Source organism: Boleophthalmus pectinirostris, unplaced genomic scaffold, assembly GCF_026225935.1.
Source record: "Boleophthalmus pectinirostris isolate CB_2022bp ecotype Guang Dong unplaced genomic scaffold, ASM2622593v1 HiC_scaffold_22, whole genome shotgun sequence".
NCBI lineage: Eukaryota > Metazoa > Chordata > Actinopteri > Gobiiformes > Gobiidae > Boleophthalmus > Boleophthalmus pectinirostris.
Genome location: NW_026571190.1, coordinates 19,548,654 through 19,664,936, shown reverse-complemented (window position 1 = coordinate 19,664,936; position 116,283 = coordinate 19,548,654). Strand labels below are relative to the sequence as shown.

General features: G+C 37.9%; 3 protein-coding genes and 1 pseudogene across 4 annotated transcripts; 2 read left to right on the top strand and 2 right to left on the bottom strand.

Moving 5' to 3' along the window:
- Positions 1-787: 787 nt before the first annotated feature.
- On the top strand, positions 788-41,444 carry rgs12b (regulator of G protein signaling 12b). 2 transcript variants are annotated; one of them, XM_020941868.2, is made up of 20 exons: positions 788-837; positions 1,504-2,686; positions 3,285-3,524; positions 3,617-4,531; positions 8,575-8,694; positions 27,901-27,922; positions 32,912-33,081; positions 33,162-33,254; positions 33,336-33,479; positions 33,988-34,170; positions 34,349-34,499; positions 34,568-34,662; positions 34,786-34,983; positions 35,109-35,182; positions 35,272-35,398; positions 35,480-35,576; positions 35,662-35,729; positions 36,325-36,496; positions 36,759-37,316; positions 40,725-41,444. In XM_020941868.2, exons 2-20 carry the CDS (start codon positions 1,688-1,690, stop codon positions 41,186-41,188), a joined length of 4,890 nt encoding a protein of 1,629 aa, XP_020797527.1. In that variant the 5' UTR covers positions 788-837; positions 1,504-1,687; the 3' UTR covers positions 41,189-41,444. The 2 variants fall into 2 exon arrangements, with proteins under 2 accessions (XP_020797527.1, XP_055014097.1); XM_055158122.1 differs by lacking the exons at positions 788-837; positions 36,325-36,496; positions 40,725-41,444 and having other exon boundaries at positions 1,507-2,686; positions 36,759-36,966.
- A 696-nt stretch (positions 41,445-42,140) lies between these two features.
- Positions 42,141-65,410, top strand: dok7b (docking protein 7b). Its single transcript, XM_055158298.1, has 13 exons — positions 42,141-42,196; positions 42,293-42,338; positions 43,454-43,536; positions 44,796-44,946; positions 46,239-46,439; positions 53,136-53,255; positions 56,141-56,245; positions 57,284-58,098; positions 61,553-61,624; positions 61,757-61,802; positions 61,874-61,987; positions 63,030-63,200; positions 63,704-65,410. Exons 1-13 carry the CDS (start codon positions 42,143-42,145, stop codon positions 63,856-63,858), a joined length of 2,133 nt encoding a protein of 710 aa, XP_055014273.1. The 5' UTR covers positions 42,141-42,142; the 3' UTR covers positions 63,859-65,410.
- Positions 46,620-46,737, bottom strand: LOC129410469 (5S ribosomal RNA; annotated as a pseudogene).
- A 1,928-nt stretch (positions 65,411-67,338) lies between the features above and the next one.
- On the bottom strand, positions 67,339-74,998 carry lrpap1 (low density lipoprotein receptor-related protein associated protein 1). The gene is made up of 8 exons (XM_020941925.2): positions 74,734-74,998; positions 74,209-74,353; positions 72,768-72,898; positions 71,897-72,017; positions 70,387-70,542; positions 69,432-69,514; positions 68,718-68,894; positions 67,339-67,606 (listed from the first exon to the last, which is right to left on the bottom strand). The coding sequence occupies exons 1-8, from the start codon at positions 74,893-74,895 to the stop codon at positions 67,538-67,540; spliced, it is 1,044 nt and encodes a 347-aa protein (XP_020797584.1). The 5' UTR covers positions 74,896-74,998; the 3' UTR covers positions 67,339-67,537.
- Between the last annotated feature and the right edge of the window lie 41,285 nt (positions 74,999-116,283).

The window sequence follows — 116,283 nt, the reverse complement described above, 5'->3', positions numbered from 1 at the left end:
TGTTATTTTATTACTTGAACATTATAGAGCTACGAGTTTTGTATTTAGTGTTGTTTTTATACATTGTTATTTATACAGTCATCCAGAATGTAGTTTTAAATCCAAAATGTACCTCGCTGGCTGTAGTAACCAGTGTCTAATAGACTTGCTAATTGATTTACCTCTAAACAGAGACGCTTCCTCTCCAGTGCAGCTCTGATTCTGAACACCTCCCTCCCTCTCCTCCAGTCGTCCTCTTAAGGCTACTTCGCCAGATGGTGCAGCAAGCAGCCTTTTCTTTTGTTTACCCATCGCCTCTGAGTTTACCTTACTAACCTTGGCTACAAAACTATGGACACGGCACGACCGACATCATCACCGGATGCAGAAAAGTAAGTTTTCGTCTGTTGCTAGCTGCCTTGCTTCACCAAACATCTTTGACAAAACATGAAAAGACCCCATCTTCTCCAAGTTACAGCTTTGTACAACTCTTATTCCTGCCAGCTGTCCCCATTCCTTGATATCTTTTGCCTATGTCACGTTGGTGTTATCTAACCAATGCCTGGTCTAATGTGTTTATTGTCGCTGGTACTGTCATTGTTAAAATTGTGAAATCTAAGTTTTCCACCTGTTGAATTTGTGACAGGCGATACTTTTTTATTTGTGGAACCTCAAGCTAACTTTTTTTCAATTTATCCACATAACTGTTCAGGGATTTGATAGGCAGCGCAGTTAACCAATGGCAGCCTCAAAAAGTCTGTATACAGTTCCGTTACTGTGGCAACAGACCGACATTCCAGATTTCGGGATGCTAGAGGCGGGACTAAGATATTAGCACTGTTGGTTGCGCGTAGTGAAGTAAGTTATACCAAAAAGTTTTAAAAGTGAAGACAAGTTAAGACGCATGTATTCGTTTGAAGCACACGGACGTTTAGCGTTACTTTGATGTCGATCTTTAACATTTAGCATGAGTTCATATTTAGCTGTTTTGAGCTATTTTGCTAACCGATTATCCTTGCTAACCTATTTCCTGTTGCATTGGCTGGCTGAACTGCATGTAATTTACAGTGCTTTCATTTACAATCATGCACCAAACGAACGACAGCGTTAGCAGACAAAGGACTATTATTCTGTAAAACAGATGTCAGATTTGTTCGGCAGGCTCGTGTTACCGCAGACTGACAGAACTCAGGTGTGCGCACCTTTAGACTCCGCCTACTAATCTACCTCGTGTTCTTCATGTCCCGCTTCAGTCACACACCTCTCCGTCATCTTTTATTGTATTTATAAAACGCCTAAAACTTGTTAATAGATCATTGAAGAAGATCACATTGTTATTAATGTAAATCACAGGCATGTTATTGTGTGATTATGGACCACACAGGCATTTGGTGTATTAATTCCTACATGGTTTTGTTTCTGTCCTTTTCATTTTATTTAGAAAATGTTATTTGGAAATCAATAAACTTAATAACTTACCGGTTTATGACATAAATGCTCTAATCATTTTCATTGTGTTGATAGGCACACTGTTGGCTTGTAAGGATGGACACCAGGATGTTACTCGTATCTCATCAACGCAAGAATTACGGCTGAGATTTTCACTTCAGCTGTACTATTTTCTTCAGCTCTCAGTTGTCAAAGATCTGGATATGATGTGAGGACATGTCTTGACAGAAGTATATATAGTATCATAACATTTGGCACAATGTTTAGACAAATGGACACATCATCTAAGAGGCGTGGGTTCAACCTGCCTCCTGCGTGTCAGCAGGGGCGTATCCGGGCTGTAGAGGTAGCCAGAGGAAGAACTGGATATGGATTTACTCTGTCAGGACAAAGTCCCTGTGTCCTTAGCTGTATTCTTAAGGGCAGCCCAGCAGACTATGTGGGACTGCGATCGGGGGACTACATTCTTTCTGTAAATGACATCAATGTTTCTAAAGCTTCCCATGAAGACGTAGTCAAACTCATTGGCCGTTGTTCTGGTGTTTTGAAGTTGGTTATTGCTGAGGGGGAAAGACCAAAACGACACCATCACCAACGTAATGCAGGTAGCCGGCATCACAGCAGCAATAATGTGGCAGCAGCTTTTGTGGACTCCTGCTCCAGTGATGATGAGTTGGACTATTTCTATGATAACAGCATAAACAACAATAACAATAGTAGCAGGGCTGGGGCCAGAGCTGGTTGGTACAAGCCCAAAATGGATGCAAAAACTATGGGCATAAACAGAGCAGAGAAGGTAGTAGCTGAACTGCAATCTGGGGGTATTTTCAACATGATTTTTGAAAATTCCAGCCACTCATCCAGCAGTTCAGACAAAGAGAGGGTCACATCCGTATCCAAACCACGTCCACTCTCTGATCTGGAGTATCCCCCTTATTGCCCACGTTCCCATAGCAACCCAAACTTACTGTCTGAGGAGGAGATGGCCCAGGTTGTCAATGATGAGGCCTTTTTTCTGGACACAGACTTCAGACATCTTCACCTCCATCAGCAAGAGGGGGATGTGGGAAATGGAGGGGACTTGGGCATAGAGTCAAATGAGGGCATCCTAAATGTAGGGATGATTGTTGGATATCTTGGATCCATTGAGCTAGCTTCCACAGGAGCTAGTTTAGAGAATGACAGTTTACAGGCCATCAGAGGGAGCATGAGGCGACTTCGAGCTGAGCAAAAGATCCACTCTTTGGTAATGATGAAGGTATGTCTAACTCACTATTCACATGTTTTCATTTTTATAGCACACATCATTGTCTCCATAGTAGAAATACTGACCAAAAATATCAGCAGAGGTAATCAACCACGGGTTTCTTTGGGTTCTCTGGTTCCTAAACAGCATTGGCCATAAAAAAACCCATATAGGGTGATTTCTATTTTACAACTTCAACAAATACATACTTTATTTACTTTATGAAAGATTTTATTGTCAGACTTCTCTGTGCAATACCATGTAATTCCTTTTTACTAGGGTTAGATGTTACCAAACTTTTCACAAGTACCCCCTACAGAAATATTTGGCTTTACAATTACCACCAGATTCCAAAAGACTATCAAGTCTAAGCTAGAGCTTAATCAGATTTAAATTAGGGATGTGTACCACAGTTTGAGGAACACTGTTAGCGAGTTTGGGTTACATGTATTTTTTTTCAGTGATAAAACACATTAACTACTCTCAATGATAATAGTATTTGTATACTGCAAAATGTTCTTATTGTGCAATAATCATAGTATAGCACTTTTGAATGAATTGATTTTTTAAAAATGTTTTTGTACAATGTATCTATCCTCTGCTTTCCCAGGTCATGCATGACAGTGTCCGTCTGTGCAGTGACAGGAAGCAGATCTTGGCCATGTATCCCGCAGAAAAACTGGCCTTCAGTGCGTGTTGTCCAGATGACCGTAGATTCTTTGGGCTGGTCACAATGCAGGCCTCAGACGACCAGGATGACCGATACTTTAACACTAACAGAGATGATGAGAGTGGTTTAAGAACATCTTGCCATGTTTTTATTGTGGATCCAGAGCTCTGCCAGCACCAGGTATGAAGTTTACATGATGGTTTCTATCATTAGTATATTCTAAATTTCTTAATGTTTTATTTACTTACTTTTTACTTACTCCTTCCCTACAGGTTCACCTGAGTATTGCATGCAGGTTTGGCTTTGAGTGCACCCCAGACCCTGACACAGGGGGCTGCCTTGAATTTCCTCCCAGCTCTCAGCCTCTTCTGCAGTTTGTTTCTGTGCTGTATCGAGACATGGGTGACAATATTGAAGGTGTGAGGGCGCGGGCCTTTCAGGATCCTGACAATGACGCCCAACAAAACCACAGCACAAGCAGCAACAGTGACAGTGGCATTGGCAATTTTCTACCTGAGGAAAAGAGCAACAGGGTGCTCTTAGTCGACCTTGGCGGACCTCCTGCTAACAACTATGTCCCAGGACCCCGTCACTGGGACAGCCCCCCGTCATCTCAGCAGGCCTGGAGCCCGACCCTCGGAACAACGGCACACCCCCCTCCACCCCCTCCTGTGGCTCTGAGGAATGGTCACTATCGCCATGACTCCCACCTGGCCGACCTCCCTCACCCGCTGCCCCTGTCGCACCATGAAATGCCCCGAAGAGGGGTCCACCCACATCACTTTTCCCCAGGGATACGTGGAGGAGCAGTGGGAGGAGCTATGGGAGGGGCGGAGCCTCAACGATGGCTACCAGTCCATGTGCTGAGAGACTGGAGGCAACAGCACCACCTCGGCCTGAGCAGTGACCAGGAGTCCTACGCAGAGTCCACGGACGGATGGTCTTCAGCCAATTGCAGCACCCTGCCCCCACCCATGAGTAAAATCCCAGCTGACCGCTACAGAGCCCCACTGGCCCCTGGGGACCACCTGCCACCTCCGCCTCCCCCTCCACAGACTCACAGCCACCGGCTGGCTGCTCAGAAAGATGAGTGGGCTAAGAAACTGTTTGGTGACAGAGACAGACCTACGGCTGACAGAGGGGACAGAGATAAGAAGCGAGGAAATACCAAGGAAGGAGAGAAAAAGGTAAGTTTTGACTGAAGTACTACACAGGTACTGAAATACATCCTTTGAAAACTATTTTATTTTTGTGTTGTCCTTGTTACTTTTCTGTCTTTGTAATGTCTTGTATTTGGTGCACCAGTTTTGTATGATAGTGAAATGAAAGATGGTGTGTGAGTTTGTGGACTGAGGGTTTTTGGTGGAGTTGTGTTAAAAGTGACTCTAAGATGAGAAGACTGGATTGTAGAGAGCATCCCCCATCACACAACACTGCTGTGGAAATTTACTCTGGCCACTCTGTGTCCGAGACCATACTTTATTGAAGCTATAAATCTATCTGTGTTTGTCCTGATGCACCTATCTCTCTCTCACCTCCAACCATTTACCTCATTCACCTGGAGTAAAGAGAAAAATGCTAATATGAAATAATTGCAGATCCAGTCTGGCTCAGACTTAGAATAACTTATTTATCCCACTGCTCCAGTATCAGATCATGCATTATGCACAGGCCCAGCATCTGCCACCACCTGAAAACCACCTGTTCCCCCCTTCTCTGGCAGGGACAGTGGTGGATTACAGTTCTAAAACTTTGTAAAAGCATGATGGACTACTTATGAACAGTATTTTCATAATATTTAGGAAAAAAATACAATATATCAAGTATACAGTCTAGAAATAAAAATATGCTATCAGCTATGGTTGTAGTTGTGGTTAATTTAACACTTTTTGTGCAGTATTTACACCTCAACCAAGACATGTACAGGCATACTAATAATATTGTCTGAATATCATCATCAGTATACTCCCAAAAATATGACATATAAAATTTTGTAAATATTTACCAACCCTAACACTGAATACTAGAGAAGCACAAAGCACGTGTATTTGAAATCCAGTGCTCTCATAACAAAATATGCTGAGATCTGATTCCTACAAACAACTTGTATCAAGGTCACTAGAGTAGACTCACATAATTCTATGTAACTATATATTTTTGTTTCTTTTTTTTTTTTGGCTTACATGGAGCAGTATTATGTCAGTCTCAGCTCATTGAAATGAGAGCGCACAGAAGTTATACTTTTTTGTTTTGTTTTTGGCACCTAACAGCATATTTAAACTTTTTTTGCTATTGTCAGTTCTATTGGCTGTATGTTAATTTTTACCATATGGTGGCACTGTTTCACTACTGAAATTAACTCGAAGATTTCAAGTCATTTTTAGTCTCTGTTAATTAAAGTCTTTTGGAGATTCCCTTTATCTTCCTGACTGTTAAGGTTTGACTAGTTAAGATCAGACAATTCTATGGTGGTATTATATAGATTTTTGGCCAGTCCATTTCTATCTGTGATCCAAATACTTATTAAAGTCATCTTCTGCTCCCACTACACAATTACTTATAAGTTTAGTCAGATAAGATCTTGTCTGATCACAGCCGAGTTTGGTCTGGTTAGTACTAGGAGGATGGGACACCACAGGGAGACTTCATCTACCTTACCTGCCTTATATATGCATGCTTTGCATGTGTGTGGTTGGTGGTTGTAGGGGCTGATGGCAAAGATTGGCAGCTTTGCTTTTGTCAGTCAGTCCCAAGTCAGTTGTGGCTACAGAAGATACAGAAGCTCCCTTGAGCGTATATTTAACACTAATGCAAAATTAAATTCACATTTTTGATCTCATACTCGGAATGTTCCTATTTGTTTGCTTGTAACCACCATCTAAAAAAAAAAAGATGTTCTCACCTTGACTCATTAAAATGTCACAGAGCGGTCATGTAGGACTCTGTTTAATTATCACTTGCTTTTGCAAAGCCTTGTCAGAGCGAGTGTCAGGCTCAGACACATCAGCAGCACATGCAGAGTCAGTATCCAGGCAACACCACTGGTCATCTCCTGAAGAAACCAGACCTGCCTCTAATCAGCCCCACATCACATTCAACACGTGTTGGAGCCTGGCTGCTCTCATAATTACCCACAAGTCAACTGGACTCCACTCACAGTTACTGTTTTAGTGAGGCCAGCGCATGCCATTGTTGAGAAGGATAAAGAATGCCATAGTTTGATTGATGTCTGATGCTAGCTGTGCACCAGTATCACTTTTATCTTTTACACCAAGGCAAACTCTCTATCTGATATTATTACTTCTCTTAATAAAAAAAAAAAAGAAATGCTCTAAGATTGTACAGCCTCTGTGATATAACCACACTGCCAACACTTGATTTGACTATTTTTAAAACAAATGTATAATGTATCATCCCAGAAATGAATACTTGTGGGACATACATGAAATTAAGTGATGCAACCATAGGCATTCAAGGACGTTCTTTCCTCCTTGGTCTCTAAAGTTTTGTAAATTGTTGAATCAGCTAATATCCTAAATATTGATTACATACCCTGTACTGGGCAGTATTGTGATTGTATCTTAGCATTGTATTTAGTATTACTGAAAATTGCAACATTGGCTATTTGTTTTATGTGATTTTTCACACATATCCAAAGGTTTCTGAAATAAACTTGATTTGTGAGTGACTATATAATTAGGGGCACATTTCATGTCTGCTGGTTGTATTAATCAATTGTACAATTATGTCGTTGAAGCAATGATTTTTGTAAACATTGGATCACCATTCCCTCTTTGGACAAAATTATCGGACCTGATGACATTATTGATTTTTGCTGAATCAATAATTTTCTATGGTGTAGATAAGAAGTTTCACTTTATTTATAAGCTTCTGAAACTATATCTTAGTAGAACATCGCATATGTAACAACCTAAATGTAAAAAAACGACTGACTTGACTGTTTTAAAACATTCATGCTCATTATTTTTATTTGAAATATTTTATCATGTGCCTATCTAGTTGCTGACAACTGGCTAACACCTTGAATAATCCCTACAGAAATCCCTATAAAATGGCAGTGGTTCACTCTAAAGTCACAAACTGCTCAGGATTTACCAGGTTCTTTGAAAGAATCATCCTGTTTTATTTTGTAACTACCCTCAAAACTTTTTAGACATCAGCTGGATAAAGCACATATTTGTGTGGAATGACCCTGATTTTCAAAATAGCAAGACAATAGGAAAAGAAAGAGTTTAATTACAAAAAAGTTATTTAAAGACTTTTAAAACATGAGCCGTATCCCTAATTATAAAATCATCCTTAAACCTTAATCATTACCAACTGTTTACTACATATTTATAACCAGATGCAGCTCTATCTGTTTACAGCACTTTTCTCTGTGGTTACGTCATACTCAGGTGGCACTAGGCAATAAATCCTGATGAGGCAGTGACTAATGAGCGCTCATTTCAGACCCAGGTTTATGGTGTCATGTAACAGTTGCCAGATGCTTTAATTTCCACAACCACTAACAATTATGTCAAGTTAACACACAGGGTTATAAGTCAGTCATTATCATTTTGAAAATAAATAAGTAGTATAGTTCTTAGTGTTGTAACGGTCTTTTTTGGAGAAAGTGCAAATCTTCGCTGTAGGACAAATCTCAGGACTGTACATGCCTGTGTGTAACATGTGGAATTTATCATTGCAATGGTGAAGAGTCTTGAAGAGGCATGCGTGTAAGACAGGCTTCAGGCCAGAATTGAGACTAAAGACATATTCTTGTCAGCAAATAAAACATAAGAAGGGTGTAAAAGTCAGCGATGCTTGGACCAAAACATGTTTTTCAGGCATTCCTTGTGTTTTGTTGTTGTTTAATATAATATATTATAATAAATGGTGCTTCAAATTAATGTTATTACACACACAATATTATACACATTGTATTGGTAAAGTTACTGAACTTTTAAAATTATTCATCACTTATCTTTTATTAGCGTCTTTTAGAAGATCAAGTGCAAATTACATGTTTGCTTGAGAAATCGGATTCTTGTGGTTAAGAAAGAAAAACGTATTTTTAGACACATTCCTATTTTGCATCACAGCTTAATGACCAATTTACTCCAGTCTATCTTAGAAACATATTAAAAATAAATAACCAACAACTGAAATAAGTTATTTAATTTTTGTTTTCTGTCCATATCACATTTGTTGTTGTTGTCTGCTTCAGGGGAGTCGATTTCGTGGCCTGACCATGGGTTTTCCTCCTCTGCCCCAGCGTTCCTCTGCCCGCCGCTCCTTTGGCCGCTCCAAACGCCTCAGCCTGGCCCGCTCGCTGGATGACCTGGAGGTATGACTCAACAGTAAGGGTTAGAGTAGATATACTGTACAGTGAGACCCCTATTCACCATCCACACAGACTTACTGCAGTGCTTGTGTTATTGTCACATTCAAGCCTCCCATGCACCATCTCCCTCTAAAAATAGTGGCTCATGAGTATCATACATGACACGTCAAGGCCTCCGCTAGCATCACCGTGGCAACGTACAGAAAATCATAGCTTGTGCAGTACAACCAGTTCTTTGCTTCTTTGTATTTAAAGTTTTACTGAATGTACTTTCCTTTCTTAGCTCCTTATAATTGCATAATTGTTTATGAAATACAATAATTTATTATTTGCACTTAGCTTTTTCATGAATTGATCTTACTACATTTAGGACTGGACAATGACAAATTATTTAAATAATCACTATGGTTTTCCTTCTATTGATCGACCACGTTTTTTGTTTTATTTTGTCTTATCAAAAATAAAATTGCCTTTCAATGTTAATTTTAACAAACTTTAATCATTGCAATTTAAGGCAAAAAAAAAAAAAATGCTTTTACTTTATTGGCAGAATACCCCTCAATTAAAAAGATCTTAGCTGATCATTGAAAACAATTAGAAAAACAATTAGAAATACTTTAATCTCCATCTCGAGTAAACTAAAATAGACTTCACAGCCCTAACTACAATGCATCTTTGCAGCAACTACTTAACAATACCAGCTTTCCAATACTGGTTTGTTGAAGTAAACCTAGTGACTAGAAGTATTTAGACAAACCTACTGTTGATGTAAACCTATTGTGTTTTAGTATACAAGAAACAAACCCTTGACTCAAAAGTTTAGCCATTTGCACACTTTGGTTTCTTTTACCAGTATTTCTGCTGACTGTGCTCATAGTCCATCACTATAAGAATGGTCGTTTTGCCTCAGGTACAAACTCTGTATCTAGTCACTTGAGAGACATGAGTTTTGCTAAACAGTGTATCTATTTAGTTAAGCTCAACAACACTTATAGTTTGCCTGCTGTGGTCACTGTAGTACTCTTTGGAGGAACTGTACAAAAGATTGCTATCATGGTTAAACACTATGAAATCCTTAAGGCAATTTTGCAAGACTGCAATTATTTCAACAAACTTGCAGGGTTTGTATACTCATAGAGCATAATTAACATTACACTCTTGGCATAAGTGGGAACAGAACATGCAGTTTTTTGGTTATAATTTGAAACTTAAATTTACATCTATTTTTTGCATCTATTTTATCCATTTGTGCTTCTTAAAGCTAAATTCACACCCTTTACACACACACACACACACACACACACACACACACTTTTTTTTTTGGTGATTCAAAACAGTTGCTCCTTCTCTTTTTCGTGAGATAGTGATCTGAGGAAAGGCAAACATTTCCGCAGTTTTGTGGGTACTGCGACTCACTGGCATCACTTAAGCAGATCTTAAGATGTGGCTACAAGAATGAACTGACAGGAAAATTGTGACAGTCAAAAAAGAAAATAAAACATGGGGATTGTTTTTGATATGCTTGTGGCCCTGAAACATAATATCTGTTCTCTGATAATCTTTTAACATTTCACTTTAAAATGTTCCTGCATTAGTAGTTTTTGTGGCAATTTTCAGACAAATATGCTCATCACAGTTAGATTTCTTTTAGTTCCCAGTACATAATTTAAAATTATCTTTAGCATTAACATTTGAGAGAACATAAATCTATTATAATACAAGGGGTGTAACAAGATCCAAGTCTCATGATACAATATTGTCACAGTATGAACCTCATGGTGGAGAAGCTCACGATTAGGGTTGTAAGAACACCCAAATCTCTCGGTACGATATTTTCACGGTATACATCTTACGGTATGATATTAATTGCAATATTTTGTGGAGGCTAAACAGTTAAAACTGTTAATATGCTACATTTTCCTCTTGAAATGCCTTGACAAAGTCCTTAGAACTGTTATTTCTTCATGTAGTCTGCACTGTAATGGAGCAAAGTATCATGGCCTATGTAGTTCCCTCTGTCTTTTTTTTTTTTTAGCTATTGCTGCACCATAACACTTAATTTAAGTAAAAAGACTTGTGATTCGATATTTTGTGATGGTCCACGATATTATTGTGAGAATTTTGACAATACGATATCACGATACACGATACGTTACACCCCTAATAAATACAGAAATGAGTAGATGTTTGTAGAGGTTTAAACTACAAGATGGACTTCTGTAAATGAGGTCAGTTCTCCACTCTGTTATTGAGATAGATAAGTTTAATTCCATACTGTGGAACTTTTCAGGCAGGCAAAGTAATAACATTTCAGGCAAAGTAATGCAATTTCAGACAAGTAATAAAATCTCCATTGAGAAAAGTTACATAGTGTACCTTTTATGTATTTGTATTTTATTTTATTTATTTAAGGATATGTGATGATCCATCTCTTTTTCAAAGGAGTCCCAATAGTATTAGTAATAGTATACTAACTAGTGTTATATTACATTGACAGTTGATTGATTATAACTATTCAGTCTATGATTTTTTTTTTTTTAGTTTGCCATTATTGCTGCAGCTTCTTCTGAACACTGATAAGACATTGATCATGCAACAAAAGGCATGCCCAAACCTGCCCATCATGTCAACTGTTAATTTGTCATGAAACAATTACCAGTCCTCCCTCTCTCTCTCTCTCTCTCTCTCTCTCTCTCTCTCTCTCTCTCTCTCTCTCTCTCTCTCTCTCTCTCTCTCTCTCTCTCTCTCTCTCTCTCTCTCTCTCTCTCACTCTCTTTTGTCTTTTCTTCAGCCCACCTTTTTCTTCTGGTCATTAGGCCTTTTCCCCCTTTTGCTTCTCGTGCATTTATGTTCACAAACAGAGGGGGCTTTGTATCAGGAGAGGGGCAAGCAGGAGGGATGTGTGTGTGCCCGGATATTTATCAGAATATGGGGACTAAAATCTGTACACACTGCCTGCCTGTTTTATAGGGACAAAATTAGGTTTCCATGATGTAAATTCTTTATTTATTATGGTTCTTTATTATCACATGGTTTTAGTTTCAGATATGGGTTAAAAGAGGTTAAGATTAGAGTTTAGGTTAAAGATCCAATATTATGCAGTCATGCGTAAGTCATGTTATAATATTGTTACCTCCTCCATAACATACCTGGAGTTCTGTTTTGTTTCATTCAGTACATGTTTGAGTAATCCTTTTTAATTAGTCTGTTTGATGGCAATGATGAGATTGGCATTTCCAGGTTTAAGCATCACATGACATCACAAGGTGGAACAGAGTGTTTTCTGTTTGTGTGCATATATGTGCGTGTGTGTGTGTGTGTGTGTGTGCGTGTGTGTGAGAGAGTTCATGTGGTGACAGTGGTGGGGGGTAAAGGGGTTTGAAACGTAACTTCTAATGAGTGCCGATGATCCATAAGCTGACAGTCTCCTCGTTAGGGAAGCTTGAGCACAAAGAGCAGAGAGGAAAAATTCACACAATCTGCACAAACACCAGTTACACTAGATTAATAAATTACATTCTTGAATCATTTACACAGAAAAAATATAAGTGTAACATGTTCTTATTGTATCATAACTGCAGCAGCACAGACCTTTTAATTGTGAATGTTTTGTGTGCAAGGTCAGTCCCTTTAGTTCATCTCAAGGTAAAGCTCTGAAACAATAGCATGCACTCAGGTGGAAAAATCACATAAAGACAAAAGCAAGAAAGTTATGTTCAAATATGGTTGCAGAGGATCAGAAAAACATGCAAATGACAAGTGGAGGCGCTGCAATATTGTGGATGCTGTTTTGAAGGAAAAATATCAGAATATTGGATATATCATTTTACAGTAAATCACCTTCTCAAAATGTTGCAAAAAGAACTGATAAAAGATGTTAATCAGTATTATGTTGTAATCTTTCAAAGAAGGGTGTAAAATACAAACTTAAATATTTTTGCAATTTTGTGAATAATTTTACAGTCCTTTCACATTTTTTTAATAAAAACCTCAGCTAATACATTTAAAGACACTAGGCTCATTTCACAAGGCTCTTTTCTGTTGGTTTGCCAAAATATCTTCTGATTATTAAATACATTTTAGATTGTTGTTAGATTATTGTCAGGGGAAAAAGAATCACCCACAACTATTGGCAAGTGAAAATGCTACTAGAAACTAGAGTTTTTTATTTATTTTTATTTATTTTTTAGTTTGTTAGGAAAACAATGACTTTACCAGAGCTAAAACTAATATTTTGCAGCTTACAATTAGTTTTTAATGTGACTAAATCTCATATGGGGAGTCTCACTGATATTGCAATACCAGTCCTTTTGATGTACTGTATGCAGTGCATCTTTAAAGCTTCAGGTTTGCCTTGGCCTTTTTCATTCTGCTCCGCTGTATGATTGGATAAAAACATGCTGACATAAGTGCACTCCTCGAGGACTTGGTTATAGAAGCTGGAATCAGTCTTAAGTGTCTGAGTGGTTCGGAGGGAGAGAGAATTTCAGCTAAAACAAGCCCTGGTAATCAGACAGAGGTTAAACGCATACACAAGAGCCAGAGAATTGACACAACACGCTGATTACAGCACTGATTGCTGCTGTTTCTTTACGAATCAAAAGCATAAAAACTGAAAGATATTGTTAAATTCCATGTATTTTTGTGCAGTGGGTTGTATACTGATAAAAGCTATGTTTTGGTTTTTACCCCCAATTCATACTAAGGGCTCAGATACACTCAAACAAACCTATTTTGTTTGTTTGAGATTAGTGTTACAATGCAAAGATTTCTAACTTGATTTGGATACTTGTTGCCATGATGAAAAAAGACAATACACTTGCTGCCCTTAAGATACAATGATGTACCAGTCCTATAGTGAACTCCTGTATCAACACAGCTAAATGTTAGTTTCTTGTTCATTTCAACATTTGGCAACACTACTTCAGATGTTGTTGACTGGTTAAACACATTAAAGCCTCACCACGTAATTTCTAGCCGAAGGACTAGAATAAAAACATTTATTTTCAAAATGGATATTTTGACTGCAGTAAAAAAAATTCAAAAACAGGTGGAGAATGTTTCAAAGTGTGGTTTGAACTTTCTATTTTCACAGTCATGCAGGTGAAGTGCTGTGGCTACCACTAAAAAGATATGTGGTGTTGTTTTAAGTAACAACTTTTCACTGTCTTTCATTAGCTGTCAGGAACATTTTGCCTCACTTTCATGTCTAAAACTCAAGTGTGCTGATAATAGCATTTTTAGATGGGCCTCCATTAAGATCTAACCCATGACCTTCTCGATGGCAACAGAACGGTATAGCTTCCTATTGCACTTAAAGCATGTCATTGTTATGCATTAGATGGCTTAAATTCCACATCATATTATTAGATTTTCTTCACCACAGATGTGACAGTCTGTTGTCCTTAGACATGTCTGCTTTTGAAGGTCATCTTCTATCTTAAAAATGTTTGTGGACATTCACTATTATCATCAATGATGATGTTATTAGTGGAGTTGATTGAGGTTCATATCTCTTTCTAAGAGAAATAGCCCCAAGGAATTTGCAGAATTAGTTCAAGTAGATCACGGTATGCCATGGCATGTTAAGGAATTTCACCTTTGTTCATGTTGAAGGCAGTTATCGATTTGAATTGTAAGCTGAAAGATTGTAATGATTTTTTTTGACTTGTGTTATCATGTCACAGTGCTCCCATTTTACCCCAGTTGTCGTCGTCCCCCCCCCCCCCCTCGCTCTCTCTCCTTTCCTCTAGCTGTCAGTTTGCTAATATACGTGGGGCATACTAAGCAGATGACACCACAAGTCCAGAGCTTCAGCACCTAGCAGACCTCACAAACATACATGTGGGTGGGTGAGTGGGTGGATGTCTTAATAGCAGGGGTCTCCCACGGCTGCCTCTGCATTTGCGTCTTTCTCAAAGCCGCGGCGGTGTGGGTGGAATAGAAATTATACAAGGGGTGGGTGTAAAGGAGGAGGAGGGGGAGGAGAGAGAGAGGGAGAATCCGACGACAGCCACATTCTCAAGCGGTTGGACGATTAAAAAAGACATCAAGGTTTTTTATCGCTTATAGTTGCATTTTCTCTGACTTTTTAAGCAAACTTCTACACAAAAGGTGATGACAGTGCGTGCTGAGGAGACCCGTCACATGCTCTGTTAAGGATTACTTGTGTCATTTGTTCATGGAGCAGCAAACTTTGAGTGTGGATTCAGATACAGCTGTTCAACCAGTGAGTATATGTGAGCCTATGTGTGTTTTGATGCAGGGATGATCTTGTACCAGGAATACGTACCAGGGCAATTGTATGGCTATTAGACAAGAAGCAAGCAACACATTTAGATAACGCTTGATTGTGGTTGACAACTGTTGCTGCAGTGTCTTATCTTGTTGATGTTTGAATGTTTATAAGTCAGTCTTTCCTCTTTACGTGTTGCCAAGAACTAAACTATGCCATTCACATCTACAAAGATAAGATATGGTCCTATTAATAGTCCAAATAGATTCTCCACATTGGTTGACAACTGTTGCAGCAGATTTAAATGGTAAATATCTGTAAACCTGTTACTCTGGTTTTGCAAAAATATAACTTTCATGTAAAAAAACAAAAAAACAAAAAAACTCCAGGGATGAAATAGTCATGCCAAGATAATTGAATGCCTTAAACTAGTTGCAGGGGCCTATTGCTGGAATGACAGATCATGTGACTTGCCATGAGCCAATCAGCAACCTCTTTTTGTCTCTTAATAGTTAAAAGGGAAACCTGTTGACATACTTTGGCTGGTACTTGGACTGACACCAAGTTGTCTTTTGTCACTGAAGTTTTAGACTACCGGTACTTATAAATTGTATGACTGTTAAGCTTGTATATATATTGTACACTTGTGCATTTTACCAAGTATTTTGACAGCCAAGTGAAAAAATACATTATTTTTCTCAGCACTGCAGTGAGAAGAGTGCAGCCTACAAGCCCTCTGACCCTTGAGCAATCCCCCACACGCACATAAAATTCATTCACTTCTCCAAAATAATGACAAAAATCAGAAGTGCCCAGAGATAATAACTGGCACACACTGTCCACTGTGCATTTCTTCTCCATGGTGTGCATTCCTCGTGATATCCCCCAAGGACCAGATTGTGAAAATCAGATGATGAGAAAGGATCAGTGCTGATGCTGTAAAAACCTCAAGAGAATGCCAGCCTCCTGTGTCTTTTCTCAAGCTAAAATATAACTCATAACAGCAGCATAACCAAATACATGTCGTGCGATGTGACAGGATATGACATTAATAGAAAACATAAACTTAAGTAAAGCTGGGTGAATACTATGATACATTTTTAAGAATATCAAATGCTCATCCTAATGTGTAATTCATTTTGCGACTACTGTACTGACCTTACACATAATCCTTAAATACTGTTTAGTGCGTGTATTATTCACTTTAACAACTGGTGCGACTGCAAAGTGCTTTACCTCTGCTACATCAGCAGAGGGCAGTGTTGAGTTTTCTTAATGACATATAGATTTTAGCAAGAATGTTGTAAAAATTCAATGAACATTTAGGCCTGCCACTATAACACACTTTGAAGAGCGATATATTGCTCAAGAGAATGCAGATGATAAATGATAATATGGAAACCATGCCACTGGCATAATAAACTATAAGTCAGAATTATCCCTCAGAATCTATTCTAATATATAATATGGTTAAAACTTAAATCACAAACTGAAATGAATAAACAACAGAAACAGAAACAGTAGTTAATTTACATTTGTAATGAATTATAGAAGTTATTTATTTCAACCCTCTTTAACACAAATCTCATTGAACAACAGAAAAATAACAAGATAATTATAATGATAAATATTGACAACCAAAATGTATTGTTCCATCTGTCATTCTGACAGGCCTATGAACATTTTAACTGCATAATGTACCAATATATGAAGCATTTAGGTCTGTAAGTTTATTTTTTATTTTTTTATAGAATTTACCATGGGAAAATGTGTAAAAGATGTAGTGTTCCTCTATAGCAGGGCTAGGCATTTATTTTTTCCATGGGGCCACATGAGAAACAGAAAATATTGTGGAGGGCTGGGCCAAAATGCTTTACTCAATTCTGCATATAATATTAATTGTATTTCTTTATTTAAAAAAGCACTAAATAGGATTGTTTTTACAAGCTGGTAAGACTCGAAAATATATGTTATGACTAAGCAATGAAAACACGAGGTTGTCAAAAAGAAAAGCAATGCAGCTTTAGTCAATAAAATATGATTATTTTGTAAATCCAAATTAGCTTAAATGGGCCAGTCAGAGTCAATCAAAGGGCCATATGTGACATGAGAACTGTACAATACCCAGGTCTGCTCTATGGTTTAATGGTTTATTCTCATCTTAATTAATAGTTCACATTTATTTGACCTGATGCCTATTCTATAAGCATTATCCCAAATTACAGATAACAAAAGCTAGTTAACATACTCTTGCCCTGCCCTTAGGCTTCCCAGGATGCCCCTCTCGTACATAGATGTTAACACAAGTGACTATATAGTGTTACGGACATCTGATATGTTCCAAGGAGTTTTTTCCCTTTCATGACATATTGCTCCAGAAAAGACCATGGCCTGCATATTTTCACATGCAACAAAAATGTACACGCAAAGACAGACCTCAGGAATTAGGTTAGTGAAGAATATAGGCCACACCAGTCAGGACCCTCATCACATTTGTTGACTTTTCAATTAAAAGTATGAAATTAAACACTAGTGTTTTAATGATCTTCATGTACAAATTAATGTTTTGTTTTAATGAAGTCGTGATTTATTATAAATGGAAAATACTTGCTGGACAATGTATTATATTTTACAAGCAGTACTTCAGTCTATTAGTCTGTCATTTGCCATCTTTGTAAACATCCATGGTAGAGTGTTACATTGAAATTTTGCATACATTCCTACCTGGCGAGAATAATCAAGAAATTTTCTCTCTGTTATTATTAGTGGTTTATTTGGTTGGGATCGATAAATCACGTTTATGCCCATTCAATACATCAGTATTTGAACCATGTCAGATTGTACTCTTTTTTTTTTTTTTTTTTTCAAAAGTGCACTACTTTTCTAAATGCTTACTTAAAGCAGTTTTGCCTGCTTGTCTGCACTTTTACTTTAAATTAAGAATTTCTGCTCTTGTGTGTTTTTCATATTAACTAGTGGAACCAAGGAGACTGAAAAGATATGTGCCGAGTGCTGTGTGTGGAGCGTTGGTAATTAGTGCGTTGGCAGCGCCCTCGGCCTGTGTCTGTGGGGCACTGGGGCTGGTTTGGGATTGTTCGAGCTGTCCTGGAGGTTGCTATGGCACCAGAATCAGCATGGACAACTTGAACAAGAAAATTGCTGAGGTTTTTGGTGTGATTGGTTATGAACAGAAAATAATTTATTGTTACTTGTCCAAATGCTGACAATTCTTGTGTATTTCTTTTACTCAAAGCAAAGAATTAAATAAAAATCAGACAAAACAATTTTAAAACTTGTGTCCATCATTGTTGGTGGAAATGGATTGCATAAAAGTTATATAGTACAATTTATTTACAGTTTTTATCATTAAACTAACTACATTATTTGACATAGGTTATTTATGCTATTATACAGTGCACTTGGTAAGAAAAAGTTGATTATCATTAAATTAATTTTGAGTTTTTTCCCTCGTCTTTCTTGTGATTTGGGCTGGCCTTCTCCATAGAGTAGGAGGTAGTTATACTACTCCTTGTAGGATTGGTTCAGTAAGTTCAAATTTTACTGCATTTTGCCAGTTTTTAGATTAACATTTGAATAAGTACATGTTTTTAGTGCAGTGAATACTCTTAATGAAATGATAGTCTTCATGACATCATTTTCAAACCCCTACTTCAACACACAGGATCATTTTCAGACAAACTTTACTGTTCTTATGCTCATGACTTACACTTAGTTCCTGAGACGTCACAGTTTTATACAGTGGCATCAAAAGCATGTGAAAGATGGAAGTTTTGGTTTTATTTTTGGTCAAAACAGGAAATTAGGGTAAGCCAGGTGTATACTTAAGGCCATAAGGACACATTGAAAAGCTAAAGTAGACCTCTGTTTTCTGTGTGTTAGTGTTTTCTTTACTTAACATAAACCAGCCCACATTGAAAAATGTCAAGTTTTTATCAACTTTTCTGTTTCAAATATAATTTTTTTGTTGTTATCATACACTAACAGCTTTTTTGTGTTAACATTGCATTAGGTTAGACCTGGGTTTTACTGCTGAAGTTGGAGCACTTTGAGAATGGTAAAAAACAGTCTGATTGGTGGGTTTATGATAGCCCCGCCTCTTCTCACTAGCGGTTGCCTCGAGGGGGCGTGTGGCTATGGAAACAGAGCAGTGTGTGAGCGTGTGTGTCTCAACTTCACCGTCAGCCTGTCAAGGGACAAAAGAAAGGAGAGGTATAGCATGTAGGAGAAGACATAGCATGGCCAGGAGTAGCTGAGCAGTGGTCAAGGCATGTATGAAACTACTAGCATCTACAGCTGAAGATAAGTTAGATAAGCAGAGCGGCAGCCCAAGTTTTGTTAAGGTGGTGGGAGATATGGAGTGAATGTTGGATGAAGATATGTAGTTTGAGAAGTCGGGAACAGGATGAGCCTGAGGAAAAGGCTCTCCTTCAAGCGTGTGTGGAACTTCAACACTGTGAGTAAGATGCACCTATTACATTACAATGGTTTATGCAGTCTGTTAAATGGACTAGGTAGATATACATTATGTATAGCCTGTGTTTTGCATGTATCAGTATCACTGAAGTTTTGACAAGTACTTTGAGTCTAAAATGTAACTTGAACTAAACTAATTAGAGTCAAAATATCTGATCAGAACACAAAATAATTGATAGAAAATGAAATAGTGGGCATATTATGTGAAGACTCCAGAGAGAAGTGAAATGGCAAGATTTATAAGTTGTATCCAGCTATTATAGTTATAATTGTCAAGGCATGGATAGGACTTTTGATGTTAATACTTGTGTGGTTTAGTGGTATGGCAAAACACCAGCCTCTTCTTGACATATTTAAGTTGTATTATCAAAGTGACAGATGGGAGACATAAATCACATCTAGAGACAGAGGAATTTACATTAGAAAGTTGAATAACCAGTAAAAGTGCAAGTGGAAGTGAAGCTAAACTAAGACAATTCTAGTATTTTGTCGTCATATAAAAAGTCTGATCTTAGTTCAAAAGGAATGGAAGAAGAGGAAGAGGGAGTGATGTTGCACAGCTGAGAGATGAGTGGACTGAGCTGTCTCACTTCTTAAAATTGTCATAATTTATCATGCCCATTGTCAGTAACTCTGACAAAGGGCTTCGATCATTGTGTCATCGATTGTGTTGATGTGTTTTGAGTTTTAGTCTGTAATGTTTCAGGGCTACAGACTAAGTGAAACGGACATTTATCAGCTGCCCAGCCTCTGAGTCAGTTCCCTGCGTGGCTCTATTGTCGGAAAACAAACACTATCAGCATTCTTTCCTTTCGTAGAGAGTGGATATTGATTTTTAAATGCTTAACTGGGATTTAGTCATTATCCAAGAGTAACTGGGATGGTCACACTGGTTTACACACAGGAATGACTTGTGCAGTTTTTCAGACATTTTTGTGGCTTTATTGAAAACATAAATCCAGTCAAATTACAGCACTTATATTGTCCTATTATTCATGTCTTCTGTCCCACAGAGAGTTGAGTCAATACTATTGAACTGGTGCTCTGATTTCATCAACCTCAGAATAATGTTGTGGTGGTGCTGAATGAAGTGAGGAAAAAATATCATATTGTGATTTTTCTGACAAACTTGGAACTGCAATTTATGTTTTAATAAAAATAATTCTGTAAGGTTCACATTTTAAACTCAACAACAAAACTGGTAATATTCAAATCGCATACTGGAACATGTTCGTACAGATCTCAACTACAGTGTGATAATAACAAAGGATATTTTGTTGTTTGGAGGAAATGATGGTACTTAAAAAATTGCAGCTAATTCCTTCCATTCAAATTGCAATTTTAATTCGTGCAGCGTCTTTGAGTGTTTAGAAAAGTGCAATATAAATAGAATATATTATTATTTTTAATTTGACTGTGATTAATTTTCCAACCTTATGTGGTGGTGACTCTAGCATCACCTCATTTGACCTGTGTTCATTAGGAGCTAACGATCTTGCTGGCCCCATAATGCTCTGTCAGGGTTAAGCTGAACTATGACTGTGAGTGCTGGTGTGGTTGCCAGGCCTAACTCTCCTCTCTCCTCAAAGGCATCCACTATTCGCCCCATATTCAAAAGTAAACAGGTCGGTACACTCGGAGCCTGTGCCACTGCAGCTTCCTCCTCTGTGGGGAGTGTGTATGTGCTGGGGCTAAGTCAGCTATAAGACTACGTGTGTGTGCTTGTTGTTCTGTTAAAGGTGTGGCCCTCTTGTAGTGAGGCAAGTATTTACAGACACCTCATAGACCTATGTATATGCTGTGTGATTTCAGGTGGAGGGTATAAGGCCAATAAAACTACAAACTCTGAATATCCAAATGTTAAATTTCAGCCAACTTTCTATGTTAATTTTATGGCTAAAAGTCCTTTCAACTAATAAGAATATCATCTATCAGTTTAAGAGTTTCAGCTTCCTGTTATATGCAAAAAATATTTGTTAATCATTTAAGTAACAGTCCTAATTTTTCATCCTTCTGAAACCCGTGGACATGTGATTGCATTTTGAAGCAGTCAAAAAAGAGTCATGTTAAACTTTTTTTACCAGTTTTTATTTGTGTGGACAGGTTCAGTAATTATAGAGATATTTACCATCAGTCAGATCTAAACCCTTACAGTTAAAGTGCAGATTCAACCATATAATGTTGACGTGCACAATATTAAACTATAGACTTCTTTATTGTGTGAACCCAACCCATTCTCCACTCCTCACCTGAATGCACAAAACATATAGTTCCCATTCTTGGTGCCAATTGTGAACACTTAACCTCTGTGCCTGCCTTCAGAAAGCCTTCTCTGTCTTTACTCTTGATGTTAACGAGAAATATTTATAACACGTTGTTTCCACAGTAACTACAACTGCCACATTTCCACCTGGGAAATGCTGGCTCCAAAAACAATATTTTGCAATACATTTAACTGACAGTTTAAGTGACGGTTGAGGAAGTAGCAAGGGATTTCTGAGGCTATTTAAAACTCACTGCAAGTCTATTTATGTTGCATTGATGTGGGATGTGAATAGGTTGGGTTTACGGCATCACAGCATTTTAAAATCACTCTATAATACTTTGCAGTGAAATCAATTGTATTAAAATTAAACTCAGTCTAACAGGATTTCAGACAGTGTAGTGCCTCAGGGAATGTTGACAACATCAGCTGGAAAGTAAAGGACAGACCATAATTCTGAATTGGAATCTGCCTTTTAACTGTCAGATTGCAGATTTGTTGACCTGATTTGTTACTTCAAAATAATATTACTCAAGTAGAATTACAGAGCAGTGGTCCAAGACAGTCACTCAAGTAAAAATAAAAAAGGATTTAGGAGAACCACTACTCAAGTAAGAGCAACTGAAAGAGTAACTGTTAGGACCTAGCATCTGATTTACAATTTGAAGTTAAAGTAATCTGAAGGACAAAAAGATTAAATAATGCACAACATTTGGTGTTTTCAAAGCACAGACACAGAAATGAGAATAACTAAATCATATCTGAAATGGTGGAGTGGTGGAAGAAACAAAAATGTTTAAACCATTTAATATTCTCAACATAAAGATTTTGTCACTTGTAAACTTACTCACAGTGGGAAAAGAAACCAAAACTTTACTCAAGCAAGAGTACTTGTTATGTCAATAAAACTATTACTCTAGTAGGATTAAAAGTATGCTGCTAGAAAAGTACTCTGCAAAGTACAATTTCTTTAAAACGTTACTCAAGTAAATGTAACTACTCGACCTATCCACAGGAAACATGACACGATTTACAATGCCTTTTCTGTCAGAAAAAAAAAAAGTGATTTATATTTTTTTCAAAATGCCTTCAGAGAGTGTCATTATTATAATAAGTCTGTGGATTCAATCACTGGCAAATAATAATAAAGTTTAACATTTGTGGATGATAAGTTGATCGTAAGTTGGAATTTCTCTCAAAAACAGTTCCATAGAGTTATATAAGCCACTGCCCTCTATCTGAAATTGTGACAGAGCATAACCCACAATTATTTATCAAAATAAGTAATTGGAAGGCATGCTTTTTAGGGCAGAATCTCTTTCAAAAAGAGTACATCTACACTTGATCTTCTTCTTTGTAATTAAAATATTACTGACATTTTACCATCAGGAGTACTATAAACAGTCACTAGTTTCACCAGTTTGAGCCCCTTCTTTTCTCTTTGCCCCGTGCTGTTACTGCCTGCTCTGTTTTTTGTCCTATAAAAGCAGTATGTCCAATTCCTGGAACTAACATTGCCTTAAATGTGCATTTGCATCAACAGGAACCCCTTGGCTAAACTTTTACAGTTGTTAAAATTTCAATATTATGATAACAGTGTGAATGCACGGCCATAAGTCGTACCATGTGTTTGGGCATATTTTGAACCTTCATAACAGATGATGTAAGCCACCCCCGTTCCCTCTAGTCACAGCTAATAAAGCGCTAGGGACCAGACCACAGTGTGTCTATAGCTCCTCCCTCCTGTACTCCAGTAACAGGCATAAACAGGTCAAGTTACCTGCAATATTTCACATTCAAAGGAAGAGACAAACATGTTGAACACAGTATCACTTGTTTTCAAATTTTAATGGGATGGTTTATTCATAATACACTTAAACCCGATTATCTGCATTCTCATTATATTTGTCCACACTGTAAAAACAAATTGTCCCAACTTTGTTATGCCTGATCTCTGTTTAACATCAGGTGGTTTTCAGATTCTACAATGATGATGTCCCAGTTGTCTTGTATACTGTATATGGCAAGGCAGGGAAAGTACACAAAGGAATTCAAAGTGCTTTACAGATTAAGAAAGACATAAAATAAATCAATACAAACAAAAATCAAAACATAAATAATCATCATAATAAACTAAGCAAAGCCAAAGTCATAGAACTTGCTATGGTGTTTCTCATCTCAGTTAAATACTATTGTAGTGCTGGACATGTTATAGGATGTGCAAAAATAGGGCTGTACATTTTATTCACATTCAAGATTCAGTTAATTCTAAATTCTAATCATCAGTGGTACGTCTGAATCTTTTTAATTCCGAGGTCCACAACTAAACCTCCTTCAGTAAAAGCATGAGGATGTGAGTTCACAATTACCTTTTTTTTTTTGTTATTGTTTTTGGCAATGAACAAAAATGTTGTCATTCAGACCATTTGCTTTTGAAAGGACAAAATCAAATCTAAAATATATTGCTCAGCCTTAAGTCCTTGTTTGAGTTAGTGGTCAATGATATATGTATTTACATATGTCTGGGTGTGAGTGATGACAAGTCACCATGTGAACTAACTCATGATGATCCATGATGAGTAATTCGTTTATTGTGAAGTCTAAGGTCAGAATCTCTTATCTGTTATTAGTCATGCGCTTTTATATTTCATTAATCTAGTTACAGAATGTCCTTTCCTGTAACTATTCAGATTGTCCACATGAAAAATGTCCTTTTTATTAGCTGCATCTTAATACCAAAGTAACAGGATAAACTGAATGGTATGGAAAAAAGAACATCAGAATTACATATCCATCCAACAGGGTTTTGTGTCTTAATTTTCCAGCGAAATGGGTCCTTGTTGATATCAATCTGAGGTGAGATTCTTGAGTTGGGAAAACCCGGAAAACCCCAGTCATTCCCAATGGGCTGACAGGAATGATGTGGAAGTGCCAGCAAAACGAGAAGGGCTGTGTCTCCACTAGTCAAGGAAGAGTAAAAATGGCAAATTTGTTTTAGAAAAGGTAAATGACAAATGAAGATGTACAGATGTATTGTATGTATGAATTTCAGAAAAAGAACAATTACATAATTAGGCATGGGGCAATACTGAAATTGTATAGACTATTATCGTTATGAAAATAACTGCATTTAACGATAATACCACAATAAAGATTAAAATGTTATGGGAATATATGAAATGAGTAAATGGTTCAGTTGTTATCATGAATTTGTTCTGTGTGTAAATAAATGTTTTAAGTGAAGACAACAATGATCTAAAAAAAGAACATCATAGGTGGTGATTATCCTTATTATTATTAATATTAATTCATTTTATTTAACAACACCTTTCATGACACAAAAAGTAACTTTACAAAGGATTACAAAAAAATATGTAAAAAAATGTTGTTGATTTTCACAATAATAGAAAATGTGACTCAATGTGACCTCCTTTTTCATTAGATCAAATGAGTTGGCAACTAAACTCACTGGCTTTATAAGCATGCAGACCACACATATGATCATATATGTGATTATGAGCAGGTCTGAAGAGAAGAGAAAAGAGAGGGGGTCGGAGAGGGGACTTGGTGGGATTGGACCAGGGGCCAAACCACAACACCACACTCTATGTCTGGAAGCCATCATATTTGAGCTTAATGGGATGGGGGTTAACTCACACACACACTTTCACAAAAGCTCAGGAATGCAGCCACCACAAAAGACAAGAGACATGTCCAACAGATGTGAGCCAGATGCCCTGAAACATCATAGGTCTGTAGTGTAAATGTGTGAACTGTGTACTGCTTTAATCACACGGAGGGTCGGGTAACCAGCTTCCTCTGCTGAGGTTAGAGCCAGAGTCATTTTCTCAGACCACAATCAGCATCCTCACATTTAACCAAAGCCAATCTCATGTCTTATGTGTTATTTGTAATATTATGAAAAATTTAATACTTACAATAATATTATTTTGGAGTTAATTTGTTTCAGCAGTGGAATGCATTTTTTTCTTTCTTTTATGTGGTAACTCATTCATCCAGAACACATTGTTTTCAGTCTAAAAACACTTTTAAAAATTGTGCTAAATGTGTTAATAACAGGGCTTTGTAATGTTTGAGACACAGGTTTTAAATGAAATTAAAGGTGTGTTGTGGTTTTTAGTTACCACATAGTTGACTAGCCCCAAGCAAGCTGAATCACCGAAATTATTTTCTGTATCATTTACAATTTACAAATGTCTTTTTGAACGTATACCAAACAATAATAATCACATTTCAGACGCCTCATTAGATCTCATGTAACCATTCAAAACTATTCAAATGTCTAAAAACTGAGGGGCCTTATTTGAGCAATTATAAGAAACAACACATTTAATATGTGGTGAAAAATATCACAGAAAAATGTTTGAAGAGCGTCTTGCTAAGCCTAAAATGGCTCTCTTTTTATTTATTATATTTCATTGAAAAATGTTTTCAAATTTTCTAACCATTATTTTTTTCTTAAAATGAGTTATGACCTTTATACTAAGAGTAAAACCATTTTATAAGCATCATCACTCCCTAAACCAACACATAAGTGAACTAAATAGATAAACTTTGGCCCTTAGACCGCAAAAGAGGTCAGACATGCAATCAAAGGATACCGTGCTCATGAAGGGATGAGATGGAGAGAAGGCTGATGGGAAAGAGGAGGAGGAGAGCTATGACACTTATATTAACTGAGACTGTAGAATGAAAATACATTTATATGAAAAGAAGGGCTGTCCAGTTCATCAAAATGCAATTGAATCTTAATCAAATTATCAATGATGAGCAAGGGGCTATAGGGCTTAAAGCGTCTATTTTGGACCAGAGTTTGGACTTTTGAGGAATTTGTGTGTGTGTGTGTTGTAAATTGCTGTGAGTGGGGGAGTTGAGGTTTATTTTAAAAATCAGTTCATGAACTTGATTTATTTAAAGAATATGTATTTGTGTTTATATACTTTTTAATTAACATAAAAAATAAGATCCAGGATTTTTTATTATTATATGACATAACACCCAGAACTAGTGAAAAACTTGAGAAGTGACTGATGTAGAGGAAACAGTATAAGCATGATTGCTTAAAGCTACAGTGTGGTTGCATTTTTCATTATTTACATTTTTACATACATTTTTACAGTTTGAAATAATAAAAGCAATAACAGTGCACATTTTAGTCTATATTAAACTTCTGTATTTGTTATTCTTCTTTCAGAATGATTTTTGGACTTTTGCCATAGCAATTAACAAACTAAATTCTACATCTTTTGAGTGAACACAAATCCTCAAAATGCCACCTATCTGAAACCCAGAGGCCTCAAAATTACGGAATACACTGCCAAAGCACATATGAAACTGACCATTGTACTCAACCTTAAAAAAACATTCTTAAAAACTGGTTGAAAAATAACGAGTCATGTACCCATGGATGATCTTGAGTTTCTATTTATGCTTTTAATGTAATGTTTCTTTGTAACATCTCAGATGTGTGTGTCATGGGGATGTTTGTTGTCTTTTTGACTGAATGTTTAATCACTTGTAATTAGAGCTGAGAATCATATACGATGCAATGCATGATACATAGCTCACAATATGATATTATCACAATATGGTGATACATGTGATTACTGATATATTGCACATGATACTCTGCGATATACTGCTGTTTTTTTATGAACAAATACATTTTAGCGACAATATTTCTTTGTTAACACATTGTTTAGGATACATTGCACTATGCACCTAATTCAGATAAATAAATAAATCAAATGAACAACTTGATATGATGAAATATTTCTAGTGCATTGTCTAGTGCTTTTCCCATATTCTAGTAAATATATACCTGCTGAATGTGAGATATCCAAAAAATCCCAACACTACAATTACACTTATAATTGGGGGCAGGTTTAGACCTAGAGTTCCCTTTTTCACACAGACAGACCACACCCATCTGCCTGTAACTGAGTGAGTGAATGAGGAGGAGTTGTAGAGCCAGCACAGCCAGTTCAGCTCTTCCTCCTCACTCCCACCCACGTGACAGTGGTGTGGGCGCTCTCCAGACTCCTGATGTGAAAGTGCAGTCACATAATTGTCAGCTTTGATTGAGTCTCAGTTAAACATTCATGCCCAGACAGCTGCCTCGCCAGCCCTGCGCATTGTGTCTTAAGCGGGTGATGAGGGACCACGCTAACCCATGTCTTTCTGTGCTTTCTTACAGTCTGCTGCAGTTTCCGATGGAGGTGAGTCCACTTCACAAATATCAACTTTGTATGTTTTTCTTTTGGCTGATCTGTACATTTGACATGCAACAAAACAATCACAACATACACTGTGTAATATAGCTGGGCCTGTCAATGCCCACGTCACCGCTGGCTCTGCTGAAAACCAAAGAAGAAAAAAATCTGATTTATAAATCTAAAAATACATTTCATTTCATTAGCTTCTGATTCATTTAGCATTTGATTGATCCCCCTTTGTCTTGTTTTTCACATAATATCTACTAGCTACTTGTGCAATCATGGCTGTAAACACTTTTTAAGTATTTGAGTGAAGTTTTTGGTAATGACTGTTCCTTAGCTAGCAAATGAAAATGTTTGTTTGACTAAGCTATTAGTCCAAAAGGTCTAGCCCCTAATTTTATAATTAAGGAAGTATGTACAACCGTTTAATTTTAACTATGTATTGTTGTTTTACAAATACCAAGACAAAATTTAATCTCCAGTAAAATACCTATCATACTAGTGTGTTAAGTATAATCCCATATTTGTTTAGGAGTGGTCCTTGTAAGAAAAGGTTTCAAAGGAAGTAATCTAGACAACGTTTTTGAAATTTTTAGATTACTTTAGCTTCTATTAAGATAAAACTTATTTTGTCAAGTCATTTGCTTCAGCCAACAAGAGCAGAAACCTCAATTCCCTCATTCCACAGTTTTAACAGTCCCATCGACACCTTTAGTGAAGATAAAAGGCCCATTTTACAGCAGGCAGGAGGTACAAGGTGGAAGAGGAGGTGAGAAAAAGCACAAATAGCGGTGCAAAAGTAATCAGAGATGCAATGTTTTCAGCTCCTTCACACCCTGAGCCTCGGAGTTGGACGGGATTACAGGCACATTTGTTTATTTTTATGAATCGTGACAGTCTACCCATGAGAAGATGGTGAACGTTGTTAAATTTACATCTTACTTCTTAAAAATTGTGTGATTTGAGTTGGGAAACTGTCTTTGTTCTTATTCCTTTATCATTTGGAGATAACATGAAATGCTAATTAGTAACGGTACTTCAACATCTCCTTGTTTGTGAATCAAAATTTGTTGATTGGAGGAACTTGTGGATGATATATTATTTTGTACATATTTTACCTTAAATAACATTTGTAACAGAATTAAAATAATTTACTTAGCACCGATTGAAAGGGTTCCACAGTGTACACGGCTGTAATCTAATTCCAGCAAGTCACTGATACAGAAAAGTTTTTAAGAGGCAAATGTAAGATATGATTTTGACAAAGAACTAAAAGTTATTTATTTGATTTATTTATTTAAAATATCTAAATGCTGATATATCAACATATATTTAGACAAAATTTGCTGATATAGTACAGATTTCAGGGGCTGTTTTTTAAATTATTTTGTGATTTCACACTTTTGTTCTGGGTTGAGCCCAGTTATGTCCTGATGTAGACTTGGTTTGCTTGTGTTCTAGACCTAGTTTAGTCCTGGTCTAGTTCAGACTGGTGAACTGTGAATATAGCCGTAGAGAATGGAAACTTTATGCTGTCTGGACCCACCCACCACCACAGACATATATTGTATATAACATTATTGATGTTGCACAACTCACAATATATTATTATAGTGCACCAAGTTGATTATTATGCATTTAAATATAATCGTTTTGAACTTACAATGTCTCCAGCTTGTCTCTAAGGCCGTATGTTACACTTATTTTCTCCAGCAGAGACACAATTCGTCTCAAAGGGACAGTATCAGATCTCAAAGGCAGAATTAGATAAGAACACAGTGGTTCAAACTGTTAACTTTTACCCACAGCTAAAAGTAATCTATTATGCTCATCGATTGAAGGTAAATTGACCAAAAGAAATCATGATTACCTTGCCATTTAAAAGCGTGTACCTTTATCTGATGGTTTTGCTTTTTGTGCTAAATATAGAAGAAAAGCAATATAAGGATTTGGAAATTTTCTATATTTTAATTTGAAATTCTTTGTTTTAGTCAATAAAAATGATTACATTGATTTTTAAAGCTTAATTACATTTTCTGGTGGATGGTATAACCTGCTGGTCTCCATGGAGATGCTAAGACTTTGGCTGAAATGTTCCACGATACGGCATTAAGCTTATGTGTGTATCCCCTTAGAGACAAGCAGGTGCCGCCACCAGCCCAAGTGGAAACACAACTCTTGCTGCTGTGTTTGTCAGGGTATTTTTTAGCAATAAAACACATGTAATTAAATAAAATGTAAGCTACATACGTCAAATGCCAAACAATGGAACTTTCCGTGCACAACAATAACATCCCATTGAGACACGGCAGGAACCCTTTCCAGAAAAGTTACAAAGTGAATCTTTAAGGGAAGGAACATTGCATTTGCCAACATCATCGCAGCACTTAGCAATATACTGCTCCCTATAGCCCTGTCTATTTATAGCATTTATTCTGGTAATAACATGCCTGAAACAACAACTCTGCAGTCTATTTAGCAGTTATTGATTTGCTTGTCTGGATGCGCAGGGGTCTTGGCTTCTCATTAGTCTCAGTAGTGGCCTTCCTCTGTCATGAATACTGCAGGCTGTATACAGGTGTGTGTTGGTGCATCTACCTCCTCCTTCTCCCTCTAAATTATTCACTGTCCCATGGCTCATGTGCATGGATCACTTACCTCTCTGTAGCTCCATATTGTGACCCTACTTTCAGGTGGTTTAGGGTTTTTCCAAATATCTTTTTCTGTTCTTTTTGTGTCTTTTTGATGCCTTTTAGTCTGTATGGTTTTCTATGTGATGGTTCTGGAGTTTGAGTATGGATTATGGAGGGACTTGGGGCCCTCAGGATGCGTTACCTGCCCCGCTGGCATCATTCAGGCTCCTACCAGCTTTACCCAGGTGAGATGGGAGTGATTTCAAACTGGTATGGCTTTAATCTTGATGATAGCTCCTGTCCCGTTTACTCCAGGTTTATCCCAAGTTTATTGTTGGGAAGATCTGATTTTAGACATGTTTGTCAAATTTTAAAAAGCTATATTTGTTGCACTATTTGTTGCAATTTTTTGTTTTTAATTACTATGTAACACTTTTTTATTAGAAAGGAAACCACACTGGGGCTTGTTGATATTGTTTTGGGTTGTTGAGAATGACCTGAAAAAGAACTGCCATTACAGAGAGCAACTGTGTTCTGTGGTAAAGGCAGTTATGGGTGGTTGAAAAGCTTTTGATGTCTTTCAGTAGCTACAGTGGCCTTGGGTCTGTGTGAAGCATTCTTATGGAGTATGTTTTATATATATTGTCACTCCCAACCCTAGTATAGCAGTTCCTTACTTTAATGTGTGTAAATGTATGTGTCTAATCTATAATTGTTTATAGAGAATTTAAGTGCTATAGAAGTTAACTAAAGCTAGCTGTTAAAAGACAATGTGGTGTATTCTCACCTTTTATATTTATCAGATAAAGGAAGGCTGGCTTACTTTGTTTGTATGTATGTATCTTTATCCAGGATTACGTGATAAATTATTTAACACAGGATTGTGAGAGTAATAGTGTGAAGAGAAATACACGCCATCTTTTCAGAGCGTTTGAACCATTTCATATAATGTTGTTTCTTCACAAAAAACATGAATTACTGATTCTTCTCTATATTTAATAAAAAACAAAAAAAACAAAAAAAAACATGCTACACAAGGTGCGATGACAGGACACAATGACAGTTTGCATCAAAGCCACTGCTTCTACCAGTATTCCTAGCATGTTCCCATCCACCAGACTCAGCCTTTTTTAGCTTTCGAGATAGGGCAATGGCAAGGTACTAAAACTCCATGTAAAAAAAAAATTAAAAAAAAAGAAATAATCATATTTAAATGGAATAATAATAATTTACTACAATAATCACAACATCCTGCTCCATGCCTTTATCATTTAAAGCAATTTTAAAGTTGACTTCAATAACAAAGACTGCATTATAAACAGAATGATCCATAACTGGATAAAAAATATGAATGTGTCACCAGCAAACTGAAAATGTGCATTAATTATCACGTTTTTGATGTTAAATCACATATGACAGTAGCTGAGGGCAGCATATTTACAGGATTATACTGTGGCGGGGCACCTGATCAGCTCTCTGCCTCTGGATGTCCTTGTATTCACCGTTATCTCCTCTGAGCAGCCCACTTTAGTTCAAGTGTCCTCCAGCTTCATCATTGGAGTTATTTTCAGGTTTCCTCGAGGCCTGGTCATGTAGTTTTGAAAGTCTGCAAGTAACACTGAGATCATTCACACAGAAGCACTATTTTTGCATAGAACAGAGAGACTTACATACATTTATGTGGATGCTTGAGGGTCAACGTTTTAACTTATAAGAACGTTTACTTATTGCTGTTCCAAAATTGTTCTGATCTTTACTATGGTGGTTTATTTCTATATGGAATTACAGTACTTGAATTGTATTAAGCCTCTAATTACATTTACCATTGTCATGATCAGATTCCATCGTATATAACATGAGCACTTGAGAGCCCCACAGTCTATTTCTGTTTTTAAACAAAATCTTAAAACGTATCTTTTTACTTTTGTTAATTGTATTTTATTTTTGTATTATCTTATTAATTCCTGCAATAGTTTTAGCTTGATCCACTGTTTGCTGATGCACTTTTTACTCATTGTTTTTACCTGTAGCACTTTGAGATTATTTTATGTAAAGTGCAATATAAATAAAATGTATTATTATTATTATTATTATTATTATAACATTGCAAAAAGCAGTTATCTGTAATGTGTATACCACTGTTGTTTTTTAATAGCTGGTAAGATTCATGTCCCTTCTCTCTTTGAAAAACAAGACGAGCCAATGAGCCGGGCCAGAGGCGTTATTATATATAATTTTAATTTGAATGATAGAGATGAGTCATATTATTTATTCATCATTATGACTTGATTTATGCTCTGTCACTCACACCATGCACAGATCAACGATTAAACCACAACCATTTTTTGGTGTGCAGAGCTGAACAGTGTGGAGCTGCAGGGCTGCAGTAGTGACAACAGTCTGAACAGTAATGCCAGTCTGCCCAGCGTCCAGAGCCACCGGCGCCACACTGACCGCAGAGTGGCGAGCTGGGCCGTGTGCTTCGAGAGACTGCTGCAGGACCCCGTGGGAGTGCGATACTTTTCGGTACTGCTCTGTACACCTGTCACACAGCTCATCAACTCTTTATTGTTTATTGTCTAACCTTCATCTCTCATGGATTGAAGGAGTTCCTAAAGAAAGAGTTTAGTGAAGAGAACATCTTGTTCTGGCAGGCCTGTGAGTTCTTCAGTCATGTCCCTGAGAATGACAAGAAGCAGGTACCACTTTGAACACAAGCTGCTCCTCAATATGGCCCATAACACTTGTTTGGTCAAACACAAGATCTGTGTTTCTTACAGCTGTCTCAGCGTGCACGAGAGATCTACAACAGCTTCCTGTCGAGTAAAGCCACGACTCCAGTGAACATCGATAGTCAGGCTCAGCTTGCCGATGACATCCTCAATGCCCCGCGCCCCGACATGTTCAAGGAGCAACAACTGCAGGTCCTCTACATACAATACATCTATCATCTGTAGCCTTTGTCAAACAACAACTATACACAGAGGATGTGCAGAGCCAAGCTCTCACATGAGGAACAGGTTCCAACAGGAAACTATTAGTGCACATAAAAGTGCATCAAAAGCTCTGCCATTAAGTTATAATAAGATTTAGCACTCACAGGTCAGCCTGCTGTCGAGCTGTCTAGCTTCACGGAAGTGAGTAGATTAGTCTGTTGCAAAGAGGGGAAGTTTCTAAAAGAGCTATTGATTTGTCTGCTTAGCTCAGATGTTTAAACTCTGATAAGTGTCACAAGGCTCAAAGGATATCCACCAGGCTTGGTATGTTTCATATTAAACACATTCACTTGTGACTTGGGCTCACAAAGCACTCATTCATGACTTACATAAAACTAAACATGGTCTTTAATCTGTGTTTAAGTTTTTGCAAAAATGAATAATTCTGCCATAGACAATATATTGGACTTGATATAATTTGTTTTCTTCCCTTTAGATATTTAATCTAATGAAGTTTGACAGCTACACCCGGTTCCTGAAGTCCTTGCTCTATCAGGAGTGTATGCTAGCGGAGGTGGAGGGCAGGCCCCTACCAGACCCCTATCACATCCCCAGCAGCCCCACGTCGAAGCACAGCACCACAGGATCGGACCGCTCTAACCTCTCCACCCCCAAGAAGGTATGCTGTTCCTTCTGTGAGAATCTGAGGATGTTGTTTAGATTCAAGAAAGGACAATTTTATGGTTAATAAGTGAATGTAATCTGCTTCTGTAAGCTCTAACCTAGTTAACAGTACAATTAGTGAGTGTGTGTGCATCTGAGTTTGCACATCCTGATTTGGTTAGCTGGTGTTACAGGAGGACAAAAAGAGCAAGTCAGGCCGCTCTCTGAACGAGGACAGCCGCGATGATGGAGCAGACAGGAAGAAGGGCATGTTCTTCTCCTGGTCACGCAACAGGAGCTTTGGAAAAGGCCCAAAGAAACGGGAGCTGGCCGATCTCAACTACAGTGAGTCTAATAATCACAAATACAACTGACATTGTGTCGTGTGCAGCTGATTGACTTAACTCTTTTAGATTATTCTGGGAGCAATGGACGGCGAGAATCTCAGGGCTCTCTTTCATCAGGAACAAGTTTAGAGCTTGGGACATCGGGATCAGGAAAAAATGAGGTTGGCCCAAACAATTAAAAACATAATATTAACAGTATGTAATACAGTTGACTGAAATTACAATAGTGATTGACATTCCATGTTCTAAAAGCTCTACTCATTGGCTTCTCTCTTGGTGGTTAGGTGGATACGTCTCGTGGTGCAGAGAGAGGAGGAAGCAGCGCCCCCTTGAGGCAGTGTAACATAAGCCTGCCTGACGGCTCATGTTGCTCTGTGCCCCTGAGATCTGGAGTGTCTATCAGAGATCTGATGCTGGGACTCTGTGAGAAGCTTTGCATCAACCTGGCAGCTATAGACCTCTTTCTGGTGGGAGGGGAAAAGGTACATAAAAACACTCCTTATGTAAAAATGCAATGTGGTGAACAGTTTATTAAATAACAGTTACACTGAAACACAAACAGACAATTGTAGTTATTTTACTACTACTTGTGTTTGTCTCTTTGCAGCCATTGGTTTTGGACCAAGATTGTATGACCCTGTGCTCTCGAGACCTCCGCTTAGAGAAACGCACTCTTTTCAGGTAATGGCATGATTGACTGTTGGTCTAAATTATTAAAACAATTTATATTGTACTGCAAAAATAAATATTGTTTTATTCTTTAACAACAGACTTGATTTAGTCCCCATTAACCGTTCAGTGGGATTGAAGGCAAAGCCCACCAAACCAGTGACTGAGGTCCTCAGGCCTGTGGTGGCCAAATACGGCCTACACCTCTCAGACTTAGTTGCACATATTGTATGTATGGATCTCCACATGAATGTGTACAACAGTATTTTTGTGAAGTCCTCATTTTACCTGTTGCTCTCTGTGATACAGAGTGGGGAGTCAGAGCCGTTAGATTTAGGTCTTCCTATTTCCAATCTTGATGGACTACGGGTGGTATTAGATGTAGCAGATCAATTTCCTGGGAAAGGTAATACACATAGTGATCATACTGATCAGAGAATTGTGATGGATGATGCATTTGTCCATTCCCTTCACCTGTATGTTTTCTGCAGATAAGCAAAAAGTAGGGCCTTCTAAGAGCCATGCCCCTGCCTCAACAAGCAGAAATCAATCAACAACAGTAAGACCTCCTCCAGCTCTGTTTTTGTTATTGTCTTGCACTGGAATGTTCCATAACCTCATAACGAATGTCTCTACTTCCTGTTCATGATGTCACGCCGCTAAGTGTCTTTCCTGCTGTCCTCAGTCCACCACATGCGTTTGTGTTTAAACCTGTTCAGGTGTAATGTCTGTCACGCTGCAACTGTTTGTAACAGTATGTGCACTGTATGTGATGCCACCAGTCTGTCTCACTATTGGCCGATTGCATTTGTCCTCCTGATCTTTCATCACAAATCCTCCTCTAAAATTAACATAAACTGGACATGGTGTTAGGAGTTAGTCGGTAGTTTATAGATTGTACATTAGTTGTGTGATCTTCCAGTATGACTGGTTCTAGCTGGTAACTGGTCTAATCTGTTGGTGGTGTAGTATGTGGTGTTTATTGGATTTTAGACATCCGTCTCAGTAAAACATCCTCACTGTCTTTGAAGTCATACCATTATGTTTTGAATATGTTCTAAAATGAAGCCTCACATGTTCTGCGGCCATGTTGTCATCACATTTGCCGTACTCCAGGGCTCTAATGCCCCCTCCACTCTCCTTGTGGCCCTCAGGGGGAGGACAGGCCTTCAGGGAAAGCCGGTTCAGCCCATTCCCATGGGGAGAACGGCAAAGCTCGGCCAAGCTCTGATACAAGCAGCCAGCCTTTACCCAACCACTCTGTCTCTCTCCTTAAGGCTCCGGAGAAAAGAAAGCAGAAAAAGATTAATATAGACGAAGCTGAAGGTAACCACTGAACAAGCTATTTTCTTTTGTGGTGTATAGTTTCTATAGCCGTGTCACTGTAACTCACAAACCTTTGCCCCTATACTGCAAGTGCTTCCAAAGCTATGTGTAGCACACTCACAGTGAATGTAGCTTTGCCTTGACTAACATTCTCTGCATGTTTCCTAAAGTAGTGACTCAGTACTCTTACAATGTTACTTGAAGGATTTAACCCAAATGTTGTGTGTGCATGCTGTTGTTTTTGGTGTGTGTGCGTCTCTAGAGTTCTTCGACCTCATATCCAAAGCTCAGAGTAACCGAGCAGACGACCAGCGAGGCCTGCTAAACAAGAGCGACTTGCAGCTCCCTGACTTCCTGCGCCTGTCGCCAACGGAGCCTAGTAGCTCCACCCCTAACTCCCGTCACCCCAACAACGGCAGCTTTCCCAGCAGTGCCCGCCGCGGCAATAAGGCCAACGGCAGTGACAAAGGCGGAGGGGGCACGCACTTGCTCAATGCGAGCCATCAGTCCCAGAGCCTGGACTCTGCACTGGGCAACGGCAGTGGGGGAGGGAGGAGAGGTAGAGCCCCCCCCCCATTCCCAGGCAACATCTCACCCATCCACCCGCCACAGGGCAACCAGCGCCACTCGGCTCTGCTGCAGGACTCTCACAGGGGGGAGTCTGTGCAGATGTTGGAGGAGGACACCTTGTCTGACCTGACTCTAGTGGGAGAAGGGGACATAAACAGCCCTAGCCTCAACTACGTCACTCCTTCCGCCCTACAGTGCAAACCCCCCTCACACCCTCCACACCAAGCACAGGACACTAGACCCAGCTCAGGTACCTCTGCTGTGTGACCCTGTGAAGTGCTCTTCACCTCTTGTGTTTCTTTTCTTGACTCCAGCCTCCTAAAGTCTTTTTTAGATGTCACTTTCAAATCAGATCTTTAAAAAGGTCTGAACTGCCCAGTATGCATCCTGAGCTTAAAACCTTTATCGACCAGTGTGATTACCAAATCCCTTTGTGCACATATTTCTGCATACAAATGTACTATAGAACTACTGTAATTAAATACAGGAGTAAAGGAAGTTTTTCTATTGTAAAAAAGTGAAAATAATCAAGTTTCTAGTGGATGCATAGGGCTGAACTTTACTGTGTGGTGTGCATCTGTGTGAACTTCTGAGCTGTGGATTTTCTTTGTGGTAAAGACCTCAAGGACAAGTTTGTGCAACCGCCCTTTCACCAGAGGACATCTTTCACAATGCACTTTAGTCAGCTGAGAGTGAAATATTACACTTTATTGGTCCATCATGTTTTGTATTTAATCTTAGTGGTTGTTCTTATTATTAGAGTGGCTATATGTTAGTAAGAATATTTCCTTACAATCATATATTATTCAAAGTCATAGTACATGGGTCTGTACACAACGTACAGACACATGTACTCTTTTTAGTGCATATTTGTACATAAGGGCTGCAACAACTTATCAAATTACCATACCATTTGCTGGAATATGTTGTTTCATCAGAAAAGATGAGTTTTATAAATCTGATGAGAAATGCTTTTTATCTGTAAAATGTTAAACTATCAAGACATCCTCTGTTTGCTCTTTAATTTAATCAGGTGAAAATATGTTGAAACTGGCACAATTCAATCCTTTCACTGGTCAACAGTATGATAAGTAATTGCAGCCCCAGTACACATACCACCTTGGACCTATTTTAAAAACTAGAACACAGGGCATCCTCTGTCTTTGCTGTCTGATCACCTCAGGCTTATTTGTCATAGTTCGTAAACAGTGTACTTTTAGTGCTGACTCATAGATGCCACTCCAGTGCTAATGTTTAAATCAGTCTATTTAGTTTCATTGCTATTTTTATTGCACTACATCACGCAATACATTCACTCCATCAGATAACACTCTTAGCTGGAAAAGGGGACTTGCATCACTTTGTAAAGGTTTATCTGAACTTTTATCATGTTCTATATTTTCATTAAAGTGGTAATTTATCCCAGATACTTTTACTTTCTGTTAAATAAAAAGTATTAATTTGTATATAGTCAACCATAAAACAGTAGTTATTGTTGAACTGCATTGAACTGTGTTTCAATAGAAAATGCCTCTCCTCTGTTGAGTTTCCTGTACTGTTTGTAAATAGATCTAATAAATGGTTGTTAGAGGTTGAACTCTCCATGGAGCCTCATGTGAGCGGCCTTCGTTTCTTTTCTTAGACAAAAACAATCTCTGATTTGTTTTTTTGTCTGGCTGTTTGCCATGTGTTTACATGTCTCACTGTGGCCTGCAGCGCTTCTCTGCTAACAGGCAGGAACTATGACTATCCGTGCACAGATTAATATTCTGGAGTCGTAACTAGAATGCAAAAAAAAAACAAAAAACAAGTGCAATCTGGGATAATCTGACGTTACTGCTTTGCTATCTCCATCTTTGCCTGTTTGTGTCCCTAGATACAGCAGGACAGCACCTTTGTTTGAGTGCACAAAAGCTTTTGGGGTCCTGGGGCATTAGTTATGCATGGGTCCCTCTCAGCTCCATGCCTTGTTAGACAAGCTTTGTCATGCTGGTCCCTTTAAACTGCACAAACAAAACACATTTCTTCCCATCAACACACATGAATTCCATTGAGAAATGCAGGGATGTTCTGACAGATATCCTCTATCATGTTTCTAAAACTTTGAATTTGGACATTTTTGTTTGAGAAAATTATAGACCTAAGAGAAGAATCAGAGCCACAGTGACTGTCAGAAAGACTGTGCCAAAACAAAACAAGAGAGTGCCAGCACAAGCCGACCAATAAAGATAGTCTTATTGAAGTCTTTGTGCACTGCACAAAATGTATATTAATGCTGTATTAAACCCTAACCCTTTTCAATAAATCCAGGAAAGCCCACTTCTAATAAGCTGTAAAATGGATACAGCTCTATAGACCTTTTCCCAGAGCCTATGTGCACTACAGCCAACAGTAATTGCTCCCTTGAGCTCCAGTCTAATTAGACTCTTTCAAATGGCACCATCTGCTGGTGGTGAAATAAAGAGAGAGGAAGTATCAAAGGGAGAACTGATGAGGACCAATTTTGTCCATTCAAACAAATACCTAGCATCAACGCAGATAACATTTTGATAAAAAATGTGCTTGCATTTTAAGGTTTTTGCGCTATCAACATACATAATAAATGCATAATAAATACAGTACACCTGCAGGGAACACAATGGTGAAAATCTCTTGACTATTCTAAACAAAACTGCGCAAAATATGATAATTTATTATCTTAGATAATATCTTTAAAAGGGCAGAAAATTGAAAACTAAAATGTATATTTTTTCTACTTCTTGTGGCCAGTAGATGGCAGCAGCCAGCATGAATGAGTGACATGCCTCTCTGTTATGGTTCAGTGAGGCAGAGATACTACAGCACAATCTCGTCATGTTTCCTGTTAAACCATGCTGGTCTGAGCTCTTATCCATTAGATCCAGCGGCTCTCACTAAGGGTGCCTCCAGCTGCCAGCTGAGATAACTCACTCAGCTAATTATCCAAATGTCTCCCCCCTAAAAATCAATCAATGGCAGTACATTCTTCTGCATTTCTGACTTTCAACAAGTGTTTTGTTTCTGACTTTTTAAATAGCAGTAAGTTCAACAGTTCAGTTTATTTGACAAAACAGTTTAGCATCAGAGTATCTAAATATGGTTAACTGCATGTAGATTTTTTTAAATACTGAACAAAGTGTTGGTTTCTTGCATGTTTTCACCTCTGGGTTCTGGAAGTAAATTTCACATTCATTTTTCCCAGTGTCAATGAGCAAATAATAATTTAGAAGTCTGAAATCTTGCTCAGGGTTAATAAGCTAGAGAGACCTGTAATTTTATTTAAACTCTGTTTCTGAAACATTGTAAATTATTAAAACATTTTGCAAAATCTTACATTATAAGCATGCCTTTTGGATTTAAAACTACTTTTTGGATTTACAACAGCTGGACTTTAGCTACTACATATCTGCTTAGCCTTTATGATGTCTTTGAACTCTTGATATTTAAATTTTTTTGAAAAGTCTGTGCAAAAAATTGAATGAAAAATTGACTTTCAGAACCAGAGTGGGCTTCGAAGTGGGTGTTACTGTTAAGTTCCATTTTTGGTTTTACATGTATGAGGTGCCATTGACTGTTGTGCCACATTCCCTTCTCTGTCTGGCTTGTTAGGTCATTTAATAAGTACGATTTTTCCATTTAGGCAAGGACAGAGACCGCTGGAAAGGAAGTGGCCGGGATAGTGGAGATTATAAAGTTTACAATCGAAGAGCTACATCTTACAAACCCTCTCCTTCCCCTCCACCTGCCCCACCCCCCCGTGCACCTGTCCGCTCCCGCCGCAAGTCAAAGTCCCCCACATCCAGATCACATGCTTCAAAACGGGCCTTGGATTTGGACAAGATAGGGAACTTGTCTGATTCTGAAGACAAACTCAAGCCATCGCGAAGGGGGTCCCGGGACCTCCGATGCTACCAGGGGTACTCTGAGCTGGACAGGAAGTGGGAGGGTGTAGCCATGGAGCTGCGGGGGCGTGGAAGCAGGATGAGGTCAGCGGTGTACCAGACTTCAGACATGCCCTCCATGGTCCAAGCCAAGAGACATTCAGACCCCAATGAGGTCAAAGGACATGTAGACCGTGCAACATTAAAAGCCACGTTTGTTTAAAGTAGGGTATGTCTTTCACTGCTGCAGCTGGTTCACTTTCCGCCCTCAGAGGATACTATTAGGAAGACAGCACAGAGATACAACTCATGTGTGTGGAATAAGTTTCACATTCACGCAGTACAGACAAATGTGTATGGTGTACCCTGGGAGAATGAATGCAGTATTAATGTCACAAAAATTTTTTACTTCAAGGGACAAATATCTAAATACACAGTAATAATGCAACTTTGTAAAATTTTTATTGTACATAATCTAATAAAATGTGATATTGTTATTGTGTACCTTACATTATTGGAGTCCATAGATAACAGACTGTAGTTTACCTATGAAGTTGGAATAAAAACAGAATGCACATTAAAATAAATAAATAAGTAAATAAAAACATTACTATGGATCTTGCTTGTAGGCTAAGGGCTCAGTGAAATCAAATGTAAGGTTCCACTTATTTTACATCAATTCTAAAGTGTAGAAATAGATCTAACTCTCTTACATAAGGCGGCAAGTTCAAAACCTTATTACGTCACTGCAAAATAGGCTAGATCATTTGCTAATTTTATCCACCTAAAGTGATTATTTTAGAGCAAACGTCAACAGATTAAAGCGGCTTTCCACAATCAGAGTTGAGACTTGGTTTATTAGCATAAAGCCACATAAACTAGCCCAGTTTAACACCAGATTAGTGCCAATTTCAAGTGTTAGCCGCGCCAGCAGCGGGAAGAATGCGCGCGCTCTTTAATTGAGTTTGGCCACGTTGTAAACAATACGCACTTGACGCACGATGACAACTGCACTAACTTAGTAATAATGGGGGGAGTGCAGTCTGGCGGTGGGGCCGGGGGGCAGTAAGAGGCTATTTTGAACCGTGGCCCTCGCCCCTCCCTCTCCCCGCTGTCTGTGGTTTGGGTCCGGCTCACCGGGGACAGTGCACTCAGCTGCTCGGAACCATGACTGAAGATGACGGATACAGTTGTCGCGGAAGGACAAGTCAAGTTTAGAGATGGAAAAAAGGTTTGTTAATGGCTTTTGTTTGGTTTTATATATACCTAATATTTTATTCTGCTGATCAGACAAGCGTATTTGTTGTTTCTTCTATTTTTTTCACAGTGGAAAACACGTTGGGTTGTGCTCCGAAAGCCCTCTCCAGTCGCAGGTAAAAAACGTCCTTTGACAAATGGCATAGGCCTATATTATTTTCCAAAACGATATTGCCTGATCTCTAAACTTCCAGGCTAAGCTCCAGTGTCACCAATATTAAAGGGATATTTATCTGACCTTATGTGCTGCCAAATGTGAATCAGCAGTTTTCAAACTTGTGCCATGTTCCCTCCTCGCGGTGTTTTGCAGTGGTGATTGATTGAACTAGTTTACCAAAATCGGGCCGCCTCCTTGAACCACAGTAAGGATATTAATCCCCATGGGCTTTTGTTGCCAGCTCAGTGACAGGTTTTAATTATTTGAACAGCGTCCAAGGAGTCACATTGCCAATGTCTAAGAAAAAATTAAGTTTGTCACTAAACAACTGCAGCTTTACTATATGAATTTTAAAAGTTTTTAAAGCCTTGTGAGTCATTTACTTCTTCACTCACTGCACCACGATGGAGAATTTATTTTGATGATGGAGATGAAAAGTTACACAGTCTATTACATGGTTTACAAAGTTGTTTTTAGGTAGATTATTCCTGGGTATCTTTGCCAACGGTGAGGCCAGTGAATAGACAATGAGCATGTTACACCTTTGGTGTACATTCAATTGAATGGGTGCTTTCTGTCTTGCAGCTGACAAGTGACAAGCATTTTAGTCTTACTCCAGACCTGCATGGCAACTCTAATCTCAACATTGTTTTTTCCAACATTGCTCAATTAATTGAAAATTTTTAATTAGAAAAATGTAAACACAATGGTATATGTGGGAGATAAGTTAAGTGCAAATAAATAATCTTGGTGGAAACAATTGTGTATTTCAGTTCTTGGGCAAGCTTCAGTGATATTCCAGTGAGAATGTGTTTAAACCTCCTCGTAGACACTTGCTGTGGCTCTAATTGATCACCTGTCTATTGTGGCGATTGGATTTTGGTTATCAGCTGCTGCACTGGATCAACTCATTGTTTTAGAGTTTGTTTTGACAGCTGTGTGATAACGCTCCCAGGCATGCAGTCAGGATTATAACACTACAGTTAGTTTGCGTTCTATTAATAATCCCTATAATTGACTTTTAAGCCTCACACCTTTTGAGCTTGATGTGTCTGTTTTGTGTCTCCGCTGCAGATTGTCTGTTTCTGTTGGCATACAAAAAGGAGAAGAAGAAAGGCAAGAAGGGGATTGGTCAGAAGGAGAGTTTAACACTAGAGGTATGTTTGTTGTATAAAGTCTATAGAGTGTACAGAATGGGGCTATGTTTAGTGAGTCATTGGCTTATCTCGTTTTGTCAAGTGTATTAAAAGATCCCTCAGAAGATATCACTGCTATACTGGATAATTGCCTTGAGTGAAGGAAATGAATTAATGATTGTTATTATAAATAAGCAAACATATGACAAGATCCTGTGAAATTGAAATGCAGCAAATATTTCTCACCCTCTATTTTGTGATTTAAAAAATCAACAACAAATTTTCAATTTGCCACCCATCTTCCACAATTATAGGCTGCATTACATTAAACTTCTAGAGCTAGTAAATGATATTAATTTGTTGTGCAAACAATGCTTTTACTAAAATTATTTAATAAAAATATGTTCAGCTCAATAAAAGAAAATATATGGGGCTGGGTATTTGCCCTCTGCTCTTGTCCCACACCAGCTGCTGCACCTCTCTGTAACACTGATCAAGTTTGTGGATGACTCCACTTTCATCTGGCTTGTTTCGGTGGCGATGAATCTGCTTATAGGAGGGAGATGGACCAGCTGGTGACCTGGTACAGTGACAGCAACATAGAACCCAACAACACCATCATGGACTCTTTCCTCTTACTTGGCACACCCTTCACTCAGGACATCAAGTGGGAGGCCATCATCAGCTCTGTCATCAAGTCAACCAGTAGAGGATGTACTTCCTGTGGGAGCTGTGGAAAACCAAGCTGCTAGCCCTGATGATGGTGCAGTTCTACACAGCCATTACTGAGTCCTCACCTCCTCCATCATGGTGTGGTGCCCCCAGCCCGCTGCTAGGGACAGACACAGACTGCAGTGTTTGTGAATTTTGGAATGGAAATAAAACTTATTGTGATTCAGAAATCATGCTTACACCTTGCCCATAAGTGAACCAAAGTGGTGCCATCAGATTGGTGGAATACTATAATGCTCAGCAACTTATGGTTCTGCCCTCACTCCTCAGAGGTGGTTAGAGTTGGACAAAGAATCATAGGTTACATTTATACACTGATTTTGAAAATAATGTCAAGAGAAGGGTCATTGGAACACTAAATCCTTTATGTAGTGTTTTGGGAGTGGATAGAGCTCATTGACTCCTTGGATATATAATTCATAATCATCACCACTTCACTTGTGTCCTTGTTATTAGTGATGGACGGATCCAAAATCACTGGTATTGCCCACCACTACTTATCGTAATTATTGCAATTGTCACCATGGCAACATCTGTTTTTTCCTCAGGGCATCTGTGGGGTGGAGCCGGGCCCTGGGTTTGATGGCGTGTCCTACAGTCTGTCCGTCCTGTGCCTGTCTCACACACTTGTCCTGGGCTTTAGCAACAGAGAGGCGCTGCTGGCCTGGGACGCTCGCATACGCTTCCATCTCGGAGAAGGTCTGATATACTGCCATTTTCATCTCTACACTGGAAAGTCCACTATATCTGCATAATAGCATGTGATGGCGTTGTAAATTTTTCTTAATAACTTACATGGGTAAATTACTAATTAAATAAAGTTCTATAATTAGAACCTATAATATGCATAAAAGATTATAATATTGCTCTCACCTCTAGATGTTTTTTTACGATCTGATTGATTTGTTTTTGTGCTTAGAAACCTTGAAGCACACTATGTAAATTTCTGAGTGGGGTCTGCCATCTGCCTGTCTCCAGAGAGATTGTTTTGTGTCTGTCCTTACTCGAGACAGTCCAATCACAGCCACTAGTTTGTAGCATGTGTCTGTCAAATGCAGAAGACATCTCCTCTCCGAAATTCAGATAATATTCAGAACAAAATATATAACTTCTTATACCTGAAATAAATAAGAGATTGGTGCTTCGATTGCTGATTATGTAAAAATCCCTGCTGATTCTCAGGTCTTCATGTAGATTTTTCCCTTTTTTATGTGTAAACTACCATGTTTGTGTTTGATGCAAACAGACCATGTGTCTCTCTACTCCGCCTTTTACTCACGCTGTCTGAAATCAGGGAGACAGTATACAGTTCCAGATCCACCCATCTTTGTAAAGTTTTTTCAAAGTGTGTGGTTCTGGCTGATCAGGAAAGCCCCTATCTGTATTAAATATTATTGGCCTATAGATTGTTGAGATGTCGTCTAAAACCCAGCTCTATACCGAATATAAACACGCATACAGTAGACTGCTCCATGCCCTGTGTATTATCAGTGTTGTACTCAGCTGCTGCATGTGCCACAGTGACAGATGACGAAGTGCAGCCGCTCGAGCTCAGAAACGCTTCATCATCATCACCAACTGTCCCTGTGTGACTCTCACATGTGCCAAATGTTACACACACCCTGTTAGTTTATTTATGTGTGATTTATGATGTGAATATTAATTGCTCTCAGGATAGTAGCTAAAGATTGTGTTCAAGCGAGGGTACTGTTCCATAAAAGTAATTTTGCTGAACTGAAAGTAAAAGGGAGCATCTATATAACTTCTCAATTAAGAGTGAAAAGGTGCTTTAAAAAGTAACTGACATTATAATTTCTTAACACATTACTTTGTAGAATGTCAAGGCATAAGAATTGGGTCAGATGGGTCAAATGCAGAGGACACATTTTCCAATGGACACAATAAAGTATACCATAGCTTCAACACAAATTTGCCATTTAATTACTACACCTAAGTAACAGAAATTTCTAGTCATTTCTCCTCATTTCTAGTCCACAGGTTTAGTGTGACTGTGGAGCCTGGGTCTAAACTGGAGAGTGGGCCTGCCTCTCTTCACCTGTGCAACAGTCTACTGGTCCTCACCTCAGGTCTGCCCCCCATGGTCACTGGACACTGGAAACTCTCCGCCCTCAGACGATACGGAGCCGTACCTAATGGATTTGTGTTTGAGGGGGGGACTCGCTGCGGATACTGTGAGTAACAATATAAATTTATTAATCACTGCATTTATATAGCACCTTTCAAGATACCCAAAGCGCTTTACAGTTCATTATTCATCCACTCAACACTCAGTGGTGGTAAGCTACTACTGTAGCCACAGCTGCCCTGGGGCAGACTGATGGAAGCGAGGCTGCCAATCTGCGCCATCGGCCCCACTGTGGCACCTGGAATTCCCAGTGGTCTCCCATTCAAGTACTAACCAGGCCTGACCCTGCTTAGCTTCTGAGATCTGGCAGGTTCAGGCTTTGACAAGCTGGTATGGCCACAATACACAATAGTACACAAAAGTACACAATACTTACAGTGTACCACATTGATCATAAGGAAATGTTGTTAAAGCTGTTAAATGTGTGATAAATGTAACCATGCACCAACTCGAGTAGACCTTTTATCCTCTAACATCCTCTCTCTCAGTATCCACCCTTTTAGAACATTAAGAAGTGCAGCTATTTTAACTTTATGTATCTAGATTTTATTTGGCCTGTGCCCATTGAGCATTATAGTATTTATTATTATTTTAATAGACTTTATTGGTCGGTGCTCCTTACTTGAAGATAATGTATCAAAGCATTTTTGCACAGCTGTTGAATTACTGTCTATAAATTGCCCTAATGCATTTTTGTTGGGGTCTAGTTTTCTATGTAAGGAATGTCAGGCAGTCTGGTGATGGGTGTGTAGACAACACATGCATTTAGGTACAAGATACTGTTTTGGACCTCCTGACCCCTTAGTTTTTATTATGCTTTCTCTCTGCATTTAACAGACTACAACATGTCATGTCTCTCTACTTCCATCCTCTAGAGGCAAAAACAATAACATATCTATTTGGAAAAACATCATGCAACATCTATTGGTCCATTCCACTATAAAATCATTTTGTATTATTTAGTGATGTCATGGGCACTTTTCTCAAAATCTTGGGCAAAATATAAGACATATATACTAGTTTATGCTACCACAATAAATTTTTCACATAGATTGGCATAGTGATATATTTGAGGATGTGTGTGCAGCCTGCAACCCTCAGGCCCCTCTGGAGAAACGGAGCTCCTCGGGCTCTGATTTCACTGTTCTCATGAGCAACTATTAATACCCAACCTCAGTGCTCACTTAGCCCATCACATGGCCTTTGTCAGTGCAGCCGGTCTGTTATGACCAGTATTATTATACTGAGTAAAGAAGAGGGTCTAAATCCCTAATTACAAATATATATCTGAAACATCTGCTCATCTGCTCCAATCATTCAGTTCAGTATATTAAACATATACTCTTAAAGGTTGTATGGAGGATTTTTTTGTTTTGTTTCAAATTGTCAATGAAAGACAGAGGCGCAGCAGCTTTGTAATTATGATGACCAAAAATAAAAAAATGAAAGAATGAAAATCTATCAACTGTGGACGTAGTGAGGCCAGATAAACATCAGCCAATAGAAAACGAGGCTCCCTCATTTACTATTGGCTGTTAGATTTTCAATCAAACTCCCTACGTTTCTAGTGTAAGTGACTCGTCGGCGCGCAGGATTTCGTGGTTTATGCAGCGGTTCTTAGAGGCTTTTTCAAACTGCAGCTTCCTCGCAGTTTGCACAAAGTTTGTTGTGATGGCGGACGAGAATCCACGAGCAGTTCGCCGCAAAAGAAAGTCGGTTTTTGAGGTCGCTGAAAGAAGAAGAGAAGGGGAAAAGGAGCGAAGCCAAACTGAGGTGATTCTTGGAGATTCCTTCCAGCGATGGCTTGAATGAAGCAGACGAAGGGTCTAAAAACTGACGCGTCGGTCGATAAATTATTTCTAGACAGGAAACTTCAACAGTAATTCTGAACACGCACTGGATGTAAAGCGTGATTTCTAGAGTAAAGAGGCGGGAGGAGGAGATGTTTCTACTGAGGAGCTGTGGAGGAGGAAGGTGGTGTCACGCATGAACAACATTTGAAAAAGGACTGTCGCTGTATTTCTCTTCCCTTAAAAAATCCTCTATACAACCTTTAAGGGACACACACTTACATGTAAGAAGTGTCTTTGTTATAAATTGAACTTCCAGTAGGGGAATATTGTCTCTGTTGTATTTTGAGACCACCAAAAAATACCCTTCTTCATGGCTGTGTAATAAAATTGAGTTCAGCCTTGTCCTCTGCACTGAGGGAGCTTCCATTGGGGGAAAGAGTTGCACAATAAGATGTCTTCTTGTGTTTCTTGCATGACTGAACCTGAGTGTAGGTTTACGTTTGTACATGTTTGTTTATATTTTGAGCATATGGGAACACATTCCTTTCCTTACACAAATGGAATGTTCAGATTCATTTACTCAGGCTGACATTCTGTAAGCATATACATTACAGCATCTCCTTGATTTTCTCTTGAGAGGTCACCATAGAAAACCATCTGCTCCAATGATTTGGTTTTGTCAGGTTTTGTCAATGCAAACTATTAAATTTATTTGGGCCTGGTACTACTACAGAGAATACAGTGCATGTGGGCCCATTGTTATGCACAATATACATTTTGGAGTTGCACACTTTATTTGACTGTGAACAATTGGATGATATAGTAACAACAAAGCGTAATCCAATGTAGAGCCCAACCGATATATCGGTTGGCCGATATTATTGGCCGATATGCTTGCTGATATGGGCTGATATTTCACGTGGGCATGTTATACCTCGTTATAAATCTTAGACTCTCTACATTATGTTTATTTAATCCAATTTACAGACAGATAAATGTCCTAATATGTGGCTCCACATCAGTATTTATCTACAGAGTCATTTGTCTGTGTACGACGGAGAATAAGGGTCAGATAAAAAAAAAAAAAAATGCTGGCGCTACGAGAATAAAGTCATAACATTTCGACATTAAAGTTGTAATATTATGAGAATAAAGTCGAAGTTAAAATAAAGTCATAATATTATGAGAATAAAGTTATAATATTACGAGAATTAAGTCGTAATAAAATCAAAGTCAAAGTGAAAAATGCAGCAGAAGAAAAACCTTGTTTTTCAATATAAAACCAAAAATAAGAAAATGAACAACAATTTCTTCATTATTTGCGCCTCTGGACTGAACCAGGATTGAACCAGGACTGAACCAGGACTGAACCAGGACTAAACGAAGTCCGAGACCAGACCTGGACTGAGACAAGGACTTAGACCGGGACTAGACAAGGACTGAGATCAGGATTGAGACCGGGAACAGGACCAGGACAGAGACTGGGACTGAGACCGGGACCAGACCAGGATTGAAAATGGTTTAGTCCTGGTTTAGTCCCGATTCAGTCCTGGTTCATTCCTGGTTCAGTCCGTATGCGGCGCATTAGTCCCGCATCGCATTTTAAAGTCATGGAAATGCCATTTCCCATTTCCGTGACATAAACCAGGATTAAACCTGGACTAAACCGTTTTCAGTCCTGGTCTGGCCCCGGCCTCAGTCCTGGTCTGGTCCCAGTCTCAATCCTGGTCTTTCTGGTTTGGTTCCGGACCCGGTTTAGTCCTGATTCAGTCCTTGTTCAGTCAAATGAACGAATGATACACAGATTCTTCACTTGTTCACACTTTCCCAGCAGCCGATATTCTCATAATATTACGACTTTATTTTGACTACGACTTTATTCTCATAAAATTACTACTTTATTCTCGTAAAAATATGACTTCATTCTAGTAAAATTACGACTTTTTCTGGCTTCGACTTTATTCTCATAATATTACGACTTTAATGTCGAAATGTTACGACTTTACTCTCGTAGCGCCAGCATTTTATTTATTTTTTTTTCATCTGACCCTTATACTCCGTCGTATCTGTGTGTGTGTCCGTACTGTCCCTGAACACACCCCCAGAGTCACGTCACTTCACTCATGTGCTCTTGTTTACACCCGCAGCCGTGCGCAACACTGAGATTATATTCTTTTTATGGACAATCGGTTTGAGTCTGGATTAAAAGGACATTTATTAGTGCAGACTTGTGATGTGACAGAGCCTGTGTGAGCAGTGAGTGTTGGAAATACATCGACTTTGAAGCTAGTTTAGGTTAGCGATTAGTTGCTTTAGCTCCCACACATAAACAGGCTGTTTTCTATTGGCCTATTGTAAAGTGACTATATTGGCCTTATATTTGTTACTGGACCAGCATTGATATGTAAATGAGCTGTGAATAGACGTGTGAATGATCCACTTTTATGCATATAATTAATTACCGCGGCGCGCAGCATTTACGGCTAAAGGCTAATAGCGGTAGCTTACTTTAGTAGCTAGTAGTGATGGGTCGGTCGCGAACGAAACGGCTCTTAGAGCCGGCACTTTGAAGCAAACGACGGGAGCCTGCTCCTTATTGGGAGCTGTGTTTTCTCTTATTCTCACTTTTTTCTCTTCACGTGGCGTGCAGACTCGTGGTAGTTTGACAGCGGCAGCGGCTGAATGAATAAACCAGGACTAATCTTGGGCTCGAGAGAGGGAGAGAGATAGAGACAAGTCCCGATACTCAGTCCTGGTTCAGTTCTGGTTTAGTCCTGTTTTACACATGGTTTAGATCTGTTTTAGTCCTGGTTTAGTCCTTTTCAATCCTGGTTTAGACCTGCTTTAGTCCTGCTACCCATCACTAGTAGCTAGAATGTGATCTACTGTCTGTAAATATGACACAAAGAGGCAGAAGAACAATAAATGTTGCTTAAATAAACCCAATTTAAAATCCACTAGAGCCAAACCAAATTCAAGATTTACAGTGAATTTTTACATCACTAAATATATCTGCGATTATATCGGCTATCGGCCACTCCAACTCTCATTATATCGGTTTCATATCGGCCACAACAAAATCCATATCGGCTGGGCTTTAATCCAAAGTGACACCACAAATCCCTTCAATGCTATCCATACCTTTAATATTTAAGCTCCATGACCACATCTTATAGCCTCATAGAAGTGCTGCATATGTACATGTTACTGGCTGTGTCCTTGGACAATCAGAAAGAAGACAACCTGCCTGAATGATTTTTTTGAGAAAGCAGTTTCTTTTTCTATTTTCCAGAAAACCTTGAAAAGTAACAATACACAAGTGTGAAAGTCAGTACAAACTCAGTGCAGTAGCTTTCATTCAGTGCAAAAAATGGGGTCACATTCTGTTTGGATCAAGGCCTGTGTCGTAGTGGGTCAGATATTTGGAGGATTATCAGGCCCCCACACAGAGAGACACGTGCAGACACTGTAATAAGCATCCACTGGACTGTTTGAATGGCTGTCAACTGCTCTGATCTCCCTAAAAGCAATTTTGAATCTGTCAGCAACTTTCCATGCCCTGTAAAAAGGAAATATTGTATTGGTGTTTTTGAGTGAGCTAAATGTCAGTTTGTGCCAGCTGTAGTAGACCAGATCAGACTTTTGGATCAAACTTGGTTACTGTGTTCACTATTCTTGCCAAATCTGTGCCAAATGAGGATGAAGTTTCTTGGAGGAGACACCAAGACAGTAGCCAACATGCGGCTCAAGGGCGATTAGTTGTGACTAAAATTAGGATTAGTGTAAAAGTGTAATGAGGTCAGTCATTAGGGCCCAGTATGATACTGTATCTGCTAGTGTCATGATACTAAAATATGATCCTCAATTTTGATACGAAAGAAAAGAATATACTCAATATGGATTGGATAGCACAATGATGAATAAAAACACTATTTTGATTTTAGTTTTTTTTCAACTCATAGTATTGCCATGTGGTCTCTTTGAGGCTCTGATATAGAGCCTAAAACTATTTAAGAAAGGTCCAGCTATGTCCTGTTCATGTTTTTTTTCAGTACTGATACTTGTTCAGATGTGTTTCAATACTAGTTCTGATATCTGCATAAATTGGTTTATTTGCATAATTGGTATGGTGGTTTGCTTCTCTAGTGTTAGATTTCCAGATATTATTGTGTTATTATTTTGTATTGTATCTTTTTTGTATTTGGTTTAAAATTTTACACTACACGCTTTTCCTGAAAAAGGTGCGGGCTCAATATTTTTTGCACTATATAGTAAAAAATGAATATCTTCATATTTGCAATATCCATCCAGACAACATGTATTTAAATGTAATTGGTGGGTTTAACTATCAGACAAATGGGAAATTATTGTAAAACCAAAAGCTGTCACTTTATAACCTTTTTTAGCCAATTACAACATTATTATATACATACATTCATAATATTTTTGATAATTCAATGAATGGCCCACCTCTCATAGCTATTCCTGGCTTCAATCTCATCTCATTGGCATGTTGTAAATATAAGTAGTAAATTATTCAGAATGTAAACAGTTATATTTTCAGTATGTGCTGGGTTGATGTATCTTGATGATCATGGCTTCCTATGGTGTGGGCATAGAATACACTGAATGTGTAACCTTGATACAGAATTGCTAACTGCTCATTTGACCTCAGAAAAATATTCAGGCAAATATGTTTTTCATTTTCAAACCTGTTACACCCTTCAACCTCATGCTTTGAGCAGGGTTTATTAATTCATGTAGGGAAATGTACTGTTTTGTACCAATACCACTTTTATCCTTGTCTGATAAGAAATTTCTATTTGTAAACTGTTAAAATTCTGATTTGGAAATGTGTGGCTACTTCTCAAAGCTTAAAATCAATATTAGAATAGTAAATAAACAAATGCCACATAATTATTGTTGGTATTGTATTTCTTCTCCTCTAGGGGCTGGAGTGTTTTACCTTTCGAGCTCAGAGGGGGAGCAGATCAGTTTCCTGGTCGACTGTATCGTGAGAGGCATTGGCCTGAATCGGACCCCGCAAGGTTTACGTCCTGGCAATCCAGGTAAAATCACATCCGCCCATAAAATCAAGACAACCTCTGACCTGTACATACCCTGAAAAATATATTTCTATGTCTAAAATTAACTTAAACATGCCCAAGAACTCTGTGATGCGTGACTGAATGACTTAAAAATTTGTAGTGGCTTGTTACTATAGTGAAACATGTTTGGTGTCACACAAACGACTTGTGCTCTTTGTCCCTGGGGTCAGTGTGGGAGTGTTGGGTCAGGGTTTGTCTGTGACTTGTGACTGTTGTAACATAAAACCAATTTTACTGGCATCCGAAAAGCATAAACATGTAGACAGAAGGACTAATGACAGGTGAACTAAGGCAAACTGGTGTAGGTCACTAGGAGGAAGTGACAGCTCCCCTCAATAATGCCTCATATTTTGGTGTACTATATGGGACTGCTATGTGGGGGTAAATATATAAGAAGGGGCAAAGAGAAATATATCAGTAAGTAAGTAACTAGTACCTAGTACTTAGATCATAGACTGTATGTACTGTAAATGGACATAGCTAACAGCCGCTCCGTTCCCCTCAAAGTAAAACACCTAAACAGGACAATAAACGCTTTTATTTGTTACAGGCTTCTGAAAATGTGTTGTTTAAATCCATTTTATATTTTTTCTTGAGTGACCCGTCTTAAGTTATTTGCCAGTGTTTGCTAATATGTGCATTGTTAGAGTGACCAGATGTCCCTATTTAACCGGGACATTCCCAGTTTTGAGCCCTGTGTCCCCTGTCACCAGATTTATCCAAAACCAGTGATTTGTTCCAGTTTTATACAAGAAATGCACCAGGTGTCCCTATATTTGACCAATCTGACCACTGCCAACTGTAAAGAGAGGCATAAATTGTCATTTGTTTAGGCAAAATACAGAAAACCTGCTTAAAATTGACCAAAAGACAAAGAAAATGTGACTATACGGACTCACATTAGTGCCGAGTGTGTAACAGTTTTCATTAATGACACAATCGTTTCACAGTTTTATTATTATCAACCAACCCAAACCAAGGATGTCACACTTTTTTATTTTGAAAATCTGGTCCCCTTATGCTTTGTGTCTTCATGGCAGGCATCTCCAACCTTTTTAATCCTGTGAGCTCCTTTTTGTAAAACGAGAATGCCAGAGGGCTACTAATTTTAGCGGTCACCAGAAATTTTGTAAATATAAGAGGAATGGTAAGCTGAATATGAGTTACGGTTGGATGTCTATAAAACATAATCCACTATCCAGTTATCAGTGCTCAAATTTAGGCATCAAAATGATACATTTATAAAAGAAACAGGCTTTTAATCAATCAAATTTGTGTTATTCAGTGCAATTCAGTGTATAATTCAGAAATCCCCAGACAAGCTACTTGGAAGGGGGTGGAGAGCTACTGGTAGCTCCTGAGCTCCTGAGCTACAGGTTGGAGACCCCTGCTTCATGGTAACTGCTGAACATTCCGCCAGTAGTAATACATGTAGAACACCACCAGCGTGATGTCACTGCGAAGTATGCAGTCTAAAAAAACATACCAATATACTAACTGATAATAAAACTTGAAAAAAAAAATCAAATACAAAATAGGGCTGCAAGCCTCCATAAAAACATTTATAACATGTAGTTTAGAGCTGTACAAACATGAAATGTGGTCCTTGTATCAGTTTGTTCATATTTAAGTGCATTAAAGCATACAACTGTTACATATGTACCATTACTTTGCTACACATTACTACACATGAAAAATATATGAATGTACAAGCATATAAAATAATCTCACACAACAACATGAACTTCTATTTCCTAAAATCAATGTTGGTATCCATGTAAACAGTATCCTAGAGCCTAAGCTGGAGAAGGCTATGGGGCCCTGTGTCACCCCTCAACACACTGCCACTGTGAAGCTACTATAATTAGCGCCAAGTAGCAACATTAGCTGAGAGTTCACATAGCGTAGTGAAGAAAATTGGCACCACGTGTTAGCATTAGCTAGTGCCCAGATTCTGGCTCAAGTCGTTGACACTTATACACACCGTCCCACTGCCCTCCCCTCACACACCTCATGCTAAGAGTATTAATAGTTTGCTCTAAATGTGAAAATTGTTTCTGTTTTTTTGCCCAAATTCTGGCTTTAATAAATTTTGCTGTTGTAAATTCTCATAAAGTTATTTAAAAGTTCATGGATATTTGAACATTGTAGATAAAGATACACATTTTGGGTGACAAGGGCTGATCCGCTTGCAGGGAAGACTTTGGAATAGGATTTTTATGTTTGTGTTCAGGCATGCACTTCACATAAAAATTAGGACTTAACTGGGACAAAACCATAACTAGAACAAAACTAAACCAAGCCTTCACCAGGACTAAACCTGGGCATGTATCAGCTGTTTGTTAGATATACTCCCTGATGCCACCCTCGTCATTTGTCCGGTGTTGAGAAAGAAAATAACTCTGACCCCTTGTGGCTAAAGCTTTAACTTGTCGTTATAACTAACAATTGATGATATATTTTAGATGATTATATTAAAAAAAAAATAATATGATGAACGTTATTTCAAACTATATATACTAACTATACTATACATGAATTCACTTCTGTGCTACCTTACAAATTCTACATCTGTTCACTGCAATCCACCTTATTCCGCCTCGCCCACTTTTGTCTCTAATGCTCCTAAACTGCACTTTTTTGTGATGGCACCTCTGGTTAAACAGGGATCCCATTCATGTCAATGGAGAATTTGGGAAACATTTTGCATCTTAAATATGACATACAAAATGTTCAGTGTTAAGGTGTGTTAAGAAAAACTGTGCTTTGTCTCAGTAAAAAGTTGCTAAAGTAATTGTAGAAACTGTACTGAAAACTAAATATTTGCTCCTTCTTTTGGAATAAAGCCGATGCCAATCCAGTCTCAGCAGAAGAACGGATCCTCCAGGAAACATCAGATCTGGAGAAGAGACTGAGCAGGTTGTCCAACTGCAGCCTGGCCAGCAGCACAGGTAAACAACACTGTCTGTTTTATATCATATCATACAACAGTTAAAGGTGCACTGTGTAGCTTTTGTAGAGCTAGGTACACCAGCATCTTGTCTTCATAGAGATGCTATTGCTCTGTCTGGAATATTCCATGGTATGGCATTAAACTCACCTCACCTTGGAGACAAGCGGGAGATGCTCTCTGTTACAGGTCACACCTGGGTGTGGCGTGTTCGCTCTCAGTATGAAGGCATGTTTTTTCAGCTTCAAAAACACCTAAATTTGAATAAATTATAAATGATGAATATATGTTTAATGCCATATTGTGGAACATTCTAGGCCAGCATTATAATCTCCAAGGAGACAAACCGGTGGTGGAGCCTTTTTAGAAAGGTGACATAGTGCACCTATATTATGCAAAATTGACTTGTAACAACATTGTAACATGACTTAAAGCTCACCTCTCATACCTGGAGTTGTGTTTTGTTTCATTCACACATGTTTGCTCTGTTCCTGTGATATCATGTAGTGGTAGTTTTATTTTATTTTATTTATTTAAAAGGGACAATGCATATTCATGAACATATACTTATAAATACACCAGAATTAGGCTACTTTTCATCTGTAGTGCCAGATCACATAAGACATAAGAACATAAGACATGTCACACAGTGGACAAACAAACCCTTTAACAGGAAAAAAAAAACATTGCAGGAGAGGGCAGCTACTGTAGATAGGACAATATTATGTTTTTATTTATAGTATTTTTTAGGCTTGTTAGTGTAGTCCCACATCCAGCGTCTTGGCACCTTAAGTTGCTGACACCAAATCTTCTGTGAATTGTGCCCTGTGCAATAAAATTTGCCCGAGACCTGATCCATAACAGATTAGAGACGTTAATTGAAAATGACTTTCTAAAGGTTGCCATTTTGGACCTGAAGCAAATTACAAACGTGATTTGCATATTAGTCCTCCAACATTGTGTATACAGCATTTTTATTGTACTGGGGGTCTTCTTTGCTTATAAATCACTTTTAATTACTTTTCACCATCTTTCGTAGCCTCCACTTTTAGCTGTAGCACGTCTGTTGCTGGAGATGACCACAACAGTATCTCCAGCTCCTCCTCCAGCCAATCAGAAGCCAGCTACGGACCCAGACTTCCCTTTTGGCCCGAGTCCCTATCTAGGCTTCACTCTTCCATTGATACAGCGTCTAGTAGTTCTACATTGAAGGCGCTGACTGCATCAGATGACCGCTTGTACGCCGCAGCAACAGGAAACGCAGGGACACGCCCATCTTCAGCTCAGCTCCACTCTCGCGGTCTCCATGACAGCGGGCGGCAGAGCTCATTGGACAGTGGCATTGGCATCGCAGCGAGCAGCCAATCATCAGGCAGCTTCTCGTCGTATACAGGAAGTCTGGACGCTGCTGTTGCCCAGGGAGGAGAGGAGTTCGGATCTGCACCCAGTTTAGCTTTGCCTCAAGCTTTAGCTGCCGCACCCCTCACACCTCCCCCTCCTCCCCCCACAGAGGCCCCAGTTACACCCGTCACACCTGTCCCAGACTCCGCCCCCTCCACCTGCCCTTCCTCCAGGTGTAGCACTCGTATATCACAGACACACAGTGATGAATACCATATACCTAGCATGCTTAAACTACGCTATGACACCCCGAGAAGCCTGCTATCGCTTCGGGACACCATCCCTAACCCCTCTTCTGAACCAGGCCAAAACACTTCAAATACTGAGGATTTTTGGTGGCACGGTGGCCCACCAAAAGTTAAAGATCAGTGCACCAAATCATGGGGCAGTGAGCGACAATCTACAAATAGACCACAGTCAGTCCCGGCTTGCACACTCAGTGGAAAAACACAGGTAAAAACTCTATAAACACATTTTCTTTTTTTTATTGTCACAAATAAATAGGCAGTTCACATCAACAGAATTTCCCGAGACTGCTCCTTTACACAATGTTGCATAATTTCAATACAAAATATCAAAGAAATGTTAAGGCAGAAGTGTCCTATTTGAGAAAGTCTATGATTGGACCCCACTTCGCATTTTCATATATTTATTGCTGAAATATTACTTTCTATCCTTGTACCCGTTGTGCTACAATTTGCATTTAATATTCAGCTCACAGTGTAACAGTGGAACAAGCATATTTGTAAATGATTAGAAAAATCACACCAGCCCTAGCCTTACGCCAAAGACTCTGATGTACTTGCACTTATTAAACTCTTCACAATTGCCCCAATAAATGAGGTCTACTTATCTGTTGTAATAAGCTTGCTTAAGTCCACAGGCAGACATTAAATATTAAAACTCCCTGACTTTTTCACTACTAGTCTTTACATAATACCAAGTTCATTTGAGTATTCAGTGTGTTTGCCTCTTTTAGCCCATCATATTACTGCAGTGTAATAAAAAATCTGGTCAACTAAAAACGATTATGAATTTAGTTAGTTAGTCAGTTTGACATTTTTGTCAACTGACAACTAGACTAGGGAAATGGAAGATGATTTTTTTGGACTAAATCTTGACTACAAATTTAAACTGTATGTACTTTGTATTAAAATTAGAACTAAACTGGAACTAAACCCACACTAGAACTACCAGAAATAAACTTAGCTCAAACCTAGTCTAAAAGGGGCAACAGTTGTTCAGTTGGTAGAGTGTTTGTCCACTGATCTGAAGGTTAGCGGTATAAAACCCACTTTGGACACTGGTATATGAATGTATGTGCGAAGTGGTAGTGTAGTGAGTGATTCCTTGATGTTGAGTGCCTTGAAGTTAGAAAAGAACTTTATAAAAATGTGACCATCTATCATTTACCAAAGAACGTGTAAATGTAGCCTTCTATGTTGGATAATAATACCAAAGTCTTATACTAACTTATTATACATCATTAGACATTGTACCAAGTTCATTCTGTGTGTTTTCCACTGCAACTTTTATCCTGTCATTAATATTGCAGTGTTTGTTTTGCCTTAATAGCCCATGCAACAATTGTCTTGCTTTTCACAATACAGCGTGACGTGTTATTTATTATAATGACCAGCCTGGGTAACTGGGAAGTCTTGCAAAATGCTAATTAGACTATTCTTTGAAAACCTAAAGTAGAGAAGCAGAACACTATTCATGCAGTGCCCTTGATAAGTACAAATTGTGGGAATGCAAGGTTTAACTTTTCACACAAACACTTAAAACTTAAAATTAGCTATTATCTTCAAATCATTGGCCATAATAAGATACTTAGACTAAAGTGCTGACAGAAAATCTAATTGGCTCTCAGCTCAGTGTGTGACCTGCCTCTGAAGCATCGATACAAGAGAAATGCTATCAACATGAGTCAGTCTTCATCAAGCACTGTTGTGTTGTCATAGCTGTTTTGGTATTTTTAATGCTCAAAAGCTTTGGAATTGCATGTTTCAATGGGTCTTAATTGAGTTTTTCATACATTGTGAACAGTGGTGAAAGGGCTATTATACAGTATGTCTGCACTGTCTAGTGCTGGGAGATATGACAAAAATGTAACATGATTGATGAAACTTAATTTTTACTTCAGTTTCATTTTGTCTTATCAAAAGAAATCATCATTATGTCCTGAACAAAAACAAGACAGACTTCAACTCATTGTCTTTTAACGCAAAAAATACTCTAATTTCTTCCTTCAAAGTCTGAATGCTGCAGACCACTTGCTTTTAAGATTAGCTGTTGAACCCTTGATTAAAAAGACCCAAGTTGATCATTGACAATTAGAATGATTAAAATCCAATTAAAATGTTATTAATTGCACAGCCATAAGAGCAGCACAGAATTTTAATAGTTTCATGAGTGTGTTGTTTGTTAATTTGTAGTACAGAGAAATTAGATTCACTACCATTTCTGTCATTATAATAGTACTACTACTACTACTAGTACTGCCACTGTTCTATTACTACAACGCAGTTACAGAATATAAAATTACTAAGAAAGTACATTATTTCAAACTTCATCAGTACCAGAAGTTTAGTGCTGTCCACTCAATAGTATTTCTAATGCTGTAGAGGCCCTGAATATTAATGAGAAAACATGATGCAACATACTGAAATTCCCATCTCCTGTTGTCAAAGCACGAGTCTGATTCTTGTGTCAGCAGATCAGTGTCTTAAAATTCATCTGTCGGCTCAGATAATGGCGAGGAGACTGGGTTTTACTGCCTGTGTATATTAGGTTGCTATATTAACTTAGACTCATCTTTTTTTTTTCTTTTTTGCTACTTATTTAGAATTTATTATTACCATTTATATTTTCGCTCTTTTTTATTATATTTTATTGTGATGTATGAGCTACTGTGTCCAAATAATTTCCCTTGTGGATCAATAAAGTTTGTCTAAGTCTAAGTCTAACCAGAGACACAAAGTAAATAGGTTAATAATTCTAAGCTTGTTCTGACTTGTTTAGAGGTTTAGAAATGTCCTCTTAAAAAGAATTCGGCAGAGTTACAAAGGCACAGTCAATCACATTTTACTTATATTATAGCGCTTTAAAACTGCCATTGACCAAAGTGATGCACAACCGTGAAAACAAGGATGAGAGGCAAGACGAGTAAAATAAGTTTGCTGTTATCAGTTGTCAACTAATCACAACTAATGAATTTTTTTAATAATTGGTGACTTATTTAGTAGCTGAATAATCATTTTTGATCTATACAGAGTCCAGAATATGCCATGTGCTGAGAGTGGAGGTTTATATTCTCTTCTTTCGCAATCCAAACTATTTGATGGATTGAAATAATAATTGGCAGATCAGTCGATAACAAAATTCCATAACAGTGCCACATGGCTGTTGAATGCCATACCAAATGAGGGCTGAGCCAAAATGAGGCTTCATTTGTTGATGCAGTATTGATATTGGGGGCTGTTGAAATAATATGTTGCCAGGAGCCTTTATTTTGTTTTATTTATATTGCTTATTTTGAGAAAATAAACATATATTTCTTACCTGAGTTCACTTGTAACAAAAACTACGTTCTTGCACATCTGTTTGATATTTTGAAGCAAATTGTGTTACTTTGGGTGGTGGGCGGATTAACTCAGTGGGTTCTAGGTTTGAACCATATTGGAGAGACATTGAGAAGTAGCATTAGTTGTATTAGTTGATGCATATGTTATATTATTTAGAATTTTATTTTGAGACAGCTAAAACTTATTTTACTTATATTTAACATAATTGGTTTGCTACCTCTGGGCAATTTGTTCATGTTTTTTGAATAAAAACAACTGCGTAAATGTGAGTGAAGTGCTGAATAATTAACCTGATGTGACCTCTCCCCTGTCCTTACCAGTGTGGTCACGCTTCAGACAACTACATCACCTCTGAGCAGTGGCGCGCGGTCGGAAACACATCTTCTAAAAAGGTATGAGTTTTCGGCCTGTATTACTTCATGAAGGGCAGGTGGTCTACAATTGAGTGCTCTGGGGGGCTAGAATTTCCAAAGCACAGGAGCATGAAATAGGTATAAAAATTAACTTTATGAATGATTTTGCAGGTTGAGAAGTCAGCATCAGCGCGAACCACACACATATGTAAACCAGGTTTGTTTCCACATGAATCATTGCAGTGTTATCTGATCTGGGCAAATTTGAACTATTTGTATATTTGACAGATGAACAGAACTATGGGGCTCTAGGCAATATGTTGGCACGACTCAAACTTTCTATGCCCTCTTCTCCACCACCTGCTCCTCTCGCTGTGCCCACCCGGCCCGCGACAGCCTGTGGTAAGACTGTTTGCAGCATTTTTAAATTAGTTTTGTCATTTGGCCATGCATTTTGTTTACTTTTGACTGTTTACAATTATCACACCATCTGATCCACTGAAAAACTTCAGGTCCTCTACAGCCTACAGCCATAAATCTATATTATAGTGCTCCTCTAGATTTTACTATCTACATTTACTTTCCTTCCAGTGTATACCAATATTGTCCAGGTAGAAGAATGAGCCAACCCTTTTCTAAATATCCTGCATGAGCAGCTCCTATGAAATACTTATTCCTGAGTCTGCTCATTCATTTTAACTTAAAAACTACTTCAAACTTTGGAGCTTTTCCTCAATGCAACTCAATATATTCAACGCTTCAGCAACTGTGACCATTATCAGTTTATAGTCTGATTTCTCCAGAGAACTACTTAGAGCAAACTTTTCTCAGTCTTTATGCATGGTCTAATGTGCTGTGACATACAGTATTTGGAGGATTCGGGAATACAGATGATGAAACTGAATCTCGTTTGTTAAAATGATATTCAACTAGACTGTGTTTGGCATCACCAGTATCTTGAACTTATTTTTTGCATTTAAAATGTAGCTACAACCCAGACCTTTCCCTGACTTGGTGTCTTGCTGAACATGTGAGACAGGCATCAAGTTTGACAATGTTTAAATACAGGCTAAAAGCAGTTCTGTTTAGCTGTGCATGTGACTGAAAGGTCTCTTTTATTACAAATTTTTGATTATTATTTATGTTTTGACTTGTTTGTATGGTGATGTTAATGTTTTTCTTACAAATATACAAATTTATACAAATAAACTTGCCTTGCCTTGAGGTTACTATCTGCTAAAGGTTAACATACTAAACTCCAACTTCCACCATTGGCAGACACTAAGCTTAAGATACAAGAATTCCATGTGCCATCTCCAAAAAGCACCCAATCGATATTCCTTACAATAAATAAGAACATCCATGAAGTGCTCCCCAACTTTTGTTTAATATATTTTTTGCGTATTTTATGTCTTTTTATGTTTTGTGTTTTTTTTTTTTTCAGGTATGTTGCGACAAGACAGTAAAGCTGCTCCCTCCACCTTCCTGGACCCCAGCCTGTATCTCCATAACACAGTTCATTATGTAAACCTCCCCTTCAGCGCTATGTTAGCCAACAGAGACCTCCTGTGCTCCAGTCCTGCTGCTGTCTCCAGTCTGCAAGTTGTTCACAGAGGTAATATATTAGAGTTATTATTGTATTATCTGTTTAGTTATTTACTTAACGAAAATGTATTAAAACAGTCTTTCATTATCACAACAATGCCACTGTCAGCAAAGTAATTAAAATATGTAAAACAGTAGCTTTCAGAGAGGCCATTATAAATAATTTTAATTGATATATATATGTACATTGTAGTAATCTATTCACTTACTATAACCTAAAATGTACAGGTTAAGTTTCTTCACAATGATCAGAAAGTTTTAATTCAAGAAAGGCACACATTCAACACAGAATTCACTGATTATTGTTTTAAAATCTATTTATAATTTGTATACATTTATTTAGAAACAACAAAGGTGAAGTAAAAGCATTTGAATTTACAGATTTGAAATTTCTTCACACCTTGACCCGAACTCGTGTATTGAATTAATATGATCAGCAATCAACAGCATGCATTTCTTTATATTTTCAGTGCTGTGAGGTGAAAACTTGTCATTTTCTCCCTTAATATTTAGTTCTCCGACCAGAAGAAGGCTCCACCAGTGCTATTGCCCACCTTAACCCTGGCGCCATGGAGACAGCTCAGAGAGGGGCGGAGTCTGTTCAGGGCAGAGGGGCTAGACCGTGGGACAGACTGATTCAGAGCAGAAGACCTGGGACCCCACAGTGATCCTCCTGCCTCATGTCCACTTCTCTGATATGGTTCAGAGACTTCCATGACTCATTCATTCCTATTTATACTATCCTCAGTCTGCAGCTTAAACTTCAGTGTGTCTTCAGAACAGAAACACTCACAATTCTTATCAGTTTGTTCAGCATAGAAAACTAGTGTTTGCTTATTGGTTATGATGTTTTTTCAGTCTTTTATATTCTCTCAGGATAAGCTTGTCTAAAATGTTTGCTGCTGATAGTTTACCAAACAGCTCTCAGGTCAAACATTATGACCATGACTATGTGTATGTTTGTCAGCCCAAATGAAAGAAGTTGTCTCGTATTAATAAGTGAACTGTGCTTGGACTCACAAAGTGCAGCCTCCACATCCTACTTGATCAGTGACTTTCAATGAATTTTTAAAATTGCTTTTTTGAAACCAAGAATTTTTGTAGAGCTTCAGAATCCATATTGAAAGGGAGCTGGCCATGGTAACTCCCCACAGTCACAGTTATTTAATTAAGATAATCAATCAGAAATTTAATATTCCAACTCATTTGAGTTACGATGGCTTTAGTCGAACTTAATAAACTGCATCTACTTTTGTACTGCTTCTAAAACATAAAATATTACTCCCAAGTTTAAGTGCAAGGATGGAAAGATATATTCAGTTCACTTCTTCTAGAAGCTGCCGTGGATGCCACCATCGTCATTTGGGATGTATTATTTCACATGGGGTTGTCAATCTTGACAACAAAAGAGTTCTATTAGGACTCCACAGCCGTTTTAAAGCCTCCCAGAGAATTGTGCATTGTTGACTTGGTGCACATAAACTCTGAACACTTTACTCAAATCGACCTACTTAATATGATATTTAAGTGGCAGAACTTTTTCAAATTCTCAATTGAAATGAATGGGATTAGTAGTTTAGTAGCAAAAGTGGGCAGGGCGGAATAAAGTCAGTAGTTTTTCCTTTTCACCTGTCAGTGGTCATAATGTTGTCCTGATCAGTGCAAACTTTATCTACCTTTTTATACTGTATAAAGTTTTGTGTTTGGACTGTATTACTTTTACATTGCTGTGTATTTGAAATTTCACCTAGTATAACCATCTTCAGTTGATATACCCTAAATATGTTTATTTATCTCAAATGTTGGCACAAATCTGACCCTTTGGCATCCTCTGTAACATCACAACTGACGTTAAGATCCCCAGCTTGCTTGGCCATCACTCCACATCAAAACATTCGATTGAAATAAGAAACACTGAGTTATACCTTGGTGCAAATGACATTTATCAAAGCCTGTGCGGCCAGAGTAGGAAATGAGTGAGTAGTTTCCAACATAGTAGCATTCGTCATGACTATAATCGATGTCTGCGGCTGGTCTAGTGGGGGCAGGAAGTGAAAAATAAAACTCTAAGGACTAATTTTTCACACCATTTCGAAATCAACCAGACAAATAGCCCAATAAATATCTGACGCTAATTTATTTTTATGGAGGTGGTTCACAGTGGAGTGTGTCGGAAGTTTAAATTAATATAAGAACTGTAATATCCCAATGTGTACATACTAGCTTGGTTTTATTTATACAAATGATTGTGTATTCAGGTTAAATTAAATGTTTAAACTATTGACCTAACTATGTGCTTGTATAATTAGAATATATTGAACGCTTTAGTTTGCTTGTATATATAATCCAAGCTTGCTTTTATTACTGAAATGAATACATAAATTATCTATATTTTTAAACTGTTTATTAAAATACTGCTGCTGTGGTTTTTCAATTTAATAGTGTCATTTTTCCTTTATCTCTTTTAATTTACTTTTTCCTTTGTGTAAGGGTGAATTATTTTAGAAAAACCTATTAGAAAATGTATTACGCAAATTTGACTCTTGTGAGCTTTTAGCCATGTGAGAATGTTAGTACCTCCTCAAAACCATACCTGGAGTTTTGTTTCGTTTCATTCGCACATGTCTGAGTAACCCTTATGATAAGTCTGGATCTCCAAAAGCTCTGTTCACCTTGTGATGTCATGTGGTAATACAGGAAGTACTACACTTTGTTTTTAAACTCCAATCATTCAGATAATTTCAGGCCTCGAATTGCCTATCTCTACTGAACTAAAGGTAAAAGGTAGCTGTAGTAGAAGATCACAGCCTAAATATAGAGGGTTTATGTGTTAGACGTGTGAATGTAACAAAACACAACTCCAGGTCTGTTTCTAATGAGGAATCAACATTAAAACGTTAAAAAGAAAATACAATATTTGCCCTTTACACTATAGGCTTAGCAAGTTTGATACAGAAAAAGAGAAAAAGATATTTAGTTGATTGCAGAGGAAAACATTTTCATATAATTGTCGTCTTCATGAGTTGCAGATGGTAAATTCTGATTTGTTTGCGATATATCTTTCTAGTGTGGTATCTTCTGCCATATTCAAACAGAGCTGTCTCGATTAGGCTGACAGGACAGGCAGCCCCACTGTTAATGTGTCAGTAATAATCTGGGAAAAGTATTATTTCAGCCCTTGTGCGTCACTCACCACCAACGCACCATCACTGACCTCCCACACCGATTCCCTGCACAATTTTTACATCTTCATTTCTCTGAAGGCTTCACCAAGAGACTGTCAATCCATGGATGAGGAATATACAAAAGCTTAAATATGTCAACGTGGGGCTTGGAATGAAAGATGGCAGTAATTTGTGGATTAGTGTACTAATTATATACAGATGTATTTACCATAAATAAAAATATTTGATGGTATTTAATGGTGAAATCATTTATGACAGTAGAAATTTGGGTTTTCATTCATGTAGATGTCAATCTTACAGATGCAGAGCAAGAGCCATCTGTATAAAATATCATTGCCCAATAGCATGTTGTGATGTAATCAGAAACCTGCCAATAGTTAAAAATAATGTACATGCTATAAAAAAGTTTACAGGGGCCATATTACACTGTTTTCTGATAAATGTTATGTTGTTCCCTCATCAAAACATAACTGGAGTTTCATTCACACATGTTTAACACACAAACTCTACAGATTTAGGCTGGGTTCTTCTCTCAAAACAGAAAACACTCTGTTTCACCTTGTTAAGTCGCATGGTAATACAGAAAGTGCTCCACTGTGTTCCATACACCTTCACTAGAATCATTTGGATCATTTCAGTCCTGGAATTGCCAATCTCTACTGAACTAAAGGTAAAGATAGCTGTTAACTTGATGACCACAATGAAGGCTTACTCAAACATGTGTGAATGAAACAAAACACAACTCTAGGCACATTTTTATGACATTATAATATGACTTAAAGCTCACAACAGTTGATCACATCTGACTTTTAATTTACTGAACTACAACGTGCCTAGTTCTTCCATCGTATAATATGTACCTGACACATCACCAGGAAAACTCATAAGAATCAGACATGGTTTAGTCTTAGAAAATCCACCAATTTCATTACTAAAGAAAATCCACCAATTGCATCACTAAAATATGTTTTATAATCACATTTATTCATCATTCCGATTAATAATACTTGAGATAATCCTAGAAAAGTATAAACACTTTTGATGTGATATGCATATGAGTTACAGCAGCTGAAGGGGGAATGTACCTACTGTTGGCAGTGTGTGGATTGGGTATGCTTTTTAGTAACCGGCATTATTATTATTTTAGCACAAGCTGAGCCTCTCACAGCTCATTGTGCTGGAGTCCTTGCTGGGAGATTTTGTTGGTCAAGTCCTGCATGTGTTTCTTCATCTGAAATCAAAGACAAAATAAAAGGAATTTACGGTATTGTGGTGGATACCTCTGCCACCACTCCATAGTGTCAGTATTATTTAATTTTCATTATTATTTACATTAAGTTAATTACACTACACATAATTTAATTCCGTTATTTAGACTTATATTAACTAAAATGCGTGCACTCAAATTAGAACATAAGTCTAATTTACTTACACTTGTTCTTTTTGTTTTTTTGAGCACCGGACGGAGGACCCTGGGAGAGACCATCAGAACTCAGCAAAGGGGGGGAGCACTATTTAGTTTGTTTTACTAAGTTAATTTGTTTAGTTTGTGTTAAGGTCACATTATTATCACTTATTATTTTCTGTATTATAATTATTTATTTATTATTTATTATTTGATTAAGTTATTGGTTTAGTTAGTTAATTAGTGTAATTCCTCCCTCTTGTGTTTAGCTTTAGTTGGTCCTCAGGTATTTAAACACACCTGTTCCTTTGTCTGGTTGGGTTAGTTTTGTTCTGTTCAGTTTGATTTTGAGTTACCCCAGTTGGGCCCAGCTTTTTTGTTAATAATTTGCCTAATTTGAGCCTTTGTTAAATTATATCTTTTTTGGCTTTATTAAATTTAAACTTATTTTTATACCTTGTCTTTGCCTTTCTGTTTGGTCCACTACAGTATTCTCCAACCAATATTGTGAATTACGTGTTTTCAAGTTTCACTAAGGTTTATTTTCAGTAATCTCCCTTATGGCTGAATAAAGTTTAGTTTACACTTTGTGATAAATGAGATTAAGGCTGCATACATTCCACAAAACCTAAACCTTCTCTAGACCAGGGCTGAACTAGCAAGTACTAGAACAGGACGAAACTGAGATCAACGCCAGACCAAAACAGAACAAGTGTGAACGCTGTCTTAACCAACTTCACTTTAGTAGTTTTCTTTTGTTTACTTCCAGTTTAGGATCCAGACTGTGTAAGTTCAAAAGCAAATGGATACAGAAAATATGTATTTATATAACCCTAAACATAGATTACATGACTGTTAAGATCTGATGTAAAAAGCCTATTACTGAGCCTTGTACATGGGCTGTTTTCTCCATAGACCTTGTATGTTTTCTGCTCACCTTGTAGGCAATTTCTCTGGTTTTCTCAGCGAGTGTGTTGTACTTTTCCTGGTTCCTCTTGATATGCTCTGTGTCCCCCAAACTCTCCACATGTCGCAGTTTCTGATGGGACAACTCCAGCTGCTCCTGGTAATGGTTGTGCTTCTCCACCTTGGTCTCAAAATGGCGCAGTTCCTCCTTTTACGGAGTGGAAAAGTGTATTAAAAGTGTGAAAAGATATGCTTTTAGTTTGCCTTCATTGCCTTCAATAACTGTCATTTTGAGTGGTAACAAGATGGAAAATGTCAAAATGAGTGGGGCTAGATGTTTTCATCTAACACCTGATTCCATCTACTCGGAGCGTATAGCTGAGAAATTGAATATAAATGGAGTTGCTCACAGCAATTCTCCACTGATGGGACAAAAGTTTGAGCCTCACTTGTACAGCTTGTTCACTCATATTAAAAGTTAAAAAGGCATATACAGATTGTTTTTTAATTGTAGTCGTTAATTGCCTATTATCAATAAGAAGTAATAAAATAACCATTTTACAACATTGTGTGTTTTTAATTAAGTAAGTTTAATTAAGTCTTATGTACAACCTAAAAAGTTTAAATGAGCTAATTTTGTATAAATACATAAAACTTGTGCCACTTCATTTAAATACATGACTGTTCACACTTGTCTCTTGTTTAAAGAAAATGGAAATCGAAGTGTCTGGTGCAAGAGTGTTACCTTGAGAGAGTCCAGCTCGTCCTGGGTAAGGTTGGATCTCTTGGCAGCCTCCCACAGTTCGATCACACGAGGCTCTCGAAACTCTGCAGTGATCAGGTAAAAAGGAGACAGGGCATTAAATGTGGAAGAGAAAAAACAACAACATGCATGTATGATACTGCATGGCTTTTACAAATATGTTTAAAATCACACTATTGTTTAATCAGTTCATCAACATCAATGCTTTAAGTCATTAATACATTTAATAAAGACATCAGTTCAAACGTAGGGCAAGGGGCCTATATTAATTTAGAAGAGATTTACAGTTTTTAAAAGAAATCAAATTGTGATAAGCTTCAACATTTGTGGATCATAATTATAAAAAAAAAAAAATTAAACTGATAACAAGAGAAAATTCTGAATTCTGTTTCATGACCCAGCACTTATACAAATACTAACTAGGGTTGTAACAATAACTGAAATATCATCATATACCGTCAAAAGTCTCACAATAATATCATGGGTTGTCACAATATACTGAATCACAAGTTCCTTTGCTTAAATGCATGGTTTCATAGGAGCAACAGCTTATAAACTTAGGGAACTATATATCCCATGATGCATTTCAGTGCAGACAACATGAAGAAATGTGTTTTTACTTGAATTCTTGGGATTATGATGGAAATAATTTACACCAAAATCTTGTCATCCAAAAAGTGTAATATCTACATTTATATTCGCCTCTCCAAAATATCGCAATAAATATCGTACTGTGATATGCATATCGTGATATCGTACGGAGAGATTTGGATATTGTTACATCCCTAATACTAACCATAGACAAGAGTTTGAGAATTCTTCTACAATTAACGAGTAACGTCAATAACAATTACAAGTAACGTCATGTGAACACAATATATTCCCAAATATAAACGGTGTAATGAAGTTTGAGGTGTCCCTATGTGTTTGCCCTCACCACTGTCCTCGGTGAAGCCCTCATGGCTGATCTTTCGGAGCCTCTCAAAGCCCTGGTTTAGGTCCTTCATCTTCTTCTTCAGGTCTGTGTGTTTCTGATGCAGCACATGCTCCTTGGTGTCACCTTCGAGTGGAGAGATCACGTTTTTGTGGATCTCTGGAGAAAAAAAAAAAAAAAAAGGTTCATGTCAGGACAGCAAGGAGGAGTCAAAGCAGGTTATAGAGATGCTTGAGATCAATGGTACATAAAAATGCGACAAGGCCAGACAGAGAGACAGAGGGCATAATTTAAAAGGAGGGAAAAGAAAGGCAGATAAGCAGGACTTCAGCTAAGTCGGATTTACAGATGCAAATTAGCCTAAGGATAACTTTGGTACAATGCGTCAAAGAGCAAAATTTATGTTCTAATTCTACACAGACCCTTTAAAAAAAATCAATTATCATAAAGAAAAAGTAACGAGCATAAAACAATCCTATGACTTTATTTCTAGACCCTTCTGTTGTATATTATCACCTCTGCAGTCGTACTTAAAAGGTGCACTATGTAAGTTTTCTGATGGACAGTCTGCCACCTACCTAGAGGTTGTGGGTTATATCTTTGCTCAGTGGTCTTTGGGTGTTCTAGCTTGAACTCACAACTGGCCTTTGTAAGTTTCTGGAGTATGTTCCTGCCCCAAATTATCTCAAAGAACATTGATACTATTCAGTATTTATATTTTTGCATTGAGCTCCAATACTGCTATTGTATCTATGACAAAGGAGTGCTGTTTAATTTGCAGTTTCCATTATTGAGGACCCAGCTCTTGTGACATAATACCATAACAGTGGTTTTCCTGGGCTGCATGAGAAGGTAAGGAGTGGGCTGGAAGATAAAAGCCAGTCAGACACAGCCACAGCGAATCAAAGAACAGCTGACATTTGGATCAAAGACGAAGAGCCGAAAAGGAGAAATGAAGAAGATGGAGTGGTGCATGGCCTCTGCTCCTCCAGGCGACATGAGATTGGCTTAAATTTTAAATCCACTCGACAACCAGAAAACTACCGGTCGCTTCTGAAGGCAAAAACATCACATGACAAAAAGGTTGCGGCACTGAACATCTGCCTAGCGTCTCCTCGTGTCTGTCAGCGAAAACACAAACTCACAGCTCAGTGAGATGTGACAAAACCTGCCACTCTCACAGCTTTAAGCAGGACGAGTGGTCTAATTCTGCCACCTTTGTCACGCTCTGAAAACTGCATGACAAACTTCAGAAATACAGAAAAGAAATGACTGGTAGGAAAAACACTTGAAATGCTGTATTTCTCAGCTGTCACAGCAATTTAGGTGAATAATTTAATTTAATCAATTCTTGGTGTGTGAGTGGCAGCAAAAGAGGAAAAACGGATACTAATATAATTCCATTTAGAGGAAAAATAGTCAATGGTCGGTAGTTGACAAAGTCAGAGTTGTGAAAAAGCAGCAGTGGAAATAGGCCTGTAATGTTTTTAAAAGAAGTAGTTAGGTGGCTCACCTTCGGTCCGGCTCACGGTGTCCATCAGGATGTTGTACTCATGGATTTTGTCTTTGTGATGTTGAAACTCTCTCTTCAGACTCAGCAGTTCCTCACTGGAAAACTTCCCTGAGCTCTGAGCCTGTACAAAAGCATAATTGTCAAGATCAGAAGATATAAGACTGAAAGAATATGTCATGAAAAAGAGCCATATTTAACAAGTTTATTTGGAAGAATAAATTAATGTAATACTTTGTGTTTTAGGTGGCATTAGATTCTTCTCTGTTTAGACAATTTGATAAAACAATGTAGGGTGAGATTACATGCTTTGGTGGCAGGAAAGAAAAAAAAGTTAAAATGTTAAAAAAAAAAAAAAAATTAAATTAATGCTAGCAGTTTGACATTCTTAATTCATGGGTGCACTTATGGATGCCATTTGAAGAACTTTTAACTGACATATGGCAACAGTCCAAATTCTGAAACCCATGGGTAAATATGCATTTGTATTTCTTTATCTATCTGTCTATCTATCTATCTATCTCAGTCTTTGGTAGACTTTACATCTGCCCGTCTCTATGGTGATGGTGCCTGGAATGTTCCACAGTGTGGCTTTAAACTCATCTAGCTCCATGGAGGCAAGAAGGGGATGCTGTCACGCTAAGTTACAGGTCAAATCAGGTTGTGCATGAATAACTGCAAGATAGGTAAGCATTCCAGGTAAAGCAATATTGTATCTCCATGGAGACAAGCACAGAACAGTTACATAGTGCATTTTTATAGCTGAAAGAAATGCGCAACACAACCAAAATCCATTAATATTTTTGCCTGTAAACCAATGGTGGAAAAAAAAAATCTCTCCTTCACTTTTCACTTTGGATGTAACGACTCACACCTTATTCCAGAGTTTGTCGAGTCGGGGATCGTCAAATTGGTCGCCCTCTGTCATTTCATGGTCCTTCAAGGAGTTACTCTCTGTGGTCCGAGTGTCCCGTTTCCCGTCCATCCCGTACTTGGCCAGAATCACTGCGCAAAAGAGACGTCACAACTGTGTTAACTACAGAAGCCAGTGCAGCATAAAGCTATCAACATCAGACCATTAACTCCAAAGCCACCCACAATCTCACAACGAAACAAAAACAAGACACATTTAATGAGCTTTAGCAATGTTTACTACAGAGCAATGGGGGAAAAACATAACCACAAAATGTTGGCAATGCATATTTAAATGGCACTGCTATTTAAGGGAACACAGTTCTTTCAAGACTTTTAACCTCCTGACTTTATAACCGCCTGACTAACTTTTCTTTATGGAACTGATTCAGCGCTATTTAAATGTTAATAACTCCTCTGTGTCACTTATTAACCTTGGCTGCTGAGTGAAGGACTTTTTCTGTGTAAAAGATTTGTAACTTGAGGCTTATTGTGGTAAAGTAATTCTCTGTATATGTGTAGTATTTATTAAGTGAAGGCAATGGAACTGACCTTGAGTGGCACAGTGCAGACGGTAGTTTAAAAGTGCATGCTCTTGATTACTCTATACCTAACTCTTGCAATAATAATATGTACATAGACAGCACCATGTAAGCTAAAATGAGTAGAAAATTTACAATTATACTGAAAATAAACCAGCATCCTTGGATTTGAGTAGTTCAAAACAACATACTCTTGTATCCTTTGTGTAACTGATATGCAAACTCAGCATATGGGAATGGATAGGACCAATATAGAGGACAAGAGTATGCTAAAAATACACCATTTCTAAGAAGTGGTCGGCACACAGCCATGAGAAATACACAGTATTATTTACCAAACATCAAGAGCACATGATAGTGTGTTAATACATGTGGGAGATCAATATGATTTTCAAGGGTTGGAGAGTTTTGAGGAAATTTAAATTAAGTTTTAGTAAAAGAAAATTTAAGTTACATTTCAAACATAGAATTAGTGAGTAGTTTACGAGTCTATTTTTAAAAACTGTACATTTAAAGAAAAAATATTCAAAAATTTCGTATTTGTATTAAAATTTAACAATAGATTTACTCACCATTTAAGAAATACATTATGAAAAATAAAAACAAATTGCTAGTTGGATGGCTAATTCTGGAATTTACTTAATATATAACTTAATACATAAATCAACATTTCTAGTAAATTGTTTTTCATTGTGTTTTTTATTTATTACTGCTCATGGTTAAGTTCATACAGAAGCAACAAGGATTGCCATGCTTTTATCAATGGCAAAAAGAAGCCTGTTTATTCATATTATCTGGAGCAATATTGGATATCCTTGGTTTGCATTATGCTTTCATGAGAGTCCTTGAGAAAACTATTACCGTTAAAGCTGCGCCGGAGCTGTGCCTCTTTTTCCCCGTTTTCGTCCATTCCCTCCACTTTGAGCTTCTTCCACTGCAGCTCATCCTTCTCCTGGATCTTCAGGTCACTGTGCAGCTCAGCCTGCCGCCCTGGGGACAACTGCATCTGCAAAACAATGTGTCAAGTAGTGACGCAAACTTATAGTTGAAGTCCTAATCCATTTTAGTTTTATTGTTTGTATGTGAAATCATTTTATCCTGCACCTTAAATGTATTTTTAGGCTTTGACACTACATAACACAAATGTAATAAGATAGTCACTATAATATGACATATGCACACACACATTTATTGTAGTCCTCTTAACGAACGAATGGGAAGCACGTATTTACACTTTTAGAAATGTGATAGCCAAGAAGGTAATGATTATAATTATTACTACTTCATAATTACAGTTGCTGTGTGTAAGATGGCATCAAAGCAGAACCTGTGATCAGCAATGTCTTTAATTTGGGTATTTCATTTTGTTAATCATTTCGTACGTACCCTCTGAGCCTTCTCCCACACCTGGTTGAGTTTTGCTATCCTGAATTCCACAGTTTTCCCATCATTGCTACTCGGCTTGGGCTCATTCATGTCCCGGGAGTATTTACTCGCCATCGCGCCAATTCCGAGGCAGACAAGAGAAACTAAACATCCCAGCTTCATTTTTAATAAATCAACAATCAAATTAAAGACGTACAAAAAAGAATACAAAGGTGAGCAGCAGCAACAACGTTAGCTGTTGTTGTGCCTCGCAGCCGTGTGGAAGTGGTAGTCATGTGATTAAAGGGACGGTACCATTCCCGCATTGCATTGTGGGGTCTGTAGTTTGAATTCCGACGCTTTGGAGGCTTTACAAACGGATTTCATTTTCATAAAAACTACAAATCCGAACATGCCTTTGTGCGCTGTTACCTGGCAACCGAGGCAGCAAAATCTCTGAACAAATAGAAAGAATCCACGCGCTTGTATGTGAGGCTTTTAGATTGTTTTTTTTTAAAAACATGGATCTATGAAAATAAATTTGATAGTTTTTAAAACTTAAGTAAGCTAAGCTATGTGGTAAATAAAGATAGTGTATATTTCATGATAAATTATTTTCAAAACCCAGTTGAATCGCTTTGTTGGCTAATTAAATATAGGGGCGGTCCTAGGCACGGGCCGACACGGTATTTCGTGGGGGTGGCATGAGCGCTAGAAAAAAAAAAAAAAAAAAACTGATCACAATCGAGCACTGCCCAGACCTTCAGTGAGCACATCAAACTCTTTGCAGTGCACTTTGGAAAAGCCCATTGCAATTATTTAATTTCACTGATCTAGTTGTGCCAAAATATATATTAAAATGTATGAATAATATTGTTATCGCAAAACAAATCAATCATTATCAAATATGATATTGCATGATTTTCTCATACCATGAAGCCCTATATTTAATCATATATAGCCTTATATAATTTTTTTGTTTTACCTGAGTGAGTTTGCTGTTATTGTTTGGTTTTAAATCGAGTTGTAAGGCTGTTGCTGACTGACTGATATCCTTATTTCTTTTACCAGGAAAGAAGAGTGATGTTCCCTCGTCACCTGATTTTTTGTTTTTGTATGCACACCCAAGTGTCCTACAAAAAGAAGAAAGAGAGGAGGCAGCCGAAGCAGCTGCTATTCATGTCTGAGGCCACCACAGTACTCCTCAGTCTATTGGCTGCAGGGGGAAGGCATGGTGACGTTGTGTGATAGTGGCATATCGGAGCAGACAGCTATGCGCCAAACAGGTCTGACCTCAAAACACATATAATCACTGAAACATGATTGCCAGTTTCTTTGGAATGAGACTCTTGAAATGAAAGAGGACCCTAACACGGATCTCTTAGAAAATGAACACTCTTACAGGACTACATAATTGTCAAGTGATTATGGCAATGTTTGACCTAGCACTTAAAGACACCACTCACTTGACTTGTGTACTACTCTGGATAAAATCATGATAGTGGCATGTGCCCTAACAAATCTCTGTCCCACTTCTGAGTCAGAGAATTAACTGATGTCTGTAAATGCAAATCTAGTAGTCGAATATGTAATGATCCAAAAAGTGAATTAAATAATATCTTTGTTTTGGTACCTAGTTGTCAGATTATTTGGTATGAATCAGATAGCTTGAAAAACTTTAAAATTAAACATGTTATGCATTGGTACCTGTAAATTTTTACATAAAATTAAACAAAAAATGTACTTTAACAGTTATGCAAGATACAGGACAGAAAAGCTTTCTCTTCAGTCACAAAAAATATCTGAACTGACATTTTATAAAACAAGAAACAAAATAGTAACCTTTCAAAAGTGAAAATGTAATTTTTGTGGATCAATAAAGTTTTCAAGTGTTTCAAATATTAAAAGTTTACAGTCCACAGTTTTGTACATTGATGGGTCCTTGATAGTTGGAGTCTAATACTGAGCCAACTTCCTATTTATTAAAATCAATATAATCCAAAACAAATCCGGCAGGCCTGGCTAATTTAATTCTACAGCAGACAGAATAAGGACTTTTTATTAGTGACCCATCATTCAGACTGCCGTGGTGAATTTGTTTACACAGCACTCATGCCAATAGACCAAAATGGACTCAAATAAATTGTTTTCTATCATATTAAAAAGTGAGAGAAAGTGAAGTGAGACAGATTGAGAGTAAACAAGGAAACATTAAACTGCAGCTGCACAGTCCACTCCTGTCCTGTGACATTTGTCAGTGACTCATGTTCAGGGGAAGGTCAGTTAACCAGTCTGCACATTACCCTTTGCTGTATAGTTATCAGTGTAAATCTAATAAGCAGCCACTTAAATCAAAGGAAATTATGACTGAATGGCTGTTTGGCATTTACTATGATTTGTGTCTTCATTTTGTGATCATTATGTGGCTAGCTGCAAACCATTTATTTTTATGTATACAGCATATCTTTTTAATTAATGGTACATTTGAATAAGTCATTTCAGTCACATGGGATGTTCCTGTTTTGACTTTGGTGTTCAAAAAATGTTGATTTGAATTGTTATTTATTATGGCGACAGACCCAATTTTACTAAATGGATTAATATCAATAGTAAAGCCACACCAGATAAGATTTCAGCCATAAAACAAACAAACATAAATATTAAAGCATTTGTTTTATTATGGGTGCTTTTATTGCCCTTAAAAATGTGTCTCCACTGTCAACTGGCTTGCCTCTCCACAAACCTGACCTATAACACTGCCTGGTGGAGGGCATGTCACCTGCCTGTCTCCATACAGATTTTATTCATTTTCCTGTTATATTCCACAGAATGGCATAAAAAGAGCCATGATTTAATTGGACTATTGCAGTTCCATTATTCTTATTAATTATACGTTAAATAATACAGACAGAAATATGAATTAATGAATAATCCAGATGGGTTGCCAACTGATGACCATAATGATGTAGTCTGTGTAAATTTGAATGACATCCAGTTAATACACACTAGATATTTTAACCTAGAGTTGTAACCAAAGTCAAGTCTGACTTCTTTCACTTTCTTTCAGACTTTGGGACAAGCACAAATGACTTGCAGAAATTACATCGTGAGATGAAGCCTTGTTAAACGATGTGAGAGGACCAGAGATGTGTTTCATTTTAAAAGGGCAGCAATATTTTGGGCTCCCAATATTTTGCAATCACATCTGTCACAATAGCGACAATAACGCATGCACCAGGCCATTGACGGGAATATAGCCTGACTGAAAAACGCACTGCGGTTCCAGACTAGGTGCTTTGTTTGCAGATAAAATCAATGAGGTGTTATTGTAGTGTCAAAGGTCATAAATGAACTGAATGTGTTGTAAAGATGGATTTTTATGCCCAAGGGAACGTGAAGCCACAGGAAGACTAAATCTGGTGCTGAATTTCATGGCATGGCTCCTGTTATCACCATTGTGGCCTAGGTGGGATGTATATGTAAACAAGGTATTAAAGGTATCAGGTATTAAAGCTGCACTATGTAAATTTTCTAGTGAAAGTTCACAACCTGCTTGTCTAGATAGACAGATAGTGGTGGCTTTACCTGTTCCACAGTCTGTATTAAAGTTAACCCTCTTGGATTTATTTAGTTACCTTACAGCTGTCTTTCCACATATTTGACCTGTAACTTCGCATGGTGGCGTCCATGAAGATGGATAAGTTTAGCGCTGTACTGTAGAACATTCAAGTCAATACAACATCTGCATGAAGACCAAAAGGTAGGGGAAAAGACAATTTGCTGAATGTCTCTACCCACTCTTCACCCCCATTTTACTTAGTCCTGTTTATTCAAGTTTACAATGCACCAGATTTGAGGTATAGAACACCCTAAAAGTTCTTTTTATTTTTGTATGTTTTCTGGTTTCAAGGTCAAAGCAGTGATAAGCCAACATCATGTTAACTCAAATGTCTGAACTTTCATAAATGCTAGTCAAAATAAAGTACTTCTTAGCATGTTCCAGAACTTGTGGTATTGCCTGGTTTCAGATGACATAACATCTTTATAGACCAATAATATTTAATATATATTGTGAGAGAGCAGCTAAAATTACAGTAAAATTATTAAAATTCAGAAAATTTTAATAGGATACAGCAAGTTCTAGGTCCATTCTCTGGTAGACACAATCAGATCAAATATTTGTGAAAGTATCTAGATATCTCTGATGAAAGTACAATGTAATCAATAAAGAAAACTGTCTCTTGTCCCCTATCTTTGAGTACGACGTCATCACACTCTACAATCTGAAACCCCCAAATAGCATGAGAGAGAGTAGAGACAATGAGACACAATGGAGGACATATAACATGTGTTTGCAGGTTGGTGTCCTGTGGTTATCTCTGGCACCCTGCCCTTCAGTGAAATAAAGCCTGTATTCAATCACTGCCCGCTGAACAAACACACTCATTAAGACTAAGTGATCGCAATAAAGCAGCTTCGATCATCTTATTACTCGCCTAATTTAACCGCAGGGAACAACAGGGGCACACTGCACATTAAACTATAGTCTCAAACATCACTTTCCTCTTAACTATTTATTGCTTCACTGTACAGGGCTGGAAAAGTTTCAGGAGGTTATTGCATGGTAGTTTTCAAAAAGTTTTAGTGGCTGTATCAGATCCTGTGCATTCCCCAACTGTAAATTGTGTAAGTTGTAAGTTTGGGCTGTTTTGCGGTTGTATTTGCATAAATCATTTTTGATACATTCAATAAGGTTTACCTATGCACAAAAATATGGAAATCAAGACTAAAATTGCAAAGACTGTTCTGCGTGTCCCGCAGCTCACACCAGCGATTTCACTTCGGGAAATGTCTTTTTTCTTTCAAAAGTTTTTTTTCCAGTTCACAGATTTCACTTTTATTTTACAGTGATGCTTTATTAATGTGCATCCCAATGGTATCAAATTATCCTTAGATCTTAGTGTTTTCTGAATCCATCAGTTTTCCACTTATTTCCCTATTACTGTAATTAGTAATATTACTATTACTAATAACATAATTCTAGGTTTATTAACGAAGAAGTATTTCTGACGCTCTGAGTCCCCCTTTCCTTTGCTACCGTTGCACTCAGTCACTCCCCCTTCAGAGCTCTATCACAACACAATCAGCGTGCTTCCTGCTAATGAAACTCCTGCACATTGCATCAGGTTTTTCAAGTTTTTGTGTACAGTTTTATATCATGTTTTTGTATATTTATGGAGAATTATTGTAGTGTAGGAACATGGATGGCGTAAGCATGTGGGGTAAGCTTTGGACAGAATCTTACAGCTAACTATAAGGAGGGTTTGAAAAGGGCCTGGAAGAGATTGCAAAATTATTGAAACATGCATGCATGACATATAAAATGTCTTCAGGCATGTTTTAGATGAGGGAACAATGTTATAACATGGTAGAATGCTTAAAAAAGTCAATTTTGCATGATACTCTCTGTAACACTTTAATTGTCTCCCACTCCGATAACCTTCTAAGTAGGTAGGCAATGAAATCTGTACTCATATACTGTCATTATATTTTCTTGTCCAAAAAAATTTAAAAATAAAAAAGCTCCCAAACATTGTTAGGTATTTAAATTGATACCAAAGGACATATTTTATTCTAATAATAAGATTAAAACTGTATTCAAATGTGAACTTACTGGTAATTTGTCTTAATAACCAATGATTTCTAGTTCAGATGCAACACGTTCACTGTCACCATGTCAACATAAAGATTCTCATGTGTGAACTTATTGGTTTGGAAAGGCAATGTATTTTAATAGGAATGAGATACTGTGGTTCCCAGTAGTGCAATTCAGCTAGTGTGACTGAGTTTAGCCAAAACTAATTATTCCCTCACTCGAGCAGTCATATGTAACCATCATTCGCACGCACTATTACAGAAGCTGACACATTTAGCTTCTTGTTGACGTAAAAGACCAAGGCCAACACTGACATCATGATCAGCCTTGTGCATCCAGGCAACACAAATGTTTCTCAGTTGTCGAGCAGATGAGCAAAAATTTGAAAATAGCAACTAAGCTTGGCAGGAATGCAACCCTCCTCCATGTTTATAGGCCCCAAATAACTGTCTAACTTTGGCATTGATTTTGCAAAGATTTTAAAACCTCCCCATCCATCCAGACCTAACAATGGTGGATGGAACCATCAAGCACTTAGTTAACTGAATTACTGCTTCATTTTTAGTGACAGCATACTAGAGATAAGAGACAGACTAGTAACCCAATAACCATAACGAGCTTTAAACTGGTTTGTTTAAAGGTGGACTATGTAACTTTTTGGTTGGGAGGCCGCCACCTGCTTGTTTCTATGGAAATGTCAATCCACTGGCTGAAATGTTCTACAGTATGACATTAAACAGGTCTACCTTACATTTATTTAATTACAGGTGGTTTTATAGTTGAAAAATGCCTAGAAAAACACTAATTCTGACTGTGAGTAGGGATGCTTCTCCACAGATCTGACCTGTAAGTTGGTCCAGTTTGGTCTCCATGACAATATTTAATACCATACTATGAAACATTCTAGACAGAGCAATAAATATATGATGGATCATCCACCAGAAAAGTTACACAATGCACCTTTAAAGATAGACTAACTTTTCTTTTAGGGAGTTCGCGGCTTGCTTGTCTGAGGTTATTGATCCATAGTATGGCATTAAACTTCTCCACAGATCTGACTTGTAACTTCAAGTAAGTTTAGTTTAATGTTATATATGTGTGACATTCCAGGCAAAGCAATAACAGACAAGCAGACATGCAAACAAGCAAGTGGTGGTCCTTTCACTAGAAAAATTGCATAGTGCACATTTGGCATTTTTAAAAGACCAAAAAGGTCTTTTAAAAATGCCAAATTGTAAAAAAAAAATGTAAATGTTGAAGGTCCTATATCACACAGAATTGACTCTTGTGAGCTTTAAGCCATGTTAGAATGTTGTTGCCTCATCAAAAACTTTCCTACAGTATTTTATTTCATTCACACGTATGAGCAATCTACATTATTCGTCTGTCTGCATCTCCAGTGCTCAAAACTCTCTGTTCAACTTTTGATGTTATGTTGTAGTTTTCAAGTTAATTGCTTTTTTCTACCTTTAGTTCATCAGACATGGGCAATTCCAGGGCTGAAATCATTCAAATGATTCTAGTAAAGGTGTATAGAGTTTAAAAACACAGTAGAGCATTTCATGTATTACCACATGACAAGGTGGAACAGAGTTTCATGTTTGAGAGAAAAACACAGCCTAAATATACAGAGTTTGGCTGTTAAACATGTATAAATGAAACAAAACAAAGTATCTAGGTATGCACGGTAGGTATTTCTGATGAAGAAGCAACATAACATACTAGTATATTAGAAAATAGCATCATTTTGGTTGTAACAAACATTTTAAAAGAATAAGAACAAAGATACACATCACAGTATAAAACTAGACGTTACTCTGGACAATTGGACACAAATTCAACTCAAATTACAGTGTTCTTCCTTTCTATAAGAAGAACATATTAACAAAAAATGAAACAGATCAGAATTCTAGCGTCTTCTGTACTTGAGTAGCAGTAAGTTCAGCTTGTTTTCCCCTGATAGGTCGGTCTCCAGTCTTATATTAGAGTTTGTTTGCTCACACAGGGAGCTGAGATGCAGTGATGTTGCCGGAGAAGATTCGATATTCATTAAACAACCCCAGACTGCTGACCTTTCCTTCCTCTCTCCCAACTCCAACCACGCTTCATTTCATTCAATAAGAGATGTTAATTTTCAAAGCAAACTCTGCCTTACACTTTTATTCCCATGAGGTATGTCTTTGTATACACAGACAGCAGTCTATAGAAATGAAATGTTTGGTGAATGATAGACAGAGATAAAAGCAGGTTTAATTATCACTTTGGGTGAATGAGGGTTTAGTATAAAGTTGGTAGCTTTGTGCAACTGGGAAGTGGAACTGTCTGTGCAGGTAAAAAGAAGCTAATTATGCCTGTCAAAGTTAGAAAATGATAAGGATGCGGCACTAATTATAAAGAATTGTATGGTGCATTGTGGTCTATAGGAAAGAATGGAACAATAGAAAATGATGTGCTATTAACAGATTAAAATTACTTTACCTTAAAGAGAAAAAGGTAATTATAAATATGAATTGATGGTCATCATATCAATTATAGTGCACACTTAAAACAACACATTACTCAAATTGGTCAAGGCAGATATCATTCAGTATAGTTAGTGATGGGAAGAATGTATTTAGATACAGAATATTGAATAACTGCATTAAAAATTGTAACATATTCCGATACATGGTCCAATCAGAATACTGTGTTCCGAACACTTATATAGTGTAAACACGCATCAAAGGATTAAAAACAGCTTTATATTTGTTTCACCATTTGCTGTGCATTTATTTAGCACTGATCATATAGAAGGAAAAATCACAGTTTTTTTCTCACTAATTCTGTGTGGTTTGAAGCCTAAATTGAGTGATCAAGAACCACCATGTATTCCTTTTAATTTAGGAAAGTAACTGTATTCTGAATACTACCAAATGAAAAATTTGTATTCAGAACACATATTCTTGGTACATGGTACATCCAGTTACTTCCCAACATTGAATATAATAGTATTCAAACCTAAATATAAAGCTTTCTTGGTAACACTGTTTTACAAGAGTCCTAAACTGTAAACTTAACAGATTGAAACATTCCTTTGTGCCAGTAGCCATTAATCTGCTAAACACAGAGAGTGCAGTTAAAAAAATAAAACACTAGAAATGTTGCAATCAAAACTGCACATAGGCGTAGGGATTGTGCAATCAAAACTTCACATACTGTGTAATTATTAATAGAGTACAAGACTGTGAAGGACTTGCCTGTATAGAGTGAGGTCCTGTTGGTGTATCACTCGTGGTCATGCTTATTTATGTTCTATGGTTGATGTCTGTATAGAGCTTATGTTGCTGTGTTGTCTTTTCTTTAAAGCATGTGATCCCTTGTCCCAAGAGAAATTTTTCCCATGGGAGGATTATCTTATCTATCTTAAGAGACAAATTGTCCAGTTATTTTCCACATCCAGTCTCCTATATTAAACTAGACTGAAACAAATTAAATAAAATATAAATATCCCAAGTTCCAGTGTAGTGTTGAGCAGCTTGTGTGTGGACCTGGTGTAGTGTACTACATATAATGAGGAGATGTGCCAGTGTCAGAATGCTTCACGTAATTGGCAATTTGTAGCATATTTTTCTTCACATAATATTTGTGTAAAGATAAACCTGTCAGAATGCATATATCATTGTTTTGTGTTCACTCCAGAGATGGTATACAGGGCCTCTTATTTTTGACGAGTCTGTTGAGGCTTTTCCCATCCGTTTCTGTGCAGTTAACATGTCATGTCTCAAGTTAACATATGCGGCTAAATATACAATGCTGCTGTTATGTGATACAGTGGAATTCTAGACATTACATTGACTTACATTCATTTCCTAGAGACTGATTCTCATCTTAAACACACTTCTCTAACCTTAACTTTAACCTTAACTGTATTTTAACCCATATCTGAAAATCATGTTGTTTATCTCAGGATTTACACCATGATGACCTCATTTGTCCCCTTAAAAGAGGATGGTCCCATAATGCGAGTGTGTGAACAGATTTAGACAGATTTTATTGCCCCCACAGTGTGATAAAAAAGATATTTGGCCGCAGACATATCGATTAATCATTAAATCTAATCATGATTATTGCGGATTCGCTATTAGTGGAGGTCAGAATAGTTGTACTTGTAATGACACTTAACAGGTCACACTTAACAGTCCCAGCCTGCTACATAATGATCCACTGTGTAATCATTGTGTAATAGGAATTATCGGGAGGAGGCAAAGCAGACCTTCAATCTTGTTATATGAGTTTATATCCAAAGTCCACATACCACAGTGGATAGAGAAAACATCTGCAGCATCTCCTCCTCATCAGAGCAACACATAAGGTCACACAATCACTATACTGTCTAAAAAACAATATCTATTTACAGCCACAAGGGGTCAGTGCAGAATAGAGGTGCACCAATACGATACTGGTATCGGATATTGACACCGATATTGAAAATCTTTTTGGATCAGATATTGGCTTCCAATATACTGGTTCATCTGAGATCCCATTTTGGGCTATAAATTGGTGCGATAAGATGATTTACTGGCCAGTATTGGCCAAACTTAAAATTTTTTAATAAGCTGTTACTTTAAACAATAAATAACAGTTACAAAACACATTTAGAGCATTTTTATCACATGCTGTTTGTGTTTAACGGAAATAAATTATATTTTTAGTCTCTGCCCTAGTATCTGTTGATATTGGCCAAAGTATCAACATTGGTATCAGAACAGCTGGACTGGTGCGTGCCCAGTGCAGAAGCAAATGATTTGTTTTGTCTTGTAGATTTTGTAGCTCTTTAACATTGAGAGATGAGAAGGTCTAAAAGATATGCCTGTTGATTTTATGGAAGTAACTACCACCATGTAAATGATTACAAATCTATAAGAAGTTTTCTCATGAGAAAAAGAAAATGGACCAAAATAAAATATGGTTTACCTTAAAACCTACTACTTTATGTTGATTAGATCTGTGAGTGAGCAATCACGAGGTAATAGAATCTAATTTAAGCAGAGTGATTTTTAATTTACATCACATCCTTTTGGGATTTATGTTATTGCTTATTTAATTTAAATGATTCTTTTCACTTATGGCCCAGAGCTGAGCAGCATTCACACTGATGTTTTACAAATGAGCAAGATGTTATTTTAATGAGCATGCTAATGATAAGTCTTAGAAGTGTTCTATATTATGACTGCAGGTTGGGTTGTAAGGCGCTAATACTATTTAAATAGCGTCTTTCATTTGAATTGTGTTTTATAGCTTGACAAATCCCCCAAGTAGTCTCTGTAGTTATCATTATTCATTCACTCTCCATGCTTAATACTTGTAATGCTTTTGTTGCCATAGCTGCCATGGAGCAGATGGGCAGAAGTGAGGCTGCCATCAGTTACTCATGCAACACACCAGAATCATACATAGGTGAGTGAAGTGTCTTGTTCACTGACATAATGACCTAATCAACTTCTTCTTTCACAATATTTGCTTATTTGTGTTTAATGTGGACCTATTATTCAAAATGAACTTTTAACCATAGTTGTTTCCCTTCACCAATTACTTACCCAGAGATGTATTTGGAGTGAGTAAATGGTGAAAAGTATTCATTTATTTTCAAGACAATATTTTGCTGATCAGCCCGCATTTTCACCTCTACCAGTATACAGACACTGGCATGGGTTCACCCTAGGCTTCACACACTTCCATGCTTTTGCTTTCCATCCATCCATCCATTTTCGTCCGCTTATCCGCGGCCGGGTCGCGGGGGCAGCAGCCTAAGCAGGGACTGCTTAGGCTGAGTGCCCGAATGATCCCGGGAGCTATGTTGTCGGGGGCTTCATGCCCCTGGTAGGGTCACCCAAGGCAAACAGGTCCGGGAGGATGGGTCAGACGAAGAACGGTTCAGATGATGTCCACTCAGAGGCCAGCGACGTCGCCCGGATTGGTGTCACCGGGGCCTCACCCTGGAGCCAGGCCAGGGGTGGGTGCTTGTCAGCGAACGCCTGGTGGCCGGGCCCCCCCCCCCCCCCCGGGGCCCGGCTGGGCTTAGCCCGAAGGAGCGACCGTGGGGCCGTCCTCATGTGGGCCCACCACCTGCGGGAGGATCCATATTAGGCCGGTGCAGAGAGATCAGCTTTTGTTTTACTTGATGTGTAAATATGTCTTTATTTGACAACTGCTGTGGTGTTTATGTTTTCAATATACAGCAGACTGTGAATCAACTCCCTGACTGAACTGTATTGGTGGTTGTTAACAAATCACTGTCATAAAAGTGACAGTAGGTGGCGGACACAGGCAGAGAGGTGGAACAGGAAACAGGGTCAGGCCAGGTGAGCAGCAGAGTACTGAGCGTATTACTCTTCTGGGAGGTCAGGAGCAGACACTGGAGACAAGTTGGACTGGCAGATCCACGGCTGTTTAAAAGCTGGCTATAAGACCAGTAAAGGGAAGTGACTTTACTTAAACGACTCACAGCTTGGGAGAGTTTTTTTCATTCTGTTCTGAAGGCCACTCTCTTCTACAGTGGGAGTGCACAAGGAGAGGGACTTAGTGGACAAGGATCCTGGGGAGAAGAGAGGAGAGACGTGACTGGAGATGGTGAGCTGCTAAGTTTTTAAGTTTTAAATTTATGTTATTGCTCTGCAGTTTACAGAACTAGTTCCTTTTAAAGAAAAGTTATTCAAACCCTCGAATGTTATTCCTCATTCACCTTAATTATACACTGCACTGAGTTTACATTTACACAATTTTCAGGGACCAGATAAAAGTTTTGTTGTAAGTAGACTTAGATGAATGATGTTTTGGATGAATATTGGCATTAAAAATGCTCACAGTATAAGATAATGCCACAGAAAACTATGGGAGTTTGTCTGGCCCCACTTCCTGCACAGTTTACGTCAACTGTGCTCAAAACCCAAATCTGCACCTTTTATGATAGCGCGTGTTCCCTGTGTGTGGGGCCATACATCTCTATTCATCTGAGCAGTCCCTGGCAGTGACTTGGCTCCCAAAATGAGATTCATGTGCTTAGTTGTCATGAGCAGCAGGTGCTTCGTAAAAAAAAAAAAAAGACAGGAGCAGTGAGGTGGAGTCGGGAGGACAGGGCTCAGATGGAGGGACTGCAGTTTGAAGAAAATGACAAGCTTTATTTACAGAGAAGGAGGAAGTGTGGGGGTGAATGTAAGTTGTACCATGAAAGAGAATGCCTTCATTTCAGTGTAATTTGGAAGATGCTCAAGCTTAAATTATGAGTGAACTGCAAATAGAATGCAATGAAGTATAATTAACTTGGTGACAACAAGTTCAAATTGAGTTTCAACTCATTCAATTCACAAAAAGTATCAGCACATATGAAAAAAGCTTGGTAAATTAAAAGCAGTTATCAGTAGACATGGAAGTAAATTCTGGAACACTATTTAAAGTCTTATCTTTAGATCTCCTTTTATTCTCTCTCTTAACACTGCATAAGTTGTCTTTTATTTGATTAATTATTTATTGCTATATTATAGTCTAGGTTTTATTTGATTTTGCTGGTGTTTTGGGACTAGTAAAATTAAGTAGTTCTATTACTTTTATCATTTTTATTGTTGCAATGGCACTGTGCAACACTCTCTGGAAACGGTATGATTATAAAATGAGCTATATAAATAAAGTGTATTTTTAGTTAGATTTAGAGGCCATGGAGAACTCTATAACATACTCAAAAACAGACGTTATTCTGTTTTGCAAATCACTATTTAGTGTATGCATCAAATGATCATTGCTTTCTCATATAAGTGACTGCAACTGACATGTGGCAACCTGCTTATCACTCAAGTTTTTAAAGGGACAGTCCAGAATTTTGGACATAGGACCTAATTTCCTAGTGAGCCAGAGTGTTGAAGATGGGCTAGGTGAGCACATGTCAGTGGCCATAGTTAGTCTGTCAGCCTTACCCACTCCAGAGTGCACCTGAGGCAAAACATTTATAACACCAGACTGTCAATGTGAATGTCTGTGTCAATAGAATGATTTTAGAAGTAAAACCATCTTTGCATTTGAAGGATTGATGAAGGAGCAGCAGCAGCGAGTTGTACTTCCTGATAGAGAGCTTGGCAGCTGCAGACTGATATCACCTAGCACCTATCTTACCGGCAAAGTAAAATTCTGTTGCTGAGAAAATAGTCCCTCAATATGTGACAATTCATGTGATGCAAGGTTAGTTTTATTTCAAACATTATTCTATCAACACAAACATTCACATCAACAGTCTGGCATAATAACAGATTTGCTTCGTGTGCTTTGTGGAGTGGGTTAAACTGTTTTTAGTGGCAGGCTAACTATGGCCATTGACATGCACTAGCCTAGCACCAGTGACCTCTGCAAACACAAGGACTGGAAGGCATATTTTTAAAAGTGTCTCCACACGCCTCCAACACTCTAGGAAATGAGGCCCTATGTCCAAAATTACAGACTTTCCCTTTAAGTTTTAAAGGTTCTGTTACTGCATTTCACCATACCTAAGTTTTACTATGTTAAAGGTGCACTGGGTAAATTCTCTCGTGAAGGTACATCACTTGCTTCTCTCCATGAAGATACTGCCTGGAATGTTCCACAGTATGGCATTACATTTATTTACCTCTACGGAGACAGCAGCTGACACCACAGAGCCAATATGTCAGATCTATAGAGAGGCAAATGCAAGTTTTAGGTAAATAAAAACCCATATTACTGATTAAATGCAACCTGGTTATGTTTTTGCCATGTCGGGACATTCCAGACAAAACAATAGGATCTCCATGGAGACAAGCAAGTGGCAAACCCTCCAACAGAAAAGTTACACAGTGCACCTTTAAAAACATGAAACAGATTAGTTAATTTAAAATAGTTCGCAGGGATCAAAATTGTCCCTCGTTCACCTTAATTATTCACCACAATGATTTTAAGCACTTTTCACAACTTTCAGAGGCCAGAGGTTTTGCTGTGACAGAAAAGCCAACAACTCGCTTGCTAACAGTGCACTTCCTGATTATTGGATGATGAAACACTTTATAACATGCAGATGCAGAAAGCACACAGCATACTTATTTTGACATGAAGTGATGCTTTTAACATACATCTGTGCTTAAACCAGACATGTTTTGCTAAAGTACAAGAGAAAAAATCAGGCACAGAGACTCTATAAAGTTAATTTTATCAGTACTGGAGAGAGTGCAATGATAAATTCAAAGAACATAGGAATGTTGTGTTCTGCTGCTCAGAAACTTCTAGTGCACTTATTCTATTCTAACTCTGAAGTATTCATCTAAACTTCACTCCTCTGCTGAACTGGCATGCACAGGCTGTTTAAAGGTCTTTTAAAACTCCATCACTCCTCCCCCGATAGCTGCCAATGGAAGTAATCATTTAGATGCCCGGGTGCTGAGGAAATTACATTTTTTTATTCAGTGCGTGGCCATAAATATATATTCTGAAATGTCACATAGTGGGTGGACAGCAGACTGTGAGGACAACGTGTTTACATTAATTTATAAGTCAACATTAAGAGATAAAAAGGGAAAAAACAAGAGAATGGAAACAATAAGAGGTCAGTCTGATTTGAGTAAAAATATATTTTAACAATTGTTGGTTTAGTATCGTGTTCTGTAAAAACACTGAAATATTTGACTATAGAAAAGCTAATTATTGCACTTGTCAAGTATATTTTCAGGTGATAAGGTCGTACTGTTTAATTGGGCATCTTAGTTGAAAAGGCACTGCAGACTGTACAAACAGTGTCCTTCATTAAAAGCGTCTGTAAACCTTTACTAAAGAGGTACTGTAAGTTCAAAAATGGAATTTTAATTTAATTTATTTGTAAAGGGACAGCACATTAATGAGGATTATGCATGCAAATATGTAAAAAATTAACCTCATCACACAAAGGCAAAAAATACACAAACAACATAAATGCTCAATTCATTCAATTGCAAGCATTTTAACTGGTTAAAAATACCTTGAAAAATTTGCAGTCATATTATGGGCAGGCTCGCCTCTCCACAGACCTGACCAGTAACTAATGTCACCTACCTACCTGCTGTGGAACATTCCAGGCAAAGGAATAACATCTCCATGGAGACAAGTAGGTGGTTATGATGTAAACGTACACAATGCAATGCCAGAACATTTCCCAGTATGACCTCTCACAGTGCTCCTGTTGGATCTACACACACTGCACATCAAATATGACATTAAACTGTGCTCCAGAGTCCAGATCAAAGTCAGACTGAACAGACCACACAAAACTTATCTTTGTTTTCCTATTTCCTTGTGTTGTCATGTCTTGTTTTGTGAGGTGACAGTCTTTGCATTATAATCTGGGTAATCTTGTCAATAAAAAGTAATATTTTCCACCTCAAAGATCATGGGTCACTGATACAAAATATGAAGATGCAAACATTTTGATTTTGGTGAGGTCTAGGGCAACAAGTTTAAATGCTGTGCAGTATTTATGAGACAACATCCCAAATCAAATATGACGCAGCGTCTGACAGCTGCCAGGTCCAGACTGCGTGAAACTGGCACATCCAAAAATCAAAACGAACAGTTATCTCAGACAAGAAAACAGGATACAGTCTCATATTTATGTAAAACGTCAAACACAGCTTATTAAAGTCTGAATCTGACTTCTTAAGTTTAACTCACTTTGCCTGTGTCTAATTCAGTCCTCGGGCAAACAACATCTGTTTCGTGACTTGTAACCTCCCTGTTCAGAGAAGTGGACCAAACAGCCGGTGTCCAGCAGATTAATATTTGTCATCTGTTTTTATGTGTTTCCAGCCCCACAAATGGAAACCACTGCTTGTTCTAATCAAGAGAGCTGTTGAACCAAGACAGGGAAATTGCAACACTCCAGGGGCAGTTTATTCTGTCTATAAACTAACATGGCTGAATCAAAATGAAACATATGGAACTCAGAGAAAGACTTCATGTGGATAGTTCTGCTTTAGAGTATTTTTATCAGAACTTTCTGTGTTTGTGTTCAGGGTCAAAGGTCAAGGCTTAAGAAAGAAAGTCTGGAACAAACCAAACAATGTCCAAGAGATTGATACAGGCCAACAGCAGGAGACTTTTACTATATATAACACACACTAGACATTTGTTTTCTCAATCTATAACAGTTTCAGTCTATTTACCTTTTAATAATTACACAGAGCAATGTGTATTATTATAGAAGGCAAACTATGCTTTTACAAGCATTTTTTACTAAACTCTAACATACTATTTTACATTTTGTAAAATTGACTTCCTTATAGGAATCGGGCACTTCGTTGTGACATTTCACCATATAAGAAGTGGATTTAATATTGAAAAGACTGTTTCTTTTTTTAACCTACCACTTTTTTAACCTATCACTTTGACAAAAGTGGTAGGTTAAAACAGATTTTTTCATGAGCACTCCAGTCCAAGTATTACTTAAACATGTATGAATTAAAGTATGGAAAAAATATATGGAAAAATAAAACAAAAAGTTTATTTTTGTCCATATATTTCCCATTTAACTTGTAGTTTGTGCTGGCTAGTTCCTCAGTAAAAATGTACAGTGTTATGCTTTGTCATTGGGGAAATGGGGCGGAGGTAATGCTGTGGGTGAAGGATCCAACCTGCCGCTAATTCAGTTATCTGCTCATCGAGCGCCTGAAAGCAGATTAAAGCGGTGCATGTTCAAATGGGACAACAGGAGCCTTCATTAACATCTAACCTCCGCTAAATAACAGGACAAGATCAAATGCTGCTCACACAGGCCTGTCCGATCAGATTTGGGTTGTCACAGTGAATAATTCATTTAGAGACATGCCCTGATTAAACTGTGTAACTGCCACAAGACAAAAGCTCTGACAGGAATGAACAATGTGGTGAGACATGACTCTGCAGAATACTTGGACCACTCAGAGATTGTACAGTCCTTGGACTTATCTCATATTAGGGGGGGCTTATAGTGGTTGGACCTGAAACTTTGTGAATTCATAGTTCAAAGGTATTTTTTTCTTTGTCCCAGCCTCACAGTTGTTGCCAAAGGTAAGGGAACAAAGAGGGGAGCTTGAGTGTTACCTCATCATGAAGCAGGAACAAAAGGTAAGTGAACAGGTTATGAAGTCTGAAAATACAATTTAATTTATCATTAGTTACAAAAAAGTTTCAAATCCAATTTTGGATCTAATTAATACATATCAGTCTCTTGCTATTTCTGCTATTTATTTAGACTTTATCATACCATTTCTCTTTGTTATTATAATATGATGTGAGCTACTGTATCCAAATAATTTCCTTTGTGGATCAATAAATCTAAGTCTAAGTTGTTGTACTACTACTGTGATCTCTTTATGGCCAACTTAGCCATGTTTCCCCAATGTGCTGGTGTATTTTTCCCTTCAGGGGGGATTATTCACTGCAATGAGTTAATAAGTACTTTTCACAACTGTCAGAGACCAGAGCAGAGTTTTCAGTAATCACTGTGATAAAGCTAACTATGTGTACTTCCTAATTATCGAAGAAGGAAACACTTTATAAAGATGCAGATAGCACACAGTAGACTTATTTTGACCTCAAGGTGCTTATACAATAAATTTTGGGAACTTAACTTACTTTAACCAAAATATATTATCAATGCCTTATTATTTTTACTGACTTGATCTAATGAAGGAGTCTCCAACATGTAGCTCAGGAGCTACCTGTAGCTCTCCAACCCCTTCCAAGTAGCGTGCCAAAAGGATGTCAGAATTATATGTAAATGCTGAATAACAAGATTTTGGTTAATTAAATGGCTACTATCATTATAAATGTATCATTTTTATTCCTATCTTTGTGCACTAATAAATGGATTATGTGTTATAGGCATCTAACTGTACCCCATCTAAGGCCGTGGCTCTTTTATTTACTCAATTTCTTCCAACCGCTAACATTTTCATTCATTTTGTAAAGGTATCTCAATGGAATCAAAAGGCTGGAGACCCCTGATCTAATGAAAACAAACCAAGAACCAGTGTAAATCCCTGACCAGATATATATCCGTTTAACAACTTCATTAGATATTTAATGTTGCCAGTGAAGTGTGTAAAAACCAGTATGGAGCTGCCAGCTTTGATTCTCCCATAAAGAGTCCTTTAAATCATTCAGACCAGCGCAAGCCTCCTGTGATCTGCTCCACAGGACCCTCTCATTTCACACCCACTCCCTGTTATACTAGCATGATTTCTGTGACTCAGCACTTCATGTCTTATTGAGGGCCCAGTGCCATTTATTAGCATGCATATTTCTTGTAATACAGCGGAAAATTGACAGTACTGTGGTGCATTGTGGGATGTGTAAAACTGCCCTTGCTCATTTCAGATTTGCACCCAGCTTGTTATGCATAGAGTTTTATATTAGCCAATCAGCATATTTGCATTTTTATGATTAGCCAGCATCCCTGTTCATCTTTGCTCATTATAATGCTACATTTTATCCCATAAATGTCATTTTGTGCATATTGTTGGCTACTTATAATTAAATATCATATCTGTATATAGCCCTATGATTTATACTGGCCACTATACCAGGCCCAGTACTAGCCAGTATCATACTAGGATACTACCTCTACTATATTATCATATATATATATATATATAGTGTGTGAAAACACAATGCCACATCATCATATAAACATAGCCTTAATCTGTTTTTTGTTGTGAAGTTGTTGTGTAGTTTAAATTGAATATTTTGACACTGCTTGTTTGTAAATTTACTATCACATAATTGTTGTTTCAGTCTGATCATGTGTAACATCTTACATCTTTACACTAAATATCAGTCTCTCCAGAAGAAAGACATGATGAGCCTGCTCTGCAACTAAAGGAGGGTTCACACTTGTTTTTGTTCAGGCCTGGTTTGGGACCAGTTTGAGCCATAATGTAGATCTGGCTTGGATTCATTCTAGTCCTGGTTTAGTCTTGTTTTAGTCCTGTTTTAGTTGTGGATTAGTTCAATTTTTGTCCCAATTTTACTGTGCTGATGTGTGCAACCTAAAAGGACAAATCCACTTCTTACTCTACATCCTTATCTTTAAAATGCAGTACAGCATTCAGTACACAGTGTTCATACTGTGGAATTCATATGCTCTGACTCTATATACAGGACCAAAACTTTTCTGTCATTGGTTCTCACAAGCAGAGGTATAGTTGCTTCTGTGCATTGTAGTCTTCATCTAACAACATTAAACATTATTTGTGATGAATCCACAGAACGCAGCTCGTCGTCAGTCATACAGTTTGTGCATCTGAGTGAATGATGGATGATGTGAGAGACAGATCAAGATGGACCATGGCACAAAGCCAGTGCAGGATATAGTACAGGCTGCTGCTTTATAGGGTACACCAGACAGTGAGAGGCTGGATTTCAAATGTAAAAGAGGTGTGGGAATATAATAAGACATCAAAATCAATGGAAACTTTTTCCTTTGTCATGTTCCTGAAACACCTGACTAAAATGAACATCAATTCAAACTGAATCTGTTTCAGAACCCTTGGGCTACAAATAAATAGCTGGGCTCTTTGTAAAGCTGAGACTCTGTAGTTTTGGACTCTGCTGTCTGATCTGGTCTATGATCTGTCTAATCATTACTAAGAAGAAGCTATGCACAGAGGAAACTCTGATTTCAAATCCCACCTAGATTTTTTTAGGGGTAAATAAAGATAGGTATAGCTGGTGTCTGGAGTCCGACACTAGATTGAACATTTATTGGGTTTTGACAATTCCCTTGAGAAAGCTTGCAGTCTTAATATAAAAGTCCTATTCAATTTTATAAAAGTCCTATTCAATTTTTATTATGTTTATGTTTATATTATTATTGTTATTATTAGTGGGTTTGGAATACAAACTGATCCTGATTCTTCCTAGAATCTTGATTTGAGCCTGGTAGTTCCCTTTTATCAGATGACAAACATTATTCAGTCACAAATGGGCCCTTGGGATTTTTAAAACTATTTGTTCATTAAGAATTTAGTCTTTGTTCAAGCTACTTGAATGGCATGTACACAATTTTTCCCATGTATTTGAACAAAATGTGACATTCCATAAGCAGCAGAGGTCAAAATAACTCTGCTCTAGTCTCTGAGAGTTGTGAAAAGCACTTGTAAACTCATCATGATTAATAATTAGGATACTTAGAATGCATAAAATGTAGAATAACTTTGGACCACTGGAAACCATTTAAAATGTACTAGTTCTGTTTTACATGTTTTTAAGATGGTACCTTTGACAATTGCACAGATTTCATTTTGAAATGAACCTATTTCTGTTATGCAGTTTTAATTTCATGTCTTCAAATTAGAGCAAACAACCTTGTCTGCTGTAGTAAACAATATCTTGTCTTAAATAGTAATTCATTATGTATGCATATCAGAATGTGTTGAGGCATCTCATGGTCACACTCGCTTTATGGCCTTTTGTCCAGTTGTGTAATGCTGCACACATCTGCTGAGGTTATCTATTTGTGTTGGTGCACAAAATGTATCTTACTGAACCTTGTGGACAGTATATGTGGACAGTATATAATATAATACAGTATATTCCAGTGTAAAGCAGTATATTGAGGTAGAATGTATATATTGTTGACTTTTCTTCTTTGTGCTGGATCAACAATAGTTAACCTGGGTACACTCTCTGGTGACTCTGTAGCCGGCTACAACATGACAATACTACACATTGGCTTGCATCATATCGAGTTGTCCATGAGGCACAGAATTTTGTAATGCATTGTAAATCAGAAAAAACAAAACAAAAAACCCACAATGCAGCTTTTTCAGTTTTGATACCAATACCCACACTGATACATTGGCTTTAAGTATCAGCTGATACCAGATATCAACTATTAAAAGTCAATACTGAAAATGTATTTATTTCCTTCCGTTTACCACAACTGCTTTTTATTCTTCCTATAACAAAAAAGAAAAAAAGTCAAACACTATGCAACATTCTGGGCCAACATCAGCCAGTAAATAGTCTTATTACATCAATTTATAGACCCAACCAGGAAGCCAATATCCAGGAACTCATATTGGATTCTGGACTGGAGACAGTACCAGTTCCAATGCAGTAATTACCAGTTATTGGTTATGGAAACAAAGACGTCTGTTTTGCATTTGCACAGTTTTAATTTTGAGAGTTTTAAGTTATTTTAAACTTTGATATGCATTCTGTAAAAATAAACATCTACAACTTTTTGGCCACTGTATTGACTTTTTATTTTGCAACAGGTGCATTTCTATTTGTGTACATAATTGGCAGATAATGTTGACTCCTCTTTTAGCAATATAAATTAGGACTGTGCAAATAATCACATTTTAATTGAGATCAAGATTCAGTAATTTTAATTATGATCAGCTTGGTTCTTTTTAATTGAGAGGTCTACAGCCAACCCTGTCAGTAAAAGTTTGTGGCTTTGAGCTTAGACAATGGAGGAAGAAATCTGAGAATTTCTGTGTTATGTTCGGGAAGCCCACAGCCTACTGAAAGCAACTTTTATTTGTTATTAAAACGCCCATATTACGCTATTTTCTTGAACTATGTTAAAAAACAAACAACAAAATATGCAATTATGTATTTAAATTCAGTGATTTTGCAGCACCTAAATTATTGTATCACTAGTTGCACTCTGACAAGCAAAACTACTCTTATATGAGCTGAAACTATTTATTAAAAAACAAACAAAAATCACTTAAGGTATTAGACAAAAAGCCCACTAATGATCACTATTGCCAAATACTTGACAAATACAAATTTCTTAATTGAGACAATACAATAAAATATGCAGAATTAATTTTGGTATACAAAGTTTTTAATAGTCTTGCACCACCTCCTGTAAAGGAGTCTGTGAAAAGAAATTAAAGTTGCGCAACAAGAGCAGCTCTAGAGGTGACTGCTCTGTGCTGTTTAGGAAAAGTGCTTTTGGGCAGCTCTCTTTTGCTTATCGAGCAGGAGAAACATGGAACTGTGCCTGCTTATATACAAGAACTTTCAACACTGGCAGCATTCTCTAACGCTTTAAAACAGTGTTTGTTCAATGGTCAAATATGTCACCATGTTTAACAAAATGATTTTATATTAAGGAGTTGTTAAGGAGTTAAGGAGGAATTCTTGACTTCAAACTTCAAATGAACTGTCTGAAATGAATTGTATGTATAGTGAGTGTGCTGTACTTTTCCCTGTCCTATAGATGATTTGACATCAACCTGCTGAGGACTGAAGATGGAAATTTGCCACCCTGGCTTTAATCATTACATATTTACATTTTAAATGTTCATTAATATGTGCTGTCCCTTTACAAATAAATAAATAATCCTCATCAAAAACATAACTGGAGATGTGTTTAATTTCAGTCACACATTTAAGACACACACCCTGCATATTTAGAATGCGTTCTTGTCTGAAACAGAAAACACTTTATTCCACCTTGTGATGTCTTGTGGCAATATAGGAAGTGCTCCACATCTGTTTTTAAGATCCACACACTTTCATTAGAATAATCTGGAAAATCAAGTGTCTTAAAGCGCACAAGAATCCATTTTGTATAATAAAGAACCTTTAATGAGACAAAATTAAATCTAATAGAAAATGTTGTCATATCACCTTTTGTATTAACAGCTTTCATTTTTGAACATCTCTTCTTCTGTCTATACAATAAGCTGTCTTTATTCTAAAGAAACTCTGACCCACTTCTCCAACAGCCCATGTGCTCCCCATAGTCGTTGTATGTAGAGAAACAGAACTGGCAATGAAACTCCAGTGTGTGTAAAATATTAATCCTGGAGTACAGGGCGCTTTCTGAAGTGGCACTTTGGCTTTGAATATGGCAAAGGAAGGCAGAGGCAAAGGAGCAGGAAGCAGAGAGGAGCAGAGAAGCTTTGATAGAGTAAAAAGGTCAGTGTGTTCAACTGAGGCATTACAGAAGGCTGACACAGATCCTGCAGCAGAGAGGAGCAATGGAGCGCTAGAAAATTACACAAAAAGATATGGAGTGGTTCAACTCCTAATCATAAGGTTCTATTTGACGTGTTTGTCAAAATTTAGTTATTCATATATTGTTAGGCCCATTGATTACAGAGATATTCATTAAGAGATATTAAATTCAGATTTGTCCTCCAGCTCAATTTTAAACTATAGGGATTATCAAATTTTGTGATGTCACTTGAACTCAATTTATATGTTCAAGATTATTAAGGTTTTGTAGGACATAGTCATTTCTTTTTAGGTTTCTATCAAAGATGGGTGATGTCACACTCTTTTAGTCCTTAGTACACTTCTTTCTACTGTCTGTGGTTTATATGAGCAAAAACTCATTTCCAGATTCCATGTTGCTCTATATGAGTGGTCAAAACTACCCAGACTGCAGACAGAAGCATATAATTCTAAGGGGATGATTTTAGGGTAAAATGCGTTTAGTATTTTCAAGATAACAGTCTAGAGGGGCAATCAATTATATGGAAGGGCAATTTCATAAACTATTTAAAGCAAATGACCATCCTGATGCAACCAATTACAAACCATATTTTTTGCACAAGCATCATTTTGCTGCAAATGTTTCACCTGCCAATTCAGAATATAATCTTTTTGTTTGATTTATTGGTGCAATAAAATACTAAGAAATGTTTTGTCCTGAGTAACGACCTCCTCAAAGGCGTATAATTCAAATGAAATCGAGTTACAGCTGTCAGCTACTTCATTGGTCGGTGATACTTGTCATTGGTCAAATATAATACCATGTCATTCTGTTCAAGTTTATTGGGGACATTTGGAAGTTACCAAAGGTAGTACATGTACAACCATAAAAGAACAATCTGTCTGATTGAAGGTGATGTAACTTTGGCTGCTTCCCCATAGAAAATACCTGACGCTCAAAGAACAAGTAGTAGCATAGATATCACAGAGACAAACAGTTGTAAACATACTTCACAATCTACCAGTAAAAAGGTTCAATCCATGAGCAACTCCATACTCATGGAAACACAAATGGACTACACAATTTGTGTCATTCACACCTGGGTTGAGTCCCATTTAGTCCTGAAACAGCCATCTTTGGTCCAATTCTAGTCCTGATTCAAGTTCAGTCCCAGTTTAGTTAGAAGTTTGATGTCAAGTGTGAATGCACCCTAAAAAGGACTGGTCTAGAAATAAATGATTTCCTACCATTTGAACCAAAGTTCAAATGAACTGTAACAACTGTATTTATAGAGTACAGCACAGGTGGCAGAGAGGTCCTATCATATACACAATCCTGTCTCTAACATGTGATCTTTGCTATTGTGCAAAACACTTCACCATTGCAGGAATAATACTGACAAGAAACAAAAGCTGAGTAAACAATGTGGCTGGTAAAAAGTTTGTTAACCACTGATATAGAGCACATAAACAGCCTCTTACAAAACCAGTTAGATTCTGTGCATTTGCTAAAGTTTAAAGCAACAACTTTGGAGATAAGGATCAATGCTTTGCCCTTATATAAAGTGCTGACACCAGAGAAAACCACAACAAATTACATTTATTTAGAGTGGAGAGTCCAGGGGCTGAGCAACTGAGCACACTGAGATCTGTAATGCCGCTTTAAGGTCATGAATATATTTTAAAGCACTGGTGCTTATCAACTGAAGCTGGGCTATAGTTTAGCGCTGTGCCGTGGGTATGTAAAAACCTTTGTAACCCTTGAGATTGAACACATTTTGTCAGTTAAATTGAGCGCTGTGAGTGGCAGATAGTTTTTATTCTCTACATAACTGCACTTTGAAACAAAAACCTAAGAAATGAACATTTTAGCCACTTAACATTCAGACTCTATATTCTAATAGGTTCACAAGTGGACCAAATGGTAAAATGTTTTCTGCTATTCAGGGTATAGTCTTATATAGTGTTCTAGGTGTGATTAAAGCAGGTCATAAAAACAACATTTGCAGGGAATTGCATCATCTGTCAGTGGTTAAACTGAGAAATACCCTGAGAAGGCTGTTTCTTACTTCAGTGTTATTAATAATTTATTCTGTGATCAAAAAGAAGCAGTTTCTCACTTAATGTAGGTGGAGAGTTCCAGTGTTTTTCAATTCCTGTGCTTTGGGAAAGAAGTAAATGAACACAGATCCAGCCCTGGGCAATATCCAAAGAATATTACTTTACAATAACAGTGATATGTGCGATGTAATACACTGTCTGACGAACCGGCATGTCTCTAAAATGTAGCTGCGAGGCACATTCACTGAGGAGTCTATAGGGCATGATTCACTTTATAGAATGACTTTATAGAATAGAGTTTCATCATCTGTGGCATGTTGTTTTGTTTGAAGGATGTTTAGGCTGTAGCAGGAAAACATTCAAAATCGCCAGTTGACAAATATTCAATGTACAATTGCATAAAGGTTGCTTACATGCATTAATATTATTAATATCATCTCTATGCTGTTTTTGCCACCAAATATTACACAGGAAAGGTGGATGAAGTGGCTTTCCCAAGGACACAAAGGCACTTTATCACTCATGAAAAAAGGACAAAATAATCATTAAACAGTGAGCCTATAGTTTCACATCATTACTAATGCCATAATAATGAAAAGAGGTTATCATATCATGACTTCTGTACATTTGCTTAATTACATAAGTCCCAATAAGGGACTTCACAGTGCAGTGCTCATGGATCCCTCTCCAGATCTTAAGCTACACTTGGTCATGACCACCAGATGGATTGGAGCTCTGAAGAGATCATGAAAAATCATAGAAATTCCCCAATGCAAATCAGGACCTTGTTACTGTGAAGGCTAGCCACTCAGACACAGTGCTGCCTGTCTACTCATGTGTTCCTCTCACCTTAAATAGTCTTTGTAAACTAGTGATAGGTATTGATTCATTGAGGATATATTAGAGTCTCTCTCTCTCACTCACACACGCACCCACACACACACACACACACACACACACACACACACGCACACACGCACACACGCACACGCACGCACACGCACGCACACACACACACACACGCACGCACGCACGCACACACACACACACACACACACACAGGCATGTAAACACTTGAACAAACATGTTTACAGAAGATGATCTAAAAGCATGAGGGAACATGAGCCTAATGCTTTTATGAAGCACATATGAAGCGGCAGATTTAATGATTTATATAAAATACAACATATGCTGATTTTCCATTCACATTATAATGTATATGGGGTAATATACTGTATGTTTACTATATTACTCATATACTATATTACTGTGTATACTGTGTATACTATATTATATTGACACTGTCATCTCTAGTTGATGTCATGGCCCATTAAATGACACACATGATGTTTGAGCAGTATATTCTGGTGCCTGTCACTTGTGTAAACCTGTTATTCTTGCTCACGTGTTAAGTGCATGCATCCATCACTGTCCTCCTCCTCATATCTGCCTCTCACACTCACGCGCTGCACACTTGTATCTTGTGTGTACTGTGTCCCTTATACACACATATCTCATCTTTTGACATCTAAAAAAAAGCACATTGTTTAAGGTGGGAGCGCTTATATGCTTGTTCTTTGTAGTGGGTAAGACAGGTCAGGTGTAGATATAATCTAAATGAGATGAAAAAATACCTCAAGTTCTCAATTGGAAAAAACAGAACATTTGAGAATCAAACTGCCACTGCGCCATTGGGTGGTAAGAGGGGCTGATGGTGAAGGTTGGCAGTCTCACTTTTGTCAGTTTACCCAAGGGCAGCTGTGGGTACAGAAAACCTGACCACCAACACTGAGTATGGGGAGTTTCTGAAAAAGCGCTGTATGACTGAGGAAGTATTTTTATCAGTTGTTGCCACTGGGTGGTTGAAAATGTTATGTCTGATATGTGAACAGTTCGAGATCAGGTCACATATTTGCCATTAACTCACAATAGGGGAGAAAATGCACACAGACACAGGTCAAATGAGCAGTTAGCTGAAATCATCCTGTTTTGAGTTAGAGAAAATAGTGCAGTTTTCAGATCTTACACACAGAATGATGGGGGTGTATGATATTACAACATGAACAGTGCTCTTAATTCCCAGTGAGGCCATAACAGCTTGTAATGAAAGCACAGCCCTGTAAATTCAATAAGACTCAGGGGTGTCGTCCTCTTCACTAATGACACAGCTGTTTTACTGGCTAAGGAGACATTTAATTGCTTTGTATTTTATAACCTTGACAACATTATGAACAAGAACAAGAAAATGGGTTATGGGAGTAAAAGGCCTGTAATGCAATATATTTGTAAACACTAATTTAGATTTACAAGACCTATTAGTAGTAGCCATCAAATATACAGTAAGTGGTGTTTATTGCATTTGTAAGTGGGTGTTTTATCGTTTGGACATGAATTGATTTAAAATAGTTGTAATTTAAAATCTTAAAAGGAAAAAAGTGCATTATGTAACTTTTCTAGTGGAGGGGCTACTATGTCTGCTTATCTCCATAAAGATGTTATTGCTCTGCCTGGAATGTTCCACAGTATGACATTCAACTTCAATCAGCTACGTTAATCTCCAGGGAAAAATTGTATTTATTTATTTTTATAATGCCTCTAATTGAATCAAGACAGATCCTTTAAATGCCATATTGCCATATAGATTTCAGAAAAGGTTATAATTAATATATCTACAGTGACACAGTTAGCAGACCCTCCACTGTAAAGTTTAGTGCTCCTTTAAAAAATAACTAAAGTAACGAACTAAATGAAACTAGCCTAAAGAAACTAACTAAAATGTAAGTATAAATGAGTTATGTTTCGTAGAGAAAGGAGAAGAGAGGTCGTGTCCCTGTGCTGCCCTTAATTGAGATTACGGCTCAATGAGAATGTGAAGTGTTTGTGTTGTGAAGGAAGAGTAAATTGGTTTTGTTCCTGGAGGGACCTAAATCTACAGCTTTGTTAAAGGGGTCAAAGAGCATTGTAACAAACTGGGCTAAACAACATAATGCAGGGCAGGCAATTTAGTCTGCTCGAAAACAGAACAAAAATGTATAAAGCTGTTCATGCTGATGTTTAGAGACAAAAACTGTATAAATACAAATCTTAATACTACAACACAGACTATGGATCCACTTCAGTAGCACTTAATTTCTTCCCATGTATTTGAGCTAAATTTGTTTTGCCCAGGTACAGATATACAGTATATAAGATACACTAGCGTCTGTATTTTCTTATGAGATTAAGGGTGTTTGGAGTCAGCAGAAATATTATGCTGACATTCTATAGAGCTAGTAAAGTCTGTGCTAAGGTATGGAATAGTCAGCTGGTTTGGAAACCTGTCAAATATAAATGGGAGCTCCTTAGACTGGTAAAACTGCCAGGCAACATCATGGGAGTGTCCACGCTGACTTTGACCATCTTTGAACATTCAGTTGTGAGACAGGCTCAGAAGATCATCAGAGATCCCTCTCATGTGCTCAACACACAGTATGAACTCCTGCTGTCTGGGAGGAGATACAGGGTTCCTTCATGCAAAAATTACTGGTATAAAACATCTTTCGTTTCCCAGTCCATAAAATGTATTAACAACATAGACTGACTGTGCAGATATGTGAAGTCTGGGTGATTGTATATTGTCGAGTTTGTTTTCCTTTTGTCATGTCATGTCTGTATATGCAACTTTTCAAACCCAATTTCAAACTTATCTCAAGTTGAAGGTTGAATACCATGACCATAATCTTGTAACTGAGTCTGTTGTATAATAATGTATTTTACTGGTCACAAACCCAGATGAAAATGCTATGAACATCACTAGCATTGCCAACTCAATGCTTCACTTTGCCATCAGGGAAAAGTTGTTCTAAAGTTATGCAAATGTCCAAAATGTATGTGTGAGACTATTAGTGCTGCCCCAAGAGGTTTGTGAGTGCTAAGTTTGGCATTTTGAAAACCATGGTGCTCTAGAACTGCTTTGAGGAGGGATACTGGCAACACTGATGCCTTTATCAGAACCCAATGAGTCTGACTTCCACTTGTATCTCCACTTAATTTCTACTTAAGCATATGTTCACCACTTCACTACTAAATGTCTAATGCGAACACAGACAGTGTCAGCTTTTAGAAAAAACTTGAGAATAACAAAATGTTTTCGTTTTCACTGCTCTGTCACACAGCCCAGAAAGCCAATTAGTATCTTTTAGTACAAAACCCACACTGGCAAATTATAAATAATGAGAATGGCATTGATAAATATGCTGACATACTGAACAAGAACAAACCATCTCCTGGGCCTCGTAATGAGTATGTAGACATTCTCACCCAAAACAAAACCAGAAATCCAAGAAAATTAAAGAAATTGAAGAAAAATCTGTTATTTAAGATATAGTTCAGGAAAGGCTTGTTCTGGGGGCATTCAAGATTACATTTCACACTTTGCTGCCTCTCATCGATCACCGTTTGTGACTGTCCATTTGTGTAAACACTTAACCTGACTGAGCCTTTGTGTGAGTGAGGGGCAGGGGGACAAAGGGCTGATGTAGGACATCCTGAGAAAAAGATGAATAGCACTGCTTCTTGGGCTTAGAGTAGAGAAAATGACAAAGCACCACAAACATGTCTGGAAAGGCTTAAATACAAATATACCATTTATTACACCTGCAATGGACAGCATTTTCTACAGGCATTCCACTGAGAAAAGAAGATAGTGAACAGTTGTATCTATATGAATAAAACGCAGCAACTCAGCAACTCCAAACCTGAGGACATGGTTCTCAACCGGAAAAAGGTGGCTTGTCCTCTCCAGTTGGGTGGAGAGGGCACTTGAGGGCACTTGAGGGCTACCTCAAGTGAGGGCTACCTCAAGTGGAGTTAAAGTATCTCGGGATTGAGAGAAAGATGAAGGGTAAGATTGACAGGAGGATCGGTGCAGCAAGAGGAGCAAAGCAAGTAGTCGAAAGGCAAAGCTTTTGATTTATTGGTCAATTTAGGTTCCTACCCTCACCTATGGTCATGATCTTAGGTAGGTAATAACTGAAAGGACAAGATTGCAGATACAAGTGGTTGAAATGAGTTTTCTTCATAGGTGTGATTTCGGAGCTAAATCAAATAAGAGCTCAAAGTAGAGCCACTGTTTTTCCACGTCGAGAAGACACCTCCCTGTGGGTGTGTTCCAGGCATGTCCCACCCAAAAAAGGTCCTGGGGAAGACCCTGGACACGCTGGAGGGACAATGTCTCTCGGCTGGCTTGGGACAACCTTGTGAAGTGCTGCAGGGAGTGTGCATTTAGAGGGAAGTTTGGACATCCCTGTTCATACTAGAGGTAAGATCTTAAGACCGAGCCCAAGCCCGACCCGACCCGAATTTCGGGTCTAAAATGTCAATCATTACTTCGGGTCGGGTCGGGCTCGGGCTTCAAATAAATATATGTTTATAAAATGTATGCTAAAACGATGTGTGGATACTAAACTAAGGAATACTTGTTATAAAATAAATAATATGGATAAAACAGAGAAGTAATGTAATGTAATTGCTATTTAACTACTAAACAGGATCCGCAGAGCCAGAGCTCTGCGCACGTGAACGCCCCCTCTTAATTTAATAATCTTCCCCTCCGCAAGTCTGCATCTATTTTGACCTGGTATCCCCAATATGGAGGAGCAAGAAGTTAAACTAAAGGCAGGAGAACTGAAAAGACAACACGCACCGGTAAGAGTGAGGTGTGGAAAAGCTTCAAATTGATTGTTGAAAATGCTACAGAAACTTGCGTTGGCTTCGCTGAATGTCGTCAATGTGGCGCTTTGCTTTCATACGAGAGCAAAAAGACTGGCACCTCGACGCTGAGCACTGCTCCTCCTCCCGAGTCCTCACAAATAAAATATGACATTTCGGGTTTGCTTCGGGCTCGGGCCTGCAAATCAAGTTAATTGGTCGGGCTCGGGCCGGGTCGGGTTTTAATACCCGCGGGCCGGGTCGGGTCGGGCTGGATTTTTAGGCCCGATCTCACCTCTAGTTCATACTGCTGCCTCCGCAACCCAGCCCTTGATAAGGCAGGAAAAAAAATGGATGGATGATGCTGGATAGATGAATAAAATGTAAATGGTCACATTTTATAGAGAGCTTTTCCGCCTTCAAGGCACTCAAAGAGCTCATACACTTAACATTTTTACTCCTAAATTAGCTCGTAGTAAATTAATTAGATCAACCACTACATTTACTTCCATTTGAATACGAATTACAAGTACAATCAAGATGAACACACTAAACGAAGAAAATTAAGAAAAGCTGAATCATAACTGGTGAATAGAAACATGTAAGTTTATTGTTTCTTATAGCATTTACCACTTTGTTTACATACAGGTAATTTAGCTGGTACTCTCCAAAGTGGGTAATAACCCGTTGCCTGGAACACAGCTCAGTTATGATCTCATCCATAACACAATGTTATTTTAGTGATATTGTCAAATTGTGTTTTAGTGCTTCTCTGTTTAATGCAAGTCTATGCTGATATACATACAATTTTACCCATTTACTTCTCCTATTGGTCAATCTTCCTATCAGTCTAAGTAAATAAGAGGTGAAATTACTCAATCACAGTGAAGTATGAACTCCCAGAACACAAAGATAACTATTTACCTCTCGAAGTCAATACTTGAAAAATTGAAACAGTGATCCATCTCTAACAAAACTGTTATGTTATCATTATTTATTTTTGGCATTTCGCCCACCTCTAGTTTGGACTGAGACCAAATGTGCCCACATAGTTGCTGTTGATTTATCCAAAGAGGATTCTCATGCTCATAAAAAAAAAAAAAAAAAAAGATCAGTGCATACCCGAAATGGCTAAGAGAAATAAACAAATCCTAAACTAGTGTGGACTTTCCATGATTTCAACTAGTTACAGACCTCCTGCTGTAGCGTAATGTTAAGTGACATCTGGCTGATCTGTTAGTCGTGCTGTTACGCGTCTGCTTTGGTGTGATCCGTATCCCTGGGTGACATTTTATTGTTGTTTACTCAGAATCTCATTAGGCCCGATCTTTGTCAAAGCTCAAAGGAGGAGTGTCACATCTGGCTTCTCGTAGTTCACAGAGCGGATCCTGATCTACCGAAGAAGAAAAATAAAATCAGCGATGAGTAAAAACACATGAATTTAATTTGATATAATGAAAACTAGAGTAAATTCAAATTTTTTTTTTACTGGTTTCTAACCAAGATCCCTAAAACAAGTAGCTGGCTGCCCAGAATATGACTGTAAAGATACTAGTTTGATGAGGACTACAGCAAGTAAGTAGTGTGGATGAAAACTTGGGACAAATTAATGTTACAGTATATCTAAAGCCAGAATGAAGAAGATTTTTTCAGTGCAACTCAAATGGTGAGTTGTTGACTGTAGCTCCTTCTGCTTCAAAGAGCAGCATCTTTTCCTCAGAGTTTGAGTCAGACAAACAGAAGACTACCACTTCATATTTACTTAATTGCTTATGTGTCAGAGCACAGAGAGAGGATGTGAGGAGACAGATATGTGTGTGTACTTCAGTAATGAAAGATGCAGCTCAGAGGAATGCTATCAAGGCACAAACACGTACAATGTGAAAATGAGGAAGATATTTAAAGGACCCATATTACACTATTTTCTGATCTATGTTATAATGTTTCTTCATCAAAAACATGAGCTGTGTTCCAGCCACACATTTAACACACAAATCCTGTATATTTAAGATGAGTTCTTCTTTCAAACAGAAAACACTCTGTTCCACCTTGTGATATCATGTGGTAATACAGGAAGTGCATACACCTTCACCAGAATCATTTGGATAATTTCAGCCCTGATACTGTCAATCTCTACTGAACAAAACGTAAAAGGTGGAACAGAGCATTTTGAGTTTTGGAGATGCAGACAGACTAACTTTCCTACTGTGTAATAATAAAAGGTTACTCAAATGAAGCAAAACACAACTCTGGGCTAAAATGATCCAAATCATTCTAGTGAAGGTGTATGAAGTTTAAAAACAGTGGAGCACTTCCTATATTACCACATGACATCAAAAGGTGGAACAGTGTTTTCAGTTTGAGAGAAGAACTTGGCCTAAATATACTGTAAGTGCAGGATTTGTGTGCTAAGCATATGTATAAATGAAACAAAACACAATTCCAGGTATGTTTGTGACAAGAAAACAACATTATAACATTGATTTGAAAATAGCGTTAAAATAAATCCTTTAAATAACCTTAAAAGCCCTCTTTAAACTTTAACTCTATAGTTTTTTTGGGGGAAAAGCATTATTAAATGTAATTGGCTGCTAAACCACGCAACAGAATGTCAGAGAGAACATGTAATTTTCCCCTCCAATTAGTTGTTGTAAAAATCAATGGATTATGTTCTTACTGGCGATTGCATCTCCGTCTAATGGCACCTAAAATTACAGCACTGTACCAGGAAAAAGAGCAAAAAGTGAGTTTGTACAAGTTCAAAGAAGGTAATTACGACAAGGACAAATCAGGACACTGTACTCAACTTTCAGACTGCAGCAACATGTCATTTAAACGAATAAAATAACAGGATAATACAGGTTATTTTCTTAAGTCAATAAACAAAAGCTACGTTCCAGTTAAATAGGCTCATTAACCAAAGAGGAAACATATTTAGTCCAAGTAGCATCATCATTTGGCCGCTCAGCTCTCTGCTAGTTTTATCTAAAAATTGCCAATTTATTCTTTAAATTTGGTGGTTGCGAACAGCAGGATAAGAGGAAATAATGATAGGGAGGGCTGCAGGGGCTCGGGGAAAATGAACAGACGTGTCTTGTGAAATGTTTGGATTTTCTGCTCTCATCTGGTTTTCTTTAAAGGCATATGGGGAGGAAGTATGATTTTTACAACCGAACAAAAGTAAAGTGGTTATGGAAATAAACTATTGTAAAAGATAAAAGAGGTCCTTAGTAAGAAACAATTATTAAAGGCCCATATTACACCATTTTCTGATCTATGATATAATGCTGTTTCCTCATCACAAACATACCTGGTGTTGTGTTTTGTTTCATTTACACGTTTAATACACAATATGCATATTTAGGCTGAGTTTCTTTCAAACAAAAAAACAATCTGTTCCACCTTGTGATGTCCTGTGGTAATACATAAAGTACTCCACTGTGTTTTTAAACTTCATGCACCTTCACTATGTTGGAGATATTAATAAAGGGATACTCAAACATGTGTGAAAACTGCAGCTATGTTTTTGAGCAGATAATAACTTTATGACATGACTAAAAGCTCACAAGAGTCAGTTTTGTGTAGTATAGGACCTTTAACCAATCCAGTGCACTATATCATAGTTAGTTGTTAAATGCCATGGTGGTTGAAGGAGCTGAATTAAATTAAATGAGATGTTAAATGGCAAAGAAAAATTTTAAATGCTTTCACAACTTTTTGTGGACTTTTTGGAAGCCATAGATAATACTAAAATGTATGTTTATTTGTATAAATCAAACAAAATTTACGGAACATATTTTTATTTCTATTTGAAGATTCAGTACACACAGTTTCTGAAGAGTTGCAATTCCAGTTTTCAAAAGTTTGATTTTCACTGTAACCTTGACAATATCTGCTGAGGTGTTAATGGACCAAAGCAGGGCCATGGCACTGAGTGTGACTAAATGTTATGAACGTGTCTTCAAAATGGGAATAGTGCTCAGTTCAGATCAAGGTACAACTACTGTAAAAATGTTTTCATAAAATTCTGACTAATCACTGAATTCACTTTGACCCAGTTCAAAGTGAATGGGCAGTTATATAAGGACCAGCTTGTATGTGTGAGTGTCTTTTAGAGTGCACTAAAAGTGAACACAGCACTGACTGCAGGAGGGCTCACTATGAGAGTAATTACTGGGGCAGGAGAGAGGACCACTGGGTAGAATAACTTACATAGTCTTCAGGGTTAAGGTTAGTAATATGTACTTCTAGTACTGAATGTTATGAGTGCAATTACTATTGAAGACATCACTGTTGTTTCCAGGTCACGAGCAGAAAGTGCACTGGTCTTCTTGACACAAAGTACAAAGTGCACTATCCCTGAATATAAACTATATTCGCCACACTGTGTATACTTTCTGTGTGGAATTAAACACTGTGGGCCTCAGTTATCAATACATGCACTAAACTGTAAACTGTAACAAACTAAGAACTACTTTGACAACAACAGGTTAGTGTATTGTGTGTCCTTGTGGATCACTTTAAAGCATTTCAAATCATTATCAAATGCCCTAGCGGTGCACAAAGTGCAGCCGTTATGTCTCTCCAATGTACCATAATATCACACAATTTTAGCTCTCATAGTTGTCATAAATCTGGCAGCACACAATAAACAACTTCATTTACATTTTCTCCACCTCAGATTTTGTGCGCGTTGGCAAAAACGTCCCGTTTTACATATGGGCCCGGTCAAGCAGTAGTATACAGCAAGGCCAAAAATTCAAGTTAATGCATCTGATATAAAAATTTATTCAACAGATCACATATGTACTCTAGTTTATGAAACTATTTACCTTTTTTCTGTACCATTTTTGGTTATAAAGTTACATATGTTTTAAACAGACCATGTATGCAACATGGAACAAAAATTATTTCCCAAATTTCAAAGACCTGCAAATCATGTCAATAAACTGATGTATTTCATCATATCTTGTGTTATTCGATCTTTGAACTGTTGATGAAAGTACATGATTTTTCAAAAAAAAAAAAAAGTATTTAAAATGATAAAAATTTGCTTGGAAGGACTTACATATTTAATAGAAAATTGTTACCTTTCATTTTGAAGTAATATTAAAGTATTCAGAAGAAAAAAGTTGACAAATTATGCAAAATCATGCACCTTCTACTTGCTTGCACAATTTTCCCTCCATTACTTTTCCCTCCGTTACCATGACCTTTCTTAATAAAAAATCTCATTACCCAAAAAATAAGAGGTTTTTAAACCTAATCTTGTATCATATGGTAGAAAACTATATTAAGCAAATATTCAAACCAGTTTATTAAGGATATGTAAGTGAGAACCGGTAGTTATCGCTGTTTGTATTTATTGCCCAAAAAGTGCTGCATATTTCATTCCCTCCGTTACTGACATGAGTTTTAAAATTTTTTGTCAACAACTTGAAATAATATCGCAGGTTTAACTTTACCCTGTTGGAGTGTTAACTATTTCCTACATTCTAATACCTTACTTATTTCAATAGTCCCTCTAGTTTCTGAATGTAAAAAATCTGCCCTGTTTCCCTCCGTTACCGCTTGACCGGACCCATATTCATTCACTCATAGGAGCAAAACTGTGCTAGGTCTTCTTTGCGCTGAGAACTGTGTTGAGTTGTGCTCCACTTTGCGTGTTTAGCTGTTTAACACATGAGCATACGCTTGGTAATGTAAAGAGGAGTTATGATCCTAAGATTAGAGTCAGGTAAGGTAAGGTAGAGTCAACTAATTTCCCTTGTGGATTCATGAAGTTTGTCAAAGTAAAGACATCTCTATAGGCTTATGACTCAACTCAATAACTCCATCTCCAAAACCACACAACTCCAATGTTTTCTTACAAATAAACAAAGCTGATCCTTCAAGTATACTTTACACTTCACATAAATTCAAGAAATGAGGGAATTTAAAGAGTATTAGTAAAGAGATGAGAGAGGTGAGAGGGGGGAGGTGTCACATATCGTTGAACTGTCTTGGAGGTGATGTGATTCTGACAGAGCACTTTATTGCAGCTTATAGTCTCTGGGTACAACCCTTATTCCGACATACCGCCACTTGGACAGACCCCCACCCCAACATACTGTCATTTTGACAACCCTCCACACCGTCATGCCCACATTCCGATACCGACGAACAAGGACTAAGCCAGGACTAAAACAGGACTAAAACAGGACTAAACCAGGACTAAACCAGGTCTAAACCAGGTCTAAACCAGGACTAAACCAGGACTAAACCAGGACTAAACCAGGACTAAACCAGGGCTAAATCAGGACTAAACCAGGGCTAAATCAGGACTAATCTTGGACTTGAGAGACAGAGAGGGAGAACCCCGAGCCCATGGAGCAGGATGTCCACAAAGTGTGTTTGGGTAACGGCTGCGCTTTGCACAGGTCCTTTCGCCCGTGGTCTCCCGACGGTCTACATCGGCGCACCTCTGGGCCTGACCCGCAGTCCTGGTTCATTTCTGATTTACTCCTGGTTTAGACCTGCTTTAGTCCTGGTTTAGTCTTGATTCAGTCCTGGTTAAGTTCTGGTTTAGTCCTGTTTTAGTCCTGGTTTATACCTGGTTTATTTATTTTATGCTCAACTACAGCCAAATATGCACAAATTTCTACCCTATGCACGAATATTTCTTAAAGCTTTCGTACTCCAGATTGGACATGTGACATCAGGCGGAGCAGGCCGAGCAGAAGCTCTGAGTTCAGGCAACAGCGATAAAGACAATGGAAAACTCACCATAGCGCGCAGTCCTGGGGGTCTGGTCCTTGGTCTTGTGCCGTCCTCTGAACGTTGGTCAGATAGGTCCGGAGACTCTGTCCTCCATGTCCTGGTTCCAGACGGGGGCGAGTAAGACCAGTGCGCAATGTACTAGGTCCGAGTGGATCTGTGCACACCGGACAGTGTGGGGAAAGCGAGAATGCGCTGTGGACAACACCGTGGTGCAAAGCATCCGGACAAAAACGCGAATTCCATTTGGTTCGTTATATGTTGTTCTAAGCAGTCCGTCCTCCGCGCACTTGCTCTGATCTTTTGAACATTTAAGAGTCTCAGAGCAAGTGTTTCTACTGTACACAGGAAACAGCTGACGCGCCGATGTGTTAGAGTCCGACCTGAACCTGTGGATATAGATAGGTAGATAGAGATAGATAGATAGTTAGATCGTGTTCGTCACTGGCATCTCCAGAATCACCCCCGGTCCCTCTCTGTCCCTGGCACGGATGACTCCCCCCACCCCCCATCTGTGCGTAGGGCACCCGGATGGCAAGCTCCGACCCTGATAATAGGCTATTGCATTAATATAATTCATGTCAGAAAAGCAGAAATGAAAAATTTGAAAAAATAGTAAAGTGCCTCAGAGTAAGAGGACACTTGAAAAATAATGTTTCTGCCTCTACTCCCACAATTGGATGTTAATGTCTAAATAGCAGCATGTCGGAATAGCAGCATGTCGGAATAGCAGCGTGTAACCATAGTCTCTGCTCCTAGACTGCACCTGTCGGCTGCTTCTGTCATGGGCCTGGCTCACATTCAGGACACAGCTCCTCTGTTAGCTCCTGACAGCACAGACTGAAGGAGGACGATATTCAGAGGAGACATGTGGAGTTTAATACAGTCAGAAGGCAAATAAAATAAAGGTTTTAATAGAGCCAGATGGACAGTGTGTGGTCAGTCCAAAGAGCTGCTGGATATTCTAGTTTCATTTTGCTTGTATTAGGATAATATAAGATAACCTTTGTTTGTCCCATAATGGGGAAATATTGCAACACAAAGTAAGAACAGGAGAAGGAAATATTACTGATGGTCTTCACATGAATCATCAAAATAGCAAAATACCAGAGGGAGTTCCGGGAAAACCTGAAGCGCTTTACTAGGTTAGTGTGCCCAAAGTGAATCTAAATACATAAAATATCCAGAAGGAACCAGCTCCCATCCTCAGTGCAGCCTCCCCATGTCAGGTTAGATGAACAGAAACACAGTGCAAAGATTTGTCAAACAGATCTACTCCTCTTTATCTGGACAGAAGAAGTCTCTGTCTAGATATCCTGCCAGCGCTTTCAACTTTCAAATTAAACTTCAAGACACACCTCAGCTTAGCCAGTACACAATAAACAAAGCTGATCCTTCAAGTATACTTTACACTTCACATAAATTCAAGAAATGAGAGAATTTAAAGAGTATTAGTAAAGAGATGAGAGAGGTGAGAGGGGGGAGGTGTCACATATCGTTGAACTGTCTTGGAGGTGATGTGATTCTGACAGAGCACTTTATTGCAGCTTATAGTCTCTGGGTACAACCCTTATTCCGACATACCGCCACTCGGACAGACCCCCACCCCAACATACTGTCATTTTGACAACCCTCCACACCGTCATGCCCACATTCCGATACCGACGAACAAGGACTAAGCCAGGACTAAAACAGGACTAAACCAGGTCTAAACTTTTGAAGGAATAAAAGAGGGGCAATTGCACCTCCCAAAAAAGGCAACATACATGCTGCTTGTTGCCATTGAGAGTGATAGTGCTGATAGTGTTTATACTACGTTTATGCTGCATTCTGTTGCGCTCGGGACTCGAGGAAACCAACCTCCAACTCGAGTAAGAGCAGTGGAATGGCCAATCAAATCGGGGTTCTGAAACACAAACTCGGGCTAGTTTGATGCAGAGTGAGTCAGTTGGATTTACGTTACAGCAAAAATGGCAGCGCAAACAATAACCGGGGAGAATTGTCTCTCATTTTAATATGTTAAGTTGTGTATGTGCAGAGAAAGTGTCTGACAGTAGACATACGTTTTTTTTCTGAACATAACTCCAATAATCAAACTGCCATAATGGAGTCGCCTACAGCTAATGTTAGCTAACAGACTCAGATTTATTAGCAGGAGCTAGCGATATCTGACTTTACATTAAACTTTCTCTGGCATTCATTATTTTCCCCAATGCATTTATAACAAATGTTTGGAGAACTGACTCGGACTTTCACTAGAATGTGGCATTATTACAACCCTTCATGCTACATGTATGCATGAGGTGTAGGTGTGCTTTCAAGAGGAAATCCCCTAAAACAGTGCGAGTCGTCCGGTCCATGTGTGAAAGAGAAAGAGCAGCAGGTGTACAGGTGTGCAGTAATGAGCACTAACGAGGACAGGTGTCAGCTCCTCGTTAGTAACACCTGTCCAGATCGTGTTGCACTGTTTCAGACTTTTCCCTGAGCTCCAAAAAGCTCTGAGAAAACACCACAGTTATTCTGCATTCTATAGGCTCTACTCACTCTTACGTCCAATTTGGCGCCATTATCTCTTGTAATAGCATGTACCAGTGCGCTCGGAGTTGTGTATCAGTGGGGAAATGATGAAAACTGATGTACGGTTGTAATTGTTGATTAGCCGAACATTACGGAACGCTACAGTGACATGTAGATGAAGAAAACTGGGCCTGGAAAGTTGTAATCGCATCTTTCCAAAAGTTTTCCTGGTTTGTAACTTAAGCCTGAATAGAGCCTATTGAATGTTGGTAGTTGATAAATCTGAGTCAGTTTTCCCGACATCTGTTATACATACATTCCATTGCAACAGTCGGGGAAAAGTTTCTGAGAAAGTTTAATGTTTATTTTGTTAGCTTATGAATACCCTATGCAGTATGCAGAATGACATTTGGGACAGGCTACATATAACTCACTAATCTACATCTGAAACTCAAAGAACTCAGCCCTCTGTGACTGAACCCTGAGATAGTTAACGTATCGCTAGCTCCTGTTAGCTAACACTAGCTGTCAGCAACTCAATTATGGCAGTTTGATTATTACATGTTTGGAAAAAAACTTCTGTCTACTGTCAAATTATGTAAAAGAAAATCTAAATGTCACTACAAAGTTTTTAGAAGACACTTTCTCTACACATACACAACTGAACATATCAAAATGACGAAACTGTGTGCTGTGTTTCTGTGTGTGCGCTGCCATTTTTGCTGTGATGTAAACCTGAAAAACCGAATCGGTCTGCACTGAACTAGCCCAAGTTTGTGTTTCGAAAGCCTGATTTGATTGGCCGTTCCATTACACTTTCTGGAGGTGGAGGTCAGTTTTCCCAGAGTCCCGAGCACAATAGCTCTATTAAAATTATTATATTATTACACTGTAGGCTCATATATAGCAGACCTGTGAGCGGCGCTGTGATGCTGCCATAGCTAAAGACC

Coding starts and splice junctions, on each gene's coding strand:
- rgs12b (XM_020941868.2), top strand. CDS start 1,688: ATGTTTAGACAAATGGACACATCATCTAAGAGGCGTGGGTTCAACCTG. Junction 34,171..34,348: donor ACCTCTCCACCCCCAAGAAG/GTATGCTGTTCC, acceptor CTGGTGTTACAG/GAGGACAAAAAGAGCAAGTC. Junction 35,183..35,271: donor GAGAAACGCACTCTTTTCAG/GTAATGGCATGA, acceptor CTTTAACAACAG/ACTTGATTTAGTCCCCATTA.
- dok7b (XM_055158298.1), top strand. CDS start 42,143: ATGACGGATACAGTTGTCGCGGAAGGACAAGTCAAGTTTAGAGATGGA. Junction 42,339..43,453: donor AAAGCCCTCTCCAGTCGCAG/GTAAAAAACGTC, acceptor TCTCCGCTGCAG/ATTGTCTGTTTCTGTTGGCA. Junction 61,803..61,873: donor CACACACATATGTAAACCAG/GTTTGTTTCCAC, acceptor TATATTTGACAG/ATGAACAGAACTATGGGGCT.
- lrpap1 (XM_020941925.2), bottom strand. CDS start 74,895: ATGAAGCTGGGATGTTTAGTTTCTCTTGTCTGCCTCGGAATTGGCGCG. Junction 72,018..72,767: donor TCGACAAACTCTGGAATAAG/GTGTGAGTCGTT, acceptor GCTTTTGTACAG/GCTCAGAGCTCAGGGAAGTT. Junction 68,895..69,431: donor ACGAGCTGGACTCTCTCAAG/GTAACACTCTTG, acceptor ACTCCGTAAAAG/GAGGAACTGCGCCATTTTGA.